Source organism: Talpa europaea (genome assembly GCF_964194135.1).
Source record: "Talpa europaea genome assembly, chromosome: 9".
Taxonomy (NCBI): domain Eukaryota; kingdom Metazoa; phylum Chordata; class Mammalia; order Eulipotyphla; family Talpidae; genus Talpa; species Talpa europaea.
In genome coordinates, this window is record NC_140076.1 from 80,640,362 (window position 1) to 80,782,863 (window position 142,502).

General features: G+C 46.8%; 6 protein-coding genes across 9 annotated transcripts in view; all 6 read left to right on the forward strand.

Moving 5' to 3' along the window:
- Positions 1-10,075: 10,075 nt before the first annotated feature.
- THEM4 (thioesterase superfamily member 4) lies at positions 10,076-44,806 on the forward strand (the record flags this gene model as incomplete). The annotated part of the gene is made up of 8 exons (XM_084244015.1): positions 10,076-10,171; positions 17,936-18,114; positions 23,564-23,579; positions 23,699-23,876; positions 31,485-31,641; positions 32,210-32,320; positions 41,631-41,755; positions 44,732-44,806. The coding sequence occupies 8 exons, from the start codon at positions 10,076-10,078 to the stop codon at positions 44,770-44,772; spliced, it is 903 nt and encodes a 300-aa protein (XP_084100141.1). The 3' UTR covers positions 44,773-44,806.
- Positions 44,807-61,096: 16,290 nt separating this feature from the next.
- On the forward strand, positions 61,097-76,268 carry THEM5 (thioesterase superfamily member 5; the record flags this gene model as incomplete). Its single annotated transcript, XM_084244147.1, has 6 exons — positions 61,097-61,219; positions 62,157-62,358; positions 63,354-63,492; positions 75,428-75,538; positions 75,810-75,934; positions 76,228-76,268. 6 exons carry the CDS (start codon positions 61,097-61,099, stop codon positions 76,266-76,268), a joined length of 741 nt encoding a protein of 246 aa, XP_084100273.1.
- Positions 76,269-82,229: 5,961 nt separating this feature from the next.
- On the forward strand, positions 82,230-83,267 carry C2CD4D (C2 calcium dependent domain containing 4D; the record flags this gene model as incomplete). Its single annotated transcript, XM_084243773.1, has 1 exon — positions 82,230-83,267. One exon carries the CDS (start codon positions 82,230-82,232, stop codon positions 83,265-83,267), a length of 1,038 nt encoding a protein of 345 aa, XP_084099899.1.
- A 6,969-nt stretch (positions 83,268-90,236) lies between these two features.
- RORC (RAR related orphan receptor C) lies at positions 90,237-111,442 on the forward strand (the record flags this gene model as incomplete). Of its 2 annotated transcripts, none has more annotated exons than XM_084242230.1 (11): positions 90,237-90,303; positions 92,416-92,445; positions 102,960-103,045; positions 103,330-103,471; positions 104,731-105,255; positions 105,481-105,602; positions 106,427-106,559; positions 106,724-106,831; positions 107,014-107,124; positions 108,234-108,343; positions 111,281-111,442. In XM_084242230.1, 11 exons carry the CDS (start codon positions 90,237-90,239, stop codon positions 111,440-111,442), a joined length of 1,596 nt encoding a protein of 531 aa, XP_084098356.1. The 2 variants fall into 2 exon arrangements, with proteins under 2 accessions (XP_084098356.1, XP_084098357.1); XM_084242231.1 differs by having other exon boundaries at positions 90,237-90,276.
- Positions 111,443-115,941: 4,499 nt separating this feature from the next.
- LINGO4 (leucine rich repeat and Ig domain containing 4) lies at positions 115,942-117,904 on the forward strand. The gene has a single exon (XM_084243243.1). The coding sequence runs from the start codon at positions 115,957-115,959 to the stop codon at positions 117,736-117,738; it is 1,782 nt and encodes a 593-aa protein (XP_084099369.1). The 5' UTR covers positions 115,942-115,956; the 3' UTR covers positions 117,739-117,904.
- Positions 117,905-136,318: 18,414 nt separating this feature from the next.
- TDRKH (tudor and KH domain containing) overlaps positions 136,319-142,502 on the forward strand; it is a gene marked incomplete at both ends in the record, with an annotated part of 8,797 nt that continues 2,613 nt past the window's right edge. Inside the window, 8 exons of one of the 3 annotated variants that reach the window (XM_084242947.1) lie at positions 136,319-136,442; positions 137,301-137,407; positions 138,339-138,528; positions 139,224-139,363; positions 139,476-139,785; positions 140,825-140,985; positions 141,117-141,289; positions 141,496-141,560. In XM_084242947.1, coding sequence (XP_084099073.1) covers positions 136,319-136,442; positions 137,301-137,407; positions 138,339-138,528; positions 139,224-139,363; positions 139,476-139,785; positions 140,825-140,985; positions 141,117-141,289; positions 141,496-141,560 — 1,270 coding nt within the window. Of the gene's footprint in view, positions 136,443-137,300; positions 137,408-138,338; positions 138,529-139,223; positions 139,364-139,475; positions 139,786-140,824; positions 140,986-141,116; positions 141,290-141,495; positions 141,561-142,502 lie in introns of those variants that run through there. The other 2 variants (XM_084242948.1, XM_084242949.1) reach the window with 2 other exon arrangements.

Here is a 142,502-nt window from a genome sequence, read left to right on the forward strand (position 1 = left end):
AACCTATATAGAGCAGGCAGGTTTGTGGGGTCTGGGGTGCCCCTCTCCCTGCCCTGTAACACTATGGCTTCTATTTCTATTTGAAAAAGAATCGCTTCAGACTTGTATCTCTACCAGGAACCAGAAAGTGGGGGGAAGGGAAAAATGAGAGGGGGGAGAGGGGTGATAGAAGAGACAGAGAAAGGAGCACCTCAAGCAGTTAACGGTATAAACGCCCTTTGCACCCAAAAGGCTCTAAATCAACACTAGCAACACGATCCCAGTGTTTAGGGGGAAAAGGATGTCCTAAAGCTAATTCCATACAGGCTTTGTGGACTCCACCCCCACCCCAGGCCAAAGACACTGGGAACTCCAAATCCCATCACCACCAAAGGGAGGGTTGCTGGGACCCATGGGTGGGGTTAAGCAGCCAGGTTGGTATAAAGCCAGACACGTGGGCCTTTGTGGGGGTGTCCCACAGTTTGGCTCTCCCGCAGTTCGGTGCGTCTGGCCAGCTCTGAGAGTGCTTTTTGGGTTTCCAGGTCGGCGGATCGGGTAGGATGCATTAAAGACTTTATTTCCCTATTTTTAACCTGAGTTGTACATTTTCCTTATTTCCTTTTCCCTTGTAAATAAACCTTTTATTAACCTTTTGTGTGTGCCTGTAGTGGAGTGTTCATAAGTCCCTTTTAAGCGCGCGGGTGAGGACCCACAGCCGGGCAACCCGTTCAATATCGGGGCTGCCCTAAAACACCAGGAACTTGCCCGGGGCTTATAAGAAAACATTTTATTGCTCCCCTTCGTCGTGAGGGCGAGAGAACCACTTGGACACAAAGAGCACGGGCTTCGGCGCGGAGAAGACGACGGGAAGCAAGCAAAGCCGTCGCTCGCGGCGCGGAGATCCGGGGCCTCCTGCTGTTATAGAGCAGCCCCGATATTAAACGGGTTCCTGGCTGTGGGTCCTCACCCGCGCGCTTTAAAGAGACTTATGAATACTCTACTACAGACACACACAAAAGGGTTAATAAAAGGTTTATTTACAAGAGAAAAAGAAAATAAGGAAAAGGTACAACTCAGGGAGAAAATAGGGAAATAAAGTCTTTAATGCGTCCTACCCGATCCGACGACCTGGAAACCCAAAGTCACTCTCAGAGCTGGCCGGATGCTGCAAGCTGGCCGCGAGCCCAAAATGGAGAGCGAGCCCCCCAAAGCCCACGTGTCTGCCTTTTGTATCCACCTGGCTGCTTAACCCCACCCTCAGGTCCCAGCCACCTTCCCTTTGGTGGTGATGGGATTTGGAGTTCCCAGTGTCTTTGGCTTTGACCTGGGGTGGGGGTGGAGTCCACAAAGCCTATATGGAATTTGCTTTGGGACATCCTTTTCCCCCTAACAATTCCCCCCTTTCACTTGTTGCCACCATTTCCATGGTGATGAAGATCGAATATATGGAGGTTGGGATGCAGTCTCAGATGAACATTTTGTCAGGTTCCAGTGTGAAAGAAAACCAGTCTCTCCAGGTATTTGTCCATTGTGGAAAGCAAAAGTCCTCCACTCCAGGAAAAATAGTTCATCAGTTTAAGCCAAAAAAAAATCTGGAGGTGTTAGCCAAAACAAGACAGCAGATATGTAAAAATTACAGGAAAAAAAAATCTTAAAATGGTTCAACTGATGTAAAAAAAACCAAAAATTTTCTCAACCTTGATCCCAAACTTTTAACAGCAAAGCAAAAGTTTGCAAACTAAATCTACTTTTAAACCATTTTTCCTATTTTTGCATAAAATCACAGGGTAGAAATAACTAACAGCAATTTGTTTAGCTGGCTTTGTTGAAATATTCCATACAGGATTAGAGCGAACCGGTGGCATCCAGTCGATGTATGCTTCAGGTATAAAGTTGGTCTCATCAGACTCCACCTGGGCTTTCCTCTTCTTGAGGGTACCAGGGCATTTTCGTTGGCCGGGTTGTCCAGTCCTGCCAATGGAGGCAAGCTTCCTCACCTTCTTTGGAGGTCTCTGGAACCCTACAAACAAGACAAACAGGTTCTCCTCTTCTTGGTTCAGCTCTTTTTCAACTTTCTGGAAGAACTCCACACAAAGCCACACAATCAAACTCACGTCCAATTTTTTTGTTAAAACAGACAAAATCCCTATGGAAGTTATGCAAAAACAGACTCTGAAATAAGTAGCAAAAATTACTACCACTATTTGTATGCTGTGTTGGTATCAAGGGGAGAGAAAATGTGACAAGTTAGCTTTGCTGGAAAAAAAATTGCTGCAGATCCTGGTTACTCAAAACAAAACAAAACTTTGTGGATTCAGGACAAAATGCATAAAAAAAGTTACCAGTATTATGTCAAAGAAAACTTGTAAATGTCAGGTGTATTTCCAGGTCTATTTAGTCCTTTGTAGGAAAGTTTTTTTACTCTCAACAGTTCCATCAATAGGAATCTGTTGAGACCTTTTCTACCTATATTTCCAGAAACAGTTTCTGTAGGTGTGAAACAATTGAATTATACAATATTACAAGGTGACAATCACCCCTGATAATTTACATACATACCAGATACTACTGTTAACATCTTGTACATACCAAAGTTTTACCATTTTCCCAAGTGACAATGCTTCCCTTTCAGTTTTACTTCATTAGGTAAAAGCCAAATAGAACAAATTCATGTAATGCCTTCCCAGGAGGAAAAGGAGAAACTTCGTGGAGTGTCTCAGGAGCTCTACTGAGGTTCCACAAAATTTCCTTGCATCAGTCAAATGACAGGCTACCAAATTTGTACTTGAATTTAGATTTCTGGGAAGCTTTGCCATAAATACCAGAAAATTAACAGAAACAACAATATTAAATATCTATGAAGGCACCGGCTTAGTTCAGTAGCACAATGTTGACAATCAAACCATAACTTTTTGTTTTTCTCATAACTGGAGACTCTTTTTTTTTTTTTTCCAACTTATATGGGCACCATGTATACCAATTTGTCGATCACTGGAGGTCAAGACGGTTAGACACAAGGACATACAGACAGACAACATACAGACACAAAGAGCTCTTTAGTTACCATTCATCACGCGTGGGATATCCCATACAACTGCAGTTTGTCTGATAGGCCAAAGTAACAATAAAAAAAACAAGCAGAAAAAAAAAAACTTCAAAGTAAAAAACAAAAGTTGACAGGAAATAACAAAATCAAGATTAAAAACCTTTCTATGTAAAAAAAATACTGTCAGCATATGCATGATCCTAGATGTTATTTCACATCTCCTAAACTTTGAAAGGAAGAGATTGGTTAGAGCATGTTAGTTTTTTTCTCAGGGTTCCTTCAGAAAAAAAAAACGAGTTCTTAGGTATCCTGCAACAATAACTGGAAAAGAAGTCAGTAACTTTCAAGTTTCTTTCTGTTTCTTAAATAAATATCTCAAGTCTTCAATGGGTTCACAAGACCAATGGGACTTCGTCTCTGGGTCAGTTCCTTCTGGCGCTTTCTTAACTCTGGAATGATGTACCCAGGGTTTTATACCTGCAAGTTTTAGAGAAGTATGTGTGCTTAGCAAAACGTCATATGGACCAGTCCATTTTTCTGACAACTGGTTTTGGGCATCCCCACTCTGCCAGGTCTTCAGTAAGACCTGATCTCCAGATTTGAAGGGATGCAATGGTTGATCAGGAGGCATAGAGATTCTCGAGGTTGCAAAGTTATGAATCACTGCCAGAACCTCCTGGATGTGTTTCACATATTGTGTGATCCGGCAATCTTGAGCTATTTCTGGACTGGCTTTCAGAACTGAGGCCTGGAAGGGTCTTCCAAACACAATTTCAAAGGGGCTTAATTGTAGCCCACTTGTAGGTGCCACTCTTATGCGGAGGAGGGCAAGGGATAGTACCTGGTCCCAACGAAGCTGTGTTTCTTGGCACAGTTTCGCCAAGGTTTTCTTTAAGGTGTGATTCATTTTCTCCGTTTGTCCAGAAGACTGTGGTCTCCATGCAGCATGCAATTTCCAGTTGATCTGTAACGCGCTGCTTACTGCATGAGTAACATCAGAGACAAATGCTGGCCCATTATCACTCTGGATAGAATCCGGCAACCCAAAGCGAGGAATTATCTCCTTTAGCAGCTGTTTTGCAACCTCAGAGGCTTTTTCCGTCTTTGTGGGAAATGCTTCCACCCATCCCGAGAACGTATCCACAAAAACCAACAGGTATTTGAAGTTGCCCGTTGTTCTAGGCATTTGTGTAAAATCCACCTGCCAGTCCTCAAAAGGGCACTTGCCTCGATATTGAACCCCAACGGCTCTGGGGTGGGAGTCAGTCTTGGGGTTATTCCTGGCACATAGTTGACAACCTCGGGTGATCCGTTGTGCTGTTCTATGCAAATATGGTCCCTTCAAATATGGGCGCACAGTTTCTAATAAGGCATCTCTCCCATAGTGAGATCCTTCGTGAAGATGTTTTAGCACCGGATATACCAGGGCCTCTGGGAGGAGTATCATCCCATGGGAGTTTACTCTCCAAGTAGAGCTGGGGTCAAACTCAGTAAATCCCCATGCACGAGCTCTCTCCTCATCCCGCTCGGTGTATTCAGGAGCATACTGAGTCAGGTCCACAAGAGGGATGAGTGCACCCTGGAGGGCAGAACGGGCAGCGGCCTTAGCTGCCCGATCAGCTGCCCTGTTGCCCTTTGCCAAGTCAGACCCACCCTTTTGGTGGCCAGGACAGTGCATCACCGCGACAGCTGATGGTAAAGCCACTGCCTTTAACAAGGCCAGGATTTCTAATGGGTGTTTGACATCCTTGTTGCTAGCCGTAAGAAGTCCCAGCTCCTTCCAAATGGCCCCATGCATGTGGAGAATCATAAAAGAGTATTTTGAGTCGGTAAATATATTGACTCTTTTACCTTTTGAGAGTTCCAAGGCACGGGTCAGGGCTATTAATTCGGCTTTCTGTGCTGATGTACCTGTCGGAAGGGCCTTGGCTTCACCACTGCATATCCAGCACATCGACGGCCTTGATCCATAAAGCTGCTGACATCTGTAAATAGCTCCCACTCTGGATCCGGCAGAGGCTGGTCCGTTAGATCTGGTCGGCTGGCATACACTGTGTCTATGGTTTCTAAACAGTTATGGATTAAAGTGTCATCCTCAAGTCCGTCTGCATTGCTTGGAAGCAGTGTGGCAGGATTCAGGGAATTAGAAACCTGCAGTTTCACATTAGGATTGTCCAACAGAGCTGCTTGATACTTTCCCATTCGCCCAGCGGTTAACCAAAGTCCACCCTTCTGCTCCAGCAATGTCAAAACCTGATGTGGCACACACACAGTGATGGGCTGACCCAATGTAAACTTCTCTGCCTCGTGTAGGAGGTCACAAGTGGCAGCCACAGCACGCAAGCATGAAGGCCATCCCTTAGTGGTGTGGTCCAACTGTTTGGACAGATATGCAACGGGCTGCATTTCTGGTCCCAACAATTGGATCAGCACTCCTAGGGCAACCCCCTGTCTCTCATGTACATAAAGTCTGAATGGCTTCCTAAGATCCGGAAGTCCTAATGCTGGTGCTGAAATCAACTTTACTTTTATTTCATCAAAAGCCTTTTGACATTCCGGAGTCCAAGACAAAGGTTCAGAGTCCAGGCCTTTGAGAGCATCATATAAAGGTTTTGCTATTAGTCCAAAATTAGGAATCCAAATCCTACAAAACCCAGCCATACCCAAAAATCCGCGCAACTGTCGCCGGTTACTGGGGATTCTAAGGGCAGAAATTACCTGTTTTCTTTCCGTCATCAGGCTCCGTCTGCCTTTCTTGATTTCAAACCCCAAGTACGTCACAGTTTGTTTGCATATCTGTGCCTTGTTAGGTGACACCTTGTAGCCACATTTTGCCAGGTGGTTCAGTACCACTATGGTATTTTCCAGACAAGATTCGTAGTCTGGACTTGCAATCAATAAATCATCTACATATTGCAATAAGACACCCTGGTTTAGTTGAACCTTCCTGAGATCCCTGGCCAGTATTTCCCCAAAAATAGTTGGGGAGTTCTTAAATCCCTGTGGAAGCACGGTCCAGCAATACTGGAGAGTGCTCTTGGACTTAGGGTCCTGCCACTCAAAGGCAAAAAGCAGTTGATCCTGGACATTAATTGGAATACAGAAAAAGGCATCCTTCAGGTCTAATACTGAAAACCACCCATAGTCACCAGGTATGGCAGTTAATAGGGTGTACGGATTAGGCACAGTGGGATGTAAATCCTGAACAATGTCATTAATAGCCCTTAAATCTTGGACAAAACGGTACTCGCCTGTATGGGGTTTCTTCACTGGCAGAATTGGAGTATTGTACGGTGAGCGACAGGGCCGAATGAGTCCAGATTGAAGGAACCTTTTCAATACTGGCTCAATTCCTCTCAAGGCCTCCTCCCTTAAGGGGTATTGTTTCCTTCTCGGGGTTTTGCTCCCCTCTATCACTTCTATCTTTACAGGCTCCGCATTTTTCGCACGTCCTGGGGTTCCATCAGCCCATACCCCTTTACTTACTCTTTCAACAATTTCTGGAGGTAAAATTTCACTTTTTGGTGGAGCATCTTGAGTAAGCAACATCTGGAACCGCAGAGCATGCTCTGGAGGAACCTGTAGGTGAAGCCTCTGATTTTTGGGTAAGAATATAATTCGTGCATTGAGCTTACTTAAAAGGTCACGACCAAGGAGAGGGATTGGACACTCTTCCATGTACAGGAAGCTGTGCTGGAGCTGTGTGGTGCCTAGCCGGCACTCCAAAGGTTGCAGGAAGGGTGTCTGTTGTGACTTTCCTGTAACTCCAATGACTGCTGCAGTCTTTTTGCTCATTTTAGTTAATTTCGAATTCAAAACTGAGTATGTTGCTCCAGTGTCCACCAAGAAATCAATCAGGCGATCCCCCACAGCGAGGGTTACCCGGGGCTCCGAGGGGGTTATTTTGATGGGTTTAAGATCTAGTGGAACACCTGGGCACCCCTATTCTTCATCTGAACCTTCTCCATGAACTATCATTTGTCTCCTTTCCTCCACACTTGGCTCCCGATTCCTTCTACTCTGTCTATATTCCCTCCTATCTTCACCTGAGACCCTACTCTGTGCTATCACTGGTCTCCTGTCCTCTGTGCTGGGCTCTTGATTCCTTCTACTCTGTCTATATTCCCTCCTATCTTCATCTGAGCCTCTACTCTGTGCTCTTTCCTCTCTCCTTGGTTCCTGGTTCTGTGTACTCCTCCTATATTCCCTCCTGTAACCCCTACGTGAATCATCCTGTCGTGGTGTCCTCGGTCTTCTATCCTGTCTGCTGGAATTACTGCGTCTGCCTCTGTCCTGTAACCTGGGACAACTGTCCTTCCAATGTCCCTCTTCCCTACAGAAAGCACACTGATCTCTTCCTAGGGGTTCACGTCTCTGTCCATTACTGTTATCCCGAAACTCTGGCCTGTGCTCTCTTTGTACAAAAACAGTCGCAGGTTTCGGTCTCCTGTCCTCTCTCCTGTTCTCTCTATTATTATAAACCTTAAATGCTAAGTCCACTACCTGTGGACTCATCTCTGTGACGCCGTCTATCTTTGCTAACTTTCTCCTTATGTCTGGAGCACTATTTGTGATGAACGCCACAGTGAGCACACGAGCATTTTCTGGGGCATCTGGATTTATATCCGTGTGGTCTGAATACGTCTGAATAATCCTCTCAAGGAATTCAGATGGATCCTCATTAGCCCCTTGTGTAAGTTCCAATATTTTATTAAAATTTTTTTGTTTGGGGATTCCCTGCTCCAGTCCTGCCAATAAACATTTTTTATAGAGATCCAACTTCGCCAGTCCTCCATTGTTGGGGTCCCATTGAGGATCTACCTCTGGGACAGCAATCTCTGGCTCTGGGTTTTGGCTATCCTGTTGGTGGAGACGTGCAGCCTCTTCCCTGGCTTTCCTCACTACTATCCTCCGCTCATCTAGACCTAGTAAAACATGTAACATCATCTGTGTTAGGGCGGTGGGAGAGAAAAACGGAGGCAAACAAGTTCGCCATCCTCTTAGGACCCTGCCGGTACGAGGGAACAGAGTTCCTCCAAGTTAGGAGGTCCCCGGTGCTAAAAGGATGGTGTGACCAAAAGTACCCAGCAGGTTTCCCCTCTGCATTAACGCCACCTATCGGCAGCTGGTGAAAAGGAAACTATCCTGCCTCAGGGCGATCGTTCCTGCCAAAATGGGTGCCGCTCCTAGTGTGGGGAGGAGACGCCATGATAACTACCTCCCTGGAGGGCAATGGAGGCTGTGAAGCCTCAGGAATCTGTACGGGAGGGGCCTCAGGAGGGGCCTGGTCACCTGGCGAAGGCCCTTGTCCTGAAGCCTCAGGAATCTGTGCGGGAGGGGCCTCTTCACGTGGAGAAGGCCTTTGTCCCGATGAGTTTAAGTTATTTAGCATATGAATCTCTTCCTCTTCTTCTATATCTGCCTTTCTGCAGTCCTCGTGGGAAGGAGAACATTTATCTCTTCTCTGCACCATTATGCTAGCCTTTTTCTGCGTCATATCCCATTCATGGAGGGCGGCCTGTATCTGGTCCTGCACACTTTTAAAGGCGGACTCAAAAACGTTACGATTTTCGTCCCTCACACTGCCAATAGCTGAATCAAAAGCCTGATTTTGTCGTTGCACTTGATCCTGCATGCTTTGAAAAGCTGACTCAAAAGTCTGATTTTGTCGTTGCACTTGATCCTGCATGCTTTGAAAAGCTGACTCAAAAGTCTGATTTTGTCGTTGCACTTGATGCTGCACGCTTTGAAAAGCTGACTCAAAAGCCTGATTTTGTTGTTTCATCGCTAAGTTAAGAGCTTGAATTTGTTGCAGCACATTCTCAGTATGTGAAGTACAACCACTACTTCTCATAGAAACAAAAATGTAGCACATGGCGCCTATGCACATTACCAAAAAAACACCTAGAAGCACAGACTGCAAAGGGATGGCTTGTAAACCATTCATATATGTATACAGAATTAAAATCACGTGCCATAAGCTAGGTCTAATCCAATTATTTACACTTATCAAACTGGTGGTAATATTTAATGGAAAAAGGCTACTTAAATTCAAGGCCGGAAAAAAACTGAAAGAACTCAAGTTAGGGATTAAACTGCTGAAGTTCATGGTTGAGGCCGCGTTTGGGTCAAAACCACACCCACAACGGCCGTATGCGCGGGAAAGAAAAAAAAAAAAAACTTTTCAAGACGTGAAACAAAGAGTTTCACTGCGAGTCCTGCAGACCTAATGCGCTTTTATGGTGACCAACGCAAGAAAAATTACTTTGGGCTGGTCAACCACGGGTGAAATTGCAAATCACGTTGGGCGCCAAGCTGTTATAGAGCAGCCCCGATATTAAACGGGTTCCTGGCTGTGGGTCCTCACCCGCGCGCTTTAAAGAGACTTATGAATACTCTACTACAGACACACACAAAAGGGTTAATAAAAGGTTTATTTACAAGAGAAAAAGAAAATAAGGAAAAGGTACAACTCAGGGAGAAAATAGGGAAATAAAGTCTTTAATGCGTCCTACCCGATCCGACGACCTGGAAACCCAAAGTCACTCTCAGAGCTGACCAGACGCTGCAAGCTGGCCGCGAGCCCAAAATGGAGAGCGAGCCCCCCAAAGCCCACGTGTCTGCCTTTTGTATCCACCTGGCTGCTTAACCCCACCCTCAGGTCCCAGCCACCTTCCCTTTGGTGGTGATGGGATTTGGAGTTCCCAGTGTCTTTGGCTTTGACCTGGGGTGGGGGTGGAGTCCACAAAGCCTATATGGAATTTGCTTTGGGACATCCTTTTCCCCCTAACACTGGCTGCCCCCGCCGCGGAACTCCGAGCTCGTCGCTCCGCCTGACGCGGCCACTGGGACCTTCGGCCAAAGGTCGGGGCTGTCCCGGAAGTGACCCCGGACGCCCGCGGAGGTCAGTCTTCCGACCCGGCGCCTGGCTCGGCCTTCCAGACCCAGACTCCGCCCCCGATAGGCTCCGCCCCTCGCCCGTCAAAAGGCTGAGCGGGCGCCGGGCGGGGTGTCAGCGTCTGGCGGGCGCCCGGAGCCTCTGGAGCCCGGATGCTGAGCTACGCCGCGCGCTTCCGCGCCCTTGGCGCCCAGCGCGGCCTGCCGGGGGCCGCGCGCAGGCTGGCGGGCGACCCACGACCCGCGCAGGTGAGTCCGGGGGCCGCGGGAGCGGACCTGGAGCCAGACTCCGTCGGGGACTTGCCTACTAGGGCGGATTGACTGGCCCCAGAATATGGGCTAGCATCCTTGCCGAGGGCACCAGTGTTCACAGGGTCACAGGCTCTTTTAGTCCTGAGGGTCAACCTTGCGAAATGGGACAGGGAGGTGATGGGCGCAGGTGGAGGAACACCACCTGTACGGGTATTAGTGCGGAAAGGTGGCGGTTCAAGCAAGGTCACGCAGAGCCGTGGAGAGCTGGGACCTGAACCCAGGCGGTCGGGCTGGCCAGCATTGCTCCCTGGGAGAGTGCTGTCGCTTTCATGGCTTAATCCTAATTGTTCTCTGCTCTTCAGATAATCCTACCCTCTCTAAATCAATGTTCCCCCCCCCCCCGCCGCCCTTAAAGGTTGTTATGATTTTTTTTTAATTTATTTTCTTACATCATTGTTCATTTTTGTACATTTGATTTCTCCCCTCACTTGTAGTACCCTTAGTTCTCCCACCACTCTAGCATCCGTGACCTAGGATGCTATAATTTAAATGAGATAACTCAAGTGAAGTGTTTAGCACCAATGCCTGCCGTTAGTATTAAGTAAATTATTTCCTGTTCTTTTGTCCCTGTGTTTTGCTTCATGGATGTATCGATTAATGTTAATTAAGCACCAACAATATGCCAGATATTGGTCACTGATGATGACAATAAAGAATAAGAAACGACCCTTTCTCTCAGGGAGTTCAGTGTCTAGCAATGACATTGCTGAATGAAAGAACATGTGCACTATGTACTGTAATAAAGTACTGAGGGAATATGAAAGTGGGAACAGTTGTAGCAAGCAAGAATAGCAAGAGCTATTGTTGCTTTCACTTAAAGAATGAGTGCAGATTGATTATTAACCCTGTATCACCTTGCACTTTGGAAAAGAAAATGGTATATGCTGATCTCACAACAAAGAGAATTTTGTTACTTTAATTATATGTTGGTGCCTTGTAATCTGTGTTGAGGATATTTAATAGTAGTATTTACAGGCTTTATAAATCATGCTCCTTCCCGTTTAGTAACTTAATCTTAAATAGGAGACACATAAAAAGTCATAAAAGTCATGTGACAAGGCTATAACCAAAGATCAAGCAAGACCTTTTCTCTAATCAGGGCAGTAAAAGGTAATGATCATTCCTAATATTTATCCCTCAATTACATAGGCTATGTCATGTATTTAAAGTGCCTTTACTTCAAATATCTTTTAGTTCTTATCTCCTTGCACTGAAACTTTAATTATTTGTATTTCTCAAAACATTGTAGTGTTCATCTAGAATCTTGATTGAGTATGCCCCAAACTAAAATTAAATAGTTCCCTCTGCCTCCTAAAATGCACAGGAATGCTAAGAAAAAACTCTTCTTTCTTTTCCTTCTATCCATTTCCAATCTTCAGAGCCCTGACTGGAATTATCCAAGACTTTCTCTACCCCTTCAGTCACTCTCTACGTACCTTGGTCCCTGTCCCCTTAATATTTCTTCAATATTTTGTTTTTATTCTTCTCTACTTAGTTCAAGTTCGGAAGATTTCTCACCTAGATCTTTGCAACAGTGTTTTAACTGATTTCCCCACCAGTATTTTAACTGATTTCCCCACCATTGCTTCTCATCCTTTACCTCTGAGCCAGCTTTCTAAACCTTAAGTTTATATTTCTGCCTTGCTTAAAACTCCCTAAGACTCCACCTAACAGAAAAAGTAACTGCTCAAGTTACTTTTAATGAACTTTCAAAGACTCCTTTCTTTAATGAATTGTTTCCTAAGTAATAACATTTGTGAAGTTATAAGTGTGATGTTCTATTTATGACCTTTTATAATATGCACTTAAAAATACATATTCTGTTCTTGTGCCATCGAAAAATCATCTTTCTTATTGACCTTGGAAACATTGACCTAGGAGAACCTTGTGGTAAGGTCAAAGAGCCTCTCCAGTGTGATTCTCATCCCCTTTCTACTTTGCCATCCACATCTTGCTGCTATTTCCTTTGTATCTTACATCCACGAGAACTGAAATCCTAACGGTTCTCCAACATACATTATGTGTGATTCATCTCTCCATGCCCTCACATGGAGCAGCCTTACCCTTCTCTCCTTAGTTAACTCTTCATCCTGCAAAGATCATTCCACCAGTCCTCATCTTTTTGAAGTGTTCTTTGAAAGTCGCTCCTGTGTCTGATGTAGCATTTTCACACTAAAGACTGTAAGCACTTGAGGATAGGACTAAGTCTTCTTTCTGTATTAAGTATTCCTGTCACAGAATCAGGGCATACAGTAGGACACAAAAAAGTTTGTTTTATTTAAATCTCAGATTTTTTTTAAATTACATCATTTTTTATTGAGGTAACATCAGTTTACAACACTGTATATGATTTAGGGGGTATAGGTTCATACCTCTTAAAATGTATGCTACCTTACCATACCCATCAACTAAGCACCCATAATCCTCCACAGTATTCCACTGGATCCCTTCTACCTTGTTCCTCAACCCCAACCCCCACTGCAATTCTGGTAACCTCAATTGTGCAGTGAGATTTCAAGGATTTGTTTTGGTTTAGCTTTGTTCCTTTGTTTTGTTTCTTTCTATTCCATGTGAATAAAATCATCTGATATGTCTTTCTCCTTCTGATTTATTTCACTGTTGCTTGCATAATCCCCTCCAGTTCCAGCTATCTTTTCACAAATACCAAGATTTCATTTATTCTTAAAGCTGTGTAGCATTCCATTGTGTATATATAACACACATTCTTAATCTATTCATCTGTTATTAAACACTTAGGTTGTTGCTGTATCTTGTAATTGTATTGTAAATAGGACTGCAGTGAACATAGGAGTGCCTATATCACTTTGAGTTAATGTTTTCATATTCTTGGGATAGATACCTAGGAGTGAAATTGCTAAATCATATGGTACATCTATTTTTAATATTTTGAGAAACCTCCATGCTATTTTTAACAGGGGCTGGACCAGTTTACCTTCCCACCAACAATGTATGAGGGCTTCTTTTTCTCTGCATCCCTCACTGACACCTTTTCATTCTGTCCTTTTGATTTAGGCCATTCTCACAGAAAAGAGGTATAGTATAACTATAAGTTATACTATAAGTTCTATTTATACCATAAGTTATACTATACAAAATCTCATTGTGATTTTGATTTGTGTTTCCCTAATGAGTGACAATGAGCATTCTTTCATGTGCCCATTAGTCATCTGTATGTTAATCTCAGACTTGCAAAGTTAAAATCAGGTAGGAGAGTCCACCATCCCAGGAGTCATTCTAATACTTAAAGTTCTTTTTTTATCTATTGCACTGTTCCCCAGAAAATTGCTGTAACAGATCAGACCTAGAGTTGCTTATTTAACATGAGACCTATGGATGAGATGAGCCCAAATTCATAACTCTAAAGCCTACACATCCTATTCTCCCTCTCAACTGACACCTATTAGTCAGTACATATTAATTTGTGACTAATTGTGTCTGTGAAGTTACTTTCAGAATTCATGTGCTTTAAAAGTTACGTGATTAAGACTGGATTCTAAGGAAAAGATTGAAAATAGGAAAGAGGCCTTTTTTCTAATGTTCTAATGGACATTTTCATTTCAAACAGAAAAAGCTTGGAAATAATTTTAATGTCCAACTTAAATGATTAGCTAAATTATAGTACATCATTTTAAAGGACTATTTTTTTGCCACTGAAATTAGTGAATGTTGCATCGTGCAACACAACACTGATAAAAAAAAATGGGAGTCATGGAGCAGGCTACATAATGCAGGATGCTGCTGAAGAGCAAGATCTTGGCCGTTTTTATTGATGGAATAATCATACAGCAGCATCAGTTACGTGGGTTAGGAGGGCAAGGAGAAAAGGATGGGTGAAAGTAAGGAATGTCATCTAGGGCTTCGGAGGGACATGAGTCTGCTGACAGATAATTCTTATCTGCTTGATGATCAAGTGTTGTAATCAAAAGCAGACCCCAGACCCCCCCGGCCATGGTCCTAATCTTATCAACAAGGCGTTCCACTGATCATCTTCTGGGGTCCCTTGTCATACATACATTGGTCCTCAGCCCCCCGGGTGTTCCTGGTCATACCTCATGATGTATAAATTGGGAGTAAGTTATTGCATCCATCGTCACCCCCTTCCCCCACCTCGGGCATTCCTGGTCATACCTGTTGATGCATACCCTTCCTAGGGTGATCAAGCTTTCTGCTTTTGATTGATTTGAAAAGTACCTTGTAAATTTTGGCTCCTGTGACTGATTGACAGGGCAGTTCTGACCTTGTATGGAAATGCTGAACCGCAGGTAACAGTAATGATGGCCCGACAGGCTGCTTAAGTTTAGCAGACCCACAAGTGAAATTGAGATTAAGGACATGAGGAAGTGAACACTAAATATTATTAATACAATAAAATTATACTAAAAATGTATTTTCGTTACTGAGATTACAGTTACATTAAGAAAAGTTACATTTAGGGCCTCCCCGGTGGCGCAGCGGTTGAGCGCTGGGTTGCGAAGCTGCCCGCGGCCTCTGCAGCACCGGTTCGATCCCCGGCTGCTCCCCGGCCACCGGAGGAGGGCCTCACATGGCGCGTAGACCTCTCCTGCCGCCCGCTGCTCCCCTCAGCAGTGTACTTCGGTCCTTCTGCCTGCTCTGCTCCCTGCTCTGGCTCTGGTGAATTCTCTCACCCTCCCGTGCTTCTGACTGTACCCAGTGCATGTATAAACAAAACAAACAAACAAACAAATAAATAAAAGCATGCCTCTATAAAAAAAAAAAAAAGAAAAGTTACATTTAAAAAAACTTGAAGAAAATACATCAGAATTTTTTCTTTTGGTTGTAAGCTGGAAAGATAATAGTTGGGTCTTTTAAGATTGTTTTTCTCTTCTTTCTTTCCCAAAATTTTTGAACTGGGTTCTGAAGGAATGAGCCAGTCGAAAACCATAAAGAAAAAACAGAGGTACAAATCCTAGGCGAGGGAGTGGAGTGATCTCTATCCTGCTCATGTTTCCACTCACAAAGTCAATATTCCCTCTTGTTTGGCCAAGAAATTATTAGTTTCATTGAGTTCTTTTTTTTTTTTTTTTAAGATTTATTTATTTATTTATACAAGCACTGGGTACAATCAGAAGTGCAGGAGGGAGACAGAATTCACCAGAGCCAGAGCGGGGAGCAGAGCAGGCAGAAAGACCGAAGTACACTGCTGAGGGGAGCAGCGGGCGGCAGGAGAGGGCTGCGCGCCATGTGGGACCCTCCTCCTGTGGCTGGGGAGCAGCCGGGGATTGAACCGGCGCTGCAGAGGCTGCGGGCAGCTTCACAACCCAGCGCTCAACCGCTGCGCCACCTGGGAGGCCCTTTCATAGAGTTCTTGAGTCAGGCTCTCCATATTCTTACCATCAGGCTAAGATCAGAGCCAGCTCTTTCATCACAGTAAACATAGCCTCCCTTATTTTGACTTTGGGGTACAGTCCAAGCATTGTAGGTACACTAAATCCAAATGAATTGATTTGATGGCCAGAAGTGGAATGATAGCTTCTATGGCCTTAATGTTTAAAGATTTCCCTGGAAGTTAAAAGAATGGATTTTCCTTTCTGGTGCCTGTGAGCATTCACTTTGCCCTGCTCCTTAGTAGGTCACACTTTATTCCCCAAGTCCTCAGTGGCCCCTGTACCATGTCACTTGGCTGCCGGCACTAGAGAAGTAAGCAGTATGTAGTGCTACAGAGAAAAGCATGGATAGAGCCATTGTTACTATAAGTTATACTATAAGTTCTATTTATACCATAAGTTATACTGTACTATGACGTGAAGCACTTGTTCCCCCACCCTCGTTCTCTTCTTTTTTTATATATTTATTTTTTGCATAGAAAAAGTGAGGTGTAGGCCAGAGGTGCAGGTGGCAAGAGGATTCACCAGAGACAGAGTGGGGAGCAGAACAGGTAAACTAACTGAAATACACTGTTTTTGTTTTTTGGGTTTTTTTGTTTGTTTGTTTGTTTTTAAATTCTTGCCATTGTGGAGCTTACATTCTTTTTTTCTTTTTTTAAAGATTTATTTATTTATTTATACAAGCACTGGGTACAGTCGGAAGCGCGGGAGGGTGAGAGAATTCACCAGAGCCAGAGTGGGGAACAGAACAGGCTGAGGGACGCGGCAGGAGAGGTCTGCGCGCCATGTGGGACCCTCGCCGGTGGCCGGGGTTCAAACTGGCGCTTCAGAGGCTACGGGAAGCTTCACAGCCCAGCGCTCAACCACTGCGCCACCAGGGGAGACCCCTGAAATACACTGGTTTTTTTTTGTTGTTGTTGTTTTTAGAGGCATGTTTTATTTATTTATTTGTTTGTTTGTTTGTTTGTTTTGTTTGTACAAGCACTGGGTACAGTCAGAAGCACGGGAGGGTGAGAGAATTCACCAGAGCCAGAGCGGGGAGCAGAGCAGGCAGAAGGACCGAAGTACACTGCTGAGAGGAGCAGCGGGTGGCAGGAGAGGTCTGCGCGCCATGTGGGACCCTCCTCCGGTGGCCGGGGAGCAGCCGGGGATCGAACCGGCGCCGCAGAAGCCGCGGGCGGCTTCGCAACCCATCGCTCAACCGCTGTGCCACCGGGGAGGCCCTGAAATACACTGTTAAGGGGAGCAGTGGATGAGACCAGAGAGGTCTGCTGTGCAGTATGTGGGTAGCTCCCTGGTGGGGGATAAAACTCAGGCAGCAGCAGTAAAAGTGCTGAGACATAACCCCTAGGTTAAGTCCCCTAGGAGGCCCCTATTCTTCATGTTCTCTTTCTTGACATTTGCCTCTGTCGTACATTCTGTTGCACAATTCCCAAACCTGGGATTGGTTCTTTTGTATTTTCCTCTTCCCTTACTCTGCTTTACCAAATAATCACAAGTTCTCCTTATATGCTCATAACTTTCACATGGGTTACCCCATTAGCCTCCAGACATGGCCCTCTGATTCCAATCTTGGTTACTCCCAGTATCTTTCATGTTATGGCCAGATCTGATAGCACTCCCCTGTTTAAATCCCTCTGAGAGCTCTGTAGATACAATTCAGCAGTTAGCCTAGTGTGGAGGCTTCTCATAGTCACACCCTTGCCTACATCTCTGCAGCCATCTGCTCTTCTCATTGCACCAAAATAATGTCAAACTTCTTTTAGGCCTTAGTTTCATTATCTATAAAATGAGGATAATAATTAATCCCTCAAAACTGTTTCATGCATCCTTGCTTTTGCACTTAGTGTTCCTTTGCCTACAATACTCTTTCTAGCTGGCTACTTTCTGCTTGTCTAATCAAAATTCCAGTCAAAAGGGCTCCTCCTTGAATCCCCAGTCTGAGATGCCTACCTCTCCCTTATGCTCTGACTTCCCCAGTGGCAGCACTTTCTTTACATGGAGGAAAATGTCTGTCCTTCATCCCTCTTTATCTCCAGTGCCTGGCTCACCTGTGCTTGTTTAAAGTTTGAAAAAGGAAGGGTGTCTGCAGACCTGGTCTTAATGCCATCTCTACCAATAGCTAGTAGGGTGACAGCAAGGGTATCATTCCCTCTTTCAGTCTCCCATTTCTCCCAAGGAGGTTGAACCAGTGACCCTTGAAATTTGCTTCCTCTCTGAAAAGACAAGCTCTGGGAACAGGAAAAGTAGCAAGAATGATCAGAAAATAGGAGAATATGTGATGCAATAGGATACGCCTTCTATTACTCTTCTTTTTCTCCTCTCTATCTTTTAGAGGTCGTTTTCTTCTGAGAAAGTCACTCTTAAGGATCGTTCTCTCCCCAACCCCAGCTGGAGCAAGGACATAAGACTCCTCTTTGATCACTTCATGAAGAAATGTGAAGATGGCTCCTGGGAATATTTGCCATTTTATACTTCTAAATCTTCTCACAAGAGTCAAGACTTGAAAACCAGGTGTCCTGGTAGGAACAGCTACTCTCCCATAAAGACTATTTAAATATCCCATAGAAAACTAAGAACAGGGGACTCCCCAGGGGTGGAAGGGGTTAAGTCTCAGTACTGTGAAGCTATTGGCAGTCACTGCAGCATGAGTTCAATCTTTGGCCAGGGAACTACCCACATGGTGCAGCAGACCTCTCCTGTCTCACCTGCTGCTCCCCTCAGCAGTGTATTTCAGTAGATCTGCCTGTTCTGCTCCCCACTCTGTCTCTGGTGAATCCTCTCACCCCTCCCTGCCCCCATACCTCTGGCCTACACCCCAGCTCTTGTATGCATAAATAAATAAAATAAATCTTTAAAGAAAAAAAAAAGAAAACTAAGAACAGATTAAAGCAATAGTTACCACTTAAAGGAAGGCGGATGGGGCAGAGGTTTGGTAAAGTCTCCAGTTTTGTAGGCCATAAATCTGAATATATTTTGTAGATTGTGGGATAACATAAAGCCTATAACTAAGAATAAGCCTGTCTCCCACCCTTACCTCCTATCACCATTAGCAGGAGTGAAGACAGAGCCCCAGAGAGCCTCCACCCTCCCATAACCTCATCTACTTGCTCTCCTGAGGCTTTCATCATTTATCCCAAAAATGATACTATCACCCTAAGAGAGTTGGGACATTTGGGCCACCCTCGCTCATCTCCCAGATTCTAAAATTCCAAAGTAGGCCACCCCACCTCATACACACTGCACTTCTCTTCTGGTGTATGTGTGTTTTAATTCATTATTATATCCTCTTGAGCAGTTTCAGGTTTACAGAAAAATGAGTGGAAAGTAGAGTTTCCAAATACCTGTTACAACTTCCTCCGCATTCCTCTGTTAATAGTTGCTTTAGTGTAGTACATTTGTCATAACTGATGAGCCAGTGTTAATTATTAATAACTGAAGTCCATAGTTTACATTAGACTTCATTCTTTATGTTGTACTTTCTATGGGCTTTGACAAATGTGTAATTATTATATCTATTATTATAGTATAATACTGTTAGCAAACTCCCCTTAAAGTGATGATCCATTTGCCTGGTGACCCAAAGCCAAAAATTCAGAAACAAGTTTCAGCTAAACAAACTAAGAATTTTATTGCCTGATAAACAATGGAGAAGAGAGAACTCTTCAGGAAGGAATTCCCTTTTATTTGGGGGACTGGCACATCATGAATTAAGGCTAGAATTAGAGGGTTGGTCCTCCCTGGTAGCTCAAGGGTTAAAGTCTCAGCACTATTAAGCTATCACCAGCCACTGGGGCATAGGTTAGGTCCCAGGCCAGGGAGCTAGCCCACATTGCGCAACAGACATCTCCTATCTCACCCGCTGTTCCTCTCTGCAGTGTATTTCAGTAGATCTGCCTGTTCTGCTCCCTACTCTGTCTCTGGTGAATCCTCTCACCACCCCAAACCTCTGGCCTACACCCCAGTTCTTGTATGCATAAGTAAAAAAATCTTTAAAAAAAAAAAAAGAATCGTGAGGGTCATGCACAGAAGTTCTGGTCTCCTCATGCACCCCACATTCTTGCATATGTCTCCCCTCCCCTCCATGTAGAACACTCAGTCACCATATTGGGAATACGTAGCTGGATCCAGTTCTGTGAGGATGGCTCTTCTATCTCACATTCCTGAGAAAAGGTACAGCTTAGTGCAAATATTCTACCTCACTGTTATCATGGTGTGCTCCACCTTCACCCCTTCCTTCTTGTCCCTTCCTTGGAAACCACCAATCCTTTTATTTCATAGATGTGCCTTTTCCAGATTATTTACAATAATGTAGCCTTTCCACTTTGTTTTCTTTCAGTTAATAATATGCATATATTAAAGTGCATTTCTTTTTTCTGCAACACTGTCACCATCTTTGTGTTTATTTGTTTGCCTCTCCACTAGAGTGTCTGCTCTATGAGGGCAGAGATTTTTATGTTTTTTTCCTCACTGTATTTCCAGTGCTTAAAGCAGAGCCTGCTGCATAGTAAGTGCTTTGCGCACCCTTGTAGGAAGAACAGCAGGATAAGGAGAGGGAAGGAAGGGAGGAATCACCCAGAGGAACCTGTTAAGAAGCTCTACTTGCTTTTCTTTACCTAAAATCTCTGTTCTCATGAGCTGACACTCTCGTGGTAAGAAATGAACCATTAAAGAAAACAGAAAATATGTCAGATGGTGATAGTGTTGAAGTAAAAACAAATGGTGATAAAAGCTATGGAAGAAATAAATGTGCCTTAATTTTTTTCAAGGAGGACTAAATGTAGTTCCAGGTTAGTGGTATAAGAATTGGGAAGAATAGTGAACAACCTTCTTTCCTACCCACCGCCTTCTTTAAAAAAAAGCAGAAGTCATTAGCATGCATACCTCATGAGTACATGGGAGATATTGAGGGAAAAGTACATAACTCCCCTGCCCTAGGAGGCCCAAGCCACTAGTTTAAGTACCATCTTCAGCTAAAGACAAAAAAGGTGTGGGGACAGTGGGGATGGCATTATGAGAATGTTACCAGGAAACGCTCTGTAAAAGAAAAGTAAGGTTTGTTAGGTCAATTTAATCAGGTGATTTTTCTATCAATAAGATTCCTGAGTCTTCCTTCTCTTCCTGTTACTAAGAGAGAAACACCCTTACAAAAGTATAAGTATAAATTCCCCATACATAAAGCTAAGTTCTATACTATTTTGAGCTTCTCTTACACCTGTTTCTCAAAATGATCCTACGCCTAAGAGGCACATTTTGGGATGGCATATACTGCTACACTGCCCTTTTGGCTTCTCAGGAGGTTTCACATTCAAGAAGCTGAGTTGGTCTCAGTTTTGTACTAAGTGAACAGTTAAACTTTTGGTTGTTCAAAACTGTTTGTTTTTTTAATATTTAAAGAGCAGATTTATTAGGGAAAGGGGACAGAAGAATAAAGGACACTTGCATAGACACAAGCGGGCAGAAAGAGCTGCCTGTTCACTGTTTCTGAGCCTGACCCAAAATATCAGGACCATTTGGTATAGAACATGACAATCTGTATTTGGATGCCATTGGCCCTGGAATTTGAGGACCAGTGGTTTCTGTGATGATACCAATAATTGACTAGTAATTGAAAATTCTTTAATCTGGTTTATCCTCTGCTTTTCTGTCATCACTGCAACAGTTTTATTGAACTCATCTTTGGTTTTATCTCCCTTTAAATGGAGATAATAATGGCCACCTTTATCTACCATTTTAGAAGACACTATTATAATACAGATTAGGCTCTTAAATTATACTTTTGCATTTAAAACAAAAATCAAAACTGGCAGCCCTTCTGCTATGAGTGTACAAGAAATATGCCATTCTTTCTGATAAGCACTTGGAAAATAATGTCTCTCCTCAAGGAAAGTCAGGGGTTTTTTTGTTGTTTTTTTTTTAAAGATTTATTTATTTATACAAGAACTGGGGTACAGGTCAGAAGCGCGGGAAGGTGAGAGGATTCACCAGAGACAGAGACAGAACAGGCAGATGGACTGAAAACACTGCTGAGGGGAGCAGTGGGCGAGACAGGAGAGGTCTGCCACGCCATATGGATATCTCCCTGGCCGGCCAGGAATCAAACCCACGCTGCAGAGGCTGCAGACAGCTTCACAGCGCAGCGCTCAACCCGCTGTGCCACCAGGGAGGCCAAAAAGTCAGATTTTTTAGGCAGATAGCAACAGCTTTAATGAGATTTCTCAGAGGGCCCCAGAACCTAAAATGTTAGGAACCACTGGTTCGAAGAGTTTTTAAAATGTGGGTAGTATTGAAGTCCATATTTTTTTTTTTATTTTTTACATCACTGTTCTTTTTTTTTTTTTTTTTTTAAGATTTTTATTTATTTATGCATACAAGAGCTGGGCTACAGGTCAGAGGTGCCGGGGGAGGGGTGAGAGGATTCACCCGAGACAGAGTGGGGAACAGAACAGGCAGACTGACTGAAAGACACTGCTCAGGGGAGCAGCGGGCAAGTCAGGAGAGGTCTGCCTCGCCATGTGGGTTGCTCCCTGGCAGGCCGGGGAACAAACTCATGCTGCAGAAGGTGCAGATTGCTTCCTAGTGCGGTACTTAACCCCTTGCGCCACCAGGGAGGCCCCCCATTCTTCTTTTTTTTTTTTTTTTAAAGATTTTATTTATTTATACAAGCACTGGGTACAGTCAGAAGCGCGGGAGGGTGAGAGAATTCACCAGAGCCAGAGCGGGGAACAGAACAGGCAGACTGACGAAGAAATACATTGCTGAGGGGGGCAACAGGCGCAGCAGGAGAGGTCTGTCGCGCCATGTGGGACCCTCGCCAGTGGCCGGGGATCGAACCGGCGCTGCAGAGGCTGAGGGCAGCTTCGCAGCCTACTGCTGAACCACTGCGCCACCAGGGGAGGGCCCCCCCCCCCATTTTTCGTTTTTAAGAATCAATCTGTAAAGACTGTTTGGTTTCTTATTTTCAGCACCCAGTATTTATTCATTCAACAACTGTTTGTTGAGCATCTGTGCTTTTCTAAGCATTATTTTCATGAAATAGACTTGAGGGACACATAGGGCCCCTGACTTCATGGGCCTATGAAGATATTTACTAATTTGGGCCTCCCCTGGTGGCACAGCGGTTGAGCGCTGGGCTGCAAAGCTGCCCACAGCCTCTGCAGCAACGGTTCAATCCCTGACCCCCGGTGAGGGTCCCACATGGCGCGCAGACCTCTCCTGCCGCCCGCTGCTCCCCTCAGCAGTGTATTTCGTCACTCTGCCTGCTCTGCTCCCTGCTCTGGCTCTGGTGAATTCTCTCACCCTCCCACGCTTCTGACTGTACCCAGTGCTTGTATAAATAAATAAATAAATAAATAAATCTTTTAAAAAAAGATATTTACTAATTTACTCATTAACTTTTAATCTCCTAAATACGTGTTTAGATAGTAGTTTGGAGATTGCAGTGGTTTTTTTTTTTTTTTATTACTTAAGTAGACCTTTAATGTTGTCTGACTATCATTATTCCTTTTTTCCCTCATCCATTCACTCTCCCACCTTGTATGGCTATTTTCTTTTCTTTTCTTTTTTTTTTTTTTTTTTGTGGGCAGCCTCACAGCCCAGTGCTCAACCTCTGTGCCACGAGGGGAGGCCCATGTATGGCTGTTTTCTATCTTCTTCTCAAGCCTCACTCTCAGCTGATGTTGCCTCCTGTTTCACTAAGAGAAAATAAAGCCATCAGAAGAGAATGTCTAGGCTCCTCCTGCCTCACTTACCCTCCTCCCTGCATCTGTGCTCATGTTCTACTTTTTCTTGTTAAGACTATAGTGGCTGTACTCTTAGAAGAGAACAAGCCTTCTGTTTGCCCACTGGATTCCATCCCCATGACCTCCTTCAGGACATCCTTTCTGCTAGATCTTTCTCATTAGCCTACAGACATGCCACAACTATATTTCTCACTCTCTGTTCTCTCTTGAACCCACTCCAGTCAAACTTCACTTCCAGTATGTCAGCTCTGAAATGATAAGTTTCTGGGAAGAAGAAAAGCAGCAAGATGGCTAGAAATAGGAGAATAATGTTATGCAATAGGACACACATCCCATTATTCTTTTTTCTCTTTTAGAAATCGTTTTCTTCTGGGAAAGTCACTCCTAAGGATTCCCCTCTCCCTAACCCCAGCTGGAGCAAGGACATGCGACTCCTCTTTGACCAGTTCATGAAGAAATGTGAAGATGACTCCTGGAAACCTTTATCTTCTTATGCAGCAATCACAACTCAAGATTTCAGAGGCTTTTTTCTTGGTAGGAACAGCTACTCCCACATATCATGACTCCTTAGTACATTTACTTTCTCATCACCTATGAAATTTCTTTCACCCAGCCCCAGTCTTGCAATCCCAGGTACAACTTGAGCCTTATTATCTGCAGAATGTGCACAACCTCCAAATCCACACATATAGACATCCTTTTTTCTGACCACAACCTCTTTCCTTCCAGCTTTCAAGGGCCCCACAGAAATAATTCTTGAGACCTTCAGTTCACGGGCTTCTGCATTCTCATTGTCCCCTTGGCCCTCTTCTGCCTGAACTCTAGGAAAACTCCAGCCCTGGATGAATATGGCCATCTGCCAACCCTTGTTTGTATAGGTCCTCACGTAGCTGAGCGTTGCTGGAGAAAATCACCCCACATTGCAGATAAGTTTAGTGGTTGTGATTTTTCATTATTTCTTCCAATCCATGAGTACGGGATATCTTTCCATTTCTTTGTATCGGCTTTGCATCTTTTTTTTTTTTTTTTTTAAGGGCAGGTTTATTAGGGAAAGGGACAAAAGAGTAAAAGACACTTGCATAGACACAAGTAGGCAAAAAGAGCTGCCCCGAAAGGGACAGGTTTGCTGAGAGAGGCCTGCATCGTTGCAGGCGGGCGGCCTTGAGGAGAGCTGCCTCCGCTGAGGGAGGTCAGTGAAGAGAAGTCCAGCATGGTACAGGTCACAGGCAGGCAGAAGCTGCTGCCCTGCAGAGGGAGAGAGTTGGTGAAAAGAAGCACCTGCATAGTCACAGGTGGGCAGATGGAGTGCTGCCTCTTCTTTGCATCTTTTAACAGTGTTTTGTAGTTTTCCTTGTGTAGGTCTTTTACCTCCTTCGTTAGGTTTATTCCCAGGTATTTAAAATTTTTTTGGTACAATTGCAAATGGGATGGTTTTTTTAATTTCTTACTCATGAGATTGAGTGTTTGCCCATAGGAAGGGTACTGATTTTTGTGTATGGATTTTGTAACCTGCTACTTTACTAAACTGGTTTATTGCTTTAATTAGCTTTTCTGTGGATTTTTTAGCAATCTCTATATAGCGTATATCATCTGCAGATAATGATAGTTTCACCACTTCTTTCCCTATTTGAATTCCTTTTATGTCTTTCTCTTGCCTAATTGCCCTAGCTAGGACTTCTAGTACTATATTGAAGAGCAGTGGTGAGAGCGGGCATCCTTGTCTTGTTCCAAATCTTAATGGGAAGACTTTCTTTCAGCTTTTCACCATTGAGAATGGTATTGGCTGTGGGTTTGTCCTATATGGCTTTTACTATACTAAAGTATGTCCCTTTTATCCTGAGTTTTTCAAGGGCCTTCATCATAAATGGATGTTGGACTTTATCAAATGCTTTCCCAGACTCTGTTTTGTGTTTATGTGGTTTTATTTTTCTTTGATATGGTTTTTATTTTTCTTTTGAGGTGGTGAATTATGTAATTGATTTTTGGATGTTGAACTATCTTTGTGTACCTGGAATAAATCCTACTTGGTTGTGGTACATAATCCTTTTGATGCATTGTTGAATTTGGTTTGCTAAGATTTCAGTGAGGATTTTTGCATCTGTGTTCATTAGGGAGATTGGTCTATAGTTTCCTTTCTTTGTGTTGTCTTTGTTTGGTTTTGGTGTAATGCTGGCCTTGTATAGTGTATTTGGTAGTTTTCTTTTTTTCTTGATTTTTGAAAGACTTTTGTAGGATAGCCATCTTTGAATGTTTGGTAGAATTCATTTATGAAACCATCTGGTCCTGGACTTTTGTTTTTTGGGAGAGTTTTGATTACTGTTTCAATTTCACAACTTGTAATTGCTTTCAGTTTTTATTTCTTCTTTGTTCAGCTTTGGGTAATTGTATAACTCTAAGAATTTGTCCATCTCATCTAGACTGTTGAACTTGTTTGCATATACATGTTCATAGTAATCATTAATTATCCTCTGAATTTCTACTGTGTTGTAATTTCTCCCCTTTTATTTATTATCCTACTTTCTTGAGTTTTCTCCCCCCCCCTTTTTTTTTTAAGATCTTTTTATTTATTTATACAAGCACTGGGTACAGTCAGAGGCGCAGGAGGGTGAGAGAATTCACCAGAGCCAGAGCAGAGAGTAGATCAGGCAGAGTGACGAAGTACACTGCTGAGGGGAGCAGTGGGCGGCAGGAGAGGTCTGCGTGCCATGTGGGACCCTCGCCCTAGCGGCCGCTGGCCAGGGATCAAACTGGTGCTGCAGCCTCGCAACCCAGCACTCAACTGCTGCACCACTGGGAAGGCCCTCCCCTTTTTTCTTTGTGAGCCTTGTGAGGGGTTTTTTTGTTTTTTTGTTTTTGATTTTGTTTTTGTTTTGAAGAACCAGCTTTGATTTCATTAATCTTTTGGATTGTCTGTTTTATTTCTATTTTATTTATTTCTGCTTGAATTGTTATTATTTCCTTTCTTTACTGATTTTTGGGTCTTTTTGTTGTTCTTTTTCTAGTTCCTCTAGATGGGCGATTAGGTTGTTTCTTTGGGTTATTTCTTGCTTCTTGATATGGCCTGTATTACTATATGCTTTATTCTTAATACCACTTTTGTTGAGTCCTATACATTCTGGAAAGTTGTGTCATCTTTGTCGTTTGTCTCAAGGTATTTTTTAGTTTCTTCTTTGATTTCCTTGTTTACCCAGTGGCCTTGTTACAGAGCAATCCTGATATAAACTGGGTTGCCTGACTGTGGGTCTTCACCCATGCACTTAAAGGGGACTTATTAATGCTAAACTTCAGACACACACAAAAGGTTGATAAAAGATTTATTTACAAGGGAAGGGGAAATGGGAAATGAATAACTCAGAGAGAAAAAGAGGGAGATTAGGATGCATTTACAAACTTATCTCCCAGTGACCCGGCCAGCTGGCGAAAAACCTAGCACACAGCATGGCCAAGAGGGCGACCCCGGCCACATGGCCAGTTAAATACTCAAATCGAGAACCTGGTTGCTTAACACCACCCTCAGGTCCTCGCAATCTTCCCTTTGGTGATCATGGGATTTGTAGTTCCCAGTGTCTTGATGGATTGGGGGGTAGAGTCCACAAAGCCTGTATGGAGTTTGCTCAGGACATCCTTTTCCCCTAACAGCCTCTCATGTTGCTCAGTCTCCATGTACTGTGCAATCTCCTTGCTTGCTTTTCATAGTTGATTTCTAGTTTGATGCCTTTATGGTCAGAGAAGATATTTGGTATGATTTCAGTCTTCATGAATTTGTTGATGTTTGTCTTGTGACCTAATATGAGGTTGACCCTGGAGAATGATCCATGTGCATGTGAGAAAAATATGTATTGATTTTTTTGATGGTGCAGTGTCCTATAGATGTCTATTATGTCCATGTGATCTAGATCTTCATTTAGGGCAGTTGTGCCCTTGTTTAATTTCTATCTTGTTGATCTATCCCTTGGTGAGAGTGGAGTGTTAAAATATCCTACCACATATGTATCTTCTCCAATGTCCTTTTTCAGAGCTGATAGTAATTGTCTAATGTATTTTGAAGCTCCCTCATTTGGTGAGTATATATTGAAGGATGTTATGTCTTTCTGGTGTATTATCCCCTTGACCATTATATAGTACTCTTTGGATGTCTCATCACATTTTCTATTTTATTTTTCAAGATTTATTTATTTATGCATACAAGAGCTGGGAGGTAGGCCAAAGGTGCGGGGGGTGAGAAGATTCACGAGAGAGAGAATGGGGAGCAGACCAGGCAATTGACTGAAATACACTGCTGAGGGGAGCAGCGGGCAAGACAGGAGAGCTCTGCTGCGCCATGTGGGTGAGCTCCTTGGCCGGGGATTGGACCTGTGCTGCAGTGGCTGCTGATCACAGCCCCATAGTGTTGATACTTAACCCCTTGTGCCGCTACAGAGGCCCCTCATCATGTTTTTTAGTTTGAAGTCTGTTTTATTGCTCTAAGTATGGCTTCCCCCCGCCTTCTTTGGGGCCATTTGCTTGTAGAATTATTTTCTAACCCTTTACTTTCAGTCTGTTTATCTTTAAAGCTTAGGTATGTTTCCAGGAGGCAGCAGAATGTTGGATCCCTGTTTTTTAATCCCGTATGCTACTCTGTGTCTTTTATTGGTGAATTAGTCCATTAACATTTAGGATGATATTGATATATGGAAGTCTGTTGCCATTTTGGTGATTGTTTTGTGGTTCTAGTCACTGCCTCCTTTAGTTCTTCCTGTTCATTCTTCTGTTGGTTTAGATCTTAAAGTTTGTAGTATTTCTTTGAGTGGGATTAGTAGGGGTGAATTTCTGAAGATTTTGTTTGTCTTGAGAGGTTCTAACTTTTCCCTCATAAAGGAAGGAGACATTTACAGGATAAAGTATTCTTGGCTGGCATTTTTTTGTCTTGGAGTTTTTTGAGTATGTTATTCTCTTCTTGCCCGTAGTGTTTCTTTAGAGAAATCTGATGCCAGCCTAATCTGTTTCCCTTACAGGTTATCTGTTTCTTTACCCTCATCAGTTTCATCATTTTTTGTCTTAGATTCTTAGAAGCTTTATTAATATGTGTCTTACTGTAGTTTTCATTGTGGTAGTTTGGTGTTCTTCTAGCTTCCTGTATGTCTATTTTCATTCCCTTAAGTTTGGGATGTTCTCTTTAATTATTTTGTTCATAGTTTCTCAGTTCACTCATCTCTCTTCTCCTTCTAGGATTCCTATCATGCTTGTATTTCCTCATGATGTCAGATAATTCTAGGAGTGTTTCTTCTTTTTCCTTTATTCCTCTCTTTTTCCTTTTTAACTCTTTATGTCTTTCTTCAAGAGTACTGATTCATTCTTCCATTTCATCTAATCTATTTTTGTGGCTTTTTCCATAATTTTTTAGTTCCTCCATTGATTTTTTTTTTTTTAAGATTTGTTTATTTATTTATACAAGCACTGGGTACAGTCAGAAGCACAGGAGAGTGAGAGGATTCACCAGAGCCAGAGCGGGGAACAGAACAGGCAGACTGACGAAATACACTGCTTAGGGGAGCAGTGGGCAGCAGGAGAGGGCTGCGCGCCATGTGGGACCCTCACCTGCAGCGCTGCAGAGGCTGCGGGCAGCCTCACAGCTCAGTGCTCAACCGCTGTGCCACCAGGGGAGGCCCCCCTCCATTGATCTTTTAACCTTCCAGTTACTTTACATTCTTATTTAAAGATTCAGTCTCATCCTTCTGTTCATTAATTATGTTTCTCTTGGCATTCTGTTCCTTTTCTGCTTCTTTTAGTTTTTTAATTAAGATAATTCTGAATTCTTTAACTGTCAGGCAGAGAGTCAGTGTCATTGGGTTCTAGAAGCTGATTTTCTTTTTGTGGTGTATTATTCTCAAGAAGGCTGGCTTGACCACTTGTATATTTCTTTCACCCCATTGTTTGTATTCATGTTTGATCTACATGTCAGACTGTGTGTCCACTGGTGCCCACTGGCATGATTTCTGTGTGCTCTCACCCAGGTATGTTTGGATCTGTCTGGAGCTTGAGCCAATGTGGGGGTGGAGGCAGGGGTGAGTGCTCCTGCTGCTCTCCCCTCAGCTCCCACCAAACAGACCTCTTCTGATGGTCAGTGGATGGATCTGCTAGTTGCCCGGGCCACTCCGACAGCTGGGTGGGTTCAGGGGAGGCGGGGGTTCCCATGCACCCATTGACCAGAACGCTGCTGCTGGCAGGTGGAATGTCCCAGCACTCTTACCTTTGCCTGGATGGATCTGCACACTGCCTGGCCTGCTGTTGAAACTGAGCTGGTTCAGAGGTGGTGGTTCCATGGCATCTGATAACCAGACTGCTACCGCTGGTGGGGGGACTTCCCAGCGCTCTTACTTTGGTGTGGGTGGATCTGCACACTGTCTGGGCCACTGTGGCAGCTGGACAGGTGTGAGGGCTCCTGTCAGACAGCTTGGGGTATCCAGAAGTCCCTGATGTAGGGCCTTGCACCAAGAGGCTTCAGCTGTGGCCCTGCTGGCATGTGCAGCAGGCTGAGTGGGATGCACTTCCTGTAGTAGCTAGAGACAGCTGAGAGTCTCTGATGCAGGGCACGGCAACTGTGAGGCTCCAGTTGGAGGCATGGGCTTGTTGAGTGGTGTTGCCAGTTTCAGTCTTTCAAGTTCTCTCTGCTCAAGCTAGTATTCTGTCCCTATTCACTAGGTGGCGCCAGAGGGCTGAATGGGATGCACTTCCCAGTAGGGGTTTACTCCTGAGTTGGGTTTTAAGAAAAAAGAAAGTTCTGCTGCTACTGTGGAACTGGATACTGGTGCTGGGTCTGCGTTGCTCACCTGGGGGTATCTGAGGATTCCAACTGTGGTGGGGGGTACTGAGGATTTCTGGTTGGGAGTTAGTCCTTGTTGGAAGACGTTAGCCTGCCTGGTGGGCTAGGCTTCCCCTTATGGCAGGGTGCCCGCTTTTGCCCTGGGCATTGTGGAGGATTGCTGGTATGGTATAGCTGGTTCAAAGATTTTACTAAGAGCTCATTATCAATCCTTTTTTAGCAGAGATAGTGATCCCAGCCTCTATATTCCACCATGTTGTTCAGTCTTTATTTTGAAGCAACCTGTGCTTGGACTCATGATCCAGTACACACACAACTTGTGTACAGTTATATAATTGAAAAAAACCTACCTAAACAAGTACACTAGTGCTTATCCAGGATCTATGAGAAGCAATCTGTTTCTTTTTCTTCTTTTTTTTTAGGCAGAAAAGTAAGACATTAACTATCAGGCAAGGAGAAGGACAGGAAAGCTCTCTGAGCAGAGAGAGGAAATAAACCCACAGTCTGTTTCTTTTTAAGGTTTGATTATAACCCATTCATTTGATTTTATGAACCCTACTAGTTCTAACCTTGAGTTGGGGGCTTAGAGTCATAATCACATGGAATATTGGGCTCACTTGGCCTTGTTTCTGACTCAGTATAACTATCTTCTGTTCTTTCAAACTCATGTCTGCAAGAAAAAGCATATTCCCTCTTGCTACATTCATTTTCTTTAAATCCCATTTAAACCATTTATTCCAAGAAGGGCTTCTCTCTACACCTTATTATTTTACTCAGTATAATCTCACTATTTATATACTATATTTCCTGATTGCCAAGTGTGAGTACTTTGTTTTTCTTTTATTTTTTTTACTGTGTCCTCAGTTTCACTGGTTTTGTTTTAAAGATTTTTATTTATTTATGCATACAAGAACTGGGGTACAGGCCAGAGATATTGGAGGGGGAGTGGTGAGAGGATTCATCAGAGACAGAGTGGGAAACAGAACAGGCAGACTGACTGAAATACACTGCTGAGGGGAGCTGGGGGCGAGTCAGGAGAAGTCTGCTGCGCCATGTGGGTTGCTCCCTGTCCTGGGATCGAACTCGTGCTGCAGTGGCTGTGGATAGCTTCATAGGTTGCATCTTAACCCCTTGCCCCACCAGGGAGGCCCCCCCAGTTACACTATTAATACACAAAAACGAAGATCCTATCTTCTGTTTTGGAGGACCCCTCTGATTCCTTCAAAGTCGTGCCTGATTGATGTTTTAATTATCAGTTGACTTGTGATTCCAGCAGGAGCAGATGTCTAACTCTGTCATGGTCTTTTTTTCGTGAGCCCGTTTACCTCGTTCCCCTACAGATTTGAACCTAAAAGAAGAGCAAAACTCCGAGGCCCGGCTCTTCACCAGAAGCTATGAGGAGGGCCTGGGATTTGAATATGCAATGTTCTATAATGATGCTGAGAAAAGAGTAGTTTGCTTGTTTCAAGGAGGTCCTTACCTGCAAGGAGTACCTGGGTAAGAATGATAGCTAGGTAATGTGGATCTAAAAGAGTGGTATCTTATTATTTCCCCTGTCCTTAGACTATAATGAAGGTATCACACACAAGTGGTATTGTATTTATTGACTTAGAAAGATTTCATGATAAACTTATTATATGCATAAAACATACAGTAATTTGAGAGCGTATCTTTAACAACCATGGTTTATCACTAGATGGTGAAATTGTAGATCTTACAGTTTTTCTTCTAGTTATTTGCATTTCCTAACTTTTTAAACAAGGATGTAACAGCTAAATAAAGCACAGTATAAAATTTTTAAATTGAATTTTAGCTTCTTGCTTCTTTGTGATCTGATTATCACTAAATTTTGGTTTTATCACAAATTCTGTTCTGTTATACTATGAACAGTTATGTTGGGAACACAGATATAATTTGACATTCAATACATTAAACATGGACTAAGTGGGCTTTCTTATGTACCTCTGTAATTATATCCTGATACTTGAGTAATTTTTCTCTCTGGAGAGGCTCTCTGCTTTCAGAACTTTTGGTAACATTTCTCTTTCCCTTCTATTTTAACTAGATATCTTCATGGAGGTGCCGCTGCCACCATGATTGATGCTACTGCTGGTATGTGTGCACTTATGGTTGGAGGAATTGTCATGACTGCCAACCTCAACATCAATTATAAAAGGTAAATTCATGGGTATTCTCATCTTCTTAGGAGGAATAGATTGGAGTCCCCAACAGCATACACCAAGATAAGGCTTGGGTATGAGTGTTTATTGAGGAAGTACTCCCATAGAAAACGCCAGTGGAGTGGGAGAAGCAGAATAGGGCTAGGGAAGAAGCTGTTCAAGGGTGGTCTCTCAAAGTCCTGCAAAGGGTAACATTAGCCTGATCATTCAAGGAACTCTGGAGTGAAAAGCAAGCCTTAGACTTGCTTTGTGTTTGATGGTAGCTGTCTCCCTCCCACAGCTAGGGAGCTGGAATCTTCATACTCTCTCACATGTCAGTTGTGGGGTAATTCTGCCCAGGGGACCAGAACTTCACAGGCACTTCTGGCACGGTGTTTGAGCAAAGCAATGGCAGAGAAAATAACCAAAATCAAAGGTGCAAAAAAAAGACCAAAGGGGATCTGAGTAAAGCACCAACATCCACTATATAACAAACATGTTTAATTTCATACAGAGAAGTAGAAGGGCAGCACTGTAAATTTGCTACCCATCAAACACAAAGCTTAGCATGATTTTACTTAATTCTTCAATCACACAGATATACCCATTTAATTAGCAAAATGGTATGTATACTGGCATTTGGAATGGAAGAAAAGCAATAGGGCAAAATAGACTTTAAGATAAGAAAGTTCAATAGATGAGGTTTCCAAATGAGATTTTGTGGGTTATTACTTCACATAGTAGGCAGCATTTAAGTTAGGGAATATTTCCGTTTTGTACTCCCAGAGAGTCTCTTGGCTTATTTGGCCGCCACTGGTGAGCCACACTTCAAAAATAATGGGTTTGTTTGGTTTTTGGCTCTGTTTGTGTGTGTGTGTGTGTTTTTGGGTTTTGGTGGGTGGTGGTTGTTTTTTTTACTGTAATGTTCAGCCAGAGAATATTCGTTAGAAAAGCACTCTTCCTCCCACTCCCCCCCACCAGCAAATATTATTATTTTATTTCAAGGATGGGCCCAAGTTTTCCTATAAATATTTTACACTTTTCAGGCAATACAGTGAGTGTACTCAACTCTGCCGTTGTAACACAAAATCTGCCATGTACAATACATAAAGAAATGGGCAGCACTGTTTGCCAGTATAACTTTATTTACAAAACCGGGTAGGTGGTCAACAGGATACAGTTTGCCAACTCTTGGTCTATTTATTTGGAGGCCCAGTTGGAAAGAATTAGACAAGGTCACTTTCCTTCTTTTCTTTTGCCTGGGAGTGTCTCTTACTGCTCCCTAGCACACATCCACACACACATACGCTGAATGAATTGACAGCCAGCTTCTTCAACTTCTCCCTCCCCAGCTGCCAATAGCAGTTACTTCGAAATAAAAGGACTTCAACAAGATGAAAATGTATCGTGTAAAACACATCTGAATGCGATGACACCTAGGCTGGTGTAGCTGCGCCCCAATTCTGAGATGCAGGCTCTTTCCAGCACTCCTTTTTCAGTCTGGAGTAGCAGCCAGAGCTATCACATGCCCTGGGCAGCAGAATTGAGGAAGGAAATTCAGGAAACTTCCTAAAACTACTACACAGCTCATCATTTAATCTCATTAGTAATGCGAGTCATTAGGGAATTGGTCCCTTAACTGGTGTGATTATCACCTCAAATAAATTCAGGGTCAGCAATTCCTACAAACACAGACATTAATCAATTCAAACTTATAAATTATTTAAATATTGAAACTTTAATTAAAAACATAATCCAGGGGCCTCCCCTGGTGGCGCAGGCAGTTGAGTGCAGTGCTGTGAATCTGTTCGCAGCCTCTACGGCGCCGGTTCAATCCCAGCTGGCCAGCGAGGGTCCCACATGGTGCGACAGACCTCTCCTGTCTCACCCGCTCCTCCCCTCAGCAGTGTATTTTGTCAATCTGCCTGTTCTGTTCCCCACTCTGTCTCTGGTGAATCCTCGCACCCTCCCGTGCATCTGGCCTATACCCCAGTTCTAGTATAAATAAATAAATAAATCTTTAAAAAAAAAACCCATAATCCAATTTCATTAAATATGTCAGTAAATAAAGTAACAATCCTGGCATTAGAGTTTCTTTTAAATATCTCAAACACAAGATTATATTAATGATTATACATTTATCTTTCCACCTACACTTAACCTATCAACTTTTTCATTCTAGGTTGGATTAATTTCTTCAGGATGTCACTGCATACATTTTCCTGAAGTTTGAATACTCATTCTTGTAACCTCCCTAGGTTTCTAGCAATTATAACTGACCCTTAAGAAACTATCTCAGATCAATAAAATTTGTAGATTCTAAGCTGTCAACCTGGAGATTCTTGATGGAACTGGATTTTGCCTTTGAAGGTGCTTCAGAGCCCAAGCCTGAGTTCATGAGACTAGACCCTCTTAAAGTCAAGATTTCCTTGCTGTGCCTGAGGGATTTTCCAGGCCGACATCTTTGCTTACATCCTTATACTTCACCTTATTTAGTATCCAGATCCATTGTTTCTTAGTACATTTTCTGCCTTGGTTTACTGCTCACCTGCAATTATATTCATCTCATTTAATTAGCAAAAGTTCCATCTCCCAGTAGAAAGGACATGAGTCTGTAGTTTTCTTTCAAGAATATTCTCTGGGCAAAACAGTAGCCTTCTTTCTCACTGGCTATTTTCTGTTATCCCTTTTGTTAAGAGTATAATTCCACCATTTTCTAGAATTATTTGGCTTCCTCCCAGTTCTCTATTGCTGTAGGGGTGGGAGGTGGTGAGGACCCTCTTCAACTCTGTCACTGCAACACTGATAAACCTCCAAATAGCGTATGTCCATGGATGTTAAATGCACTGAATATGCAAGTGGTTCTTTTCAACAGTCAGTTCACTTACATCTTACACACTTGCAGGGGTGGGGGTGAGACATAAAAAGCAACAGTCTTTTTTTTTTATTATTTTATTTTTATATTCCCCATCCAATTGCAACCCCCTTATTTTGACCCATATCTCTCCTTTCCCCGCCCCCCCCTCCCATAGTATGTCTCTGGTTCATAGTTGTTTGTTGATTTTGATTTTTTCTTTCTTACAGTTATTCTTTTTCCTGGTCCCTTATTTAGGTTTTCTAGATTCCTGCAATGAGTGAGACCATCCAGCATTTTTCTTTTTCTTTCTGGCTTATTTCGGTGAGCATGATCCCTTCCAGCTCCATCCATGTCACTGCAAATTGCATGTGTTTATCTTTTTTGATTGCTGAGTAATATTCCATTGTGTATATGTACCACATCTTCTTGATCCAGTCATCTATTTTTGGGCATTTGGGTTGTTTCCAAAGCTTAGCTATTGTAAACAGTGCTGCTATAAACATAGGGGTGCAGGTGCTCTTTGGAGTTGATGTTTCTGTGTCCTTTGGGTAAATACCTAGGAGTGGAATTGCTGGATCATATGGAAGCTCTATCTTAGTAGGTTGAAGAATCTCCACACAGCTTTCCATAGTGGTTGCACCAGTTTGCGCTCCCACCAGCAATGCAGGAGAGTTCCTTTTTCTCCACATCCACGCCAACATTTGTTGTTGCTAGTTTTTTTAATATGTGCCATTCTCACTGGTGTGAGATGGTATCTCATTGTAGTTTTGATTTGCATTTCCCTGATTACAAGTGATGTTGAACATTTTTTCATATGCCTGTTGGCCATTTGCATTTCCTCTTCAGAGAAGTTTCTTTTTAGCTCTTCTGCCCATTTTTTGACTGGATTATTTTCTTTGTTTTTGTTGAGTCTCATCAGCTCTTTGTAGATTTTTGTCATCAGTCCTTTATCATTGGTGTTGTGTGCAAAAATGTTCTCCCAGTCGGTGGGGTTTCTCTTTGTTTTGGTTATTGTCTCTTTAGGGCTATTCACGTCTTGGTCTACCATCAATTCATGCTCAAGCCCTTTTAACTAATATGTGGAAGACTTCTTGCTTCAATTTTCTCATCTTTAAAATGAGGATAATAATACCTAACTAATGGGATGATTGTGAGGGGTAAATGAATTAATCCAAAAGAAGCCCCTAGAACAGTACCTGGCCAAATAACAAGAAGTCAGGAATTGTTAGCTGCTTATTATTATTATCACAGCATTAGTGTTGTTATTATCAGTACTTTCACTACTGGTATCAAGAAAACACATCTGGGGCTTCCCCGGTGGCGCAGCAGGTTGAGCACTGCACTGTGAAGCCGTCCCCGGTGGCGCAGCAGGTTGAGCACTGCACTGTGAAGCCGTCCGCAGCCTCCGTAGCACCAGTTCGACTCCAGCCAGCCAGGGAGAATCCCACATGGCGAGGCAGACCTCTCCTGTCTCGCCCACTGGCTCCCCTCAGCAGTGCCTTCAGTCCATCTGCCTGTTCTGCTCCCCGTTCTGTCTCTGGTGAATCCTCTCACCCTCCCGTGACTCTGGCCTGTACCCCAACTCTTGTATAAATAAAAATAAATCTTTAATTAAAAAAAAAAAGACACATCTGTGCCAAGACATGGATAGTTAGTCTATAAAGATCACTGATTCCTTTTAGTGGAAAATAGTGCTAAAGACCTGAAAAACCTTAGATTGTTCAATATGTGTTCTCATGGTAGACAGGATGACCTTGTGCTGGGCCATTTCATTGTCACAGTTTGAAAAGTTATTGATGTTTAATAAGGTTATGCGTTCATACCGATATTTTAGATTTCATATTTTTGGTGCCTTATTTTGTTGCTTTTGGTGTGTTTCTTAGTTGTACAAAAAGACACAACACAAAATTTACAGTCTTTACCTTTTTTTAATGTATAGTTCAATAGTGTTCACATTGTTGTGAAACAGAGCTCCAGAACTTTTTCATCTTGAAAAACTGAAACTCTGTACCAGTTAAACAAAGACCCTTCATTTCCTCTGGGGAGTCCCTGGCAGCCATCATCTTTCTGTTTCTGTGAATTTGACTACTTTAGATACCTCGTGTAAGTGTCTTTTTATGACTGTTGTTTCTTACTTAGTGTGATGTCATCAAGGTTCATTTGTGTTTTAGTATGTGCCAAGATTTCCTTCCTTTCTAAGGCTGATTAATATTCTGTTGATGTACATACTGTATTTCATTTATTCATTGATCATCAATTCATATTTGGGTTGCTTCTCCCTCTTGGCTATTGTGAATAATGCTGCACTGAACATGGGTGTGCAAATATCTCTATGAATTCTTAATTTCAGTACCTTTTTATGTGTATCTAGAAGTATAATTACTGGATTGTATCATAATTTAATTATAAATTCTTTGAAGATGCACTAGACTGTTCTCCACCATAGCTACACCAGTTTACATTCCAGTCAACAGTGCATCAGGGTTCCCATTTTCCACATCTTTGTCAACACTTGTTCTTTTAGTGTTTGGAGGTTTTTGTTTTTTGGGTTTTTTTGTAGTAGCCATCCTAATGACTGTTAGATAATACCTCATTGTGCTTTGATTTACATTTTTCTAATCATAAGTGATGTTGAACACCTTTTCATATTCTCATTGGCCATTTGTACATCACCTTTAGAGAAATGCCTACTCAAGTCCTTCATCTACTTTTTTGTTTTCTTTTTTGCTTAGTTGTTTTTGAGTTGTTGGAGTTCTTTGTATATTCTAGATATTAACACCTTATCAGATATATGAGTTACAAATATTTTCTCCCATTCTGTAGTTTGGTTTTTGTTCACTGTTCATGGTGTACTTTGATGTTAAGTGTGATGTAATCACATTTATCAATATTTCCTTCTGTTGCCTCTGCCTTTGGCATCATGTCCAAGTGTCATAAAGCTTTTCCTCATTATTTTCTTCTAGGAGTTTTATAGTTTTATGTTTAATTCATCTTCAGTAAATTTTATTTATGATATAGGGTAAATACACAGCTTCAGGGGCCTCCCTCGTGGCACAAGGGGTTAAGGCGCAGTACTGTGAAGCTATCCAAAGCAACATGAGTTCCAACCCCAGCCGGGGAGATGACCCACATGGCGCAGCAGACCTTTCCTGTCTTGCCCGCTGCTCCCCTCAGCAGTATATTTCAGTCAATCCGCCTGTTCTGTTCCCCATGGCTCTGGCCTGTACTCCAATTCTGGTATGTATAAATAAATAAATCTTTAAAAAAATATATCCAGGGCCTTCCCCCGTGGTGTGGTGGGTTGAGCGCCATGCTGTGAAGCTGTCCACAGCCTCTACAGTGCCGGTTCCATCCCAGCCGGCTGGCAAGTATCCCTCATGGTGCAGCAGACCTCACCTGTCATGCCCGCTGCTCCCCTCAGCAGTGTATTTCGGTCGTCTGCCTGTTTTGCTCCTTGCTCTGTCTCTGGTGAATCCTCTCACCCTCCCACGCCTCTGGCCTGTATCCCAGCTCCTGTATAAAAATAAATAAATCTTTAAAATATATATATATATACATATATACATATATATCTCCAGCTTCATTCTTTTGCACATGGGTATCTCACTTTCTCAACACCATTTGTTGAAGGGACTGTCTTTCCCCAATGAGTGTCTTTGAACCCTTTTAGAGAATCATTTCACAATGTATGAGAGGGTTTATTTCCAAACTTATCTATTCTTTTCCATTGGGCTATGTGTCTGTTTGGATTACTACAGCTTTGTAATATGTTTTTGAAATCAGGATGTATGAAACTCCAGTGGTTGGTTGGTTGGTTGGTTGGTTTTTCAATATTGTTTTGGCTATTCACAGTGCTTTGAGATGCATGAATTTTAGGGTGGGTTTTTCTATTTCTGAAAAAAAGTGCCATTGGGATTTTAACAGTAATTGTTTTCAGTCCATAGATTGCTTTTAGTAATATTGACATCTTAGCAATATTTAGTCTTTCAATCTTTGAACATAGGACCTCTTTTCAGTTATTTGTGTCTTCTTTAACTTCTTTTTTTAGCACTGTTTTGTAGTTTTCAGTATATAAGTCTTTTGCTTCCTTGGTAACATTTAGTCCCAAGTATTTTATTCATTTTGATACTATTTTAAATGAAATTCTTATTTTCCATTTCAGATTGTTCATTTTTAGTATATAGAAATTCAGTCAATTTTTTTTTGTCTTTTAATTTTATATCCTGCAACTTTACTGAATTTGCTTATTTTAACAGTAGACTCTTTTAGGGTTTTCTACATAGAAGATCTTGTCATCAGTGAACACCTCTTCCTTTCCAATTTGGGTGCCTTTTTCTTTTTCTTACCTAACTTCTCCAGCTAGAACTTTCAGTACTGTGTTCAAGCAAAGTGGCAAAAGTGGACCTCCCTTATCTTGTTCCTGATTTTAAAGGAAAAGCTTTTAGTCTTCCATCATTGTATGTGATATGTACTGTGGGCTTTTCACATATGGCCTTCATTACATTCCTTTTATTCTTGGTTGTGCCTTAGATTTTTCACCCCCTGCACAGACTCATTGTACCTCTGTTAATATAATCCTAGATGTCATCAACCCACCACTCTATCAGTTGGATGAGCCAAGTGAAAGTTATCACAAATTTGTCAAAAAAATCTACCCAAAACAAAATGTGATTTTAGTAGCAATTACGTTGACTTTAAAGATTAGTTTGGGAAAAATTGTCATTTTTACATATAGCTAGTATTTTATGTTATTTATGATGATAAAATTAGATCCTAGAAATGGCTTTTTTAACATGCTAAAATATGTTAAAAGTTAAATTTAAATATTTTCCTTGTTTTTAAAAACTATTTTTTATGTTTGGATAAAGCTGAAGAATGCAATACAACCCTCCCTTCTCATAAAAATAAATAAAGGTTCATTTGAAAACAAGCTCAGTGGAGTTTTTAGATTATAATTTAGCAACAAGAATTTTGTGTCTTGTTACCAGCCAGGTCCTATGCTTTGTCCTTGTCCCATTTAACAAGCCATCCACATAAATCATTTATATTTCTGTTCATGTGTTACCCACAATTAGAAAAATTATTAAAGACAAGTTTTAGATGAAATCACATGAATAAAGAGAAGACAGTCAGGATTAGAACCAAAAATGTAATCCAATCAATTGATGACCCTTCAAGATACTAGAGGTAACAGCCTGGGATTAAATTTTAATTGAAGATAATTTATCATGTCAATTAATCATCTGGTATCTTGTTCCACTCTCCTGCTTCTAAGAAGCAAGATTGCTCCTTAATCATCTCAAATACTCTCTAGTCCTCTGATCCAAATGTCACACTTGGTTTATTTTCTTGTGCTTATCATCACATTAAGATAAATAGACAAAGCAGCTAATGATTAGTGGTAGCTAGCTGAAAAGATCAGTTTCTCAGGATTTCTATAACCCGTTCATGGCATCTTGGTTGGGAAACACTAAATCAGATTTCATGCAACATGACAGACAAGGAATTCTGAAGGACATTTTTTTCCTTCAGAACAATTAGATCCTCTTCAAATACATAAGAAAATAAATGACCGTAAGTGAAAATCAATGGAAACAATAAATAACAAATTTAGACCTTCAGGGACTTGAGATAGCATGCTAATCAGATAACATGATAGAAAAGATGATATATAGAAATGTTTAAAGAAATAAAGGCAAACCTTGGTTATTCCATTTACAGGTTCAGGTAAAGCTAATAGGAGCAAACACTGGGCAGAGGGGTAATCACGGTGAAAACTCCCTCTGCACCTGGAGTTGTTCCTTTCTCCACAAGGTGGTAGTAGAAGAGCACAGAACAATCTTGTGTCTGCCAACCACAGTTTTACTTTCAAAGGGATATCATTTTCATTATGATAGCCTATCGCCAGCGTTTCCATGTGCCATTAGACACATGTAGCTATTTAAATTTAAATATAAATTAATTAAAATTAAATAGATTTAGAGATTCAGCTTCTCATCAGTCACATTTGAGTGCTCAGTAGGCACCTTGGCTACTGTATTGGACAGCTTGGAGATGGGACGTGTCTCCCATCATGCAAAGTTCTGTTGGATAGCGCTGGTTTAGCACATTAAGTTGTCACTAGCAATTTTTTGTTACTAGGTATCTTTCTATTGACAGTTAATCTAGAGAGGATTGGGTAAGAAATTTAGATTATGACAGAGAAAATGAGGGCAGATAATGAAGATCTGCCTGGTCCTGTTGCATTTCTTTAAATGATTTCAGCTCTTCAGATTTTTCACAGGACCTTCAGATGAAACAACATCTGAGAATAGTGGGTCTTGGGAAGAATAGGGTGTAAGTAGCTACTGATGTTGGCCTCTTGAAGGGGCTCCCACTGATACCAGGTATCAGATTCCACCCCTTGTTATGCACTTGATTATCTTTCAATGTTACATAAATTCAATAAAATGGTTTTTTTTCTTTCACAGAGCTATCCCTCTTTGTTCTGTTGTTGTGCTCAATAGCCAACTTGATAAACTTGAAGGAAGGAAAGCATTTCTATCCTGTAATGTTCAAAGTGTTGATGGGAAGACCCTATACATAGAGGCAACAAGTAAGAACCTGTCACTTTCTCTTTTTGGTTGGTGGGGGGGAGTCGGCATTGATTTTTTTAACTCACAGATGCCCAGAATTTCTTAATTCCCTGTCATGCAAAGAGCCAATTAAAGGTTTTCTGACATATTGTTAATGAAGAGCTATTTGCCAAAATTAAAGTCATGCCCTTTGACCCATTTCCCAGATTTTATCCAACGAGTGTACTAATATGTGTATAAAAGGATAATGTATAGGCTTGTTCCGGGATCTCAGTAACTGTGTTATTCATACAATCCTTACTTGGAATTCCAAAAGATTGGCAAAACATACCCATCGATAGGAGACTGAACTGTTAAAGGCACTACAGTTCATCAATAAACTAGATTGTTCCTTAGCAATATGACACCATATATTTTATACATAATATGGTGCTCCGTTAACATTTATCAAGTGAAGAATACAAGATGGAGGACAGTGAATGTAATGTGTTACCACTAGTGTAGAAAGAGTAGAGAGGTTCCTCCCCATCCACTTTTCCTTTCACCTCTTCCTTCCTAAATGATTAGTTCTAAAAGACATTAGGGAGAGGCATGGTAGGCCTTGGGGAGGCCCCCAGGAGTGGTGGCTGCAAGTCCAACGCAAGAAAGTGACCTATCAATAGTGACCTATCAGAGACAATGCTGTAATGAGTAACTTGGTATATTGTCACTTTGCTCACGTTGGGTAGGTTGCTCTCCATGGCTCAGGAGGAAAGCAGTTCTCTGTACTTTGTACTTGTCTCATAATTTTTCTATAAGCTTGAAATTATTTCAAAATAAGAACTAATTAATGGAGGGGAGGGGGAAATATCTGTATATACTTGTATTAGGTAGACTGATTCTGGAAAATCACACACATCAGCATCCTCTCTGGGAAGGGGACCATGTAGGTTGGGAGCAAGAGCCTACTGTGTGCCCTGCAAGCCTTTGTGAAAGTGTAATTATGTGAGTCCATTCCCAGTAGAGGAGCTGGGTTTCATGGGGCCTGAAACTTATAGACTTTAAAAGATCTAAGAGAAGAATGCAAGATTGGGTACAAAAGTGAATGTTTTCGATGAGAAAAATCACAACACATTCCTGCTGTCATGAAGAGGCAGGTCCCTTCCTTCTGAGATCACTAGGTAATTTACTGGACAGAAGCACTGCATACACAAACCCCACTGTCACAGGCCTTTGCCAGGGAGGGGCCCTTGAAGCCTCAGCTTCAGAATGAGATGAGTCAACTGAGGTGTCCAGTAGTTTTCATATGCTTTTATTCTTACAGGTTTAAGTCAATCATAATCCCTGATGTTGGACCCATAGTAATTATGATACATGAATAATAATCTTTTATTATTCATTCACTAATGTATTTACTTCTTTTAATGTAATAATAATGACCCTGAATGCTACCATCAGACAAGAACCAGAATCTTAGTAATATGTCCCTATGCAATTACTTTCCCCCATCTCACGGCAGTGCTTTCCCCCACAGGTAACCCTCAGAGGTTTACATCCCTTTGTACTTTTTTTTTTTTAAGATTTATCAAGAATATATGTGTACCTAAGGTCTAGATTGTTAGTATTTGTTTTGACCTTTGTAGAATAGAGATCGTGCTGTATGTGCTCCTCTGGGTCTTGATTTTTTTTTTTCATTCAGCTTCATGTTACCGAGATCACTCATGTTGTTGACTGTGTTCGCCCATGTACTGCTGCACAATAGTCCATAGTGACTGCAGCACAACTTATCTCCTCTTCTGATGGTAGGCCTGACTGTATTGACTAGGGCGACTCTAATTTTTTTTTTTCAGTTGATGTGACATTAGTCTTCTACACTGTTTGGTTTCAGGTGTACAATTTCTCACCTCAGCAACTGTGTATGTCACACCACACCCACCACCAAATGTTCAACATCCAACACCAGACATTCTTGTTTGTGTCTCCTAGGATGTATAGGGACAAAAACTTAGCATATAATTAGGAGTAGGATTTCTGGGTTATAGGGTATAACAGTGCTCAATTTTACAGGGGAAGCTACAGCTGTACCAAATTATATTCCCACACATGATCTATGAAAGTTTGTTGAACCCTCATCTTCCCTAGCAATTAGTAAGGTCGGTCTTCTTGATTTTCTTCCAGTCACGTGGTTATATGATGGTATTTCAGTGTGATCTTGATTTACATTTTCCTGGCCTCCTATGCAGTTGAGCAGCTCTTCAAACATCAATTGATCATATTTGTTTCCCACTCTGAAATTCCTATTAGTTCAACCCTTTTTTTCTTTTTTTAACTGATTAATAGGAGTCCTTTAATATATTATTTATTAAACTTAATATTGTTTAATAAATTAACAATTGGTTGGCCAGACATGCTACACTCCTTCTGGTGTAGGAGTGCTACACAACATACTATAACTCCTTCTGGTATATAAGTTGTCTTTTAGTTGCTTTAAGGTATCTTTTATGAACAGAATTTTTCATGTTAATGTCATATTTATTAAATGTTTTCCTTTATGGTTAATGCTTTATGTATCTTTCTTAAGAAATTCATTTTTCCTCTAAGTATCAGCTCTTTTTAGGAATGATAGATGAAAGAAGCAGGAGGAAGATGATGAATAATTTGAACCTATAGTCAACTTAAAAACTCCACTCCAGGTTGTGATTTATACTTTTGTCTCACTAAACCTTTCAGTATCATAAAGGTTGGCTCAGTTTTACTTTTACTTCTTTTCACCTCTGACACTCTCTCATGGAAGTAGTAATGAATCATGAAATGCCCAAGTGGTAGAAGACCCTGTGTTATGGTATTGTGATATGAAAAGTTGACCCCTAAGTTGGCTGAAAAATGAGGGCAGATGAGATGGTAAAAATATGAAACTAAATGCTCTAAATGCCTTTCTTTGTATATGTATTTCTATGTAGATGAGTCCCATCAGATTGACTGACTTATAATCATATTCTATTATTTTGTTTGTTTAGGTTTATTTGTAAAGCTGGACCCTAACAAAAGTTTGACATAAAAGCGCTCCTGGTGAATTCCACACCAATCTGCGAAAGACTCTCCTCCAGAATAAGCTATCATCCCAGGCCTGCTCCCCCACCACTGTTGAGTCCCCCATCAGGAGAATCCTGCTAAAACTGACCTTCTCCAGCTAACCTGGTACAACCCCAGGAGTTCTGTTTCTACCATAGAAGCTTTTTAATACAGAAACACTCCCTGCAAGAGTCTCAGCAATTCTTTCTGTCTCCTTTGGATAATTCTCTGGTTCGCCTAAAATTTGAATAGACTCAAACTGGCAAGTGTTATATCTGCCCCATTGCAGACCATAGTAAAATTCATATTGAAACCACAAACTTGAAAATGCTAGAAAAGAAAAGGAAGGAATAAATATGAGTGTGTGTGGTATGTATGTGTATGTACACATGCACTATAAATTATAAAGTTAGCTTTGTTGTATCAAAACAAATGTTTTTGGCTATAGTAGGAAACACAACTAGTTCCTATAGAAATGTATACTTCAAATATGTAGTCTTGGACTCTAGGTGTACTATTTCTGACATATACTGGGCTATTGTGTCTTAGAAGCATAGTTTATCATCACTACAAGGAGCCTAAATACATTCCTAGGTGTCTTAATCCATTCAACAGCTTGAGTATTGTTGTTCTGTATTGTTATTCTGTTGTCTATAGACAACAGAAATTTATTGCTCACAGTTCTAGAGCCTGCAAAGTTCAAGATCAAGGCACCAGCATGGTTGCCCTCTGGTGAGGGCACTCTTCCTGGGTCAGCCAATACCTTCTCACTGGATACTTACCTAGGGGAAGGGTCTAGAGATCTTTCTGGATCCTCTTTTAGAAGGGTACTCATCCCATTCAGGAAAGTAACCCTTCTTTATTTTAGCACTTCCCAGAGCCCCCACCTACTAAAATCATCACATTGGGCATTGGGGTTTCAACATAGGAATTTGAGGGAGACATATTCAGACCAGAAAATTAGGACCTCCTTAACAAAGTTCCACACACTGGGTGACTTAAAACAACAGGAACTCATCCTCTCACAGTTCTGGAGACCAAAAAGTTCAAAACCAAGGTATCACACTTCCTCCAAAGGTACAAAGGAAGAGAATATCCGTGCCTCTCTCCTTGTTCCAGTGGCCTCATGTTCCTTGGCTTGTCGATGTGTCTCTCCAGACTTCTATCTGCACAGGGCATTCTCTGATCTGTCTTCACATTGTCTTCATTCATATCTGTCTCTGTCCAAATGTCCCTTTTTTGTAAGGACACCAGCCGTTGGTAGGGCTCACATAATAACCTCAATTTAATTTGATTACCTCTATAAAGAGGTAATCTTTATAAGATCATATGAGGTAGTGGGGGATTAGGACTTCAGCATACCTTTTTGGAGGAGACACAATTCATAACAGAACCTTAGACAAGAATAAAAATGACTAATGTTCTAGAAAACATTCATGGATGGATATAAGCCTGTTGCAGACAAGATTCATTGGTCTTCAATTTCTTGCCTTTCCACTTACTGAAAATTTAGGCTGAACTTTACACGAAACTGCTATTTTTGAAGATCAGAATGGCCAAATACTGTCAATTTCCTGTGACTCAATCTAATAACTTAGGGATAACCTTGTGGCACCCTACCCAGTTAGGCTTCTCCAGCCAAAAGTTGAGCTGTATTCCACTGCCAGAGTCGACTGACCCTGGCATACCCAAGCTCCAGGAACACTGACTGCCTACACTGTCTTTAGCACCTCCCCTGCAGTTCCTGAACTACAAGAGGCCCCAGCAGATTGTCACTGCAGAGTTGAGGCAGGCGGTTCCCTCTGCTTGGAAACCCCGACAGCTGGGAAAGTGCCAGGAATGTGGCTGGGCTCAGTTCTACAGTGCATGTTTGGAAACAGCCACCCTTCCCCACCCTTTCTTTGCTCTAATCCTCAAATCAGACACAGTGGGCTTTAGGAGAGCTGTATCTCACAGCTTGCTTTTCTCAGACACTAAGCACATTTTAAAAAGTGAAGCTGAAGGAAAGAACCAGCACTGCAATCGTTTCCTTTAACTAGTAAGAAGACAATGAAGATACTTAAATCATTTATTTGAACAGGCTTGCAAAGCTGCCAAAGCACACCAGACCTTCATCCAAGGCAAAAGAACCTAACTGAAAGAATGCCAAAGGCCCAGTTTTGAGTATGCTCGAAACTCTTCTGTGCACTTACAGTTTTAGTTCTCACAGTGGTTTGACCACATGCAGGTACTGTCCAAGTTCAACGAGAGAAAATGCTCAGGAGCTGATGATCAGGTTTCTCCAGTTAGTGAGGACAAAACGGATAATGCTTTGCAGCAGATTCTTGGTTTGATCAAGCTCTGGCATTCTCGACTTCATGTGGTATTCTGATAAATATGTAAGATTGGCAAAAGGCAGCTCAGTGGAAAGGAGGTAGGTGTGATCAGCATTGTTGCCAGCAAATTTTATCTTGAAGGACCAGATGATAAATATTTAAGGCTTGCTAGTCAATCTCTGTCACAGCTATTCCACTATGACATTATAGCAGGACTTTACTTTCTAGTACAGACCTTGATCTGCTACATCTTTTAATATTAATCAGTCATAAGAATGAACCTTACAAAAATATTTGAATGAACATGATAGAAAGCTATGTTGAGCTCTCAGCAAAAGTTGAAAAATTATCTTCCTTGTTTCACATTATATTTAGAAGGCTAATTGGTTTCTCTAGAATGGCTTGAGTCTACTGCAGGACAAGTATTGTATGATAGCTACCACTGAAAATTACAAATTTAAAAAAAAAATTACAAATTTCCAGGTATTGTGTAAACACATTGTTTGCCTCACCTCCTTCTTAAATACTATTGTTGGCCTTATTTTACAGGTGAGCAAACTGTGTGAGGTTAAGTAAATATCCCAAAATTACACAATCACCCTATGAAGTAGGCACTCTGATTATTCTCATTTTACAGATGAGGAAGCTGAGGTAAACCTGGGATTTGCATCTGGGCCCTTTGGACTCCAAGCTCTATTTTTTTTTTTTTTTTTTTTTTTGCCTGTTCTGTTCCCCACTCTGTCTCTGGTGAATCCTCTCACCACCCACATCTCTGTTGTGCATACCAGTTCTTCTACATAAAAATAAAATGGTTTAAAAAGAAAAAATGGACTACCCTGGAGGCCCTGGTATAAAGACAAAGGCTCTGTTTGGTAAGAAAAGATAACAATGGATCAGTTGTGAACTTGGCTTTCTTCCTCTCATAACATACTTTTTCCCCTCCATTTTTTTATAATAAATTTTATTTTTATATTCCCAATACAATTGCAACCCCCTTATTTTGACCCCAATCCCTCCCCTCCCGCCCCCTACCCCCCATAGAGTGTCTCTGGTTCATAGTTGATTTTGATTTTCACTTTCTTATAGTTACTCATTTTCCTAGTCCCTTATTTAAGTTTTCTAGATTCCTGCTATGAGTGAGACCATCCGGTATTTTTCTTTTTCTTTCTGGCTTATTTCGCTGAGCATGATCCAGCGCCATCCATGTTGCTGCAAATTGCATGTGTTTATCTTTTTTGAATGCTGAGTAATATTCCATGGTATATATGTACCACATCTTTTTTTTTTAATAATAAATTTTATTTTTATATTCCCCATACAATTGCAGCCCCCCCCATTCTGACCCCAATCCCTCCCCTCCTGCCCCCGCCCCCCTAAAAGTGTCTCTGGTTCATAGTTTTTTGTTGATTTTGATTTTCACTTTCTTATATTCATTTTCCTGGTCCCTTATTTAAGTTTTCTAGATTCCTGCTATGAGTGAGACCATCCGGTATTTTTCTTTTTCTTTTTGGCTTATTTCGCTGAGCATGATCCCTTCCAGCGCCATCCATGTTGCTGCAAATTGCATGTGTTTATCTTTTTTGAATGCTGAGTAATATTCCATGGTATATATGTACCACATCTTCTTGATCCAGTCATCTATTTTTGGGCATTTGGGTTGTTTCCAAAGCTTAGCTATTGTAAACAGTGCTGCTATAAACATAGGGGTGCAGGTGTTCTTTGGAATTGATGTTTCTGTGTCCTTTGGGTAAATACCTAGGAGTGGAATTGCTGGATCATATGGAAGCTCTATGCTTAGTAGGTCCAGAAATCTCCACACAGCTCTCCATAGTGGTTGTGGGAGTGCAAACTGGACTCCAAGCTCTAAACATGAAATGCAGTGTCCTGGGTCAAGCAGAGAAGTGCGTGAAAGTGGCAGGAAGAGGGACGGGCCATGGGAGGGGCCTCAAGAAGGCAGAAGAGGGGCTTCCCTGGTGGCGCAGCAGTTGAACGCTGGGCTGCGAAGCTGCCCGCAGCTTCTGCAGCGCTGGTTCGATCCCTGGCCACCGGTGAGGGTGCCACATGGCGCGCAGACCTCTCCTACCGCGCCTGCTGCTCCCCTCAGCAGTGTATTTCGTCAGTCTGCCTGTTCTGTTCCCCGCTTTGTCTCTAGTGAATTCTCTCACCCTCCTGCGCTTCTGACTGTACCTAGTGCATGTATAAATAAATAAATCTTTAAAAAAAAAAAAGGCAGAAGAAGGACAGGCACTTCCTTTATCTCTGACTTAAGGTCAGAGTTTTCAAACTTGAATTTTGAAAATTTTCTATTTTATAAAGAATGACACCCCAATTGAGAAACTGATAAAGTTTTAGTAGTAAGACAAACTTTCATAGCAATATATCATTTGTGTCCACTTTAGGATCAGGAAAAAAAATCTCTGAAATAATAATAGTAATAAGTAAGTAAAGGTGTAAATAAAGGACTGGAAATGGATGTTACAGAGTTGTGCTGATGATCTCTAATTGTTCCTCAGCTGAGGCACAAATACAGAGGTAATAGATTTTGTGAGGAAACACTTGGGCTTTTGATTGCCTCTGAGATAGCTTATTCTTGTGAAAAAGTAAATCCATCACTGCAGGTCAGTATAAATGTTACAAAAGATTCAGGAATAACATCCACCTCACCCAGATCTAAAATTTGGAAGAAAAAAAAAAAGATGGTTTCCTAAACTTACCCAAGTCTCCAGTCCATTTGTAACATACCCCAAAATGTCCCCAAGTTTCTAAATAACTAGAGTTAAAAACTCCTAAACTGTAACACTTCTAAATAGCCTAAGCAAAAGATCGCTGTTTTTACTCCTTTTATTTTGTCTCCATTTCATCTTTTCTCTCCCAAAGCACATGTTCACATTGGAGACTTGCCTCCCCACCAGCTCCCCCACCCTGTCCCCCAAGACTGACTCTGCACTATCGCTGAGACACAGTCGTGACACTCAGCTGTCATTTGTCTGCCCTCCCGTTCTCTGGCCTCTGTCTCCTGGTGACAGCTCTGCTGACTTGGCAGACAGCCCTTCCCTTTACTAGAGGGGTAAAGGGATGGGCATCACACCCTTAGCACTGGAGCGGGCCCTTGACCAGCCTTTGTCCATCAGAGTTTATCCCCTTGACTGCAGACACTGGTCCAAGGAGGGGACACCCAACCTAAATATTTAGGGTCTTTCCCTGGAATTTTAGTGGTGACAGGTGAGGGAAGTAGGCAGATTGAGATATATTTTGGAATTACAATCAATGAGGCTTGATTAACCTCAATGAACTTGAGTTTCCTCCTCTGTAAGATAAGGGACTTAGACCAAAGGCCCTTGGTCGTACCCCCAAACTCAGTGTGAGGGTTCTGGGGGGCTTCACCTCTGAAGAAGTCCATCTCTGGTTTAGCTGTGCCCATTGATGGAGAGGATACCTGGAAAATTGTGCCTCCAGGGCAATTCTCTTCCATAATCTCCGACTCAAGGTTGTCTCTCTTCCCCTTATCAAAATCTACTGTCAGGGGCCTCCCTGGGGGTGCAAGGGGTTAAGCACCACACTATGAAGCAATCCACAGCCTCTGCAGCATGAGTTTGATCCCCGGCCAGCCAGAGAGAAATCCAGCCTCTCCCGTCTCGTGCCTGCTGCTCCCCTCAGCAGTGTATTTCAGTCAGTCCACCTGTTTTGTTCCCCACTCTGTCTCTGGTGAATCCTCTCACCCCCTGCATCTCTGGCCAGTACCCCAGCTCTTGTATGCATAAATAAATAAATCTTTTTAAAAAATAACACCAGTAAGAATGGCACAAATCAAAAAAACAAGCAACAACAAATGTCAGCGAGGATGTGGTGAGAAAGGAACTCTCCTACATTGCTGGTGGGAGTGCGAACTGGTCCAACCACTATGGAAAGCTGTCTGGAGGGTCCTCAGTCTACTAAAAATGGACCTACCATACAACCCGGCAATTCCACTACTAGGGATCTACCCAAAGGACACAAGCACATTGATTCAAAAGAACACCTGCACCCCTGTGTTTATTGCAGCACTATTTACAATAGGTAAAACCTGGAAACAACCCAAATGCCCAAAAATAGATGACTGGATCAAGAAGATGTGGCATATATACACAATGGAATATTATTCAGCAATCAAAAAAGATAAACTCATGCCATTGACAGCCACATGGATGGAGCTAGAAGGGATGATGCTCAATGAAATAAGCCAGAAGGAAAAAGAAAAATATTGGATGATTTCACTTATAACAGGAATATAGGGGAACCCAATAAGACATCAGTGTAAAAAAAATAATAACAGTACAAAACACAACAAAGCAAAAGCAGACAATTACAAATCAGAGACATCCTACGGGCAGGAGGAGGGAGAGGGATCAGAGGGAGGGAGGAAGGAGCACAGGGGACTGTGGTGATGGTGCACGGGTGCCTTGGAGAAGGAAATTCTATGGGGACTCAACCTAAAGGGATGGGAGGAAGAAAATATTGTTTAAAATAAATAAATAATTTTAAAAATAATAAAATCTGTCAGGTTCCCATATAAACTAAGAAGCAAAGTAACTAATAACTGCTTACACTGTGACCCTTTCATGCAAATATTCACCTTCTAAAAGAGAAAACTTTAAACTATAAGCAATGCATGACACAGTAACTCTCAGTTTCACCATAAGAACTGGTATGAGTGTGTACATATGTGTGTCGGTGTGCATCAGCATGTATGTTTGTGGATGTGTGAATCTAGGCCATGTGTGTGCATATGCACTTGTGTCTGTGTGCAGGTGTGTGCCCATATCACTGTGAGTATATGTGTGCACCTGTGTGTACATTGTATATACATGTGTGTGACTGTGCATGCATGAGAACACCCCGTTGTGTGTACATGTGTATGCTTCTGAGCATGTAGGTCCGTATCAGTGTGAGTGCATTCATGAGCCTGCGTGTGTGCCTGAGCATGAACTAAAATAAAAGAGCCAGACAACTCTGCAGCGGCTGCTGCCTGAGGTGGGGGGAGAAATATAGCACTGGGGTCCACAGTGCCCGGGAGCCAAGCCAGCTCAGGCTAGTAGAGGGAGCAGTGAGGGAGCAAGACTTTTTCTGAAACCCTTGTACCGAGGAATCTCTCTCAGTGCCGTGAGGGCATTGTTCTTTGCTGATGGGGCCACCAAGGCACAGTGGTGATGCAGTTGCCCAGCACCCAGCCATGGCAGGACAACTGCTCCTCCAAGAAGGTCACATCTCCAGACCTTCCTGCCCTGACGACCAGCAACCACAGGAAGGAAGGAGCCTCCCAGCTGGATCTTTCTTTATCCTCATACATAGAATCAGAGCAGAGCTCAGAGCCGGACCCTCCTGGACAGCCCAGATTCCAGTAGGGAATTCAGGATAAGGCTGATTGAATGTGAAACTCAATCCCTTGCTCAAAGAATGAAATACCATTGTTTCTCCCCATGCTCCCTAGACTTGAAGACAGCTCCCCAAGCCTTAGGGAAGGAAGAACCGGTTTTTCATAAGCTAAACAGCCTGGCGAGGTTTTTATCAGGTCTGGGTACTAATGTGAAAGATGGAAAGATTTCTGAAAAGAAATCCCCACGTACACTCAGACTAATTGGTGATCTAAGGACTAATTAGGGAGCAGGAAGCTAGAGAAGAGTGACTACATGGGGCTTAGTAGGGAAAACTGAGAGACTCCCCCAGGAACCAGTTGAGAACTGAATCCCCTGGCCGGCACCTCCCTCCACAGGCTCCCAAGGACAAAGTGGTTCTCCCAGGGCTGCAGAGGATTTGCCTTGGTGGCGCTCACCCCACCCCAGCCCTTCCAGTGCCAGGTTGGCATGGAGCAGTGCCCAGTGAGCAGTGAATCTTGGCTCCATTCACATCTGATCATGCCAAATGGGCATGCTCTCTACCCGCAAGATTCTCTCAACCCTGAGGCAGGGGCCAGAGTCATGGACATTCAGCACCACCATCTGTTCTTGCAGAGCTCATGAGCTTGGCCCTTGAGCTAACTCATTAGTTCTTGTCTCAGAATTTTCAGGGGAGATAATGGTCACGCTCATGAGATACCATGGCAGGTGTCAGTCATTCAACATGTTTTTAAAAGGAGTGTGACCTTACATTATACCCCAAACTGGCAAAGCAGCTGTGCCAGTGGCACAAATGGGGCTGTTCCCTTGGTTTGAAGCACCTCTCATTAGTTGTTTTGGCTTGAGAAAGGAGATTTCAGGTATGGCCTGACTAGGAGTTAAAAGCCTCACCCTGAACACACATGCCCAGTGGGATTTGTCACTTTCTGAGCATGGAGGTCCTACCTCTCTGCATCTTAGCATTTCATAAGTAGGAACCCCATTCCAGTTGATCTGGGCTGTAAGGACTCTTACATTTCCCAGGGGAAAGTCAGTCCCAGCCCAGACCACCCATCTACTCTGTCAGACCCTCCATCAGCCCAAGATCACACCAGGTAGCAGTGCCTGGAGCCAGGACCCACTTATAGCCACCCCCTCCCTAGGCGCAAGGTCCTCTGGCACAGGCCTGCCTCCCCCAGGCAGGCACCTCCCCATCCCACCCGCCCAGGGCCCTTTTGGGCAGAGTACTTCGCAACTTGTTTTAGCTCCATCTTCTGCTCCAGACCTATTAATGACAGCCTTTCCCTGGTCCTAGCTAGTCTGGCAACAAGCTCCTGGCCTTCCCCACACTGCCTATCAACGCTTCCCACCTGAAGGTAGCACAGACCAAAAACCTGAGCCCCAGGATGAAGCAGAAACCCCGAGGCCCTATAGAGCTGACTCACTCCATTCAAAATGAAACAGCTTCTTTTCCTTTGCAAAGGCCCACTGAGGCATCCAGGGTGTAAAATGGATCTCAGGAAGGCCCATCCCAGGGAGAAGCAGAAGAAATCAGCTAATTCTGGGGTGTCAGAGACCCACTCTGGGGCAGACAGGCAGCAAACCTCCAGAAGCATGAGGTGAGAGCAAGCGGCCTGGAAGGAGTTGAGCACCAGGTGGCATGATCAACAGCCCATGGGAGGACACCAATCAGACATGTTTGGCTTGCCTGAAGCAATCATTTTTTAAGTAGTTGTAACACTGAGACGTTAGGGGGATTGCGTTCTGTTGGTTTTTCTTGAACAATTGAAAGAGCTGGCAGCTGGGCCTGTGCTCCACTGTGGCAACTCCTGAGTGGAGTGGAGCCAGCCCTCCTGGCTGAGCCCTTCGGCGTGCCCAGCTCTCTTTCTTGCTCACAGCTGCTCCTGCCCAACCTGGCCTCTTGACCCTTAGCTCAGGAGAATGGCAAGAAACCAAATATCCCTGAGGGCAAGACTAGCCTCAGCAGAGTCTAGAGGTCAACCATGGGCAGTCTGGGAACCCTCCAGAAATTACCCTTGGTCAGCCTACAGAACCAGGAGGGATTCGAGTTTGAAATCAGACTCCCAGTGGCAGCCAACCCTGCAGTCTATGGGACCACTGTCCCTTGTCCCAGCACTGCTGCAGAGACCCCCTGAATTGTCAAACTTGGCCCCTCAGCCTATCTTAGCAAGATGGGCCAGGTGGTGCCATGTGCCTTCAATATCACTGAGACTGGTTCCAGCCATGGGTCCTCTGCTCCAGGTCAGCAGAGGCAGAAAGATGCCATCTTGGGCACATGGCCTATTGATTGGGAGAGGAGCTCTGCATCCTCAGTGGCAGGAAGATGCCATTTTGGCATATTTGTGTTTAGGACTTTAAAAACACTGGACACTGCTTCAGGTGAGGTGAACGGCCATTTTTGGCCTCAGTCACTCTTTGTTTTTCCCTTGTTTGTTAAATAAATCCCACTATTGTTGTTCTCTAACCTGAATAATCTTGTACTTGTGTGTGTGGGTGAAAAACTCAGACAGTGACAGATAAATTATTTGGACAGTGTCCTTGACCAGTTTTAGTGCCCCCTGCAGCCCTGTATCAGTCTGTCCAGCCTGGCCTTCAAACTGTTTCTGTGGACCTCTGTGGTGTCACCTCAGCATCCCCACCTGTAAGCACCTCCAGGTGCCACTATGAGTTGAATCTTGACCCACTGCTTGCCAAGATGCCACCAGCTTCATGCCCTCTTTGACAGGACAGCACCATTTAGCATGAGCAGGATTAGTTTGGACACTATCTGGGGTGAGATAGCTGGCTACTTAAATAAACCCCCTTGTTGTCGGACACTGACCCTTCATGGTGTCTTGCAATTGAGGGCACAGGTGAGTATCCAGAGACTTGGTATTCTCTTTGGCACTGTCTCTAGGCACTGTTTTAAGGTCACAGTAGATTCAATAGCAACGGCATCTGGGGAGTCCACTAGGGAAGTTCCTTCTTCATCAAAAAGGCCTGCTCGCTTCGGCAGCACATACACTAAAATTGGAACGATACAGAGAAGATTAGCATGGCCCCTGCACAAGGATGACACGCAAATTCGTGAAGCGTTCCATATTTTTATACACCATGGAATATTACTCAGCATTCAAAAAAGATAAACACATGCAGTTTGCAGCAACATGGATGGCGCTGGAAGGGATCATGCTCAGCGAAATAAGCCAGAAAGAAAAAGAAAAATACCGGATGGTCTCCCTCATAGCAGGAATCTAGAAAACTTAAATAAGGGACCAGGAAAATGAATAACTATAAGAAAGTGAAAATCAAAATCAACAAACAACTATGAACCAGAGACACTCTATGGGCGGTGGGGGGCGGGGAGGGGAGGGATTGGGGTCAAAATAAGGGGGTTGCAATTGTATGGGGAATATAAAAATAAAATTTATTTAAAAAAAAAAAAGGCCAGGTGGGGGTCACCCCAGACAGAACCACTCCAAAGTGGGAGTGGGTGTCCCACCATCACAGCAGGAATCTCCCTCTTGCCCAGAATGATCTGAGAGGGCTTCCAGGGCCCCCTAAGAGAAGGGGTTCTTTGTAAGATTTTTAGGAATGTTATAACTTTCCTGTTTCCTCTTCATGATTAGCAGTAAATGCTGTTAAATAAAAAATGTCCTTGATTGGCAGGCAACCAGGGAGGAGGGCAGACTGGGGAGACAAAATGCTGCTGTACAGACAAGCTTGTAGGCGACTGAAACTTCAAATGATAGGAAGGGGGCATGAGTTTAGATTCAGGGGACAGCTAAAAGAAAGAGCGAGCCTGGGACCAAGAACTGGCCTCCTGCTGAATCTCCAAAGGCCTTGGTTACCCCTGTTGCTTCTCTCCAAGCCAAAGAAGTTACTAGTTGTGTGGTATGTGGGAACCGGCTCCCTCCGGCTTACCAGAGTCACAAGTACCCAAGTTTATGTTCATGATCAGAGGCTTCATAATGGTAGCTTCAAATCAGCCACCATGGGAATATTTACACCACAAAATCTCACAAATACTATCAGCTAGAGCCTCACTCCCACCATTTACCAGGACACACCACTGCTGGTCCTCCCCATCCCCCCACCTTCCCCCCACCCACCCGCCATCCCCTCCACCCCCTCAGGTCAGGCCCAGGAGGCACTTCTGTGAACAGGTCTCATTGACACCAATATGCGCTGTTAATTTAGTCCTTGACTCACAAAGCTGTAAAAAGGAATTCACAGACATTTTAGATAAGTAAGCAGAGAGAAACAAACTTTGTTTAAAAAAGTAAAGAAATGTTTGTTTAAAGGAAGAAAGTAAGGACTCCCAGCTATGCTGTACTTGGGGGGTGGGGGAGTGGCAAGGAAGCCCTTGTGGGCCTGTGTCTAGGGGTATTTAAATCATTTTTTCCTCTATTTTAAAATCTCATCATCCTACTCTGTGATTGGCTCTTTCTCCTAGTGGCTCTACTCCTCCGGGCAGACATGCCCATTTTCCCAGGTCTTATCTTAGAGTTGCCTCCCGTGTCCAAGGTCTTATTCTCTCAAGTTTTACTGTCTTTGCTTAGTCCTCCTGGACTTTCTGACCTCATCTCTGGAGTATGTTTTGGCTAGTACCTCTTAGAATTTACTGTCCTTATCTCAGAAGCCTCTTTAACTCTCCCGAAGTCCCTGCCTGCAACTTGCCCTGAGAGAAAGAAGTCCCTATCTTAGAGAAAGATGTCCCTAAACTCAGCATTTGCCTGTGGGCCCCAAACTGGAAATGAAGTAGGCGGGCAGCAAGCTAAACCAGAGTCCCACCAGAGTTTTGCATTATGCTGAGCCTGCGCTGACTTCCCTCTTTTTCCTCACTGCTTTCCAAGGGAGAAGGTTTTTTCCCTCTGAGCTGAGCTCTCGCAGGAGAAGCGTTGGGCCAAAGCTCATGTCCAAACAAAGCCGAAGGAGGAGCTAGCCCACTGCTAGTGGCCTTCCTGGGGAGCTGCCTTCCCAGCCCACATCTAGGGAGACTTGGGTGGGACAGAAAAACTTCACAGGATGTGTGAAATGGGTGGGGTGGGGAAGGCGGTAGAAGAGGAGAAGAGCTTTCTCCACATCACCTTTCTCTTCCTCGATGGCTTTAGACAAGCTCCTCCAGTCTACAAATTCAGGACCACGCCGTGCTCTCAACTTCACCACAGCTGTTCACTCAGGCAGCTTTCCCCCAATCGCCTTCAAGCTGTCATATCCTTGGTTCTATTACATCTGCTCTTGAATATCACAGACGTCACCAGATCTTCATTTCTTTTTTTTTATTATTATTATTTTTTATTTTTTTTTTCTATAGAGGCATGTTTTATTTATTTATTTATTTATTTGTTTGTTTTGTTTATACAAGCACTGGGTACAGTCAGAAGCGCGGGAGGGTGAGAGAATTCACCAGAGCCAGAGCGGGGAGCAGAGCAGGCAGAAGGACCGAAGTACACTGCTGAGGGAGCAGCGGGCGGCAGGAGAGGTCTGCGTGCCATGCGGGACCCTCCTCTGGTGGCCGGGGAGCAGCCGGGGATCGAACCGGCGCCGTGGAGACCGAGGGCAGCTTCACAACCCAGCGCTCAACCACTGCGCCACCGGGAAGGCCCAGATCTTCATTTCTTTCCTTTTCTCTCTCCTGGCCTCTTTCCCCTGCCCGCTGTGAGATGAAGGTTGACCCGGCTAGACCTTGGAAATCATCCCTATAAGGAAAATCAAAGTTACCCAAGAAAACAAATAAACCATGGTATGTGGCAAGGCAGAGAACAAAATTCACGTAAGCATAATGACATAAATATTTGAAAGTTCATTTAACCAAAAATTACGGAACAACTACAGTGGGAGGGTGTCTACAAGAAAAATGCCACGTTTCTCCTTTACTCTCACTCCCAACACTTGTGCCCAACCTGCCTACAAGTGAGATTGTCCTGACCCTTTTTGGGGTCTGCTCCTTTGCGAGAACAGCTCACAGAACTCAAGGAAACATGTTTACTTGTTGGCTGCATGGAGAGTGGATGTTATAATGACGCAGGTGAACAGCCAGATGGAGAGATATACAGGGTGAGGTCTGGGAGGGACCCAAACGCAGGAGCATCGTAAAGCTGGGGTGTGGCAACCTGGAAGCTCTCCAAACCTAGTGCTTTGGGGATTTTTATGGAGATTTCACCACATGGGCGTGACCTATCCATAACTCAAGCTCCAGCCCCTCTGCCCTCTCTGAAGGCTGGGAGGTGAGACTGACAATTCCCAGGTTCTAATCATGGCTTGGCCTTTCTGACTCCAGCCCCATCCAGGAGACAGCCAATGTCAGATTAGACACAAGACACACCTGTAACCCAGGAACTTCCAAGGGATTTATGAACTCTGTGCCCAGAATCAGGGGCTCTAGAGACCCACAGGTATTTTTTTTTTCCAGAGGGCATAGCCCTCTAGCCAGGCAACAAGAGATACACATCCACTGTGGAGAGCACTCTCCAGGCCACGCAAGGGCGGGAGCCAGCTCCCACGTGGCTCCCGGACAATGAAGTGAGGATTTCTTTTCCCAGGTTCAGCTACTGACTCTTCTTGGGAGGGCAGCCCTTGCTGCCTCCTGGGGCAAGCTTGCTGGAACTAGCTCCAGGCTTCAGGAGCCTCCTAGTCTGTGGCACACACCCCCTCCCCCCACCCCGCCCCTGTCCCTACTCCCTTTTCCTCCAAATTCTCCTTTAACCCGTTTACCTTTTCTAAGATTCTATTTTTCTCTCCTGTCTCCTCCTTGACTACCATCTTTCAAATCCAGGGAGGTGGCAGAGGACATGAAGGAATGCCTGGCACCAAGGGGGACGAGCCAGAGTACCCAGGGCACCTGCTGCAGTCAACTGCTGCTGCCCAGGGGTGAAGATGCCATGTCATCAGCTCTTCCCACCTTTCCGGAGAATTTTCACCTTCTGCTTTGTATGAAACTCCCTGTTTTTAAATGTTGGCAACTCATTGCAATATTTTCACTGGTCCTACAGACTTAATCAAAAAAACTGGTTCCCCCAGCCCAACTTTCATTCAAATCTTCACAAAAAGTAAGGAAAATAATTATATTGTACTTTCCTGGGGCAGTCAAATATGGAAGGTGGGACAAAACCTTTAAATTTCCATTTTAATACTATTTTTCAGGGCCTCCCCGGTGGCGCAGCGGTTGAGCGCTGGGCTGCGAAGCTGCCTGCAGCCTCTGCAGCGCCGGTTCGATCCCTGGCTGCTCTCCGACCACCGGAGGAGGGTCCCATGTGGCAAGCAGACCTCTCCTGCCGCCTGCTGCTCCCCTCAGCAGTGTACTTCGGTCCTTCTGCCTGCTCTGCTCCCCGCTCTGGCTCTGGTGAGTTCTCTCACCCTCCTGCACTCCTGACTGTGCCCAGTGCTTGTATAAATAAATGTGCTTGTATAAAAAATAAATAGGTGAATCTTTAAAAAAAAAAAAAACGATCTTTCAGAACCTGCCAAAACACCATCATCATCCCATCTTTGCTTGGTTCTGAACTTCAAATCATGTTTTATTCTAGTGAATTAAAAAATAGGACTTTTGGGACTCCCTGTTGGCACAGGGGTTAAAGTCTCAATGCTATCACACTATGACAGGCCACTGTGGCATGAGTTGGATCCCCGGCCAGGAAACTGACCTACATGGCGCAGCAGACCTATCCTATCTCGCCCGCTGCTCCCCTCAGCAGTGTATTTCAGTGGATCTGCCTGTTCTGCTTCCCACTCTGTCTTTTGTGAATTCTCTCACCCCTCGCACCTCTGGCCTACTCACCCCCAGTTCTTCTATGCATAAATAAATAATTTTTTTTGAAAAATAGGACTCTCAGTATATAAAACTGGCTGTTTTAATTCAATAGAGGAAACATCACCACCAAAAAAAAGTCTACCACCTTGCAGATGTTTTCTGAGAAGTCCCTCCACTCCCCCACCCAAAGCTGTCTCTTCCAGGCTTGCTAAGTAACAAAAACCTCAACCCGTAGTTTCCCCAAATTTCCTGTTCACTTCCCTCCCAGGGCATCCTCTCCCCGGGTTTCCCAAAGCACAGATCTCCCTTTCTAGGCTGATCCTCCCTCCTGCCCTTCCTTTCTCCCTCAGCCCATCCAGCAGGTAGAGGCCTCCTGTGCTGACTCCTGCCTGGAATACTAGAAGGGGTGGCTTAGGGCTGTGAGAGTTAGTTTTCTGAGTCCTGGAATCATTCCAGGACTTTCAGGACCTTTCTTGCTGCAAAGCTCTCTCCACAGCACATACAGACACACCACCAACACCATTCCATCAAGGGACAGACCTCCCTTATCTTTCTGGGAATTTTCTGTCCTCCCCACCCCCAGTTCCTGGGCAGATCTCCAAGGTTTCCTGTGCCCTGTGCTATTTCTTTATGCATTTTTTTCTCCTCTCTGACTCAGGCCAGTCTTGCTATACATTCATGTCCAGGCAGCATCTGCCCTGCCCCATGCACTGGGAGGGGTTGTATAAAAAGTATAGAAAGGCCTAGAGCAGCATCAGAGGTGTTGCGGAAGCTTGCTGCTAAGGAAGCCTGTGGCAGAAGGGAAGTGGCTGTATCTGCTGCAGAGCTGTTTACCTTGCTTCTGCCTCCAAAGCAGACCTGCAGCCTGCCGGCCCTGCCCACCTGCCCACCATGATGAAGAGAGGCTTCCAGGTGGCAGCAAGACTCGGCCACCACAGAGACCTCCTCAGAGGACCCCGCATTCCACCCAGACTTGACCCTGCCTCAGCCTTCGCATCCTCCACAGATGTCCTGGTGAGTTCCCAGCTCAGCCAAATGGGCAGCCCTCTTCCTGGGCACCTAGGACCTAGGGGCCCCCCAAATCTCCTCTTCTCAGATGCTGACTAGAGCAGTAAGCGCTGGAGCTACTTCATTTGGCAAAGGGAAAGTGCTCTTGGGAAGCCAAGCAGCCCAAATCCCAAACTAAAACACCAGGACGTTTCTGTCCTGGCCTGACTCTTGTGTGGTCACCATGGAATCCCTTCCTTCCTAAGGGACTCAGGCTGGTGAAACTGAGTTGGGGTACCCCACAGGGTGGATCCCACATGTGATCTTAGCAGGTAGCTCGCTTATTGTTCACAATTGTGACTGTGTGTGAGCATTTAATGCCATAGAATGTCATAGATCATCCTGATCCCACAGATGGTTCCACAGCTTTGTGGGCACAAAAGCATGGGCACAAGTAGTGCCCCCCCCCCACAGTGTGGCCAGAGTTGGAGTAGCCCCTGAGGTGAGGGGTAGTCACGATGGTCCTCACCAGCTATAGTCACACCCTGGGGAGACAACATGTCAGAATGGACTCTGGTCTGGCCATCTGCTTCCATGCTCACGAGCTGTCAACCTTACCCATATTTCCTCAGTTCCCCCACCCATAAGTGGGACTACTACTAGCAGTCTTCAGTCTCCAAGGACTGCTCCCAGGTTCCAAAAGAGGACAATTATAATGCACCGCCATGGAGCAGCATGCCTCTGACTGTCAGCCCGATTCCCTTCCTTCTCTCCTTTCATGCTTTAGCATCCCCTTCCCAGTCATGCACAAGGGTCCTTACACCCTCCGCAAGGAAGATGGACTACCTCAAGCTGACCCTGGCAGGAGGAATTGAGGAGCCCAAGAGCCCAGAGCACACCAGCTAGAGGCCCCGCAGCCTATCCCCTTAGAAGCTGTCTAGTCTCCCTGATTTTTCCTGCCTAGGTCTCAAGATTCTGTCCGGAGAAGACAGATTTTAAGGATTATGCCCTTCCCAATGCCAGCTGGGGTCCAGACATGCTGAGTATGTACCAAGAACTTCTGGAGAAGACCAAGACCGATGGCTGGATCAAACTGCCCTCCTTCAAGTCCAACAGGGACCACATCCAGGGACTCAAGCTGCCATGGGGGTTGGACGTTAAAACAGGTAAGGCCTGGCCTGAGAGGGCCCATGGGTGAAGCACGTGCACACAGGCCCGCCTGAGGGGCTATCAGTCCCTTTCCCTACCTTCAAAGGCTCTGGGGAGGAAAGAAATGTACCAGCTCCATCCATATCTCAGCCAGTTCTTCCTGCTCTCACAGCCCCTCATGCAGTAGCCCCAGGGTGGATGAGAAGTGGCCTGTCCATTGTCCCTCCTCTCATCTAAAGAGAGCACACCCTAGCAGCAGCCTTTGCTTTCCACCCACCCTGGTGGAGCCTCAAGGTTGTTTCGCCTTTACTGTCAAGCTATGTCCCAAGTCCTCCTCCCACCCCACAAAGGCTGTCAACCCCCCTTGCCCAAGCAAGCCTCAGCACACCATTCCTGCTCTGCTAGCCCAGAGCAGCATTCCTGAAACACCCAACGATCAAATTGACTGTGTTTCCACCTCATCTATCTATCTGTGTGTGTGTGTGTGTGTGTGTGTGTGTGTGTCCATGTTTTCGCATCTCATCCATGCATGTGGTTTTCCTGCCTGGTGAGGAATGAGCAGCCTACCCCTGGGTCTCTGGCACAAAGCAAGGGCACTGACATTGCTTTTGTAAAGAAGTTGGCATCTATCCTGGTAGAACGTAGCTACTTGTTCTGGAAGAGATATAGGACTTTAGTGAACTCTCTGGACTGATAAGTATGTGAATGACATGAATTCGATTTTGAATTTTCAGTGTTTAAGGTCTGTTCAAGCCTTGACCTGGCCCTGATTCTCCCCACTCCCTCAGTCAGGGAACTTCTTCAGTATTTCTCCCTCCAGACCTGAGCACTCCTTGAGGACCGGCTATGTCTCTGTTCTTAGATTGAATGCCCCCTGAGGACAGAACCTGGGAGTCAGGTTCTGGGTGAGGCAAAGCTCAACACTGTGTGCTAAATGGGGTTCCACATATGAATCAGACCCCAGCCCTTTCTCTTCCCTTCACCAGCTGCCACACTACCAATCTCTCCTCAGACCACAAAGACTGGCGCATCTTCACCAGGTGCATCCAGATGGAAGGACAAGGCTACGAGTACGTTATCTTTTTCCACCCATCTGTGAAGAAGTCTGTCTGCCTATTCCAGCCAGGCCCCTACCTGGAAGGGGCCCCCGGGTAAGGCCACAGACAGGGTGGGAGGGGGGTGTCCTGGGCTGGTTCCAAGCTTGGCTCAGCAGGTAGATTGGGTGTACCCCACACCCTGTGGCCGGTTCCTCTCTCTAAGGAGTTAAGCCCTGGACCTCAGACTCACAGGTCTAGGTCTGGAGGGACATCCTGGATCATCCTGTCCAGTCCCCATTCTGCAGATAAGGGACAGTCTCCATATGAAGTTCTGGGAATTTTCTAGTAGCCAGAGACTTAAGAAGCCACCTTGTGAAGGATTTGCTAAACTTGCAGGAGCGCAAGATCTGGAATTGGGAGTCAGGCATCCAGGCCTGCTCTTGGCTTTGGCACCCCAAGCAAGCAATTTAACCTCTGACCTTCACTCTCCTTACCTGAAACCTAAAGAAAAAGGTCTACCTGCCAGAGTTGCTGAGAGAGATGATATGTGGGGGTGTGATATTTGTGCACATGCTCATGAGCCATGAAGTACAATATAGCTATCAAGCACCATCTATCCTAAACCCCGTGTTCCCACGAGCTCACAAAGGCACAGGAGGCAGCACAGGCGGTCAAGGCCAGATCCAGGACTCTAATCCAGGAGTTGGGACTTTGGGTCCATTGCTCTCTCCACTGCACTCTGCTGCCTCAGATTTGGAACTGACCCAGGAAGGAACTCACACTGCACATAAACACATCCACAAGGGAAATCAGCCTGGCCTAGGCCTCTTGTCTTAGGACACTGAGCCACAAAGTCATGTTTACCTGCCTTCTCCTCCATCCCTGTTCCTGGTTTAGATCATCACTGAAGGCTCTTAGTAGTGCTGGAGTTCCTGCGGGGGAGAGAGAGAAAGGAGGGAACATGAGTGACTTTAGGGCCCCAAGGCCTGAGAGGGAGTCAGTTGTGATGAAACAGAGTTCAGAGTGCTTTCTCCATGTCAGGGCCTCTGCAGGCCGTGGGTCCAGACTGCAGCCCTTGGTCAGTCGCCTTGTCCATCTCAAAGGAGTCTTCTGCAGCTACACTGAGCTCCACACTAGTGCATGCAGATGCAGGCGGATGAGACCAGAGCCCTACCCAGGCCATAAATCCCCTCCCTTCTGAAGAGGAGAACCCCAAGAGGCAGGGATGAGGATGAAATATGGCTGCCTTTTATTCATCACTGAGGGGATAACCAGCCTTGACAGCTGGGCTGTGGGACGCTGGCCCTGACTGTCTTTTATTCAGAGGCACATGGAGGCAGTACATGAGAGGCAGAGGTGGGCCATCAGCACGGAGGCCAGCAGGGGCTGAGGGGGCTTGAGGGAAGAGATGAGCACCTCTCCAGCCCCAGGGAAGTGAGGAGAGTAGGTTGCCGGATGAGAGCTCCCCTGAAGAGTCCAGGCATTTGTCAGCAGGTCCTCTGACTTGGCCAATGAGGACAAGGAGGGAGGGGCAGGTTTAGGATTATTTGACACCACCCCATTTTCCCTCCCTCCTTTAACCATCTCAGGCGTGTGAGGAGGGAAGGGACTAGAAGTTTGCATAAAGTTTTGTAAGCATCACTTCATTTATCTGATAAGAATTACTTTAATTCATAACTCAGAGTGGAAAAACTAGGGCTCAGAACAGTCTACCAAGTTGTTCACGATCAAACAGGTAGTGAGTTGCCGAGGACCAGCCTCCGGCAAAACGTCTTGCCAGGGGTTCCTGAAAGGATGAGACGGCCTAGGCGAAAACGAAAGGGCTGAAACTTAAGGGCTGAGGGGAAGGGGATGAGGTGGAATGAGGAGACACTGACACTTGGTGAGGTGCTAGTATTTTTTGCCGAGAGACTTAGTAGGTTTTTATTTATTTATTATTAGTAATAATAATAAGAAAATACATTATCCAGTGTAAAGCATAAACAATTAGTATATTATGTTTTTCATAGACTACTGGCCCCTACAGGTCTCAGCTAGACGGCAGCTCTCAAGGTTAACAGATAATAAACCAAACCTAACATTAAAGTTACTTATTTTTTTATTTAGACAATTATTGAAAATAGTGAATAACCGCCAGTGTATTCCTATTAGCTAAAGCCTAAGCATCAAAGGACTATTTTATTTACATGACCTTCAGCCGGAGACCAGCTGCAGTTTAGTTATTAGAACTTTTTTTACCTAGAAACTTCTTAACTCAAATAGCTTTATATTAAAAACTTTTTCAAGAAACTTCAAGAGAAAACAAAATAGAAGGACCTGCTATGATTATTGTATTGTAATGTTTGTTAGGCATATTTAATAAGTTGTCTTTTATTGTCAAGTAGGCCAAATTGTTTAATAATTAGTTTTTAATTTTTTATGTCGTTTATTTGTAATATATTGATGTATATAATATAGTGTCTAATATATTTTTTTGGGAATTTTTTTTTTATTTATGACCAAGAACAAAAAGTGAAGGAATGTTAAATTTTTATTCTTACGGTGTGAGGCACAAGGAATCTTCAGCCCCACGGTGTGAGGCCCTTTAGCTTTGGCCCCACGGTATGAGGCCCTTTGGGCTTTGCTGCTTGCCAGTGTCTTATCTGGCTGGGGCATCAAGGCCTCCTGCAGTACCTTTTTCTTTTTTGTTTTTAGTTATTATTTGTATAGTTTTTAATTTAACACGTGTCTGATTGATAGCATGGAAAAGCAATTTAATAAACAATGGGAAGAGTATTAATATAATTATGGTGACAAGCAAAATAATACCTAAAGTAATAAATGATGGGAACCAGGTGGCCTTAGTGGTATAATGTTGCAAGGAAGCCAGGAAGGAAGCAGCAACTTTTGTAGGTGTGGAGGAGGGGGCATGAGCTAAACTAATTGCCTTAATATTTTTTTGCAGAGCAGTAAGGTCCAGGGAAACGTTTGTATTATTCCAAACACCCAGTAAATGATTTTTGACATTATTCCAAGAAATAGAAGAAGAGTTATAAACATGTGGAGTGACACAAATTTATTTGTAATTAGAATGACATTTGGTAGTCAAATGTGTTTTTATGTGTTGAATTTGATTGCCAATATGTAAAAGTGATTTCTCAAGAACATTTAAACGAGCTTTAAACTTATTATCAATGTGGTCTTGGATAATTAAAGCATGTGTGATGTTACGAGACAAATTATTAACATGGGAGGCAGTATGAACTTGTTGTACGAGAGCAGTAGTAGAAACAGCAACAGAACTAATAATAGCAATAAGTGCCGTAATACCCATTATAAGCGCCGCTACAAACCTTTTGGAGCGACGCAGTCCCTGTCCCACAAGCTGAAGAGCATACAGTCCAATGTCATCATACCACGGCTGTTGTAAGCTTACAGGGAGCATGACATAAGGAGGTTGATGTAAGATAACAAAAGTAGCTTTAGACAATGAGCCAACAGAGGTAATACAGTTGGTGAGAATACAGCCAGTACAATTAACATGAAAAGTATGGTGATGATAAGTAATGGTTAAATGTCCGGGGCCCTCAATGAGGAGGGCATGAGGGGGGCCCACACAAGCCCGCACGGTGACAGCATGAATAGAATGTCCAGGTCGGCGAAAAAGTACAGGTGAAGTGGCGGCAAGGAGGCGAAATAAGTCCCGGTATGCACGGGAACCATTTGAAGTGTTGATGATGTAGGTGGGAGTAATCCATTCCGCTGAATACCATTGAGTGATAGGTTTAAGGGGTGGGATGAGGCGATTTGACCGGTTGTAGATGAGTGCATCCTGCAGAAGAAACCTATAATCCTTGGGGACATTAGTGGCAGATGTAACTGCTCCAAAAACTGAAAAATCATAAATAGAAAAATTAGTCTGGTAAGGCTGGAAACGAATTCCTGCAGAGGGAAACCTACAATTATGCCAGGTGGGAAATTTGTGATTTGTGTTAATAATATTTTGGGAATTATTTGAGTTATAAATTGAACAGGCTGGGAGAGTGGAGGATACTGAAACTCGAGTTATGTTTTTATTAGTGCTGCGAGGACCAAGGAGAGATATAAGTAGTACCCATAAATTACGGTTAAGTCCGGAGGAGGAAGGCTTTGAAGTTGCTGTCAAAAAATATTTATCATTAATAGGTAGGCAGTCAGGTAGTTGAGACTTCATATAGATAGGATTGGATGTAAAACACATAGGAGGTGAATCCATGCGTCCCTGAAAAGAAAAGTTATTAGTGTTTTTAAATAAAACAAAAGAGTCTGAATTTCCACCTAGTAAATCAGAATAATTAGTGTACACACGGGGCGAGGGAAATCCCCAAGGAGTGGGATGGAAAAAGGGGGGATCTGGGATGTAAGCCCAATAGGAAACAGAAGGCATGAGAGAAGCAGGAGAAGCTGGTGATATGCTATATGAGAAGATTAGCACGGCAAGGAACATAATTTTTGGGGTGATGCGTGTATTTTGCTGTACAAGTAGTTGTCGAGCGTTGGAGGCCAGGTTTCTGAGCAGATCCCAATTATTATGATGAGATGTCTCACGGACCCGAAGATGGTGCAGAGGACAATTTTTCAACGGGGGATCTGGAGCGATGGCTTCTTGGTGATGAGGAATAGGGTCCCGGAGGACTGTGCCTATTTATTCTAGGGCGACAGTTGTTCGACCGGGGGCGTGTCCGTGAAGGCTCTTGAGACATGATGTCGGATTAGTCTGTCAGGAATTTAAATCGGGCTGTCCGAATTCTGTGGAAAGATACAAGCATAGCCTCTCCCATTTGCTAATAACACATTAGGGCCTTTTTATGTTCCGGAAAGATTTTTTTACATTACTTGAGGTTTAGGGGCCAGTTGGTCAGGATTCCAATGTCTATTAATTGGTGACATTTTTTGAGAATTACAATTTAAATAATTGATGACAAACATTGCATGAGTTAAAATATGATGAGCCGAATTATGTTTAAAATTAGATTGTTGTAGTTTATATATCTGAGACTTTAAAGTCTGGTGGGCTCTTTTAACAATAGCTTGCCCTTGTGGATTATAAGGAATTTTTGTAGAATGAGCAATTTGAAATGAAGCACAAAATTTCTTAAAGGCAGAGGATGTATATACAGGAGCATTGTCAGTTTTAATAGCACGAGGTTTGCCTACGTAGGCAAAACAAAACATTAGGTGTTGAGAGACATTTTTAAAAGTTTTTCTTGTCCAGGCAGTAGCCATAATAACATGAGAAAATGTATTTATGGAAACATGGACAAAACTGAGTCTCCCAAAACTAGTAACATGAGTGATATCCATTTGCCAGAGATTATTTGGTCTGAGGCCTCGTGGGTTCACCCCCATCGGAAGTGAAGGGTGAGTGGTGGGGCAAACCGAGCATTTGCGAAGAATTTTTCGGGCTGTTTTTTGAGTTAGATGAAATTGTTTTCGCAATGAAGCGGCATTTTGGTGATGAAGGGCATGATTATTAATTGCCTCCTGTACTGTGAATACTGCTGCTCGAGTCAACCAATCGGCCAGTTCATTCCCACGAGCTAGAGGACCTGGTAATTTAGAATGACCACGAATATGGCCAACATACACTCTGGATGTCCTAGATTTTATTAAAGTTTGCAGCTTCAATAACTGTGGAGTAATGGTAGTTTTAGCATCAGTAATTATAGCAGTCTTAATATCAGGAAATAATTTGGTCACATATTGGGAATTAGTAAAAAGGTTAAATGGCTGATTTTGTAAAATTGTGAGAACTGCAAATAATTTAGTTTTTTGGGCTGAGGTTTTTGTTGTCTGGATGGACTCTGGTTTGTCATTGATAACGAAAGCAGCTCTACCGTTGGAGGAGCCATCCGTAAACACAAGTGCAGCAGGTTCTGGCAAAGGCACAGCACTAACAATGGTTGGAAAAATAAAAGCCTGCTTCTTAAAGAAATGAAGCACAGGATCGGGAGGCAAATGAAACTTTATTTTACCCGAAAAAGATTGCAGGGCTATTTGCCAGTCATTACTTAAACTAAGTAAGTCATTAAGTTGGTTTTTTTTGTAAGGTAAAACAAGAACAGGAAATTTTTGGCCAAAAAGCTCAACGCTCCTATGCCTCCCTTTAACAATTAATGCAGCCACTTGGGAAGCATAGGGACAAACAACCTTCTTTGCAGTAACTGGTAAATGTAACCATTCCAGTGGCCCCTTTTGCCACAAAACACTTGTTGGTGTGTGTGGGGTGGCCAAAATTATGAACTCCCAAGGCTTAGTATAGTCTAGCCGCAACAGTTGTTGATTGTTGAGTGCATCATTGACCTTTTGTAAGGCTAGTGTAGCCTCAGGTGTTAATTGTCTAGGGGAGTTAGGATTAGAATCACCTTTTAATACATTAAACAGTGGACGTAAATTAGCAGTGGTTAGCTGCAGATGAGTTTTTATCCAATTTATGTCTCCAAGTAGTTTTTGAAAATTATTTAATGTCTGTAAAGAGTCTGTTTGTAGCTGTAGTTTTTGTGGTGTCACAGTTAAAGAATGAACAATTTTTCCTAAATAATTAATTGGCGGAGAAGTTTGAATTTTTTTTGGTGTCACCACAAGTCCATAACTTTGCAGCAAATTTACCAGACGGGCCAAGGCCTGATTTAACAAGTCCACTTGAGCATTACTTATTAAAATATTATCCATATAATGAACACAGTAAATGGAAGGGTACTCATTCCTAAAGGATGACAAAACCATATCCACAATTTTTTGACATAAAGTAGGACTGTTTTTTATGCCCTGAGGAAGAACTTTTTATTCATACCGTTGAAATGGCCTTTTTAAATTTACTGATGGGACACTAAATGCAAATTTTTTGTAGTCTTGGGGATGTAAAGGAATGGTAAAAAAGCAATTTTGTAAATCAATAACAATAACATGTTTATTTTTAGGGATGGCCACAGGTGATGGCAAACCTGGTTGCAAGCATTCCATATTTTGTATAGTGACATTTATTGTTTTTAAGTCTTGTAACAATTTTTATTTTCCTGATTTTTTTTTTTATTACAAATATGGGAGTATTCCATGGGCTGGTAGTAGGGCGAATGTGCCCTTTTATCAGTTGTTCTTGAACCAAAGTTGTTACAGCCTGGATTTTATTTTCTGTCAGGGGCCATTGCTCTACCCATACTGGGTTATCATTTTTCCACACAATTGGGTCGGCTGTAACCTCTGCAATGGCCCTCTTTATAAATTTGATCCATATTTCAGGCCTTGTCGTGGCTCTCTCTGAGCAACCTCAATGGGAAATACTCGGCCCTCCAACCTTTTTCCTAAACCTTGATTTGGGTCAAAGCCCATTTGTAACATTTGAGTGGTTACCTTATCATTGGGGCTAAATAGGAATACTCCCATTTGAGAGAGTATGTCTCTTCCCCACAATGTCATAGGAAGAGATGGGACAACATAAGGTTGAAAAGTCCCGGACACCTCTTCATTATTTTAATTTAAAATTTGAGAACTTTTTGCCACATTTTGTGCTGATCCCAATCCGACCAAAGTAGAAGGCGTAGCCTTTGTGGGCCAGGCATTAGGCCAATCACGCCCTGCTATGCAAGTAACATCAGTACCAGTGTCTAACAATCCTTCAATTGCTTTTTTTTGAATTTTTATAACTTTGGTCGGTCTATTGTCTTTAATTTGTTGGACCCAAAAAGCCATGTCACTGGATTTAAAACTGGAATTACTTTGTGGTTCATTGGATGCAATTTTATCGCCAACTGACACCAGAGGCAGTAAAAGTAATTGAGCAATTTTTTGTCCTGGATGAATTTGTATAGTTTGTATTGGAGGCTCCAGTATAATTTTTATTTCACCAGTAAAATCAGAATCAACAACAACCGGTATTACTTTTATGCCTTGCAGAGACGCAGAACCTCGGCCAAAAACAAGCCCCATTGTACCCGGAGGGGGGGGGCCCATACACCCCAGTTGTCAACATGGTGTAAGATTGATCAGAAGTTAATATTGCGGCGGAGGTGGAATGCAAGTCCAAGCCCGCTCCGCCTGTGGCCCTGCGGACAAGATTAGAAATTGTTCGCCACTCTGGTCGTTTAGGTTCCCAATTATTTGAGGGGCCTGGGTCGGGCCCCTTACCCAGTTTTTTGACTGTGAGATGTTTTTTGAAAAAACAGTAGGATTGGTGCCCGCAGTAAACTTTTTATTTGGTGGCAACAATGTGTCATTTCTATGATATTTAGACCGACAGTCCTTTATCCAATGAAATTCTTTATTACAACGCGGGCAGATAGTTTTTGGAAGTATCATTTGAGAAGGAATTTTATTATTATTTGTTGCAACAGGCATGTCAGACTGTTGAGGCAAGGCTGGAGGCGGCATAGAGATTACTTTGTTTGGGCAATTTCTACTATAATGCCCTGGCTGTCCGCAAGAAAAACAATTTCCAAAATTTTTGTTTATTCTCCTTTTCTTCTGTTGATCAAGGGAGGCGAACCATTGGCTGCTGGTCTGTCCCTTTAAGGCAGCCGCAATGGCCACACCATGAAGGTACGAGGGTGTCACCTCCGAACAGGTTCGAACATATTCATTAATGTCGCCCGTTCGTACAATGGGTCTTAACAATGCCTGACACAGTGGTGAAGCATTTTCAAAAGCCAGCTGTTTAGTTATAATATGAGCCGCCTCAGCATTAGGTATAGTTTTTTGGACAGCATCCATTAACCGTGATAAAAAGTTTTGATAAGATTCCTCAGGCCCTTGTTTAATGTTAGCAAGGCCAGAGGTTTTCACTTCACCAGCCGGCAACCGGCTCCATGCAGCAACTGCAGCTTCACGCACGAGACGAAAGACTGGAGGTGGCATACGAATCTGCACATTGTTTTCACACCAATTATCTTGACCCAAAACCATTTTAAGCAGAATTTTATTATTTTTTATTTTTATTTTTTTATTATTATATTTTTTTTACCATTTTTCGTGTTTTCTCCTCAAAATTTGCCTTCCACAACAAATAATCTCCACCAGACAGACTAGACCTAGCCGTCATCTGCCAATCAAGGGGTGTGAGGAAGCGACTAGCCACTGATTCTACGAGTTGCAAGGTATAAGGAGATGTAGCCCCGTAATCAGCAGTTGCTCTTTTCAATTTCTTTAAAAGCTCAAAGGGAAGGGGTTCCCATTGAGGCTGCTCATGGTCATTGTCTACATTGAGCACAGGAAAACATCGAAAGGTAAAATCACCTTTTTCTTCTGCTTGTCTCACTGCACCAGCAAAACCAGCTCTAGACATACAAACCAAATCACCAGACAACATTTGTGGCATTGACCTGGACACAGGCTCTGCGTTTTCAAAGGGGTCTGATTGTATATTTGCAGAACAAGGCTTGAGATCAATCTTAGCTCTAGCCAAATCACTGATATATTTTTTAACAATTTTAGCCAAGTCCGGGCTGGAAATTAAATCAGATTTAGGAATAGATTCATGAGAAGGAGCCGACACTTCAGTAGAGAGGTCAACTTTGGCTCTAGAATCAATTTTTGACTTTTGAAAAACAATTTCATCATCCGAAGAATCCGAATCACTTTTTTTAATGCAGCTGGCCAATTTTTGTTTTACTTTTGGTTTTGCATTTTTTGCTTTGCCTCCAGCTTGGCTAAAGCAATCTATTTGTTCAGGCAATTGTTTTGTTAATGACGGGCTGTCAGCCGAGGACCCTTTAATGTCCTCCAAGGATAAGGAAGCAGTAGGCTCAGGTAGCCGTAATTTCCTGAGCTTTTTATCGATCTTTTCCAATTCAGACCCTTGATCTAGTATGTCTTGCAACAGACCCCACAATGAAAAGGCATCAATGGGGACCTTCTCTGGTCCATGGAGAGTATAATAGGATGTCATTTCCTCTCCTACTTTGGCCCAAGTTTTTGCATCCAGAGTACCGTCCCTAGGAAACCAAGGACAACACATTTCAACAAAATTTAGGAAACTAGCCAATTGTGCATGAGAGGTTTTAAGTCCTCTCTTTGCAAGAGTATACTTAATTATATCAATAAAGAGTCCTCTTTCCTTAGACTCAGTATGGCCCATTGCTTCTCAACGATAAGACACTCACTCGCCTTATCACGTAATAAGACACTCACTGGCCTTATTACGGTTCTGACTTACTGCTCCCCTCAAACCTGCTTTCTCTACAGGCGGGTATGCACCCTACCCTATGGAGCAGATCCTAGCCGTCCCCGCACGGGAAAGAAATCTTACCTTTCAAGTCCCTGCTCCGGGCGCCACTTGCCGGGGACCAGCCTCGGGCAAAACGTCTTGCCAGGGGTTCCTGAAAGGATGAGACGGCCTAGGCGAAAACGAAAGGGCTGAAACTTAAGGGCTGAGGGGAAGGGGATGAGGTGGAATGAGGAGACACTGACACTTGGTGAGGTGCTAGTATTTTCTGCCGAGAGACTCAGTAGGTCTTTATTTATTTATTATTAGTAATAATAATAAGAAAATACATTATCCAGTGTAAAGCATAAACAATTAGTATATTATGTTTCCCATAGACTACTGGCCCCTACAGGTCTCAGCTAGACGGCAGCTCTCAAGGTTAACAGATAATAAACCAAACCTAACATTAAAGCTACTTATTTTTTCATTTAGACAATTATTGAAAATAGTGAATAACCGCCAGTGCATCCCTATCAGCTAAAGCCTAAGCATCAAAGGACTATTCTATTCACATGACCTTCAGCCGGAGACCAGCTGCAGTTTAGCTATCAGAACTTTTTCTACCTAGAAACTCCTTAACTCAAATAGCTTCATATTAAAAACTTTCCCAAGAAACTTCAAGAGAAAACAAAATAGAAGGACCTGCTATGATTATTGTATTGTAATGCTTGTCAGGCATATTTAATAAGTTGTCTTCCATTGTCAAGTAGGCCAAATTGTTTAATAATTAGTTTTTAATTTTCCATGTCGTTTATTTGCAATATATTGATGCATATAATATAGTGCCTAATATACTTTTTTGGGAAATTTTTTTTTATTTATGACCAAGAACAAAAAGTGAAGGAATGTTAAATTTTCATCCTCACAGTGTGAGGCACAAGGAATCTTCAGCCCCACGGTGTGAGGCCCTTTCGGCCCCACGGTGTGAGGCCCTTTGGGCTTTGCCGCTTGCCAGTGTCTTATCTGGCTGGGGCATCAAGGCCTCCTGCAGCAGTGAGTGGTGGAACAAGGAGTGGAGGCAAGTGGGTGGGGTTCCATGACCCACATTTGCACCAAGGGAGAGGGAAGTTTGTGGTGCAAAGCAAGAGGGTGGCCTGCGGCACTACAGTAGGGACAGGTGCCCTGGGCCACAGATTCAAGGCCGTGCTTTGGAAGTCAGAAAATCAAATATGTTTGGTGTTACCTGCCTTCTAAACTGAGTGCCTTTCTATTTTCCCAATTTAACCAACAATGAAGTGGCTTTGCCAAGGAGGTTGGCATACACAGTGAGAAAGAATGTTACACACTTGAAATAAGGCAAATGTTTATAGAGTCTGCTGCTATGCGTCCCCTTTGTTGGCACTTGCTAGGTCAGAAGTCACGTTTCACCTTGACCGTCTTGAAAATATGGGCTTGGCACAGGACTTAGGTGAGAGCTGGCCCAGGCCCCCTCTGAGACTAAGTCCAAAAGTTCAGGTGCCTTTCCATCCTCCATGGGCGTGCACCTTCCGGATCGTGCGACTGCTGGTTAATAGGTGATGCCAGCAGTTGGGTGTATCAAAAAATGTTCTCCCATTGACTCTAGAAGAAAAGAAATGATTTCCTGGTGAAATAAAATCATTGTATTGGCGGTTGCTAACACATACTGGAGTCAAATTGTAGAAAATCTCCATTGATTTTGACTGGCTTGATCAGATGGGAGAAGCTCTGTTTTCTTTATTGTTTAGTTGCTCTGAGGCTGAAGAGCTGTATTTGGGAAGGTAGAGGCTGGATGGGGTCTGGGGGAGCCCACCTCAGCGCTGAGAAAAAGCCCATTGCTACGGGCCCCATCCTGGTCTTGTTCCTTGCCCCCAGGTTTGCCCACGGAGGGTCCCTGGTAGCCCTGATGGACGAGACATTTTCTAAAACTGCCTACTTGGCTGGAGAAGGGCTGTTCACAGTAAGCCTCAATGTCAGGTTCAAAAAGTAAGTATGGATCCTTAGGGCATTGGCCAAAGTCCTGGCCCTTTTCATCACTGGGGGGATAGCCAGCCTTGACAGCTGGGCTGTGGGACTCTGGCCCTGACTGTCTTTCCTTAGCAGCTGCCAAGCAGGCCTTCTGGTTCTTGGTCATTTGAGGCCAGAGCCACTTAAGTCTTTGAGGCAGGGTGGGAGGAAGAGAAGGGAGGGCTGAGCGGCAAAGGGATGAAGGCCAGGGCTTCACGTGAGCGGTAAGCAAAGACACTTCTTCTCCCAGCCTGATCCCCGTGAACTCCCTTGCTGTACTGAATGTGGAAGTGGAGAAGATTGAGGACCAAAAGATTTACATGTCCTGCATTGCCCAGAGCAGGGACCAGCAGACTGTCTATGCCAAGTGCTCAGGTAAAGAGGTCCTCAGCCTCACCCCAAGCCCTCTCCTGCCCCCACTCACCCCCGGAACAAATGGAAGGCAGCAAGAACACTAAGGGCCCAGTCCCAAGCCAGGGCCCAGTTGTTTTAGAGTGGGCTTGGGAGCTGCTGGAGTATCAGAGGAAAGGTGAGAGCAGCCAGCTGGGACTTGTTCTGCGTGTGCGTGTTGCTCAACCTCTGTCAGGGCCAGAATCCAGGTAACTGGGTCCTGGGAGCAAATGCCCAGCATGCCCAGCTCCTTCCACTTGACTGGTCTTCTTGCACAGGTGTCTTCCTTCAACTGCAGCTGGAAGAGGAGTCGCCCTAGTGACTGTCTCTATGCATTCAGGAGAGCGGACTGCTGGGACCCACCACAGTGCAGGGAGGGGTGCTCACTGACTGAGCTGTGAGGGAGTGGGCATTTTGAGTCAATAAAGTCTCACAGCCCCATACTCATCTAAGACCCTTCTGTAGTTGGAAATCAAACCCCCACATCCCTCTTCCCATTCAGCATCAAGAAAGAGATGACAAAGCACCTGCCACCACCAGGCAAGGGTGAGGCAACAAGCACCAGCGACACAGCAAAGAAAGTTGCACACTCATGGGAGGGGGGAAAGGGGGTGGGCAGAGGCAGCCAGTTCCTGTGACCCCCACAGTGGGGGGAGGGGGAGGGGGAGAGGGAGGGGGAGGGGGAGGGGGAGGGGGAGGGGGAGGGGGAGGAGGAGGAGGAGGAGGAGGAGCTCAGTTTCACAGATGCTGAGCTTGAAGTTCCCATGGAGCTGCTAACACATGTGAGCCCTGGCAGGAATCTAGTATTACAATTTGGAGCTCAGGATTGCTGAACTATTGACCCATCAACATAAAAACTGACCTAAAGTCTCTGGTGGTGCAGGGGTTAGACACACAGCATTATCAAGCTATAACCAGCCACTGCAACATGAATTCGAGGGACCTACCCACATGGCATAGCAGACCTCTCCTATCTAGCCTCATGCTCCCCTCAGCAGTGTATTTCAGTAGATCTGCCTGTTCTGCTCCCCACTGTCTCTGGTGAATCCACTTACCTCACCTCTGGCCTACATCCCAGTTCTTGTATGCATAAATTAATAAAATCTTTTAAAAACACACGCACACAACAGAAAACTGACCTGGAACCTGTGGAAGCAGATTATGCAGAGTGAAAGTGAGGCAGGGGCAAGGTGGGGTGGCAGCTGAGGGAGGGGAGAGACCAGAAAGACAGAAAAAGGGTTCAGAGAGAGAACCTTTCAGCACACCAAAGCCTTAAAGTTGGGCCAGAGGAGCAAGACCCTCTATAGAGGCCAGGAATGGTTGTCCTTCAGGGGTGTGGTCAGCAGTACCAAATGCTTGAAGAGAAGGCAAGGAGAATGAGAATTAAAAAGAGACCCTTGGATCTGTCAATTAGAAAATGGTGGTCTCCTCTGCCAGGAGCAAACCTCAGATGATGGTGGATGAAAAAATGAAAGGCAGCGACAAGGTGAATCTAGGTGATTCTAAGAACGTTGTTATTTGAAGAAGGTTTGGGTATCTCTAGAAGTTGCTTTGGAAGGAGCAGGAGGAGGAAGACTGGAACTATAGGAGAGAGGAAGGTTGTCAGCCAACAGGACGGCTATGTGGCCTTAGACATGGGTCAAGAGCACAGTGGAGACGAGAAGCTCAGGAGAGCATCAGTGTGACTCTGAACCAAAAAGAAGGAGTTGGGTGGGTGTCGCAGAGCAGGACAGGGAGGTGAGGGGATTCACACAAGAAGGCTTTGACTTTCTAGGTGAGGCCATCAGCAGGGAAAGAGGTGTGGAGGAAGGGAAGGGAGCTGATTTGGATAAGCCAAGTGGGAATCAGGAAAACAAACTGACTTGTCCTAACTATAAGTGGGCCGAAGCACAATGAAGGCCCAGCTGCTGGTGGGAGGCAGGCACCTGAAACGGCAACTACCTGGGGCGTTGCCCCAGGTTGGTATGAGAAAACACAGGGGCAATGGCAGGCGAGAACTGTGGTAAAGGAGGAAAGAACAACAGGGCTGGTGCACATTTCTAAGGAGGAAAGGCAGAACATGGCCTGGAGGAGGCAAAGGGCCCCCAAGAGAAGGTTGCCTAGGAGAGGGGTAGGAGACTGAGCAGCTGCCACAGAAACAGAATTCCATTGAGGCCAGTAGATAGAAGGGGTGCTCAGGAAGAGGTGAAGGATCAAAGAACTTATATCAAAAAATGAACACTCCAAAGGACGTATATAGTTTTCACTATTAGGTGCGGTAAAATCAAAGGTTGCTGCAGACACACCTTCACATCTCTGCTGCTTAGCCCACACCTTATATAGAATGTCCTCACTCGCATAAAGTCCAGCTTTGGTGTGCAGGCATCGTTTAGAAATCTGGTTGACAGAAGCTCTGTCATCTTCAAAACAGGACTTTCAAAGTCATCGAGGGTATTGGCATCCAGGAGCCAGAGAGAAAAGACAGAATCACACGGGAGGTGTTGGTGCCAAGATACGAGTGTTTCCCTCAGCCAGAGCGCAGTCACAAGGTCCCACCACACAGGAAGGGCGGTGGGCTGGACAAGAGGATCTAGCTCTGTGTTACAGAAGAAAGGGAAATGAGTTTGGGGAATAGCTAGCTGCCCTTGACCTGGAGAGAAGCGTGCTTGAGAGAAGGCTGGGCAGAAGGGTAGCTATTCCAAACCCTTACCCCAGGAAGTTAAGAATGAGGTCCCAAGATTGGGGCCAGGACCCAGGGCTCAGAGAGCATGAAACCTCTTGCGGCAGGGAGCAGGGTCCGAGAGCTGTGCACAGATCACACAGCGGTGGACAGTCAGCAGATCAATTCTTTTTCCAGTGCCTACACTGCACACCTCCTAAGCCATCAATCTTGAAAGCTGGGCAAATGATTGGTGAATGTGGATTTGAGCCTTGAGCCAGTGACCTCCCAAGTGTAGGGCCACACTGAAAGCCAAGGCTAGACATCCTGAGGCAGCCAACCACCCCAACCCGCACAGGTTCCCCTAAAGTCCTTCTCCTTTTGTGTCCTCACAGTTGCCCTTTGTGCGCTACTGAAGCCAGAATCAAAATCGTTGTATATCAAAAAACGATTAGCTTTTATTCACGGTCAAGGACTTAATCTTCATTTAAACAACCCCAAGAGAAGAGAAATATATTCCCTCCATCCTATGCAATCAAGAACAGAAAGAAAAATTACTGTACTTGAGTTTTCATATTAAAATTGGTTCACTGCATCCTGGCCCTTCTCTGCCTGGAGCCAGTTTCTAAGAGAACTAGGTACTGCCTGGAAACCCACTGCTCTTAGGCAAGTCCCCACAGCCAGACCAGGCATGTCCACCTTCACTGGGCAAGGTCAGGTGGGTGGGCAGGGATCTTGGGAAGGGAAAAAGATCACCAGCTGCTGGAACACATCCCATGCGTCAAGGGCTTTGACAGATGCCTCGCCTCTCCTACGAAGCCAAGGGTTGCAGTTTTCTAGGCAGAAGCAAGGGGACTTGCTGCCTGCACTCGTACTTTCCTACTTGCCCAGACCACTGGTCCCCTCCTGTACCTTCTACTTTAGCACCACCACCTCCCCATCACGCTCAACTAACGACCTTGCTTCCTGTTTCACTGGGAAGTTAGAAGAGAGAACCAGCTCCCCCCACCTCCACCTACTATCTCCACCCACTTAATCTCCCTTTTCTCCATAACTAGGTGAACTGCCCCCACACCTAGCAAAGAACAACCTTAGAGCTACTTCTTACACATGACACCTATTTGTTCCTGTCTGCTTAGGAATATTGTCAGTTCCTTCCTCTATTGGATCTTTCTCATCAACATATAATCATGCCATTATTTCTACCATTAAAATAAGTTCTCTCTTGGGCCTCCCCGTTGGTGCAGCGGTTGAACGCTGGGTTGCGAAGCTGCCCGCAGCCTCTGCAGCGCTGGTTCGATCCCCGGCTGCTCCCCGGCCACTGGAGGAGGGTCCCACATGGCACGCAGACCTCTCCTGCCGCCCGCTGCTCCCCTCAGCAGTGTACTTCGGTCCTTCTGCCTGTTCTGCTCCCCACTCTGGCTCTGGTGAATTCTCTCACCCTCCCGCACTTCTGACTGTACCCAGTGCTTGTGTAAATAAATAAATAAATCTTTTTTAAAAATTAAAATAAAAATAAATAAATAAAATAAGCTCTCTCTTGATTCCACTTCCCCCTCTGCTCACTACCCCACTTCCACAGCAAACTCTTCAGGACAGTTGTCGGTGCTCTCTCTATCCCGTTCTCCTCCTATTCCTCTTGAGCCCATTCCGTTTAGGCTCCAGTCCCTGTCACTCCTCCAAACCTGCTCTCGTCAAAGTCACCAATGACTCTGTATTGCTAAGTGCAATGGTTCATTCCCAGTCCTCATCTACTGGACCTCACCTTTGGCTCTGGCACAGCTGGCTCCACCTCCTTTTCCCCTCCGAATGTTGGGGAGCCCTGAACTAGGTGTTTGGATCTTTCTCTTTTCTACTCTTCATCAAATCTCATGACTTTAAATTCCATCTGTTATCTCATTTATCCCTCAAGCCAACTTTGAAAGAGAGCCTTAGGTTTATTCTCTAGTTCCTAGCTGGGAAAGATGAACCTTAGACATTAAGTTACAGGCCAGAGGGTACAGCCCAGATCTACTGGATCTTTCCCACAGCCGGGACCCAGCAGAGGAGGCTGGCTTGCTGCTAGAAAACTGGCTCACGCTGGAGGAAGGAATTAAGAGGCCGGGCTGATGGCTGTAGAGACAGAGCTGTGTTTATCCAGGAACAGAGGTCAGACGTAGGCAGGAGGCCCCTGCCAGCTCCTCCCAGAAGGACTGGGCTGGGGGAGCACACTGGAGAGGAAGCTGCTCCCCTCCGGAATCTGAGCACCTCCCGGCCAGAGGCCAGAATCCAGCGGCGGCCCACAGGTGAGGGCTGCAGTGTGAGCCCCCAAAGGTGCCTACCAAGGGCAGGGTCTCCCAGGCAGGTGATCGGTGGTGCAGTACCGGCAGAGCCTCCCGGAGCCCGCTCAGGAGGTGGCGAAGAATCAATGCTGCCATTGTGCTCGGCTGCCGTTTCCTAGGAAGAAAGTACAGAGTAGGAGGGGTGGCCGGAGAGTCGGGCTCCGCCTTGCAGACTCAGGATGCTGGTAGGGCTGGGAGGCGGGGAGCAGGACAGTCTGGGTTTAAGGCTGGTGGGGGGATCCTGAGCCCTCAAGTGGTGGGTCTCCTAGAATCCGCCCTGAGTGCCCGCAGGGTAACAACCAGGAATGCTGAGTCTGGTTTTGGCCCCGGGCGACACAGGGAGGCAAAGCGGGCGCTAGAAGAGGCAGGTGTGGCCACCTACGGTCAAAGGAAGGCTCCGAGGGGAGGAGCTTGCCTCTGGGACAGGGAAGGGCAGCCCTGGCAGCATGGGGGAGTACCGTGGGGCGGTACTTGGAGGAGAGGCCCAGTCTTCAAAATGAGCGTGAGAGAAGGTAGTGAGTCCACTTAGGGGCTGCAGTGGCAACTGGGGTTGGGGGTTGCATAAGAGCAGGGGATGAGAGGCCTGGATCCATTTGTGACTTCAGATGTTTGCTAGATGGGCACGTTACTCTGTCCTCTTAATAGGAGCCTAGAATTCTCCTTCGTGTAGGCTTTTTTTTTTTTTTCAAGATTTATTTATTTATGGATACAAGAACTGGGGTACAGGCCGGAGGTGCGGGGGGGTGGGAAGAGAGGGTTCACCAGAGACAAAGTGGGGAGCAGAACAGGCAGATTGACTGAAATACACGGCTGAGGGGAGCAGCAGGCAAGACAGGAGAGGTCTGCAGCGCTATGTGGGTTGCTCCCTGGTTGGCTGGGGATTGAACTCATGCTGCAGAGGCTGCAGATTGCTTCATAGTGCGGTGCTTAACCCCTTGTGCCACCAGGGAGGCCCCAGTAGGTTTTCTCATTGAGGTGGGTGGACATCTTTAGAAGCAAAGTGTGGGGGCGTGGAGGAGGAGTCTGTGCTGGAGTGTTGGGGGCCTGCATCTGGAAAAGTGACTGACTGTTAACCCTGGGCTCCCTCCCTCCATTCTGCCCCAGGCCCTCATTGTTCTGCTGCATAGGGGGCCACAGGGGGGTCGCAGACGCGGTGCAAAGGAGGCTGCGGACCACCACCATGCGTTTGCAGCATCACCCACCTATGTTTCCTCTTATCTCCACCCGCAGCCCTGCCCCACCCAGGCGTCCACCAGGGTCCTGGACTCGAAACCTCTCGGCCTTGCGGAATATTGGGCTTTTGTCACCCCCGCACCACCGCATGTGGCTCTTGGAGAAAGCTGGCTACAAAGTGGATCTCGGGGCCCGCTGGGCCCCCTCCGGCCTGTTTCCTAAGCGCCGCGCCCGGGATTCGCCCGCCCGCGCCTGCCCCAACGTCCTCACCCCGGACCGCATCCCGCAGTTCTTCATCCCGCCGCGGCTCCCGGACCCCGGCGGCGCCGAGCCCCCGACGGGGCGCGCAGCGGGCGCGCGCGGCCTGCCCGCGTCCTGCTCGCTGCCGCACCTGGCGGGCCGCGAAGGCTGGGCCTTCCTCCCCGAGAGCCCGCACACGCGCCGGCGCGAGTCCCTGTTCCACGCGCCGCCCGAGCCCGCGGGGGCGCTCCTCGGGGCGCAGGGCCGGCTGCACGTCTCCACCCCGGACCTGCGCCTCTGCCGGGCCCCCGACGGCGACGCGGCCTCGTCGCCCGACTCGTCGCCGTTCGGCTCGCCGCGCCCGGGCGCCGGCCGGCCCAGGCCGCGCTCGCTGTCGCCGGAGGAGGCCGGCTCGGCCGACACCAGCCCCTGCGCGCCGCGCCGCGCGGGCCCGCGCGCCCCGCCGCTCTTCCACCTGGACTTCCTGTGCCGCCCGCTGCGGCCCGCCAAGGAGAGCGTGCTGCGCCTCGCGCCCCGCGGCCAGCTGCGCCTCAGCGCCGAGTACCAGGCCGGGCCCGGCCGGCTGCGGCTGCGCCTGGTGAGCGCCGAGGGCCTGCCCCGGCCGCGCGCGGGCCCCGGGAGCGGCGGCGGCGGCTGCTGCGTGGTGCTCCGGCTGCGGCCGCCCGTCCGGCCGCGGGGCCAGCGGAGCCGCGTGGTCAAATGCAGCGCCAACCCCATCTTCAACGAGGACTTCTTCTTTGACGGGCTCGGCCCGCCAGACCTGGCGGTCCGCAGCCTGAGGGCCAAGGTTTTGGACCGGGGCGCAGGGTTCCGCAGGGACGTGCTGCTGGGCGAGTGTGAGACGCCCCTTCTCGCCCTGCTGCCCCCCTTGGGTGGGGGGCTAGGTGCGGGGGCCTCCCTGATGCCTACCCACCTCAGCCTGTAGACAGGCTGTGTCTCTCTCAGGAGGGCTCTCCAGCGGGCCTGCAGGCCTTATTCTTTCCATCTGCCCAGCATGTATTTATTTTTGTTAATAAAATGCCCGTGTCTGGAGGGGTGGCTTCCGTTGTTGGTTCCCTGCCTTCTCTCCGCCCTGGCCACGCAAGGTGTGGAAGAAGCTGGAGTTCAGATTGTCAGAGTTGGAGAAGACTTCAAGCAGTGGTTCTCCAATTTGAATGAGCACCAAAAAAACCAGATAGCAGAAGTCCTGGATGAGTTTGTTCAACACACTGGGTCCTGGGCTCTGTGCCCGAGAGACGCTAGTTCAGTAGGTCTGGGCTCTATCGGTCTCTACTGCGGTCTCTACTGCGAAACACCTTCAAGGGAGCCCTACCAATCACTGAGCCACCCCTGGAAAAGGTCTGTAACTGAAATTTTTTTAAACATTTATTTATTACGCATACAAAAGCTGGGGTACGGGCCAGAGTATGGGGGGTGAGAGGATTCACCAGCAGCGATAGGGTGGGGAACAGAACGGGCAGATTGACCGAAGTACACTGCTGAGGGGAGCAGCAGGCAAGTCAGGAGAGGTCTGCTGTGCCATGTGGGTAGCTCCCTGACCGGCCAGGATCATGCTGCGGAGGCTGTGGACTGCTTCATAGGTTGTGTCTTAACCCCTTGCACCACCAGGGAGGCCCTGTAACTGAAATTAATATTAGCTGCTTTCCAGCGGGGATTCCTTGGGATGCACAGGGGAACTCAGCACTCCCCCGCTAGTCCACCTCCCCACTGGCACCCACTCCTGTCCTGAAGAAAGAGGAAATGCCTGTGCCTTGGAGTGAGTCGGGGGATGTCAGCACACCAGCTTTTAGGGGCCCTCTCTCTGGTCTATCCCTCCCATACCTGTGCCACCCTTGGTGCAAAGCTAGAGCCAAGAGGCAGAGCAGCAGCACTTGTACTGAAAGTCCCAGGGATTCCATCTCAAGGAGGAGGAGGTCCTACAAGAGTGTGAGAGCTGTTGTCAGGAGTGCCAGAAGAGGTGACTGGTAACTGTGGGGAGGGAGAAGGATATAGATAAATGTAGGTCAGAAAGTGTTTACCTCCTACCTCTAGTCCCTGACGTCAGCAGTGACCTTCTTCTCTCTCGCTCCACCTTCCCTGAAGCAGGTTCTTCTGGGCTCTGGCCTGGCTTGGAGGAGGAAAGGAGGGAGTGGGGGAGGAAACGGAGGGGAAGGAGGGAGGGAGAACAAAGAGGCCTAACCAGCTTCATTCTCCCTTCCCTGCCTTTTTTTTAAGATTTGTTTTTAATTTATTTATGCATACAAGAACTGGGGTACAGGCCAGAGGTGGCTGGGAGTGGTGTGAGAGGATTCATCAGAGACAGAGTATGGAACAGAACAGGCGGATCTACTGAAATACACTGCTGAGGGTGAGGCAGGAGAGGTCTGCTGCACCATGTGGGTCAGCACCCTGGCTTGGGGATCGAACTCTTGCTACAGTGGCTGGTGATAGCTTGATAGCACTGAGACTTTAAGTGCTGTGCCACCAGGGAGGCACGCCCTCTCCCTTACCCTAAAGCCTGTTCTCATTTGCCAATGCACCAGGGCCGAATTGGCTGTATCCTGAAAAAAATCTCAGCACGTGCAACACTCACAGAATGAACACACACACACACACACACACACACACACACACACACACACAATCCTCTACCTAGATGGCTTTGCTACTCCCCTTTTCTCCCTCCCCTGATTAGGTCCCCACCCATCTATCCTAAGACCAGGGAAATCTTTCTCCAGATGTCCGCCAGGTGGTAGCATAGACCAAACAAAATAAGCGCACAGCCCTGCAAGGAACAGTTCCAACAAGTGGTCAAGCCATTTCTTCCTCCCAGCAATTCCCTGGAGGGTTAAATACTAGTGTTACCCCATGTGACCTTGAGCTTTATTCTTGAATAAAGACTACAACTAAGATTCGAATCCAGAGAGTCTGGCTCCGGAATCTAGGTTCTAAATCACTTCATTATCCTATCCTTAACTGCCTCCCAACCAGATCAACCTGAAAGAGGTCACTTCTGCCCCTGGGATGCTAGCCCCCCAATCTTTTCAGCTTGTGAACTAACCCATAGCTCTCTCCCTAGGACTGTACTTCTAATTCGGCCTCAAATCCTGCCAGAACAACCCTTGGTGAGCAACGATGTGATGCAGCAAATAAAATTGATGTCACTGGTTTTGCAAATGATGGAAAGTTAGATGCCATTTAACCTTTGTTCATGCACTCCTGGAACAAATACTTAGAGCCTGCCAAGTGCCAGGCATTGGATGTAGCAGTAATCAAAACAGACATGGGATTAGATGAGTTGCAAAATAAGTGAAATGTAAAAGTAGTCATGATAATATGTTATAGAAAAAAATAAAGCAGGAAAGGGGAGTCAGATAAAGAAGGGCAGATTATAGGAATGGAAAGAGGGTTGGAGGGATGGAAACCTTTTTTTAAAAAAAAAAAAAATGCACTTTGAACCAGGTCCTGTACTTCACCTGTATCATCCGAATTCATCATCATAGCCACTCAGGTGAGAAGACATTGCTATTCCAATTTTACAGAAGATGAGCTAGATCAAGGGGGTTAAGAAAACTCACCTGGGGATCAGCCCTGGCTGCAGGGAAGAACTGGGACACCCACCCTACCCCAGAGCTCAGAGGTGGGGATTCCAGTCCATTGCAGTTAGGAGCATTTACTCAAGCATTCACAGCTGTGAATTGTCCCCCTGTAATGGGAGCCACAGGTCCCTGGAAGAACTTCCCAATTAACTAAGCCCTGGAAATAAACTGGGTGACAAGTCAGGTCTTTAAGGACCCCTCCCATATGTGACCCTGGTCAGTCATTATTGTCCTCTTTTTACTGAAGTGGTCGTTAAGAACTAATAAACAACAGGTCACTTCTTTTTTTTTTTTCCTACTAGACCCTCAACCTGTTTTTGCTATTTTTTTTTTCTTACACCATTGTTCATTTTCACACAGTATTTAGTTACTCCCCTCAGGTGTAGCCCCTGAAGTCCTCCCACCACCTTGCACCCATGACCCATCACCATAGTCCCCTGTGCACTTCCCTCCCCTGTTCTGACTTCTTTCCCTCCCCCTCCCCTGCTGTGTGCCTCAGATGTAGGGTCAGCCTGCAAGCTTGTCTTTTTCCTGGTCCTTTGTTCAGTTTCTCTCTATTCCACATATAAGTGAAACCATCCAATATTTCTCTTTTTCCTTCTGTCTTATTTTGCTTAGCATAATCCCTTCCAGCTCCATCCATGTTGCCACAAATGGCATGAGTTTGTCTTTCTTGATCGCTGAGTAGTACTCTGTTGTGCATCTATATAACAACTTTTTGAACCACTTGACTGTTTGGAGGCCTTTTGTTTGTTTCCATATGTTAGCTATTGTAAATAGTACTGCATTAAACATAGGAGTGCAGGTTCGGAATTAGTGTTTTTGTGTCCTTTGGGTAGATTCCTAGGAGTGGAATCACAGGATCATACGGTAGATCCATATTTACTTTCTGATCTTTTCACAGCTTTCCATAATGGCTGGACCAGTCTATAGAGGGTTCCTTTAATCTCCACATCCGCACCAGCATTTGTTGTTTCCAGATGTTGTTTTGTTTTGTTTTTTAAAAAGATTTATTTAATTTATTTATGCATACAAGAACAATGGTCTAGGCCAGAGGTACAGGAGGTTAGAGGATTCACCAGGGACAGAGTGGAGAACAGAACAGGCAGACTAACTGAAATACACTGCAGAGGGGAGCAGCTGGCAAGACAGGAGAGGTCTGCTGCACCAAGTGGATCAGCTCCCTGGCTGGGGATTGAACTCCTGCTGCAGTAGCTGCAGATAGCTTCATCATGTTGACGCTTAACCCCTTGCACCACCAGGGAGGTCCTGTTTTGTTTTGTTTTAATATGTGGCAGGCCACATTCTTATTCGAGTCTTTCGGCTCCAAAAATCAGAGCACTTGCTTTTTGACCCTCCTTACTGCCTAGAGACTCCCAAAGAATGTTAGCAGGGAGAGAAGTGGTATAGACAGTCACCAGGGCCTGGAGCTGGGGTCAGACGCCTGCCACCACAGTCCCTCCACCCACAGAGGCCTTTGTCACAGGAAGGGGGAAGGGTAGAGGCTGTGAGAGCCACAGGCCACAGATGTCTATAGAACCAGCTTGTCCTTTATTTAATGGTTGAAGGAGGAGTGGGTACAGCCCTCTCCTTGAGTTACTCACGCGGGTCTAGGTCTCCCCAGGCCTCTAGGACCCAAAGACAAGCAGCTCCTAAGCACTGGTCAGACTCCCCAGAGGGGAGAACCCTCCCAAGATGAGGCTGCCCAGGTCCTACCTATTTTTCACCCAGGCCCTCCCTGGAAGGGCAGGCTTACATCCACCGAGCTTTAAGTGGTTTCTGTGGCTTAGGGGGTGGGGAGGAAGGGAAAGAGAAGTTGTGACTAGTCTCCAGTGCCAAGCCACCACCCTCCACCCACTCCAGGCTGCTTGCCCCCTGCTTTGAGATTCCCTGGGCTGATAAGGGAACTTGGGCACGTGGGGGGTGAAATGATTCTCTGATCCCTATCAACCTCTTCCTTGCATAAGAAAGTAAGAATGTATTTGTGGAGGAAATAACTATTGCCCTGTTTTGAGAGGACTGATTCCTCCAGAAAGAGAGCTAAGATTAGAGCAAGAGGGAGGAATGTGAGGGCCTTAGATGTGAGGGGCATTTCTTCAACGGATGGCCAAGATACCTCTTACCCTAGGGAGAAAGAACCCCAGCCATCCCTGCTCAGGAAGGGGGTGGGGGGCGTGGGAACATGACAATGTCTAGGAGTGTGTGCCTTGCTGAGACATAGAGGCCAGGTCTCTGTCTTCCCAACCCCCAGTCACTTCTCCCTACACCACACAGTGGCACGGCTGGGAGAGGCAGCCATAGCTGCACTAGCTCAGTAGTCAGGGCTGCCTAGCAGGGGCCCAGGGCCAAGCGATGCCCAGGTACTCTGCCCTGCCTCCACACTGTGTTTGCCATTAGGAGGCCAGGAAGGGTCCTGGGAGACTCAGAACCACAGAGGAAGAGGGACCTAAAGAGGCCCTGAGGTGGAGCAGGGAGAGCTGGCGAGGAAAAGAAAAAGAGAGCAGGGCTAGCAGGAAGAGGAAGCCAAGCCAAGCATGGGCAGGTGGTAAGGTAGAGCCCCCATCATGCCCCTTTACCTTGTCCCTCTGCAGAGGCCTTTGCTTCTTACTCCAAACCTGCCCAAACTGTGCGACATCCTGTTCTGTGCAGGGAAGTGTACAGAGATGCCTGGGCCACATGTGTACCAGAAGGACACAGGGATGATCACAGCCTTGGAGGCATACAGACTCTCAGACTCTCAGCACAAGAAGGTCCCCAAAGCTTCCACGCCACACTTCCTTGCTCTCTAGCCCCTTGTCAGCCACCCTAGGCATTGGAAAGTCGGTCTCCAATTCTCACCTTTGTCCCTCAAACTGCAGGCGAGGGAGAGCGGGAGCTGCCTAGGAACAGAGGTGCTGATGATAGCAGAGTGTGGAGCTCTGCCAGGGCAGAAACGGAGGATGGCAAGATAGGAGGGCAGGAGAGGAAAGGACAGCTGCCTGCCCTCTCCACGCCAGGTGCCATGTGCACCAGGTGGGGGGAGTGGGCGAGTCACGCGGCAGTGGCGTGGCTGGCTCCTGCGCTGCTGTTTACCAGCTGGGAGCCAGAGCAGGAGGAGGTGCCAGGGAGCCTCCCCACTGCAGCCTGGCCCCTGGCCAGCCCAGGAGAGCCAGGCCCAGTTAATCAAACTCTGGGCCGAGCCTGTGCAGGAGACTGTGAGGCGTCCCCCAGAAGCCCTTCTCCAGTGGTCCTCATTCAGGGGGCTCTCCCTCCCCCACCTAGTACAGTATAGCTAGTGCCTCTTCTCTCCTTCTCCCCTCCCTGCCCACTGTTCTTCTGGCTCCACGCACTTCTCTGGGGCTGTCCTGACCCATAACAGAATTGGAGATGTGGAGGCAATAGGGAGCTCTAGAGAGATCTAGGGAGTTCTAAGGAAGGCAACAAGGAGCGGGGCAGGCACTAAGCAGGCAGAGGTTTCAGGGAGCCCAGGAATCCCCAGGATGATTAAGAACCTCATCTTGGGGCCTCTCTGGTGGCGCAGCTGTTGAGCGCTGGGTTGCAAAGCTGCCGGCAGTGCCGGTTCCATCCCCGTCTGCTCCCCAGCCACTGGGTGAGGGTCCCACATGACGCACAGACCTCTCCTGCCAGCAGTGTACTTCGGTCCTTCTGCCTGCTCTGCTCCCTGCTCTGGCTCTGGTGAATTCTCTCACCCTCCCGCGCTTCTGACTGTGCCCAGTGCTTGTATAAATAAATAAATAAATCTTAAAAAAAGATTTATTTAAAAAAAAAAAAGAACCTCATCTTGATGAAGAGCAGGGTTCTCCCCCAAATGTGCACTCCCACCCCCTCCACACACACCCTGCGTTTCCCCCTCCCTCTCCTTTCCTTTCACCTGCCTTGGTCAGAAAGTGCAGAATCCACAAACGCACCACTTACTGTCCTTTTGCAAGTCTTTGGGCAAGAAGTTCATGTCTTTGATTGTCACTTGGCTTGTGGGTAAATCATGAGTGATTATGTTTGCCTCGTGGTGAATGTTGGAGGATCAAATACAATCATGGATTTACCCAAAGTGCCTGGCAAGGGGTCCAGCACAGAGTAGGTGGTCAATAATTGCTGATGGCCTTCCCCCCACCTATCTTATTCCCCTCACACCTCCAAAACCCTGTTTCTCCCTCTGTCCCCTTGTCCCCTCCTGGTGCCAGGACGCTCTGCCAGCCACTCCTTTCCCCTGCCCGCTGATGACCAGGACCTCCCTCCCTCCTCCTCCCTCCCCAGGGCCCTGCTCCCTGCCCTCCTGGGCAGCCCGGGCAGCAAGGACGGCACCAAGGGAGCTGCCCATGGACAGGGCCCCACAGAGACACCACCAAGCCTCTCGGGGTAAGAGGCCCTTGGCCCTGCAGACAGGTGGAAGGGACTGCTAGGGGTGCAGAAGAGAGAAGGCAACAGATGGGGCAAGAAGAGAGGAGGGAGGGGACAACCACAGAAGGAGAGAGAGATGGGCTGACAGGGGAATGCAGGTCGGGGAGAAAGGACAAGCCTTGACAGGCACTGAGGAGAAACAAGGGGGGGAGCTGGGGAAGTGAAGTCAGAAAGGAAATGCATCCAGGGAAAAGAAAGGGAGGAGAGAAGGAAGAAGAGACAGGTGGGGTTATGGGGCGAGAGGAGAGAGAAATCAGGGACCATGTCAAGGAAAGATCCCACTGTGCACAAGGCCTGCCGAGTTTGAGCGCCCTGGGAGGAGGTGGGGTTGCTGTTCCCCACTCTCTTGAGACATCTCAGCTGATCAGGCCCCTGGGCTGCAGTAGCTGGAGGGCTGGGCACCCACCTCTGTTCATTCATCAATGCAGGAACCTGTCCTGCCCCAAGGTTGGCAGACAGGGGAGAAGCAGCCACAGCCCTCCAGGTGCCCATGCCCACTAGCCTGGCGCTTGCCTCCCCACTGGCCAAGAGGAATGGGGCTTCATTTCCACAGAGAATGTGGGGCACTCCCCTCTTGCCCAAGATAGGTAGAGACACTGAGAGACCCTCTCAGAGCTGGTTCCCAAGGCCGCAGGCTCTGTCAGCTGTGAGCCCTCAGGGGAAACTCATGAGACTGAGTTGCCAAGTCCAGGGCCACCTGGTGGAGGGAGAACTCCACTTCCCTAGGTAGGGAGGGGAGCACTGCCCAGGACTGCTTAGAGGTGCAGGACTGGAGGGTGCCAGGTCAGGGAGGAAGCTGGGTGGGGCCATGCAAGGTGGGTGGGAGGCGGGAGGGGGCGGATGGAGCCACTCCCTCTCTGGGCACTCCTCCACCCCACAGAGCCCAGGCCTCTTGGGTCCTCACCCAACCTCGCTCAATGGAGGAGGCCTGCCCATGGGGACCATCCTCTAGGAACAATCTGGGAGTAGTGGGTGGGGAGGGAGGTTCCAGGATTGAACAGCAGAAGGGAAAAAATAACAAGAGAGCAGATTCAGAGGTTGGGAAACTAGAAACCAGAGTCCTGCAGGGCTTTCTGGCACATACAACTGGCCATGTGCACTGTGTGGAGCTGCCATGTGGATAGAGGTCTGTCTGGCAGGGGAAGCCTTTCTCAGTGGCTCCCTCAGCAGGTGTTTCATAAGCGCAAACCCTATAAACCAACAACACCCCCCCACACACGCCCCACAGTGATGTTCTAAAGGAGGCTTCCCTTCTGTGGGTTTCCCCTGCACAGCCATGCATCCGGGCTCGCTTAGATCAACCTGCCTGTGCTCCCTTCTGCCTGTGCTCCCTCCTACCTGCTCTCCACTGGGACTGGCCCACCCCAGCAGCAGGAAGGGATTCCTTCCCCTGCAGGGTGGCAGGCCAGTGAGGACCCACGGAAGGCAGAGGCATAGGCACTGGCAGCTCCCCCCACCCCTTTCTCCAAACAACCTTCCCACCCTATTCTCACCATCCACACCTCAGGAATTCCCTGTGATGTCAGGCACAGATAAGCAACCAAGAGATTTAACTCCCGTGGAGAGTTACCTCTGGCTGCAGAATCTTTACTGTGTGCGTCTGATGGGCCTGGCTCTGTGGGAGGCTGTGGGGATAATACGGTGAGGGAGAAACACAGTATCTGCCTCCATAGGGCTTACTGTCTAGCAGGAAAGCCCCATTTCATGGACAATGACGCTGTGGCAGCGGTGAGGTGACGTGACGAGTGCCAGGAAATCAAATACACTTTGCTGAGCGTGCGAACATAGCACGAGGGCTGGAAAGAGAGGGCTTCTCAAAAGAAAAGATACACTGGAACTTGAGGGGTGAGAAGCTGGCTTGATTAAGGATGGAGTGGGGGCATTCCTGCAGAGGAACAGCTTGAGGAAGTCCCAAAGATGGTGAGGACCTGGAAGACGGCCAATGTGGCTATGGGGCAGAGAAGGAAGGAGAGGGGTGGCTGTAGAGGGGGCCCACATTCTCCCCACAGGCCAGGCCTGCTGGGCTGGCATGGGGTGGGGCCATGAATGTTGGTTCCCCTGGTCTTCAGTTCTTGACCCCGACCCTTCTCTTTACAGAGTTGCTGGCTGCAAAGAAGACCCACACCTGTGAGTAGAGGCTCCAAGGGCAAGAGCTGGGGCTGGGTGTGAGAGATGGCAAGGCATTCTGCAAGGACTCTGGGCGGTTTGGGTAAAAGAAAGGCTAGTAGGTTGCAGAGATGGAGGAGGCTGAGCCCGAAGAGGTGGAGCCTAGAAAAACAGGGGGTGACAGGGGGTGAGATGAGGGGAGGGGTGAAGAAGCCTCAGATCAGGGCCATGGGAGGAGTTGAGGAAGAAACCCAAAAGTGAGAGGTAAGGTGGTAAGGGAACAAGGAAAGGATAATTCAAAGGCAACCATGGGAAAACGAGGGGGGAGATGCTGGACAGAGGGAGCACAGGAGATGGAAGGAGCAGGGCAGATCTCTGGACCAAAGAGGAGGGAGATGGAATGCAAGGGAGGCAAGGGTGGCCTGGGAGACTCAGGGACCCTGCATAAGGCTTTGTGGTTGTGAAGCCAGGTTTGGTGTTCATCTCTGTGGTTAACACATCCTGAGGTGTGAACAGGCCCGGGGCCAGGCAGGGCAGGGCTGAGAGCAGGAAAGCCTTCCTCTGTGTAGGAAACATAATGGACAGGGACGCTGTGTCCTGGGGCAGAAAGACTGAAGCTACAGCATGTGAGAAGGGGGCTAGAGCTCAGGAAGTACTTCCCAGTGGATATTAGTGAGTAAGCATCCTCTCCAGGCACCCTCAGCAATCGGAGCTGCCCTCCTCATTTGTGGGAGAGGCTCCCCGCCACCGAAAGTATACCCACACCACCTCAGTCCCAAAGCTCATATCCCATCAGGCTCATACCCGCCCTTAATAGCCTGACGACATTCCCTAGGTCTGGATTCCTGAAGTGATGAGCACCACTCCAGCGCAGGAGAGATACCTACAATTTTCCATATCTGCTCTTGGATTGCCTGCCAGTTCCCCCAGAGAGCTCACCGCCATCCCTCCTGCTGCCAAGTTTGCCCTGTTCCAAGCATAGAAATCTCGGAGGACAACAGCATCACCCTCCTCCCTGAGTGGGCAGACAGGGGCTAGGGGGCCATCCAGGATGCTACATCCTGGTGGGGGGGGTTGCTTTGCTCAGCACAATCCTGACAGGTGCCTCGCCCACCCCTAGCCACAGGGCCCCACGGAAATGCTGAGCAGGGCCCTGGGAGGAAAGCGGGTCAGGGAGTGACGCGGGTGAGCTGGGGGCGGGGGACCCAGGGACCATATGTGGGTACGGGGAGAAGGGGGACTTTCAGAGCCGCTGAGATGCCCCACAGAGCCGATATGAGGCTGAGAGGGCCCCTGAAATTGACTGACCCTTCATAAGGATCCCCAACCAAGAAACTGCAGAGGGACTCCCACCCCAGGCAGCATCTCATCTCACAAGCAGACTCAAGTGGTATCAAGTCCCTCAAGTGGTATCTGGGATCTAGGTTTGAATCCTGACTCTACCACTCCCTGGATGTGTGACCTTGTGCAAATTACTTAACCTCTCTGCTTCTCAGTTTCTTCATCTTTGAAATGGGAATAATGGCACCTACCTCATAAAGTATTTTTGTCAGGATTAGATAATCCACAAAAAAAAAAAAATTAAGAATCAGTTCTGGCATATAGTAAAGTATTATTACTATCATCGTCATTATCATCATCTGCTTTCCAATTTCAGCAGTTTTGCTCCTGAGGACACTTCTAATGGGCTAACCCCTGGGAATTGTCCGATGATCATTACTACTACTCTTACCATTGGCCCACTAGCCCAGGGCACACATCGTGTCTTTGGGGGTGTGAGTATGGTGAGTGGCAGGCCAGCCTCCCACCCCTCGCACACTGATCTGTTGGCAGTCCACGGGGTCTCAGATGGCACCGGCTACTGTCCAGGGCAGACATCCGATGACTTACCTCTAGAAATATTCCTGTTCCTGGAGTCACCTGGCAAAGAGAGTCAGGCTCTGGGGTTCTTCAGGGGGAGGGAGAGTAGAGCTCCGTTAGGGCTCCCCAACCAGAACTGCCCTGGCGGGTGGAAACAGCTTTCACCGCGTGTGGCTGTCGCATGTGGTTTTGGAATTTTCCAACACCCCCTGTGATTGGCTGCCCCACCCCTTACATTCTGCCCCAGGCCCAGATTGGCCACTTGGGGCGCCTGTCATCCTACCGGCTGTACCCCCAGGGGGGGTGGGGGTGGCAGAGTTGGGGGGTTGTCACTTGGCCACCTGTGTGGTGCAGAGCTTAACCCCCCTTCCCCTGCCCAGAAGCATTGGGGGAGAGCTAGGTGCAGAGCTACAGCCTGAGGCTTTGCTGAGAGGGCCTCACCCCCACCCCGCTGCCAGCTACATCCCATCCTTGGACCACTCCCCACTGAGAAGACAGGGAGCCAAGGCAGCCAAGCCCAGCCCAGTCATGAGAAGTAAGTGAACGGGGCCACCTGGGAGCAGGGGAAACTGAACCCTGTCATCACCCCTGGGCCCCCGGGAAAGAAGCTGGATCTTGGGAGCAGGGTGAGCAGAGCCCTGAGCTCTTCCCTGGCTGAGTGTCGGGTCCAGATCAAGGTGTGTCGGGAGATGGTGGTGGAGTCGTTGGGGTTCCTCTCCCCGGGCAGTTCTCTCAGAGTAGTGATAACTACCAGAGAGTGGAGGCACTTCTGTGATAAGCGCTGGAAAGGCTCTCCAAGAGTCTGTGATAGACCCAGTCCCCTAATTTTACAGAAAGGGACTGACACTCAGAGCAGCCACACAGCTGTGCTAGATGGAAGCGGGCAATTATAGGTGGCCCGAACACAACCCTCCCAGCGAGGCTGTCACCTCATTGTTGCCCTCCGGTCTCCAGCCTGCCAGAGAGTGGCATGAAAAAGGAAGCCAGAGGCGTTGAAGCGAGCGAGCAAGGTCAGCAGGCAGAGGGGTCAGAACCCCAGCATCCAGGCCCCAGAGCCGCCCTCCTTTCTGCCCAATCCAGGGATGTGAGGACAAAGTGGAATCCAGCTAGATGCAGCCAGGGCGCCATTTCTACGTGTGTGTGTGTGTGTGTGTGTGTGTGTGTGTGTGTGTGTGTTTATCCCAGGTTGAGTCACCCATTTTATGAAGGGGATCAAGGCAGTGGGGAGGAGATCAGAAGGTTTTTGGCTTCACCCCCTCCCTGGTGTGGAGCCACGGCCCAACAGCTGGTGGGCAGACATCTGATGTGCCTGTACCTTCTTGCGGAGCAAGGGTGGGTAAACTGGATAGGCCCAGAGAACCTCCTAGAACATAGGCTGTGGCCCAAGGCCTGTAGCAGCCCTGACCCCAGCCCACTGTCTTCTCACAAGTCACCAAAGGGAGGCCATATTGAGTCCTGGGAAGACCCATGGACTGAGAGTCTAAAGACCCGGTTCTGGTGCCACCATTGTCACTCAAGAGCTGTGTAACCTTAACCAACTCATTGGTCTCCTTGTTGCAAAACAAGAGCTGAATTTAAAAACAAAACCACCTTTGGAGAGGCTCCCTGTTCTAGGGGCCTAGGACCAAGGAGAGAGCTGGAACCTGGCTAGGCACCTGAAGGTATGAAGGAGACTCAGCTCTCCTAGACTCTAGACAGAAAGGAAGCCAAGGAAAGAAAAGTGCTCACTTCCGTGCTTGGGATGGAGAATCCAGTGCTGATGTGTGGGCCCAGCTAGGTGAGAGGGGCCAGGAGAAGAGCCAAAAGCTTCCAAAGGAAGAAAGGTTCCTTAGAACTTCAGCGTCCCTTGTATTTTCTTCTCATTAGCAGTAAAGCTTGGCACACTGGGTTTCCCAGAAATGGTCCCAAATCAGCAAATCCACCCTGAAAAGTGATGTTTGGGTGTGCTTCAGTGCCTGACAAGAGGGCTGGAGGTCCCAGTGCTGGCTAAGGGAGTCAGAGGTCCACCTAGGCTGATAGTAGGAGAGGAGGTCGCCTCCCATCTAGGGTCTGGTGCCATCAGTGCTTCTCCCTTAGATAGCTGTGGGGTCTCACAGCCTCAGGCTTTCTGACCTACCTCCACCTCTGCCCCCCGTGATTACCAACCGCCAAGCCCTCTGATCTAGGCTGGGGATTCGGAACTGTGGCACACCCAAGACCAAGAGCCAGACATACATAGAGCAAAAACAGACCAAGAAATAATGAAAGATTTGGGGGCCAAACTTAAAGGACAGGAGATTTATGAACACATATAGAGAAAGTGGTGTCCAGATGGACATGGAAATGGAGTCCAGAAGAGCCAAACACTGTAGTGTGAAGCCCCAGAGATAGAACTGAGGTACAGAGACTGGAAAGGCACACAGATGCAGGAACGGGGGAGGAAGAAAGAAGACTGGCAGCAGAGGGGGACATCAGAAGACATTGGCTAGGGTCTAGGAAGGCAGAGAGCAAGCAGGAGGCACAGGTTTATAGAGGTTCTAAGAGGAAGATATCAGCTCCCTACCATTGCAGCCAGCAAGTGAGAAATGTCCACTTGCTTAAAAGGCTGTCCAGCCAGGCTAAGGGAGTTAGCCCAGTCTTCTCACGCTGAGAGCATGGCCAGTGCGGAACCAGTGGGCATAAGGGAATGGCATCACATCTGATGGGGAGGTGGAAGGATGAGGGGTATAAGGTGGGGTGCTGTACCCTGGTTTTCTCAAGTCTGGTGATGATAACGAGGAGCAGTGGGCTGGAAAGAAGTCCAAGTCTTCGGGGTGCCACAGATCTCATTCCACAAGTCCGAGGCTACCTAAGGTATCTACAAGGGGCTCCTTCCTTCCATGCTCCACCCCTTACCTTCCTCTTCGCATCTCTTCCCATTCCAAACAGGGATCCCAAACACCCCAACATAAGCCCTGGGAGCTGGAGCCTCCTAGTCTGTCTCATCACAACAAAATGAGCGTGTTAGTGTTGCTGGCCCTCCCCAGACCTAGCTCCCCTCTCCCCGCCTCTGTGCCCCTGACTCAAACAGGGAACCGGGACTTTCCCAAGCTAAGAGCTCTCCAAGGAAGGCAGCCCTGGGGTCTCCAGTCCTCGATGGGCCAATCTGGCCCATCTGCTCAGGGTTCTAATCTCTACTCCCCTGCTCAGGCCCCGCAGCCCCTTCCCTGGGACTCTGAGCTCAGAAAGGATGGAGATGTCTATTGGGGGAAGAAATGGCAATAGGGCAGGGCTGCAGGGCCAGAGCCGGGGTCTTTCTTGGCCAGCTGACCTCCTAGAACAGCAGAGGCCCTATGGGAAGGAGAGACAGCCTAGGAGGCAGGGAAGCCCCCCTTCATTGTTGGGGTTCCTGCTCCTCAGAGCTTCCTCCTGGTGATTCATCCCCTCCCCCTATTCACTGGTTGTTTTCACTCATTTCTCTTGTTTCCCCTTCTTTTTCTTGTCCCAGACTGCGGGGGTGGCGGGGGCACTACGAGGGGGTTTCAGGTGACTGGTTGGCTTTGGTGACTTTTCAAAACCCCAGACTCTCCCTCGCCCACCCAAGTTTTAGCTTCTCTACTTTCCCAGCCCTGGGATCTGGGTGCATCAGCAGAATATTGTTGCCGTGGGCTGGGAGGAGCGATTACCAGTAGACCTGGCTTCTCTCTGGACCCCAACTAGCCTCCCCCTCCGGCTCCCCTGTGGCGGCACCCACCACCGTGGTTTCTAGGTTTGCAGAAGCTGCGGGAACACGGAGCTGAAAAAGGAGGGAGGCTGGTGACAGGCTGGGGTACACTGGGGACCTGGCTGGAGCTGTGGTTTCTTTGTGGAAAAGGGCTGAAAGTGTGGGCTGTGGGGAGAGGGGCCTAAGCTAAGAAAAGGACTGCGTTCTTCTTCCCCTCACTCACTCATTCCTGCAGCGAGTCCTACTGAGCTGTGTGAAAGCCGGCACTCCCCAACCCAGGGGCTGTGGCCTTCCAGAGGACCCCCAAGTCAGGCACTCTGTTGGCATGGGCAAGCCCTTCCACTTTGACCTTAGAAACCTGCTCCCCAGAAATGGGTGAAGGCAGGAGATGTCTGGGGCCACAGAAGAAGGGTTGGGGTGGGGTGGGGGGAGTAATGTCTCTCTGATCTGTTTACTAGACATGAGTCCTGGCTTTAGTTCCATAGGCTTCCTCCTTGAACTCCCTTCCGAGCCCTTGTGTCTATCCTTATTATACGCCCTTAATCAATATCCACGGGAGAAAAGGACAGAGAAAGAAGAGCAGACAGGGCCCAGCTCTAGGACACCAGGAGGAGGCGATGGCCCCAAGGCTGAATCCACCTCCAACAGGGCTGGGGCTGGTTCTGGGGTAATCAGGGAGAGACCCCCTCAATTCACATGCTTCCCCTGCAATCGTCCCAGTCTCCTTGGCATGATGAATTGAACGGCTCATGCTCACAGGATATATAGTTTAATAGTCGAGGACACTGGCTCTCAAGTCACAGAGGCCTGGGTCCCGATGGCTGTGTAACTTTAGTCAAGCCCCTTACTCTGGGCTCAGTCATCTTACCTGTAAAATGGGGACAACACAAGCAGTACCTACTCCACATCTTGTTGTGATCATCCAATGAGAAATGTACTTAAAGTCTGGCACACAATAAGAATTCAACAATTGTGTCTATCCTTATTATACCCCCTTAATCAATATCCACTGGAGAAAAGAACAGAGAAGAGGAGCAGACAAGGCCCAGCTCCAGGCTGACAGGACACCAGGTGGAGGCAAGAACCCCAAGATTGAATCTACCTCCAACAGGGCTGGGGTTGGTTCTGGGGTATGCGGGAGAGACCCCCCCGGGTTGCTCTACCACTTCCTCTCTGTGGCATAGGGCACCTGGACAGGGCCCAGGGCTGGCTTCCTAAGGTGGCACAGGGCCAGGCTCAGGAGGCACTCAAAGAACTGCTATCAATGAATCTCACAGCTGTGAGGAGGGTAAGATGGGGGCGGTGGGGGGAGGGCACAGACTCCTTTAGGGCTATAGTATTTCGCCACCTAGGAGGCCCTTCTAGGAAGTTCCCTGGGCAACCCTCAATCTCTGAAGGGATCCAGAAGATGGCACTTTCTTTTTCCTAGCACGGCATCAGAATGGAGTTTTAGAGGTCACATTTTGTGTTGGGGAAGACTCACAAGAATGAGCTGGGGAAGAGCCCACCCTTGAGAAGTAGTCTGGCACAAAAGCAGGAAGAGGGACTAAATTCTTAATATTCAAAAATGTAGGCTGAGGACCACGAGCTTGGCTGCCACTGAGTTTCTGCAGAGGGACCTGATTTTAACGAGACCCCTAGGTGATCTTGCTTGAGAAGCAAAGGACTACTGGCACCGTGCAGTCACTAGTCAATTTCGGGAGCTAATATGGACACTAGGCATTTCCTTCTCCTTTGGAAGTGTGTGGGATTAGAGGGTTTCCTTTGCTGGGCCTCAGGAGAGAGCTACAGCAAGAGCAGGCGCTGCAGCCATTACAAACAGCTCTCCCAAGTGGTTGCTGAGAGCACCAGCAGGCTTGGGCTGCTGTGGGAGCCCAGGCAGGGGGCTGGCCTCAGGTTCCTGACCTTTGCTTGGTTCTAGTTCCTGGCACCAGCAGGCAGTTAGATGGTAAGTTCCTGGCAGGCCAGGTTCCCAGGCAACAATTTGAGTAATCCTGTGATTACTCAGCTCCCCCTCCCCAATCTGGGTTCCCACCACCTGCTGCTTCAGGACTTTGGCTCTCAGAGAGGTAGCTTTGAAGGTGATGTATCCGTGGTGTTTTCAAAGCCTGCTCACCCTGCCTCCACTTCGACCAGTCCCCTTCCAGTCCTCTCTCCTCCCCTCCTCCACAAGCCACACTCCTGCACATTGCATCGGTACTTTTTTTTTTGAGGTTTTGGGTAGTTGGCGCTGAAGTGGGCACAGGGGCAGGGAAGGGGAAGAGAGTAAGACAGGAGAGTCTGTCGGTGGACAGAGCTAGGGACTGGCCTGGGGCCATGACAAACATGTGGGGGTTCCTGTGTTTCTGTAACTGGCCCTCTATTTCTGGGTTTAAATCTTCTCCTGGCCTTGAACCTCTTGGTCTCTCTAGAGAGAGAGGTCTCTCAGAGGCCAAAGGCTCCAGCTCGGAAGCAGGCTGCCTCAGTGTGCACCTCTGTCTTGGACCATGATTGGGGAGCATGAGGAAGTGACTGACATAGCAGCTGGGGTCCAAGCCCCTACACCCCCCAAACATGGGTATTTGTGGAGGGGGTCCTTCAGTGAGGAGGGCAAGGCCTTAGTGACACTGTTGTGAGGCTCGGAGGCCGTGTCCGGCTCTGGGTCAGGCGTGGGGCAGGGAGCTGTGGCTGGGTCACTCATGTGGTCAGCACACACACGCACACGGATGTGGCTCTTGGAGAAGGGAAGAGGCCAGGAGGCCTGTGGTTAACTGCTGGGCTGGAGCCCGAGTTCCCACTGTGGCTTGGCCTAATCTCCCTCCCCCTTAACTTTTTGGGTGACCCATGTTGGTTTCTCTCCTCTCTGGGCTTTGGGTCACTGAGGAGAGAGAGGCCACAATGTAGAAGGGGGATGGGGCAGACTCTGCAGGGTATGAGCACTTCTCTCCAGGGTGCGAGCATTTCTCTCCACATCTCCAAGTGCCTACTGGTCTCATAGCCTTTGGCTTGCATATGCAGTGGCTCCCCTTTTGCATGACAACATCTAAGACAGCATGGCCTACAATCACCCCATGGACAGGCAAGGTGATTTCTGTCCTGATTTTACTGACAAGGGAACTAAGGCCTAGAGACTCTAAGTGACTCCACATTTTCTGCCCCCTTTCCAGATACCCAGCCCTGTCTTATTCTCTCTTTCATTCCATGCTTTCCAATGTTCTGGAGAGAATTTGAAAAGCTCACTTGCCTTCTGTGGTGGATGACCACAGCTTACTGTGCAGGTGTGGGGCAGGCAGGTGGGACTGGGGCAGTGAGGAGGGTGGGGTGGAGAATCAATCAAGTTCTAATGGAAGGATTGGACAGGCCTGTGGCCCTGTCCCCCACAAGGAGACAGCTGCTTGCCTTGAGTCAGCTCAAGGCCAGCCTGAGGAGGTGATGCTTCAAGGATGATGGAAATAGTATTTGGGGGATCAGTGGGCCTGCCACAGCCACCCTCCCCACCTCACATCACAAGTGCTTAGGGCCCAGGCCTATGCCCAGAGGGGAATTCACAAGAATATGGACTCACTCCCCATGGCAAGAGATGGGTGGAAGATGTGTCAAGAGATAATATAGGCCTAGATCATTTTTTCTGGCCTACAACAGTCTAGGCCTCCCCCATCAGAGGAGAGGCAGGAAAGAGACCCAGATGTTGTTGGAAGCAGCGAAAGTACCTAAGGTAGCAGAGGCCCACTCTGCTCAGCACCGCTTCCAAGGTGAGCCTCCTGCTGGTCCTTGAAACTCAGTAATGGGCTGTGGACATCGACAGGGGCAAAATCAAGGAGGTGAAGCTGGAGCCAGCAGCAAACCACACTGAAGGGGGGCAGCACAGGTGACAATGAGCTCAGGGGTTGGGGGCGGGGACCTGGCGCCCAGCACGTGGCACTGACATACAAATACATACTGGCACACACTGGCCCAAGCAGGGATGGCTCAGAAATCACACTTACTTTCTATGTGTCCTTGCACACACAATGCATACCGTCAAACAAGCCCACGGATGTGTGCACCCCACAATCACGTGCATGAATAGCACATGGAAGCTCAGGGGAACTGGGATTTAGACCCAGGCTGGGGCAAAGGGGCTGTGCGAACCTGGGCCAACCGCCTCACCTCCTCTGACCTAGCCCTTCGCCTGAAAGAAGGAAAGAGGCCAAATGAGATGGTCTCTAGTCCTTGCCGGTGGTCTCTAGTCCTAGCCGGTGTTATCCGCCATGATGCGCACTCATGTCACTGGGCGTGATGCCCTTGTACACAGACACACTCTCGCCCCCTGAGATATGGAGAGCGGCCTCTGCTCTGGGGCCGAGGGAGCCTGTTTGATTCTCTCCCCTCCTCCTAGGTGCCCAGGAGAGCTCACTTGTTGAGCCCCAGTGTTCTGGGCCCCATCTCTGGCTTCTCCCTGCCCTCTCTGGGGCCCCCGGTCCCTGAGGCCTGTCTCCCCTATCTCCCTCCCTGAGTCTTTACTGCACGACTGAGGAGGGCCCACATCTCCACCCACCCGCCACCCCTCGCCTGCTGCCTGGTGTCCCACACCTTCCCACCACACCCCATATCTGCCCAAGCACCGTGGGGGAGGGAGGCACAAAGGAAGCCTCCTGGGCGGGAAGCAGGTGCTGCAAAGCAGAGAGGACTCCCAGGTCCCCGAGCGGGAGGGAAGCAACTGGAGCTTTTCCACTTGAAGGGCTGAGCAGGTGGCTCTCTGCAGCTGCTTTCTCTACCCCCGTAGAGCAGATACCACTCCTGGCCACCCTGCAAAGCTAAAAGAAAATGAGAGTGAGAGAAGAAAAAAAAAAAAAAAAAACAGCCTCCATACTCCATAGAGCCACTGCTGAGCAGCATGGGGCACTACACTTAATCCATTTTGCAAGAGGGAAGCAGCAAAGTGGGCAGGGGAGCCGGGAGGTATCTGACACCCAGGAGCACGGGGTGGCATGCAGAAAGTTTCTACCCACCTCCTGCTCTCTCTCCCCTCTAGCACAAATTGAAGTGATCCCTTGCAAAATCTGTGGGGACAAGTCCTCTGGAATCCACTACGGGGTTATCACCTGCGAGGGCTGTAAGGTGAGTGCACACATACACGCATTCCCTACAGAGACGAAGAGGGGCTCCCTGTCCTGAAGCAGCTGAGTAGCAGCCTGGGTGGTGCCCAACCTGGAGGCCTGGCTACAAACAGGCCCTTGTCTTAAACTGGGGGAGCAATTGTGGGAATAACTACCATTGTACTAAGAAATGAAGGGAAGGAACAGACAGGTGGTGGGATCTGGAAAAGCCGGAGTGGGTGGACGGGAGGCGCTCAGGACTGGGCCTCGCCAGGATGAACAGGCTTGGTTTCTACTCCTCCCCAGGGTTTTTTCCGTCGGAGCCAGCACTGTAACGTGGCCTACTCCTGCACCCGCCAGCAGAATTGCCCCATCGACCGCACAAGTCGAAACCGATGCCAGCACTGTCGCTTGCAGAAGTGCCTGGCACTGGGCATGTCCCGAGATGGTGAGGCCATGCATGCAGCCCTGGGGTTCCCTGGAGCCACCAGAAGAACAACCTGGCTTGTTGTGCTAGACACACAATTAGCCAGTGAAAGAACCCTTCTGGAATGATCTCCATTTCCCACTCTGACAGCCCTGCGTCTTCTACTGTCCACCTGGGGGTGAGGGAGCAAGCTGCCCCATCAGAGCTCTGCACGGTTCCGAACTTGGGGCTCTGCTAGAACAATCCTACTTTTCCCAAGGTCCCAGACTGTCCATTTGCTTCTTCCCCAGGATGGGTTCTCCTTACTCTGTTCTACTCTGGCCCAGAACCATCAAGTTTCTCTCTGGGTTCCCCCTGCCACCCTTTGCTCCAACTTTAGCTCAGCTCCCTTCCTTGTCCCCCACTTCCATCCTGGGCATGGAACTGTGGTAAGGAGCGGAACCAGAGTCAGCCTGAGAATAAGTAGAAGGCATCAGGGTGAGGAGGGCTGCTGCTCCTAGTGCCTTTCCACCTTCCTCACCCACCACCTCCTGCCAGCCCCATCCCCCTCTCCCCACCCCCTCAGGGGGAGCCCAGGCCAGCCTGGGGGAGGCACAAGGTGATGGGGAGCCTGAAGGAGCCTGTCAGCACTTTTCAGTGCCCAAAATAACAAAGTGAAAGGAAACACAGAGGGGTGCAGAGGGGCAGGCGGGGTGAGGGGCTGTGCCCCCACACCTGGGAGGGGTGGCGGGGGGGAGTGAAAAGGCAGGAAAGAGAGAGCAGAAGAGGATGTTCAGAAACAAGCCGCGGAGCCTGGGTTGGGCTGTGGTGAGTATCTAGGTCACCAGGGAGCCTGCAGGCCTGACCACAGGGAGACCTGTGTGTTCAGCTCCCCTCTTCCTCTGACCCTCCTAGACAGGCGAGGTGACCCCAATACCACTTGAGCCCCCCCACTCGCCCACCCCCAGCCCCAATATCAGCAGGCCACAATCCTCAGCCGGCTCATTGCTTAAATTCTGCCACTATTAGAGGTAGGTTTGGAGCTAAGAGAGCTTGCTCAGGAGACTGAAATAACTGGGCTCGAGAGAGCCCTGCAGGACAATGAGAGGTGTGGGGGCGGGGTTGTGGGGGGGAAGCTGGAACAAAAGTCCCTGAAAGGCAAGACTAAAGAGGCTCTGCCTGGAGTCAGTTATTCAGGGAAGCACCAAGGTAATCTCATAATGATCAAAAAGCCTGATGTTGACCCTGCCCTGTTCCATGTCATCCTGCATCAAAACTCCTGACCCCTGGACCTTTTTCAGCTGTCAAGTTTGGCCGCATGTCCAAGAAGCAAAGGGACAGTCTGCATGCCGAAGTGCAGAAACAACTGCAGCAGCAGCAGCAGCAGCAGCAGCAGCAGCAACAGGAACAAGTGGCCAAGACCCCTCCCGCAGGGGGCCAAGGGACAGACCCCATCTCCTGCACCTTGGGGATCCCAGATGGGCAGCTACCCCTGGGCTCCTCACCTGACCTGCCCGAGGCCTCTGCCTGTCCCCCTGGCCTCCTGAGAGCCCCTGGCTCTGGGCCCTCCTACTCCAACAGCTTGGTCAAGGCTGGGCTCAACAGGCCCTCCTACCACCTGGAATACAGCCCTGAGCGGGGCAAGGCCGAGGGCAGAGAGAGCTTCTATAACACAGGCAACCAGTTGCCCTCTGACAGATGTGGACTTCACTTTGAGGACCCCAGGCATCAAGGGCTTGGGGAGCCAGGACAGGGCCTGAACAGCTACTGCAGCCCCAGTTTCCGCAGCGCCCCAGAGGCACCTTATTCATCCCTGACAGAGATAGGTGAGCAGCTGGAGAGGTTGAGGGGATGGGAAGGTGAGAGAGGGGCTCCTGAGAGAGGGGCCTCAGCCAGCACCCCTTGTAAACCAAACATCCAGGGGACCTGAGGGGTCCTGGGCAGGAAACGTTGTGGGGAGGTTGTGCAGGGGAGGCCAGGCAGAGGAGTGGCCCCTGGGTGGGGAGGGTAGGAGCTGGATGAGATGGAGCTGTGCCTTCCTTTGGCCCCAGACCACCTGGTACAGAACGTGTGTAAGTCCTACCGAGAGACATGTCAGCTGCGGCTGGAGGACCTGCTTCGGCAGCGCTCCATCATCTTCTCCCGGGAGGAGGTGGCCAGCTACCAGAGGAAGGTGAGGCCAGGAGATGGCGCCGGGGAGGGAGGACAAGAGGCCCCAGGGACGCACATGCAGGTGGACTGGGGCAGGGCAGGGTGTCACAGATAGACACACATGTATACCCACAGAAGTATGAGTGGCGGGTGGTGTCTACACCCCAGGGATGGAGGAAAGCTTTTCCTCAGCCCCTGCCTGTTGACATTTTGGCTGGCCTTCTTCCCGCCTCAGACCTTGCTATATTCTGTCCTCTTCCTCTATCAACATACAATAGAAGCCCAATTACCACTTGCTCAAAAACCCTTCTCACCGGGCATTGTGCTGAATACTTTACACAAATTATCCTCCACCTTCATGACAACCAACCTATGAAGTGGCATTATTTCTATTTTTATTGCACTGGGAAACTGAGCTCAGAGAGGTTAAGAGACACTCCGGGTCATTCAGAACCCTCAGTCCCCCCACCTCACCCCCCCATCCCCCCAATCCCCCCATCCCCCAGCTCTTGCTCTCTCTTCCATCCCCACTCGGACACCTCCACCTGCTGAACAGCACTTGTTAGGCACTGAACCTGTGCTTCCCTGGGTCACTGAGACCTTGGAGAACAGGGAATCTGTATGTCCCTTTACTTCAACAAGATGCAGACTTTTTGTGGGCAACACAAAAAGTATCACACATTTTTTATCTCCTCACAACAGCTCACTGGGGGCCCACGTGACCCTGAGTGTGTGTATGTGCTGAGAGTGTGGGTGTTCAGAACCTACCCCTGCAGTTCAGTCTGGGCACTCAGGGGCTTGGGTTTATGAAGTGGGCTACCCTGGGGGCCTGTTCCCTTCCTGCAGACTGTGTGGGAGATGTGGGAGCGCTGTGCCCACCGCCTCACCGAGGCCATTCAGTACGTGGTGGAGTTCGCCAAAAGACTCTCGGGCTTCATGGAGCTCTGCCAGAATGACCAGATCGTGCTACTCAAAGCAGGTGCCCTGGGAGGAGTGGGGGCCGGGCAGGGAGGGGACAGAGTGTGGACCTGGCTGGCCCCAGAGGAGGGAGGTGGCTTAAGGAAATCAGGACACTGAGGGGGATAGAGACAGAGTCTTGGCTTTGCCTGACACTGTGCCCGCATCCTTTCTCCCCACCCCCAGGAGCAATGGAAGTGGTGCTGGTTAGGATGAGCCGGGCCTACAATGCTGACAACCATACAGTCTTTTTTGAAGGCAAATACGGTGGCATGGAGCTGTTTCGAGCCTTGGGTGAGGGGCAGGGGTAAATGAGAAAGAGGCGTCGATTGCCAACCCCTTCCAATGCTTCTAGACCTGGGATACCCTCTTTTCAGCTCTTTTCAGAGCCCCTCAGCTCCAAACACCAGCGGGCGGGTGTCCTCGGGCAGCAGGGCCTCCCCCACTTTGCTCAGTCTTTCATTTCCACTCTTCAGGCTGCAGCGAGCTCATCAGCTCCATCTTTGACTTCTCCCGCTCGCTGAGTGCCTTGCGCTTCTCCGAGGACGAGCTTGCCCTCTACACGGCCCTGGTGCTCATCAATGCCAGTGAGTGTCGCTGGGCTTAGGGAAAGGACATTCAGGTGGCAGGGATGCAACAGATACGGAAGAGTCTGGATCTTCTGATGTGGATAAATCTGGAAGTAGCTTTAAAGAGCAGAATGAGCCCCACCCAAGATGGCTGTAAAATAAAATGAGTTAAACTGAAGGTTCAGAGGAGCTCAAAGGGGAAAGAGCAGCATGGGTTGGGGGGTTGGAGAAATAGGGAGACATGAGGTTGAGTGGAGCAAACCACGTCCCTGAGACACATCAGCCTGTACACGAGCCCACATCGAAGACTCCATTGTGTGGAGCCCCCAGCAGGTTTACTGACAGCTGCCACCTGGGTCCCACCCCAGACACCTGGTACCTCCTTGGCACTGGAATTCGTAACAGCCTCCTCCCAGCCTGTGACTGTAAGATCCACCACAATGGAGAATTCCTGTTCTGTGTGAACTGATTTCACACTGTTCGCCCATCATGGCGGGACTCAGATATCCAGCCCACAGAACAGAGGGACTGGGCTCAGTTAGCTGAATGCTATGTATCCAGAAAATTCAGGCAAGTGGGCCGGGCTGCTAATCTGAGTCTGCAGGTCAAGATTATCTGTCTTCCGGCTCTGTGAGTAGAGACTTGAACATGTTCCTTGACTGGAAACAAGGCTTCGAGGATGACTTCCGGCTATGTCATACAGGCAGGCTTGAAGGTGGTTTGCATGTTGAATTTAGCTCAGACTGCTGCAGAGGCCCTGACGCTGCTGACATGGCTTCATGGAGCCCACCTCCTACCTGGGCCCAGGGGTCAGATGCCACTCTTCCAATCTTTTTTTTTCCATAGCAGAATCTTAGTCCTAGCATTGAGTGGGTTATGTGAGATATCAGGCTATCAGGGAGAAGACAGCCTGGAGTTGGGAGAGTGTTAGGAGAGCTCTGTCATCATTCCCCAGTTTTCTATGTGTACAGCTAAACCATCACACACACACACACACACACACACACACACACACTCAGTGAGGAAGTCTCCATCCAGCACAGATGTTGGAAAAGATACACCCTTTTGGTGGAAGTTAACATCAATGTTCTTTCTAGTTCTCACTATCATCCCATCTCCTTCTTCAGACCGGCCAGGGCTTCAGGAGAAAAGCAAAGTAGAACAACTGCAGCACAATCTGGAGCTGGCTTTTCATCATCATCTCTGCAAGACTCATCGCCAAGGCATCCTGGCAAAGGTAGGAGCAGTCCCGGGGGTAGAAGAGGGCAGGCCCAAAGCCAGATCTGCAACATCAGGGCTGGTGAGGGCACGGTCTGAGGGTACCAGGAGGTAAAGCTGAGGACCACGTGGTATTAGTGAGCTTGCAACAGCAGTGGGAAGGGAGGGAATGACCAGTCACTTCTGTGTAAATAAAGATGGAAAGTGAGAGAGCCTGAAATTAGGAGGGATCTCCAGAGAACAATTCAGGTTAACAGAGCCAGCATTTCCCCAGCACCTGCTTGCAGGCACTGTGGATGGAAAGATACAGGCATGCAGTCCTTGTCCCCCTCAAGAGTTTTGCATCTGGTAGGAAGAAGAGCTTTGTGTACTAATAGTTGTAATACAGAGTAGAATGTGATATGTGATATAATACTAATGCAATTAACGAAGTGCTTTTGCAAAGATGCTCCCTCATTTTCAGGGCAACTTAGTCAAGAGGCCTGATCTTAAAACTGCTCTGCAGTGATAAGGAGACTTAAATGACTTATTCCAGTTTATATGATTTATAAATGATAAATTCGAGATTTAATCCCAGTGTTCTTTTCACTGTATCCCTATGCCCCGATATTTAACAATAGGTGCATTTTATTATATTAATAGGTACTAAAATCTTAATATCAATATATTTTATATAAGCTATGTTAGCTATGTAGCTATTATATATTTACATAAAACATATGTAAATATATAACTATATGATATGAAATATATATCTTAACATATATAAGCATAATAAATGATACTCGGGGAAGTGTTATGAGAACATAGGCTAGGGATTAAAGAAGAATTCAGAGGTAAAAGGAGTGGGTCATAAATGCTCCCTAAGGAAGGTGGCATTTAAACTAGGCCATGGAAGATGTCAGATTTTAACAGGCATTTCTGGGGGTGCGACAAGCACTCCAGACTTAGGGAACGACGTGGGCAAAAATAAGGAGGCAAAATAATGCATATGTGGAGATTAGCTCGTCATGTATTTTGACCGAGGTGTAAGATCAGGAGCAGGGATAGACTGACGGGGCAGGGGAGTAACAGGAGACAGGCTTGAAAATTAGGTCAGGTAGCAAATCAGAGAGGACTTTCAATGCCATTGTAAAGAGTTAAAGCTTTATTTCTAGGCAATGGGGGGCCCCAAAGGAATGATATCATCAGGGCTATTACTTAGGCAATTTAATTTGGAGCCTGCGTACAGGAACTATTTATGTAATCATTCAAGCAATGCTTCCTTGCAATGGGCCAGGCACAATGCTAGAGCTAAAGGTACAGAAGTGACTTATACAACAGTCTCTCCCCTAAAGAGCTTCAGATCTGGTAGGAACCATTGGAAGGAAAAGGGACTAGAAGCTGGGAGAGCAGCTGGCCGGCCACTCTGGTTGCCTGCACCTTCAGAATATATCAGCCCCAATCCAGCTATTAGCTTTCATTTGAACTACAGCAGAGGCCCCTAACTAGACCCCTCCTCCACCCTCCTCTCTTCTCCAGCAGAGCAACTCAGTCCTCTGGGCTGTCCGTCAAGCTGAGAATGAAATCTAGAGTGTGCTTCCCACTGCCCAGTCTCATGGTATAGCCCTGACTTCTCTCTCCCCTCTTCCCCTTCTGCCACTCCCTCTGCCACCCCTTGCAGCAACTCTGACCTTCTTGTTATTCCTTTAACACATGCAGCTCAGTTGCTTCTCAAGGCTCTTATACCTTCTGTTCCAGTTGCCTGGAAGGTTTTCCCCCCAATTTTCCATTCCAAATGGCTCACTCCATTCCTTCTTTCTGGAGAGGTATTCCCTGACCACCCCATACAAAGAACCCTTTACTCCTCACGCTGCTTGAGTTTTCTTTAAAGAAACTATCTGATATAGTATATGTGTTTATTTTCTGGCTCCTTCTCTAGAACGTAAATTTAATAAAGGTAAAGATTTTGTTTTATTCACCAGAATCCGTCACAGTACCTAGCTAAGTAGTGTGTCAATGAAAGAGTGAAGCTATTGCAATAGCCCAGACAAACTGAAAGTGAACTAGTAGGAATGACAGGAGGACGAATTCAAGAGCTATCAAGAGACCCCCTGCGGTGTGCTCTTCCCTGACCACCCCTTCCCTAGGAAAGGGTGGGGAGAAGTTGGGGAGAAGGGGGTGGTAGCAGGTGAAGGTGTTTTTATGCTTCCCTTACTTATTCAGGAACTTTGAAGATAATGGTTTTCTTAGTCTTTCTTCAGTGAGTTCTGCCTGCCCCTGGCTCTCATGTTTTTCATCCCCCCTCTGGCTGAGAGTCAGCAGATTACTACCTGCTTACTACCTGCAGTATTCGGTACTGGTTTGGAAATACTTGCTATGTGCCAAGTATTATGATGGGTACAGAGGCGAGACAGAGACAGAGACACAGAGAGGAAAAACCTAAGAAGCTTAAATGTAGGGAGGGAAGACAAATTGGGTCATTTCCTAAAATGGGGAATGTCCAAAGGGAGGACCCTTAAGGTGACGGGAGGGATAGTTAGGGAAATATTCCCAGAGAAGGGTGACATTTGAAGGTAAGATTTAGCAAGCAAAGAAGAATTGGGAAAGGTATTCTAGGTGAGGGGAACAGCACCAACAAAAGGCAAAGAGGCATGTGGCAGTGTTAACATTGTCACAGAATCTCACTGTTACAAAGCATACAGTGTGAGTTAGTCTGTAACAGGATCCATTCAACTGCCTGGAACATGACTTGGGGGGTTTTCCCAGAAAGTATGTCCTGTCCCATATTAGCTCTCACTTACCTCAGTTTCCTGAACACATACCTACCCTACCAGTGGGAGCTGGCTGATCCAGGGGTGCCAAGTACATGAAGCAAAAGTCAGGAGAATTATCCTAGCCAGGGAAGGGCGAGAGGATGTCTTTGCTCTGGGCAGAGAGCTGAAACACTGACCCTCCCCCACTAACCCATCTCCAGCTGCCGCCCAAGGGGAAGCTCCGGAGCCTGTGTAGCCAGCATGTGGAAAAGTTGCAAACCTTCCAGCATCTCCACCCCATCGTGGTCCAGGCTGCTTTCCCCCCACTCTACAAGGAGCTCTTCAGCACAGAAATCGAGTCTCCCGAGGGGCTGTCTGAGTGACCTGGAGGATGGACTCCTTTCCTTTCCCTCAGCCCTCTGGCTCACCTCTCTGGAGCCCCTCCCACCTCAGGCTTATTCTTTCCTGTGCCCCCTGGAGGGTGGCCCCCCGCAGATTCTTTGGAAGCAAATGCTGAGCCAGATTTTCAGCCCACAGGCATGCCTGGCCTTGGGCCAAGGCCAGAGGGTGGGGGTGGAGGGACACCATCTCCAGCCCAAGCTTTGTTTTGTCTCATTGCCCCTGCCCACCTTCAGGGAGGCCTGGGGTGGGCTGTAAGGACCTCTAGGAGGACAGAGGTGTCCTCAGAACAACAAGGAGTCCAGGATACCCCAGGTGAATGAAGCTCAACTATAGGCTCAGAAGCTAATAGGCCTTTGAAATACCTCATTGCATTTCCCTGTGGGCTTCAGCTGTGGACGATGGATCAAGCTCAGAGACTGGCAATGGAGCCCAGAAGGACCTGTATATAACGTGAATCTGGATCTTTGCATTTTCTGCCATTCCCCTTCCCTCCAGCTCAGCATGGAAGTGGTTGGGCACCCTGCCTATTTCTCGGGGGTCTAAAAAAACTGGATATATGGAGGGTAGGGGTGGGATAGGATAAGGGGCCAAGGCTAATTTTTTTAATGAGATTTGGCTATAAGAGGGTACAACAAAGGCCAAGAGCATCATAGACAGAACTCAAACCTTCTATGTGCACTTTAAAAATAGGCTTCTGGAGTTCATTAGCACAAATCTGATCAGACACATGCCCACGGACAGGTGAAACACACACTCACAGGCTCTACCTACGAGTCTACAGTTCTAGACACACATTTAACCTGGCACAGTCTCTCTCTTCCTTGAGGTCACAACTCACAGGAACTTAGTCCCAAACCTGAGGGGCCCCAGAACATTTCTGAGGTGCCCCAGTCCACCAATCTTAGACCTGGGGTTGTCCAAACGCTATCCCAGCCCCAGCAGACTTCTACCACAAGAAACCCCAAGGGAAGCAGAGACGGCTGGACACTGGTGTGTCAGAAGGTCAAGGACAGACCCTCGAGGATGGTGCGGCCCTGCCCTGCAGCCCTGCTCTGGTTAAGGATCCCAAGCAGAAACCATCCCCGGCTCTGCCACCGTCAACCCATTTGGTCTTCTACTCCTGCACAGAGAAAGAGCCCAGGGGCAGGGCAACAACCTGCTTCTCCAAATGGGATCTTGCCCCAGAACATCTCTTGGTTTTATGCATAGCTGTGAACCTTCCTCTGAGGGATAAACAGCGGGTGATGGGGTGGGGGTGGGGGTTAGTTGGTAAACATAAACCCCCAACTTGTGCCATTCTTTATAAAATAATTTTAAAAACAAGAGGTGTGTAGGGGGTGGGGTGGGGGAGTCTTAAATAAGATTACATACAGGCTGTTCTCCTGTCTTATTCCTGGGTGGAGACTCAGGTTTCCAGCCCAGCAGCCCATGGGCATAGTAAGGCTGCTAGCCCCACTCTGTTCTACTCCATTCTGCTCAGTTCTGCTCAGGAACCCCCACCTAAAGGCGTCTCAAACTCAGGTCCACACCAGATGTTCTGGACTGAGAACTTTCCCCACAAATCATACCCAAGGGGGAATTTAGATTGAGCAATTGCACAGAATTGCCCCCCATCTGGGGCACTGGAAGGCAGCTGCTTGGCCCCAAAGCTCCCCAAAGAAGAATCAGGATACCAGAGAGACCTATTCCAGCAGCCCCTCTGCCTCCCCTGCTGGACCCCTCCCGGATCAGAGCTTCCCTCTGAGCTCTCTCTATCACTAGCCACTCAGTAGTGGCGCCTGCTGCAGCCCTCCCTGGCTGCTTTATTTATTTATTTTGCACCAACAGGGTTGCTGCAGACTCATTCTCGCCTGGTTTAAAAAGAGAGAGAGAGGAAAAAAAAAAGGAGAAATGCTTTCTGGCTCTTTTCTCTACCTCGGTCTTGGCAGCAGTGGCTGCAGCAGCAGCAGAGGCAGCGGCAGCAGCATCAGAGACCGCGGCAGCGGCAGCGGGCTGGCGGGCAGCGGGGAGTGAGGCTCACAGGGGAGGTGCGGGGACCAAGGGTGCAGCTCGAATGGGACGGGGCCCCCAACCCTGGACAGATGCAGTACCCAACTTGATGCCGCCTCCAGCTTCTCCGGTAAGTCCCCCCACCATCTGTCCCGGAAGATCGCTGCCCTTCTCTATAACATTCTCAAAGGCAAGGCTAGACCAGGGTGCCTGTCAAGCTAGGGGGCTTGTGCCCCCAACAGCCAGTCATCCATCCTGGCCACACAGAACTTTGATGGGAAAACTAAGATGTCCCAAGTGCCCTGGGGGGAAAGACTCCAGGGAGATCACCCTCCATTTCCCCAGGGCACTCTCCACTTCTGGGTCTTTCTCCCACAAATCCGTGTAGATAGTCCAGAAATCTTCCCCAAGAGCCCTCCCCACCGCCCGCACACACACATAGGTTCACTCTGTCAATCGGGTCTGCTTTAAGAGGCTATCTAGGTTCAAATGTGTCTCTGGACTGCCGTATAGACAAGAAAGCTCCCTGTTCCTTGAGGGGAGGATGTCCCAGGCAGACCCTACCCCATTTAAGGAAAGACATGATTCTGACACCTCTCTCTTCCTGCAAAGTGGCTAGAAGCCAGTCCTGTAGCCATGGAGATTGGCAAGAGAAGTTTGTGATTAAATTAGCTACCTTATAAATAAAAGGAGTGGGCCCCAGATCCCCTAGCCCCTGGCCCAGCAGGCTTTGGGGACTCAGAGGAACCTCACAGGAGTGGGAAGGAGGGAAGCTGGGTGACACGCTTCATTGCACTTTTGCTGAATGCAGAGCAAAAAGGGATGAGCAGGAACTGCAGGGGTAGTGATGAAGAGCTAGCTGTCAGACGGACTTCCCAGAACAGGCACAGAGAGAATAAGGAAGATGGAACATTTCTGTCCCTGGTGCACTGCCCGCATCCATAGATACCTGTTAGGTTCGGATGAGACAGACAAGTCTGGAGCAGCCTTTGCCCCATGCTGTGCTTTCTAATTCCCGAGCCTCAGCACAGTGCCCTGCATCACTCTCTGGCTTTGATCTGCAGTTTCCCAGCTACTACAGTCCTCTGAAGTGGCTCTAGGGGAGCCACCACAACGATCCTTCTAGAAGAGGGTGTGTAGAGAGGGGAGGGAAAGGGAAGAAATCACACCACTTCTGAAACTGCCTCTCTTCAGCCCCATGTGGGAGAACATGGGGTCTGTAGTAAGAAGCTGACCCTGGAGACAGCCTGAAGCCCAAGAGTCCAAACGCGCAGCTAGAAAGAAACCCGGTCACCTGCCCCTAGGAGCATCCATTGGCTCTTGTCCCATCTCTCTGGGCATCCCTGGCCTCCCTTGGGGACCCTGGCAGCATTGTACAGAGTGAGTGAGAGCTGCACCCCCACATAAAGGAGCCCTTCTCTATCTCCTCAGTCTCCAGTGGTCATCGTGACACCATCTTCCTGGCCCCAAACCCACTTTAAGTCGACAGGCTGTGCACTCTGCCTGTTGTGCCAGCCAAGGGTGCCCTTCCTCCCCGCCCTCAGCCACTGGCCAGATGCTGTCTGTCCTCATTGGCTCTGCCCCCCGGCTCATAGTCTGTCTCATGTCAGACTCAAGAGAGCAGAGTGCAATGAGGACAAGAGCTCTCAGACTCACACACTGGACTTGAATCAAAACACCATTAAGGAAGGATATGAGCAGCCTAAGACTGAGGACCAGGCAACAAAACTCAAGCTTTGGCTGCCATGATGTCCCTCATACAAGCCAATGGTGTCTGTAGGGAAGGAGAGGAAGCCCTTGAGGCTCTTGTGAGGAATTTGAGTGCCCCCTGCCTCCTGTGGCATGGCTAGTGTGCAGCTTGGCTGGCATCCACACAGGCATTCTGGGGGGACTGGGTGGTGCTAGATTGGGCCTCAGGTGCTGAGCCAGGCTGAGGAGGGCAGAGTGACAGGAAGGGGAACTGGGGGAGAGCTAAGGTGTCCCCGTTTCCAAGCCTTGGATGACTTAGTCAGGGTAAGGCCTCTCTCCACTCGGGATCCAAGGATGTGACCCCCTGAGATTTATATTAATCCACTAAGAGCAAAGGTGGCCAGAGAGGGACAGCACAGAGCTTGGGGAGGGCAGTGGCAGGGAGAAAGAACCTGGGGTGTTCCTGGATCTCATAGATGTGGGGGGAATCAACAACAAGGAGACTTGAAGTTACTTCCCTGCTGCCCATTCCCATAAAACTCTCCCACACGAATCTGGCCTGACTAGGGTTCCGTGAGCTAGTACGGTCTTGGCCTGTTACCCAAGGGCTGGGAGGGTGAGGAAAGTAGAGATTCCCCCAAGAGGAGACCTGGGGGAGGCAGTGCACCAGAATTGCTCATGGTGTGCCCTCTAATTGCTAGATGGACGGCCAAGTCTCTCTCCTCAAAGCAGGCCCAGGGAAGTCCAGGGTCACTAGCATCTAAAGTCACTTTCCAAAAAGGGCCATGTCACCATCTGTTCCAGGACTGAAGAGGGAATGGCTGCAGCCACAGCTCCAAGGCTAGTCTGGCCCCCCTGGAGCTCTCTCCTACTGCTGTTCCTCCTGCCGGGTGGGAGCAGCGGTGGCTGCCCTGCTGTGTGCGACTGCACCTCCCAGCCCCGGGCTGTGCTTTGTGCCCACCGGCGACTGGAGGTGGTACCTGGGGGACTCCCTCTGGACACTGAGCTCCTGGACCTGAGTGGGAACCGCTTGTGGGGGCTGCAGCGGGGGATGCTCTCCCGTCTGGGCCTGCTCCAGGAACTGGACCTCAGCTACAACCAACTCTCCACCCTGGAGCCCGGGGCCTTCAATGGCCTCCAAAGCCTGCTAACCCTGAGGCTGCAAGGCAATCGGCTGCGAATCATGGGACCTGGCGTCTTCTCAGGCCTGTCTGCCCTCACACTGCTGGATCTCCGCCTCAACCAGATTGTTCTCTTCCTTGATGGAGCTTTTGGAGAGTTGGGCAGCCTCCAGCAGCTAGAGGTTGGGGACAACCACCTGGTGTTTGTGGCTCCAGGGGCCTTTGCTGGGCTGACCAAGCTGAGCACCCTCACCCTGGAACGCTGCAACCTCAGCATGGTGCCCAGCCTCGCCCTGGCTCGTCTTCCGGGGCTTGTGGCCTTAAGGCTTCGAGAACTGGACATTGGAAGGCTGCCGGCGGGAGCTCTGCGGGGGCTGGGGCAGCTAAAGGAGTTGGAGATCCATCACTGGCCATCTCTGGAGGCTCTGGAGCCTGGGAGCCTAGTTGGGCTCAATCTCAGCAGCCTGGCCATCACCCGCTGCAATCTCAGCTCGGTGCCCTTCCAAGCACTGCACCACCTGAGCTTCCTCAGGGTCCTGGATCTCTCTCAGAACCCCATCTCAGCCATCCCAGCCCGAAGTCTCAGTCCCCTGGTGCGGCTCCAGGAACTGCGACTGTCCGGGGCTTGCCTCACCTCCATTGCCGCTCACGCCTTCCATGGCCTGACTGCCTTTCACCTCCTGGACGTGGCGGACAATGCCCTTCAGACCCTCGAGGAAACAGCCTTCCCTTCTCCAGACAAACTGGTCACCCTGAGGCTGTCTGGCAACCCTCTGACCTGTGACTGCCGCCTCCTCTGGCTGCTCCGGCTCCGCCGCCGCCTGGACTTTGGCACATCCCCCCCTGCCTGCGCAGGCCCCCAGCATGTCCAGGGCAAGAGCCTGAGGGAGTTTTCAGACATCCTACCTCCAGGGCACTTCACTTGCCAACCAGCCCTGATTCGAAAGTCAGGACCACGATGGGTGGTTGCAGAGGAGGGGGGGCAGGCCGTCTTTTCCTGCTCTGGAGATGGAGACCCAGCGCCCACTGTCTCGTGGATGAGGCCTCAGGGGGCCTGGCTGGGCAGGGCCGGGAGAGTGAGGGTGCTAGAGGATGGGACACTGGAGATCCGCTCGGTGCAGCTGCGGGACAGGGGCGCCTATGTCTGTGTGGTCAGTAATGTCGCTGGGAACGACTCCCTGAGGACCTGGCTAGAAGTGATTCAGGTGGAACCCCCAAATGGCACTCTCTCTGACCCCAACATCACCATGCCGGGGATCCCAGGGCCTTTCTTCCTGGATAGCAGAGGCGTAGCCATGGTGCTAGCCGTCGGCTTCCTGCCCTTTCTCACTTCAGTGACCCTCTGTTTCGGCCTCATTGCCCTCTGGAGCAAGGGCAAAGGCCGCGTCAAACATCACATGACCTTTGACTTCGTGGCACCCCGGCCCTCAGGAGACAAGAATGCAGGGAGTAACCGGGTCACTGCCAAGCTCTTCTGAGCTTTCCTTCCACACTGGGAATCCGGCCAAGCCCAGCTTCATATACCAAAGGGGAGAGAGTCAGGGCCACTGGGATCAGAACCTAGTCCCAAGCCACACAGATCTCCCAGACTCCTGCCTGCATCGTACCAGCAGCTAATGATGCCTCCTGTGCTTTCCAGTGTGAGGATGGCATGGTCATCTCTGCCCTGGGGGTCTTAGGGAGCTGAAGATGCAGACCCTGTAGTGAGCCCAGCCCTCCTCCAAAGCAAGAAGCATGACCAAGGCTGCAGTCTGCTAATTCACACTTACACGCATCGATGATAACCAATACCAACTGCCAGGCACAGATTAGTTCAGGGGTGGGCCTGGGAAGTGCCATTTGCTTGTTGGAGTCTCCTTTCTTTTCTGCTCCCAAGCACAGGGCTCTAGGGTCAAGAACCTCAGGCTAAGAAGAGGATTTGAGGGTGGGGTGGGGGAGGACAGGCTACTCACTGGCACTTGTCTGCATGAACCTCCACCACCTGCCTCTGTCTGTCATATCATTAAACCTGCTGCCAAAGACCATGAGAGTAGCAGCCAGAACTAAACATGATCTCGAGTTTTCTTCATATCAGCCTTTCCGGCCTCACTTCCACCACATCTTCCTCCTTCCTTCCCTTTTGGTCTTTCTACTGACCTGTGTTCCAATGACCTTGCTAAATCTAACACAGCCTTCCACACAGGGGGGTTATGCCAAAGGAGGTCTGGGGATCTAGGGAGATCTGGAGAGATCAGCTCCACCCGGCCCACAGCAGTTTCAACCAACTCTCCATCTCTGGGGTAGGGGAAGGAGAGATCTAGCTGCCTTCCAAAGCATCCCTCTGCACAATTCCAACCCCAGACATCCAGCTCCTTCCCTTGTTTCTCATTTCTCCCTGCCATTCCTGTATCACAGGCCTCTAGTGCCCTTGAGGGAAAGTAGAAAATGACCAACGAAAGCGAAAAGACTGCAGTTGTCAAAGGAGAGAGACCTGGGACACAGCAGGAGTAGCTTGCAGGAATGGGGGAGGAGGGGCACTGCATGCTGGGGTGAAAAGTGGAGGGCAGAGGGAGCAGCCGGGACTGCCAGCCCAGTGAATTTCCACTCCCCTTCCACAGCTTCCCCTCCTTCTGTGTTCAGTACTATCCCCATGGAAAGCTGTCTGGATAGAGGTCAGCATATTACAGAGACCCCAGATGCAGGAGCAAAGCGGCGGGGAGGAGGTGCTAGCTGCCTCTGAGTTTGCTCCAAATAGAGGGCAAAGCAGAGCCAGAAAAAGTGGAGATGCTGAGAGCTCAAGGGATCGGCAGCAGCCTCAGCATCATCGGAAGGGGAGGAGTGAAGGGAGAGGAAAGGAGCAGGGAGGAGGGACAGAGAGAGAAGGGGAGAGTCACATGGCAGGAGCCTCTCTCTCCCCCTCCCTCCCTCCCTTTCTTTCTCCCCCCCTCCTCTCCCCCCCCAGCAGCATCTGCCCAGTGTCCTTAGTTCCCCTCCACCCTCAAAAGCCCCCACGCACCCTTCACCCAACAACATGCAAGCTTCGTGAGCTTCCTTGTTGATTTCTGCCGCCGTAGCCCTTGTTCCGAAACTCCACTCATTAGAAAATTCTCAGCTGAAACTGTCTCTAACAGATGGAGCCAGCGCCACGGAGGATGCGCCCAGACCTCACCGGCCCACAAGATCTTCAGGGGGACAAGGTGGAAACAAGCGGGTGGGGCCAGAGGTAAATGTGAGAGCCCAGTAGTTTAGAGAATGAGGCTCCCAGGATCTTGAGAAATGGGTATCTCTGCTTCTCCAACCCTGCTCCCCACTGTGCACAAACGGTTCTATTAGCATCCCAGCAAGCTCCCTATCCAGTTTATAAGCCCCAGAAAGGTTTCCCAGGGCACAGCTCCCCCCCCCAAAGACTTCCACTAACAGTTTATTAGTTTCCAACTTGGGGGGCAGGTGCTAGAGGTTCTTGTTCTAGTTGCCCAAGCTGCAAAAGCGGCTTAGTTGTTTGGAGAAATCTCTGGGAAGCCTCTTGAGGCAGTAAGAAACAGATGCCATCCTGGAGTGGGAGATGCTGCTGCCTGAATTCCAAAGCGGTGCTGCCCAACAGAAATAGAATGCCAGTCACATTCATTTAAAATGTTCTAGTACTGCATTAAAAAGGCAAAAAGAAACAGATACAATTAATTTGCACATTATCTTTTATTTCAACCAGTGTACCCAAACTATTATTTCAGTATTAATATGAACATCTGTAATTATTTTTTCATATTAGTTCTTTGAAATCCAGTGTATATTTTATACTTATAGCACACCCCAATTCATTCACTAACATTTCAACATAAATATCTGACATGTATTTAAGTTTCACAAAATCCATTGAGGAAAAAGTATATTCATACATCCAAGTTGTTCCAAACATAGTAAGTTTCCAATAACTAAATCACATATGGGTTTTAAATTAATTAAAATTATTTTTAAAAGATTTTATTTACTTATTTTTGTGTAGAAGAATTGGGGTGCAAGTCAGAGGTGGAGTGAGAGGACTCACCAGAGACAGAGTGGGGAGCAGAACCGGCAGACCTAAACACACTTCTAAGGGGAGCAGTGGTCGAGACAGGAGAGGTCTGCTGCACCATACGTGGGTTGGCCAAGAATCGAACTCAGGCCTTAGCAGTGATAGCACTGAGACTTAACCTCTAGGCCACCAGGGGTTAATTTAATTTTAATTTTAAAATTAAATTTTAAATTAAATGTAAAGACATTGAAAATTCTGTTCCTTGGTGTCAGTAGCCACCTTTCAAGTGCTCAGCAGTCATACGTGGCCAATGGAAAGCACACCACAGACACTACAACCCTGGACTGTGGTCTCGTTAGCAAAGGATCCTGAGAAGCACATTCAACCTCAGGGAAATGCTGTGGAGTACCCTCTAAAGCCTCCCCTTATTCTCCTCACACAACTTTTCCAGAATACCTTCTAGAGGGTCATGCCTGCTAAAGTACTAAGATTACCATGATGAGCCCTACCACAGTTCCTCTGGTCATCAGCAAGCCAGTCCCTTACTCTACCTGTCTGGGAAAGCTTCCCTTAGTTCAGGTAAGCCTGTATGGGTGTATATGTGATGGGTGTATAAATACAACCAGGGATGTGAGCAGGTGGTATGTGCACATGTACAGGGGTATTGTGGTCTCATATGGTGGAGGCAGTCAGAGAGAGGGTCTCCCCAGGGTGGAACAATAGTGGAAAGAGAAGAAAAACATCTATTAAGGGCCTCTTCCACATCAGTGGCTTTTTATGTTTTCTTACTTGATGATTACATCAACCCTAGAAGATATGGCATCTTAGCTAATGGAATTAATTTGACACTTGTCAAACAGAAAAGTGGCTCAAAAGCTAGTTAGTTAAGGGGCCTCCCCAGTGGCGCAGCAGTTGAGCGTTGGGTTGCGAAACTGCCCGCAGCTTCTGCAACGCCGGTTCAATCCCCGGCTGCACCCCGGCTGCACCCCGGCTGCACCCCGGCTGCACCCCGACTACCGGAGGAGGGTCCCACATGGCGCGCAGACCTCTCCTGCCGCCCGCTGCTCCCCTCAGCAGTGTACTTTGGTCCTTCTGCCTGCTCTGCTCCCCGCTCTGGCTCTGGTGAATTCTCTCACCCTCCCAAGCTTCTCACTGTACCCAGTGCATGTATAAACAAAAACAAAACAAACAAATAAATAAATAAAACATGCCTCTATAAAAAAAAAAAAAGCTAGTTAGTTAAGGGTCTGCACTTGAACTCAGAGCTGTCTGACTCAAAGCCCAATGCCTGTCATATAACATACAGCTTGAGTCACTGCCTGCTGTCAGGAACCCCTCCCCCAGGACCTCTCAGGTGCAGGTCCTGTGAGAAAGGTCAAATCCAGGCTCCTCTTTCACTCCACCCCACCAATCTTGAGGGGTGAATGGGATCAGATGTTGATTTTCAACTTCCTCAACAATCTAATGCACCTGATTCAGGAAGCCGGGAACTGGTTGGTTTTTACTCCATCTTCTCAGTCCCCTCTCCCACTGTTCTCACTACCTCTGACCAAGAGACCAACAGAAAAAATTTCAGGGATCAGAAAACAGAAATTATAAGGATCAAATGGACAGAACTGAAATGCTTGGATGCCAGCAACAAAATCTCTTGGTTAAAAATGGAAGCTTCAGATTTGTAGGTCCTTTTCTGGGTTCTACTATCAACCTCTTGGGTTAGAGAGATTGCTCAGGGATGTCTAGGGTGGCAGAACAATCTGAGCATCCAGAATTTGACTCTGCCCAGGTTATGCCTATGCCCATTTAACAGAAACTTTTAGAGGACCACCCTCCCCACCACCGATCTCTCCTCCTGGTCTCACCTAAGTTGAAAGAAGTTTGGACCCAGAGATATTCTGGCAGCATTTCAGCCTTTCCATTTTGATCCCTAAGAGATTGTTTCTCTAATTTCTCTATTTCCTTTTTTTTGCTTTCTGGATTTTTAAAAAATTTCTCTATTTTCTTTGTTGGATTGGATCCCTAATTCAAGGGACAAGAGCCCCACACGGTAATGATCCTCAACAATTTTTTTTTGAATCACAGACCCCTCTGGGAATAGCTGGTAAAAGCTATGAACAAAAGTGTTTATACATCAACTACAGTCATCCTGCCGCCATCACAAACTCCATGGAAAGCAGGTGAAGACCTCAGCTGTGAGAAACCCCAGTTTCTTACAGGAGAAATGCTGACATAAGGCTTCCTGTGATCCCCAGGGTCCCTTAGAGGTGAGAAAGGGCTGGGAAGGACCATGGTATGAAGCATATTATTAGCCCAGGTAAGAGCAGGTGGTAGGATGCAGTCTGTAAGAAAACACACTATGGTGCCTCCCTGATGGCACAGAGGTTAAATTCTCAGTGCTATCAAGCTATCTCCAGCCACTGTGTCATGAGTTTGCTACCCGGCCAAGAAGCTGATCTACAGCAGACCTCTCCTGTCTTCCCCTCAGCAGTGTATTTCAGTAGAGCCACCTATTCTACTTCCCACTCTGTCTCTGGTGAATCCTCTCACACCCCACACCTCTGGCCTGCACCCCAGTTCTTGTATGCATAAATAAAATCTTTTAAAAAAAAAAAAAAAGAAAGCACACTATGACCTGTAGCTTCTCCCCTCCCCTGTTCCTCCTTCCCAACAGCATCCATCTCTCAAGGAGAGGCAGAAGACTCTGGGTGGGACTTTGGCACTAAGAAGTGTGTGTGGTAGCGATTCAGGTGACGAGCATCTGCAACCAGGGACTCGAGTCTTCTGCCTGCAAGCTGCTCTGTAAGGGAAGCAAGTAGGAGCAGAGATCAGAAATGCTGCAGAGAATCTCTCTCCTAAGACACTTGTCACAATTCATTAGTATGATCTAAAGACTAAAAAATAGCACCAATTTACTTTTTTAAAGATTTATTTATTTATACATACAAGAACTGGGGTACAGGCCAGAGGTGCAGGGGGTGAGAGGATTCACCAGAGACAGAGTGGGGAGCAGAACAGGCAGACTTGCTGAAATACACTGCTGAGGGGAGCAGCTGGCGAGACAGGAGAGGTCTGTTGTACCATGTGGGTAGCTCCCTGGCCAACTGGGGACAGAACTCATGCTGCAGAGGCTGTGGACAGCTTCATAGTGCTGTGCTTAATTGCACCACCAGGGAGGCCCAAAGTAACACCAGTTTAATTTCTGATACTAAGGCCCATGCTCCCAGTTGCTGGTTTCTGGTCAGGAGACTTGAGGAGGAAAGTGTGACTCCTATAATGGGCAAAGGGAGAAATGAGTGTTTTTCAAAAGTTCAGAGAGCAACTTTGATAGATAATAGGCATGTCGTCCAGGAGGGAGCTGTGAGCAGCCAAGGGTTTGGAACAGGCTTACCTGTACCTGAGAACCTCTCACTGCCCAGCCTTCTAGCTAGTCTGCTTTCCTCCTTTGGTTTATTGAGTGCAAATACCTACCCATTGAACTCTGAGCAAACCTGACCTAGCTCCACCTGCTGCCACCTACACTCATTAGAACATCCTTGAAGAGAAGGGACTCTTCAGAAATGAGAATAAAGAGATTATAATTCACCCAACCTCAGCCTGTAACAATCCAAATTTTCAATCCTGACTTGAGCTTTTAGATGGGGAATGAGATGGCATATCCCAATTACACAGCAACTTGAAAAATGAATTTGGAATCACCACACCTAAAGTTATCCCTTCTACTCCCCAACCTCCCTATTCAGTCAATTAGAAGTCAACCCTCCTACAAAACGTTCCAGGAAAAGTGATTACACCTGGTTTTTCACTGCCCTGACTGAGAACTTCCTCCTGTGGTTTAACTTTTAAGTTCTAGTTCTTCCCTTTGGACTTGTAATTTCTTCTTTTTTGCCCACCACTTCCTATGGGAGCGGGAAGATGATGGGCCCATAAAGTGGGCCTGTGCCTTTTATAAAAACAATGGACATTCTCCATGGGTCTGAACTACTGTTACCCTTTTAAAAGTAAAAACAGCTATGCCAATCAAGGCACACAAATCCCTAGGAAAAATATTAATAATATGTAAATTCTACCTTTTAAAAAGCTAGATGGTCCATCAATGACTTAAATGTGTCTACAGGAAGATCCTATGTAATAAATACACCAATTCTCCCTTAGGTAATCTAAAAATTGTGGTATATTTCCACAATATACAATATGCAATATACAATAGTAACAGGTGGACTAAAACTACACACAACTCCACGGTGGAGGACTATAGGTGATTTAGTGATGGGTGCACTATGGTGGGGGTACCTGAGAGGGGGACCCTAATACTTCCAAAATACCACAATTAATGTTTAGCCAGTGTTACCTCAATTTAAATAATTGTTTTTTTAAATATATACAACAATATGACTGAATCTCACAGAAATAATTTTAAACAAAAGCCAAACTCAACAGTGTACAAACTGTGCAATTCTCTTTATACGAAAAACAAAAACAGGCACAACTAGTTCCTGTTACTAGGAGTCAGAAGTGTGGTTACCCTGCACCGGAGCAGTGACTGGGAAGGACACCAGGCAGCTTTGGGAACACTGGCAATGTTCTCGTTCTGTATTTGGGTGCTGGTTACACAAATGGGCTCCACTTCTGAAAATTCATCAAGATGTGTATTTTTCATTTATGCACTTTTCTGTACGTATGCCACACAGCAATTTTTTAAATTGTGGTAAAAAACAAACAAGGTACAGCAATTCAAAAAAAAAAGCATGGTGGGGCCTCCCCTAGTGGTGCAGCGGTTGAGCGCTGGGCCACTGGCAAGGGTCCCACATGGCATGGCACACAGACCTCTCCTGTCGCACCCGCTGCTCCCCTCAGCAATGTATTTCGTCAGTCTGACTGTTCTGTTCCCCGCTCTGGCTCTGGTGAATTCTCTCACCCTCCCGCGCTTCTGACTGTACCCAGTGCTTGTATAAATGAATAAATAAATCTTAAAAAAAAAGCATGGCATTAGAACATGACCACAGAGATCAATGGAACATGAAAAATCCAGACATAAACCCACTCTATGACAATTTGGGTCTTAAAAAGGTGGCAAAGGAGAAATAGGGGCAATTCAGAGTTGGGTAAAACAAACAAAGTTGAATCTCTATCTCACAGCTTTCCACCAAAACAAACTCTAGGTGAAGCAATTATTTTCATATAAGACACCATAACAGAATTTAAAGAAAATATAAGGTAATTTTAATACTGTTGTGGTAGAGGGTGGTGTTATAAATATGATATGAAATCTTGAGGTTATCAAAGAAATTGCTGACAAATTCAACCTCATAAAATTATTTGCATGGCAAAAAAAAATCAAAACAAAGTAAAAAACAGGACAAGCTGGGAAAAGAAAAAAATATTTTTAACTTACATATAAACAAATAGCAAATATTAAGAAAAGAACTAATAATAAAAATGTGAAGTTTTTGGAAATTTACAGAAAAAATAAACTACAATTGCCACTTAAACATTAAAAGAAGTTCAAGCACATATAAGATCAATGAAAATTTTATTTTCAATCTAAACCAAGAAAAGGTCAAAAACAAAAAGGCTTGATAACACTGTAATGTAAGTATGTTATCAGATAGGTCCTTTTCATATATTGCTGATCAGAAAGAAAATTGGCAAAATTTCAAAGGAAGGCAATTACCAAGTACTATACTGTACCTAACCAAAATCCTCCTCAAACCTTGCTGATGGAATGAAAATGAGGAAAGGAATTTGCAAAATTGTTATCTATTCTTTTTTTTTTTAAAGATTTATTTTTATTTATTTATACAAGCACTGGTTACAGTCAGAAGCGCGGGAGGGTGAGAGAATTCACCAGATCCAGAGCGGGGAGCAGAGCAGGCAGAAGGACCGAAGTACACTGCTGAGGGGAGCAGCGGGCGGCAGGAGAGGTCTGCGCGCCATGCAGGACCCTCATCCGGTGGCCGGGGAGCAGCCGGGGATCGAACTGGTGCTGCAGAGGCTGCGGGCAGCTTCACAACCCAGCGTTCAACCGCTGCGCCACCGGGGAGGCCCTATCTATTCTTTTTTTTAAAAAAAAGCACACACTTCTGTCACCTAGTATTTACAGACCTAAGTATTTATTATACAGTTATGCAAAAGCCAAATTAAATATTTGGGTATCAAATACATTAAAGGACCGCTTGCATCCTTTGAACTTACTATAAAGCTTACACATAAGATACATGTCAATACATAATGTGTTGCTGTAGAAAGCTATCTAGACAATTAAAAAGGAAATTGCCAAATAGCATATATATGTCATCCACTGAGAAATATATAACAAATGCATGTACATTATGGAATATGTGAAAAATTCATAACAATCTAGTAAACTGATAACCTATTAGGGATGAGATTTGTTCACTGTAATAACCTATTTTCAATTTTGTGAAATGTGTATTAATCATTCAAAACAGACATATTTCTACATACAAGTTTTTAATAACCTAAGACATACCCCTATGTTTATAGCAGCACTATTTACAATAGCTAAGCTTTGGAAACAACCCAAATGCCCAAAAATAGATGACTGGATCACGAAGATGTGGTACATATACACCATGGAATATTACTTAGCAATCAAAAAGATAAACACATGCAATTTGCAGCAACATGGATGGAGCTGGAAGGGATCATGCTCAGTGAAATAAGCCAGAAAGAAAAAGAAAAATACCAGATGGTCTCACTCATAGCAGGAATCTAGAAAACTTAAATAAGGGACCAGGAAAATGAATAACTATAAGAAAGTGAAAATCAAAATCAGCAAAGAACTATGAACCAGAGACCAGGGGGGCAGGGAGGGGAGGGATTGGGGTCAAAATAAGGGGGTTGCAATTCTATGGGGAACATAAAAATAAAATTTAAAAGTTAAGACAAACTTTAAAAATACTAAGGGGACTCCCCTGGTGGCCCAGGCGGCTGAGCACCATGCTGTGAAGCTGTCCACAGCCTCTGCAGGGCCGGTTCGAATCCCACATGGCATGACAAATCTCTCCTGTCTCTCGCACTGCTCCCCTCAGCAGTGTCTTTGAACCCTCTGCCTGTTCTGTCCCCACTCCTCCCCGCCGCTTTGTCTCTGGTGAATCCTCTCACCCTCACGCGCATATGCCCTGTACCTGGGTTCTTATATAAATAAATAAATCTTTAAATGAATAAATAAATCTATAAATCTATAAAAAATAAATAAATAAATAATACTAAAAAAAGGGCCTCCCGGTGGCGCAGCAGGTTGAGTGCAGCGCTGTGATGCTGTCCGCAGCCTCTGCAGCTCGGGTTCAATCCCCGGCCAGGGAGATACACACATGGCGTCGCAGACCTCTCCTGTGTCGCCCGCTGCTCCCCTCAGCAGTGTACTTCAGTCAGCCTGCCTGTTCTGCTCCCCGCTCTGTCTCTGGTGAATTCTCACCACCACCACCCCCTGCGCCTCTGGCCTGTGCCCCAGTGCCTGTATAAATAAATCTTTTTTTAAAAATGCTAAGAAAGGGCCTCCCCGGTGGCGGCGTAGCGGTTGAACGCTGGGTTGCGAAGCTGCCCGTAGCCTCTGCAGCGCAACCTCTGCAGCGCTGGTTCGATCCCCGGCTGCTCCCCGGCCACCGGAGGAGGGTCCCACATGGCGCGCAGACCTCTCCTGCCGCCCGCTGCTCCCCTCAGCAGTGTGCTTCGGTCCTTCTGCCTGCTCTGCTCCCCGCTCTGGTGAATTCTCTCACCCTCCCGCGCTTCTGACTGTACCCATAAACTTGTATAAATAAATAAATAAATCTTTTAAAAAAATGCTAAGAAAAACTGAGGCCCAGAAACATCTCCGAGTTGCCCAAAGATACGATCTTGCATTCACTCCACAAACACCCACTGAACGCAGATCCGGTGCCAGGTTCTATGACAGAGGCTAAAGCAAATGATTTCCACCTTACACAGAGCGCCCGGGCCGGGGGTGCCCCCGGGAAACGCCCAGCGCTGGGCGGCGGAGGGGCGTTGGCAGGGCCCAACCGTCCTCAACGGTCCGGAGACCTGGGGCGACTGGAACGCGCTCTTCCAAAGCAAACGGCCGCTCGCAGAAACCCCTTCCTCGCCCGCCCAGAAGCGGCCCCCGCGTGGGCCTTCGCGCCGAGCGCCCACCCTGCCCTCCCTCCCTCCCCAGGGCCCCCGCAGCTCCCTTACCCGGGGCGCGCGGAACGGGGGTCCCTCTCGGCCTGTCCTGCCGCCCCGCTCGTCCGTCCCTCGGCAGGGGCGCAAGCTCCCTGCCGCGCAGCGCCTTCCCCCAGGCCTCCTCGCCATCGCCACGAAGCCCTTTTCACGTTATTTTATTTTTAATGTGTTCCAAGTCTCCCGAGCGCCTGTCACGGTACGGGCGCCGGCCGACTCCTCACGAGACCGCAGAGGACACAGCGCCCGCGCACCCCCACCCGCGGGGCGCCCCCGCGGCCACTGGGTTTCGGGGTGGCCCTGGCTCCGCGCAAGGGCGCTAACGTGCGAAGGGGACGCGCGCGACTGACCCCACCCCTCGCCCTGGGTACAAGCCCGGGGGCGCCGCCTTCCCCCCAAGGCTGAGGACTTGGGTTCCCCGGTAATTCGCGCAGAGGGGGACTTGGGGCGGGGGGGAGCCCCGGTTAAGCCCCTAATTGGCTGTTTAATTCTCGGCAGGTGCGCTCCCCGGGCACCCTGGGGTCCATCCCCGGATCCTATTGGCTGAGGGGCCGGGCCGGCCGCGACTTCCATCCGGGTAATCGCGGCTCAGCCCGCCGCAGGCCCGTGCCTCGGGGCCGCGCGCGGAGGGCGCGGGGGCGGCGGCCGGCGATTGGCCGGGCGGCTCCCCGGGCGCCGATTGGTGCGGGCGGGCGGCGGGGGCGGGGAAGTGGCGGCAGAAGCGAGGCCGGCGGGGCGCCAGTCGCCGCGCGACGGGGAGGAGGCGACGGCCGCTGGAGTGAGGTGCGAGGCGGAGCGCGCGACGCCCAGTCGAGGAGCGGTAAAGGCGGGGGACGGGAGCCGAGGCTTAGGGAGTGGGAGAGGTCGGGTCCCGGGCGCCCCGGGGCTCGGGGAGGCGGAAAGGTGGGCGAGGGAGGCGTCCCGGAGGGGGTGGGCCCAGGGCGGGCGTGGTGTGGGGGCTGCGCCCTCCTGGGGCTGGCAACCGAATCCCGGGGAGATGCCCTGGCCCCCGGGGCGAGCCTGCAAGGGCCCGGCCGGTGTGGACTCGGCTCCCACAGGTCCTTTCTGAAACTGTGCACACCCTCTGTGGATCTGTTTGCATCGTTTCCCCCAACTTGAAGATGCGTGTGATGGGGTGACTACACTTACCTCGTCAAAACAACAGATGTGCTTGGGTGTCCACTGTTTGTTTCTCATTCCTCCCTGATGCGGATATCGTGGGCTCGGGCAGAAGACTCCCTTGTCAAAAAGCTACATTTGTAGACGCTTTAGCTTGAGAAAAATGCGTGCGACTCCATTCACTCCCCGGTTTACAAATAAATGTAGCAAGAAGTGAGCAATCCAACGAGCTGCTTCAGTTCAGCAAACTGATTAAGCCATGTTTTGGGTACTTTGTAGGTTCTGGTTATTAGGAGATAACCAAAATGAGAGGTACTTGTTCCCAGGGAGCTCACATGTGATTTGAGTCCTGACTGTGTTTTGAAATATACCATGTTTGAAATATAATGCAAAAGTAAGCTTTAGTTCAGATAGTTGCTCGCCACTGTTTCAGTGTCAGAAAATCTCAAAGGTAGTTTTTGCTGAAAACCACTCTCTGGCTCCAGTTCTCACCTTGAAATGATCTGTGTCTCCCCTTATCTTTACCTGCTTTTCCCTGGAAACTATGGTCTTGAATTCAGGCTGCTCTGCTTCCACTTTGAAGTAATAAAATCAAACACTAACTGGCATTTAATGCTATAATCCCCATTTCCAACCTATTACCCACTTTTTTGAGGAGAAACATGTGAATTGTAAATTATAAACAGAACTATAGTTGATTAAGTAGATATTCTTTTAAGACATCAGCTGATAACTTAGCACAAACTCCATTGTCGTATTTGAAAAGTTAGTGAAATTTGGCTTTTGGTTCAAGTAGAAGTCACCCCAGTAAGTGTATCTTTATCATAGACAGTTATCTTCTGGCCACGCATACCTCTTCCAGCACTGTCAATGTTCGCTATCTCAGATATCACCATCTGCCAGGTACTCAAATGAAAAACTGATAGCCTGCTCCTTGGCTCACCCTCTGTACTTTCCATAAATCAGTTGTTAGGTCTTGTGTGTGTTCTGCCTTTTAAAACTCTAATCCATCTGCTTTTCTTTGTCTCCATCACTGACACCTGGACTAGCCTCTCAATTGGTCTCACAGCTCCTTTTGCTGCCTTCAAGTCTCACTGCAGACACAGCTGTTAATCAAGAATTATGAGCAATGCTTGTGTTATGAAGGGATGTTTGGGGTACTGTGGATGCCGGTAGCAATAAAATACAACCTAGTACAGAGGGTCAAAATATGGGGGTGGGGAGAGTTGCAGAACCAGAGCATTACTCTCTGTCCTCTTGCCTTATCCTGATAGTTTTTGAACTGGGGGAGGGAGTATGCTCTTAGTCCTTTGAGTTTCTTTGAAAAGTCATGACTGTTCTTCAAACCTCATTGCATAACAAATTGTCACCTTAGGGAATCCTGTTAATCTCCCTGGGGATTTAGCTTCCCCAGTTGCAGCATTACTAATGCAATCTGATCACCTCTGTGATCCCTTCCATTTCTAAAATTGTGTATATTCTGTACCTCACAAGCACGAATTAATGGCCTCAAAGGTAGTGTGAAAGGCAGCTGAAATTGCTGCTCTTGTTCACAGGGAAAATTTTTTTGTTTCCCAATACCTGCAGACGCTCATCTACTTAATCAAGATCAGACATTCCCCTTGCCTGACTGGAAGTCCATGAAGGCAGTACTAAATCTGTCTGGGTTGTTGCATCCTCAAGGCCAACCACATAGGAATAGTCAACCACTACGTATTGGTTCGAATTCAGAAAATCAATAATTTGTATTTTCATAAGGTGTTTTTTTTTTTTGTTTTTTGGTTTTTGTGGGACCCTCGCCGGTGGCCGGGGATGGAACTGGCGCTGCAGAGGCTGTGGGCAGCACTCAACCACTGCGCCACCAGGGGAGGCCCCATAACAGTGGTTTTCAACTGTGCACCCTCTAAGAAGAAAACCTTTTAAATCAGCTTTTCCCAGTTTTTACGTTGATCAAGACTTTATATTGTCTTTGCATTGCTGTGTAATTAGTTATTTTTGGTATTTTCTCTCCTACTAGATTGTGTTTCAATCTATGGGTTGAGCTTGCTGGAAATTTATTTCTCCTTGTAGCCCCAGCATACTTAACCTATAATAAAGAACTAATTCTGTTTAACTGAGGCACATTGAAAATGAAGACAAGTTTTGCACTTAGAAACCACTGAAATGTGTGAAGTAACTAGTAGGTAATCTCTTAAATGTAGGAAAGTGGCAGTTTGGAGTTCACATATTCCAGAATTACTTAAGGAAAAATTACCTTTATGAAACCGAGCTTGTTCCCTTCCTTTGGTATTTATAAAGAAGTTTGATACCACCCAAAGTGTCACAAAGTCAAGAAAGGTTTTATTTGCAGCCTGGAAAAAAGAGAGGAACTGATTTTTATCCAGTTAGGGAAGGAACCGCAACTCAAGCTCAGACAAACCAACATTCAATCCTTTTTTCTTCCTAACCACTACAAAGGAAGGGAGGAAAAAGCAGCTGTGTTCCCTCAGGTTGATACCCTCTAAAAGTGATATATACTGGATATAATTTCTGAATAATTGCCTGGAATAACAAGACACTTGGAAAGAGGCCCCCACCAAGGTAATAAAAGGAAATTTTCTTTTTAACTCTTCAGATCATGAGTCTGGGCAAGAGAGTGGGTTAAGTTTGTGTAAAACTACTGACTGGGAAAAATACACTTGGCAAACTTCTGGTAGTTCTGTGGTCAGTAAAACTCTGAAGCTACAAGTAAAATGTGGTTCTCTGTCTGACTGTAGTAAGAAATCCACCTGCAATCTCCTTGTGTGATTTTTATCAGCTTCTTGGAATGAGACTTCTGTGCTGTGTCTTCTCCTTTTCCTCATCAATCTTCCTGAAAGACTTTTGGAGAAAGCACACTTAGAGCCGGAGTTTTATGACCAAGTATGTTTTTTAGCCTTGAGTTGGAATTTTGTACCTGGAGGCAAATTATAGCATAAATTACATATCCTCACTCATTTTATAGGATTCCTTGATAAAAGCCACATGTGTTTGTTCTAGATTGAATATCTGAAAATAGACAGTCTTTAGTTTTTTTAACCACCTACAATGTTTTCTATCAGGTTTATTAATTTTGAATGAAATGTTGTTGAAAAATAAAGATACAGGTTCTTTTCCACTGAGAATTTAGGTAAAAGGAAGGGAGGGGAAGACTTCTAAAGTCACTTCAAGTGGTTTTTAATACAGTAACTGGGCTGCGGCTAAGAAATTAGATAACCTGGGCCTCCCCGGTGGCGCAGCGGTTGAGCGCTGGGTTGTGATGCTGCCCGCAGCCTCTGTAGCGCCAGTTCAATCCCCGGCTGCTCCCAGGCCACCAGAGGAGGGTCCCGCATGGCGCCCAGACCTCTCCTGCCGCCCGCTGCTCCCCTCAGCAGTGTGCTTCAGCAGTGTCTTTCTGCCTGCTCTGCTCCCCGCTCTGGCTCTGGTGAATTCTCTCACCCTCCCGCACTTCTGACTGTACCCAGTGCTTGTATAAATAAAGAAACAAAACAAACAAATAAATAAATAAAATAAATTTTAAAAAAGAAATTAGATAACCTAAAGAGGTTAAATTAGTAATCTAAAGCATGTCTACTTTATAAAACTAGAGTTAATATTTTCTATTTTGCTGGATTATATGAAGATTGAATAAAGTAATATATATGTAAGGGGCTTGTGGCACTGTGGCTATTCAATACATTTCTCTTTTCATCTTTGGGTCCTTAGTGCCACAGTAGCATCTAGCACATGGAAGTGCTTAATGTGGTTAAACTGCATGAGTAAAGCCAGTAATTTAGAGGACACGGGCATAACAAACATGCACATACAGTGTGTGTAAGTGTTGCTTGAAGGTATCAGTCACAGGGCAGTGTGAACTAGAAGGGATTCACCCTAGGAAGACTGAAGTGACATGCGTCCACAAGTATACACATAAGAGCACATCCTCTTCCCCTTGCAGTGGGATTAGACTATAAGGCTATGAAGATGGTAGGCAGAGATGAGATTACAAGGACCCTTTCATGCCATTGACCAGTTTACATGTAGGCAGCAGAATTGCTGAAGAGGAAGGTCATTCATTCACAAATGGTTATTGATCAGATATTTGTGTGACTACTGTGTGCTAAGCACTGAAAACATTCTGTACCTGTGGAGTGTACATTCTAATGGGGCAATCAAAATGAAGACCTTGCAGGTAATTGTAACTATGATTATGTAACCTGACTATGCAGGTATTGTCACTACGACTTTTAATTGTAGTGAAATGGGAAGCCACTAGGTTATAAGCAGGTGAGTAACATTGACTTTCTCCAGTCATTGAGAATAACATGAATGGACGATTTTTGCAGAGACATAATTAAGAAATAATTGCAATAGTCTGGGCAAGTGATAGTGGTATTTTAGAGCAGATGGTGGTCAGAATCTGGATAATTTTGAGGTAGACTGAATCAAATTTGCCGTGAGGCTAGATGTGCTGTTTTAGAGAGATGGTGTGTGCTATTTTTAACCCTCTGGACCAGAAGACTAGAGTTGCCATTTACAGAGATGACAGACTATAGGATGGGGATAATATCAGGAGCTCAGTGTTAGGCCTGTTAAATTTGAGGTGCATATTAGACATTTAGTGGAGCTGTTTCATAGGTAGTTGGATATACAATGTGGGGTTCAAGAGAAGGGTCCTAACTGAATCTACGGATTGGGGACTTATTAGCATGTAAATGGGATTTAAAGCCAAGCTGTGAATGAGAAGATGAGATCACTAAGGAAGTGAGGTGGCACAGGTAGGGGGCTAAAGACAGAGCTCTGGGGACTCCAATGTTTAGAGAGTAGCAAAAGGAGGAGGAACTGGCAAGGGGGACTGGTTGAGCAGCCTGAAAGGGAGGAGGAAAACCAGGGGCATATGCTTTCATGGAAGCCGAGTGAAGAAAGTATTTAAAGAAGAGAGTGTCACCAACTATTCCAGGTGTACTGGGGTGAGTTGCCACAGAGTAAAGACCGTCATTGGATTTAACAATGCAGAGTCACTGGTGCCCCTGACAAAAGCAGTGAGAATGGATTCAAGAAGAGGAATTGAGCACATAGTTTTGATACTCTTAAATTTTTGATAAAAGGAAATGAGATGAATTCAGAGGACTAAGAAATAGAATAAAGCCTTTCTATGACAAAGGAGAAATAATAGCAGTTTATCTACTGATGAAAAGATCCAGTAGAGATTGAAAGTATTACCAGTGCCAGAGAAGGAAGGAGAAAAATGTTTGTGGGGGTAACACTTTTATCAGACTTCAGTGCTAGGAGCAGAGACCATTCATTCTTGGCCACAGGAGAGAAGATAGAATATTTAGACACGGATGGAGGCAGGTAAATGTGGGAGAAGTTTGTTAATATTCTCTCTGGATGCTTTACTTTCTCGGTGAAATGAGGACATCAGTTAAGAGTGAGGTTTGAGGGCCTCCCCGGTGGTGCAGCGGTTGAGCGCTGGTTTGCGAAGCTGCCCGCGGCCTCTGCTGCGCTGGTTTGATCCCCGGCTGCTCCCCGGCCACCGGAGGAGGGTCCCACATGGCACGCAGACCTCTCCTGCCACCCGCTGCTCCCCTCAGCAGTGTACTTCGGTCCTTCTGCCTGCTCTGCTCCCTGCTCTGGCTCTGGTGAATTCTCTCACCCTCCCGTGCTTCTGACTGTGCCCAGTGCATGTATAAAAAAACAAACAAATAAATAAAACATGCCTTAATAAAAAAAAATTTAATAAAAAAAGAAGAGTGAGGTTTGAGGAGATGGCACTAAAGATTTGAGGAGAGAGGACATGAAATAATTACATGGGCAGGTGAGAAAGTATATGGAATAAAGAAATATAATGAGAGACATGTTAAGATTTATGGTAGCAAAATGAAGATCGTGTCAGAGAATTATAGTAAAAAGGCCATGCGGTGGTCCAAATGAGATTTGATGAGCTTCTGAACAGTCCAGTGCCATGTCATGAGTATATGACATGAGTATATGTCATGAATATATAGATATGAGTATATGTCATGAGTATATAGGTAATTGAAGTTACAAGTGTGGATGAAATTGCCAGAGATCAGAGTGACAGTTGAACTGGATAGAGGCCTCAGGAGGACAGGCCCCAAACTTAGAAGGCCTCTCCAGAGAAATAGGAGAAACCAAGAGAAAGAGGGCACAGAGGTAAGATTAGGTAAGACTTATATATGTCATCTTGAGTGATTACCTGGGAAATTGTAGTTTTAGTGAAGGAGCAGAGCAGAACCCCCTTTCACTGATAGTTGAGACATAAATAGAAATTGGGCATAGGCATAAATAAAGACTACTTCCAGGAAAGATAAGAGGTGTAGCAAATCCTAAAACTAAACCATTCCTTGCAGAGACAGCCACTTCTTTTCCAGAAGCTGGCATCACAGAGGGCACAGATAGGAATTTTAAAGTTCAATATGAAATCTAAACATTTGTTAAATATTTGATTCACTTAAAATTTTTTGTTCCTTTGTCATTTAAAACTGATGGTGCCTAGTTTTCCTTAGAGGGGCTTGGAGAGTGAAATACACCTCTGTGTAGTTGTATGTGTGTGTTAGCTAACTTTTTAAAAATAACTTTCATGTGAAATAGATTTTAAGACCACTCAAGCTCTTGAAAGGGGAAAGTAGGACCAGTATTTCTATACTCACACCATTACAGTGTGTTCCCATGTGTCTCTCCCGGTAATAACGGTATCTGATGAAAGTGTCTTTCCATCTTTTACTTATTTTAGGATGTAAGTCAGAGCACGACAGAAAATGTCCACTGAACGGACTTCCTGGACAAATTTGTCCACTCTTCAGAAAATAGCACTGGGCCTCGGGATCCCAGCAAGTGCAACAGTTGCCTATATCTTATACCGCAGATACAGGGAAAGTAGAGGTAAGTGAACTCACGGCTGTATATATGAGGAAATGTTCAGACTGTTGAGCCTGGTTAAATTAAAGTGGAAGCTTTCCTTGCCAGACTAAGTGTCATTTGTTGTGATGTAATTGGCTTTTTGTGAGGAATCTTTGAGTGAAGCTCAAAGATAATTTTTAGTGAAGCTAAAATATTTTTAATGTTATTAAAAATATCATTTTTTAGTGACAGATAATCTTTGAGTGAAGCTCAGAGATAATACTTGATTTCTTCTTTTCTATGTTCTTAATTAAAGTTAGTCTTGAAGTGAAGAACTCATTTTATAATCCTTTTCTGTTACCTTCAGCAACATCAATGCTGCAGTAGATTCTTTTCTGGTGTTTTTGTTTGTTTTAAATACCTACACTCTTTTTTTTTTTTTTAAATCCCCTTTCTATTTTGTCGTTAGGAAGAGGCTCACTATAGTTTCCTATATAGTTTCCTCGTATGCGGGATCTTAAGAATAGGACCTTCAGAAATGGTTTATGTACAAACAGAATTTCTGAGCCTAATAAACTCCTTGAGCAACTTAGAGCCTTCATTTTTCTCCCAGAGTCATGTCTTGAGAGGAATAATTTCCCCAAAATCCAGCACCATTTCCTTGCAGAGCCAGTTTTTTTTTCCACTTTAGCATCTGAAAATATACCAGAGAGTGCCCATCTTCTGGTGCTTTAGGACCTTCTGATTTCTACTCAGATACTACTTTGTCATTGTGGTCGAGATTCTCAGTTTATCTCTTGGATCAGTGTTTTTTTTTTTTGACAGCTAGATTCAGAGCAGGGTTGAGAGTAGCTTTTGGGTGTTATCTAAGTCTGATCTGAAGAACCATAATCTGTGCAGAAGAGCGGCTGACATTTGTTGGGGAGGACGACATCGAGATAGAGATGCGAGTTCCACAGGAGGCTGTGAAGCTCATCATTGGCCGACAGGGAGCCAATATTAAACAGGTGCGTGTGCTAGCAGGCAGTCAGCTTCCTCAGGGACTGATTCTGCTTACTGACTACTTATTTCCCTCCCACAAAACCCACACTATGTGTATTTTATGTTTGTATATTTCATAATATATAAAATAGTGTATGTTATATTTTACTTTGCTTATTCAAAAGCAGTAACATTGGGGAAAATACAGGCTTTACTTAGGGTAATGCATTTTGAAATTAAGTTACCAATAGTTTAATTATAACCTCTTTTTCATTGATTCAATGTTTGGTCTTTATTTCTGTTAGTAAGTACTTAAACTGGTTGTGGAGTAACCAGTGTGGGAGCTCAACACCATCAGCAGTGGAGAAGAATTAGAAGATGGGATCCTGTGTAGAAGCCTGTATCTTAGGGGTTGAATCTTATCCACTGTCACAGAACTTTACTTTGGTACAAAAGCTGTATATTTTTAAAAGAAAGAAAACAGGATTTTTTTTTAGCTATGCTAAAAACCATGCTGTTTTCCCTCTAGCCATAATTACCTCAAATCTGTAGAGAATGGATAATAACTTAGCTTGAATTAGGGTTTTTGATTGGCTGATTCTCAGCTTGGTATAGCTTGAGCCACTCTTTTCTATGGAATGAATTAATTGACAGTAAATAATGAATTCATATTACCACCTTCCATCGTTCCATTGGAATATCAATAAAACAATAATTTTCTAATCCAAATGAAATTGAGGGAAAGAAAGTCTCTAAGCACAAAAAACTTTTTGAATTAACTGCCATATGGGGTTTCTTTGCCACTAGCCTTCCATTAATACATGTAAGTGAGGACTATTTAGAGCAGCCTGAGCTGTGTACAATTCATCTACCTCCAGAGTTAAGTTTACAGTGTCGTTAACTGATCCAGAGGGGAGCTTGTCCACAGCACACTGCCATGTATCCTTTTCTCTGCAGCTGCGGAAACAGACAGGTGCTCGGATTGATGTGGACACAGAGGATATAGGCGATGAGCGGGTGCTGCTTATCAGTGGTTTTCCTGTTCAGGTGTGCAAGGCCAAAGCAGCAATCCATCAGATCCTGACAGAGAATACCCCAGTGTCTGAGCAGCTCTCAGTTCCCCAGAGATCCGTGGGCAGAATCATAGGTACCACTGGATGAAACCGCTGTTTCCTTTTTCTTTCTGTCTTTCACACTTTCCCAAAGGTTTTCCTTTGCATACTTCCTTTAAGTGTTGCTGGGGGGGGGGGGGGAGGACAGGATATTGAGACCCGAGGTTTACTTTTTTAAAGAACCAATGGGAAAGCAAAACCCTAAGTTACCTCAAGTATTTGTATGATCTGAACCTTAAAAATAGATTCCAGAAGGGCTCAAGTAAATGTGTTTACCTCATAATAGATGTTTAAAAGGAATCTAGGGATGCTCATGACATCCCAGATCTTTTAGCTTAGTGCTTTCGAGATCACCTGTTATGCTTCCTCCTAGAGCATTCTCTGTGCTGCTGTAAGAGGCAGAGAAATGTCCTGTCCTTGAGCCAATGTTTCCAACACCTAGAGTTCTCGTCTAATGAAGTGGGGGTTTAAAGTATGTTAAATGATCAAACATGCAAATAACTGAAGTTAATCTAGCCAATATGTGGAGTTTAAATGACGCACAGAGCAAGTAATCCAGTGTTCCCATCTTTCAGTAGGGATTTCAGTAGCACCTACTTATATTCAGTATCTTACATTCTATTCAGAAATGAAAACTGACTCTTTTTTTCCAACTATATACAAAATAGTAATTTCTCTAGCGAATAAGATTGGCCTGGAGTGAAAGACAGGTTTTTATGTATTGTTGCAGGAAGAGGCGGCGAGACAATTCGCTCTATCTGTAAAGCTTCTGGAGCCAAAATTACTTGTGATAAAGAATCAGAGGGGACATTACTACTATCAAGACTTATAAAAATCTCAGGAACACAAAAGGAAGTGGCAGCAGCCAAGGCAAGTAGCTGATAGGCTTAAATAATAACTAGGAATGAGACAAATCCTTTATTCCATCCTGGGTCAAAATACCTGGCAGGGTAGGTTTCATCCCTTCCTTCACTTTCCACAGCATTTGATCCTGGAGAAAGTTTCAGAAGATGAAGAACTTCGGAAGAGAATTGCTCATTCTGCAGAAACCAGAGTCCCACGCAAGCAACCAATCAGTGTAAGAAGAGAGGAAGTGACAGAGCCAGGTAGAGCTGGAGAGCCAGCTTTCTGGAAAAGCGTGGAGCCAGTCTCACCACCGACAGCTCCGCCTCGCACAGGAGGTGGCGACATGGCTATTGTCAGGCCAGAGGAAGGTTCCTGGGAGAAACCTAGTGGTGACAACTTTCAAAAGTCTGGAGACCAGGCCAGTCCAGAGATGTCCATGTTTGAAAGTATGTAACAAAGAGGAAACCCATTAGCCCTATGGAAGATACAAATACTGGCTTAGATAACCCAAAATAGGAAACAATTAAAAAAAATTTCTGTTTTCTTGACACTTAAAAGTCTGGCTGCATAGATATATGCCTTTCTGGTAATAATTTTACTTGAACACAAAATAGCTAATGACAAAGAGTAATTGAATTTACATATTCTTTGTCCTAACATAACTTACTAGACAAGTAAAATAGCTTGATTTTTTTTTTTCCTTGGCCTAGCTTACTATTTTTAAAAGTCATCACCATTCAAGAAAAATAGGCTGTGGGCTCTCTATTCTGTGCATATGTATTAGCATGAGCATGACCCTAAGAGTTCAGACTTGCGACCTCTCTCGTGGCACAAGGGGTTAAGACGCAACCTGTAAAGCTATCCGCAGCCTCTGCAGCACGAGTTCGATCCCCAGCCTGCCAGGTAGCAGCCCACATGGCGCAGCAGACCTCTCCTGACTCGCCCGCTGCTCCCTTCAGTGTATTTATCATTCTGCCTGTTCTATTCCCCACTCTGTCTCTGGTGAATCCTCTCACACACACCCCACACCTCTGGTCTGTACCCCAGTTCTTGTATGCATAAATAAATAAATCTTTAAAAAAAAAAAGTTCAGACTTGTCTGGGGTCAAATAATAAGTTAATGATAGAATGGGATCTGGAATGGGCACACATCTGTCCATCCTAGTCTAGTACCAGAGAGACTTCTTTTATTCTTAGTTTCTGAACAGAACCTACTAACCAGCTGAGGAAGATAATCATCTTTGTAAATATAGAATCTCTTGTCATTGCTCCATGGTACAACTAATATTTGGAGGATTTACTTTCATTATAATAGATGACTGATTTGTCCCTCCAGCCATTTTAAAATGGGAATAGCCACTCAGTATTTGTACCCTTTATCCCTGGGAAGCAGCCTCCCATTCCAACTAGAGATGATTTCTGATATGGCCACCATATCAGATATTTGGTGATCCTGCTGCTTATCTTGCTTTTGCCTGTGTTTAGTCCCCAGTCCTGACTTCAGTTTCCATGCTGACGAGTTCCTGGAAGTCTATGTCTCTGCCTCTGAACATCCTAACCACTTCTGGATCCAAATCATTGGCTCCCGCAGTCTGCAACTGGATAAGCTTGTCAATGAAATGACCCAACACTATGAGAATAGTCTGGTGAGATGCTGTAAAGACAGGGCTAGGGTTTGATGGGAAAGGGGCATGTCTTTTTCATTGCAGTAGATTTCTTCCTATTCCTGTGAAGCAACTACTCCTCCTCTTCTGATATTCCTTGTTTATTTTTTTAGCCTGAAGACTTGCCTGTGAATGTAGGAGATATTGTAGCAGCACCTTTACCTACAAATGGTTCCTGGTATCGAGCCCGCGTCCTTGGCACTTTGGAGAATGGGAACCTGGACCTCTACTTCGTTGACTTTGGAGATAATGGAGAATGCCCAGTGGGAGACCTCAGGGCACTCAGGTTAGTGCAGATGCCAGGGTGGAGTCAGACTGGAGACCCAACTATTGACTCAGCCCTAAGATACATGTGGTGAGCTTATGGTACTCAGCACTGGGGGAATTTGAAAGAGAGCCTAATTACAAAGAGCAGTTGATTATATTTTCTAGCTGGGTTAATTGGTCCTATCTACAGGCAATAAATCCTAAGTTCTGTTTCTTTCACTTTAGGAGTGACTTCCTAAGCCTTCCATTTCAAGCAATAGAATGTAGCCTGGCACGGATTGCCCCATCAGGTAATGGTACACCTGTGACCTTCCAACTACAATAACTTTCACATAGCACATTCCTAGGCTTTTTGAGTTCTGGGGGCTCCGGTGCCTTTTCCTTACCAGCACTAGAAAACAGCATCCAGAAACTTCCCAGGCAAGGTAGGTGCTCTGTGGAGTAGAAAGAGGGAACGTTCCATTTTCCCTCCAGGGTGTAATCCTACTGACGCTGCCTTCTGCTCTCCCTACAATTTCTTGTTTGTTCGTTTGTTTTTTATTAGTTTTTTTTTTATTTTTTACATCATTGTTCATTTTAATCAGTATTTTCTTCCCCCCACCCCCTCATGTGTAGTCCCCATAGAGTTTCCTTGACCAGTGCACCATCACCTTAGTCCCCTGTGCTCCTCCCTCCCTCCCTCTGATCCCTCTCCCTCCTCCTCCCCTGCAGTATGTCTCTGATTTATAATTGTCTGTTTTTGCTTTGTTGTGTTTTGTACTGTTACTATTACACTGATGTCTTATTTGGTTCCCCTATATTCCTGCTGTAAGTGAAATCATCGATACTTTTCTTTTTCCTTCTGGCCTATTTCACTGAGCATAATTCCTTCTAGTTCCATCCACGTTGCTGCAAATGGCATGAGTTTATCTTTTTTGATTGCTGCTGAATAATATTCCATTGTGCATATATGCCACATCTTCTTGATCCAGCTCAACATCCCTTATAATCAGGGAAATGCAAATCAAAACCACAGTAAGATACCACCTTACACCAGTGAGAATGGCACAAATCAAAAGAACAAGCAACAACAAATGTTGGTGAGGATGTGGTGAAAAAGGAACTCTCCTACATTGCTGGTGGGAATGCAAACTGGTCCAACCAATATGGAAAGCTGTCTGGAGGGTCCTCAGTCTGCAACAGGGTGGTCCCCAGGAAAGGGGGAGGTTCCCTGCCCCACCCAAGGGAGGGTG

Coding starts and splice junctions, on each gene's coding strand:
- LINGO4 (XM_084243243.1), top strand. CDS start 115,957: ATGGCTGCAGCCACAGCTCCAAGGCTAGTCTGGCCCCCCTGGAGCTCT.